This window comes from Strix uralensis, chromosome Z (genome assembly GCF_047716275.1).
Source record: "Strix uralensis isolate ZFMK-TIS-50842 chromosome Z, bStrUra1, whole genome shotgun sequence".
Taxonomy (NCBI): domain Eukaryota; kingdom Metazoa; phylum Chordata; class Aves; order Strigiformes; family Strigidae; genus Strix; species Strix uralensis.
In genome coordinates this window covers 17,066,227-17,210,405 of record NC_134012.1, presented here as the reverse complement: position 1 = coordinate 17,210,405, position 144,179 = coordinate 17,066,227, and the positions used below count along the sequence as shown (strand labels likewise).

Sequence of the window (144,179 nt, the reverse complement as noted above, 5' to 3'; positions counted from 1 at the left end):
AATGTGCTGTTTTACATAAAACCAGAGATATACACTGTAAAGCTCTTATCTGCTTGTTTCTTGGTTATAGTTATACATTCCTGTATCACTGAGGACATATCATACAATTCATGATGAATCAGATGGAGAAAGGTTAGGTAAACATTTTTATTTATTACAATAACCTTGAATTGCATTGAACTTTCTGACAGATTAAATAATAAAATGTACTCACCTTTGTCCTTTAACTCATCAGATTACAGACTCCTTTTAAACCTCCAGCCAATATTTCCTGGAGAAATTTCTTTTACATGTCTGCACATGAGCACAGCTGCAAAGCACCGGCTAGTGGAGCTCTTTGCTCTGCTGCCAGCAGCACTAGTGCCTTGTACAGATGCAGGCTCTGGAGGGGGAACTGGGAGATGTCTGGGGCTGACTTTCTTCATCCCAGTGCTGAGGGCAAGCCAGAACACTTGCAGATAAACTCACTAGAGCAGGATGCACAAGCGAGTTTCAGTGAGAGAAGGGAAATTCCCTGTATAAGGCCACCTGGCACTTGTGCTGTCACCCATTGCTGGCCTCCTCCCAGGGCGTTGCCAACCCCTCTTGGTCCATTTGCTTACACCACAAGCAGGCTCTCTGGGAGCAAGCTGCTCTCCGTATGCACGCTGTGGGTGGAGAGGGCAGCTGTTAAACAGCACACAGTGGCTCAGAGGGATTACAGAGTCAGCTGGCCACGGAATCTAATATTCCAACTTTATTTTTTCTCCCCAGAAGCCAGAGAACTTCTTTCCTTTTGTCGTGTGCTACGGAGTGGTCAAGGGCAAGGACACTGGGGAAATTTGCTGTTTATTTTGAAGGTGTGTATTAGGTTTCCCACAGCTGAGAGACATGCAATTTAGCTTCTGTTGTAGCTTCCCTCTGTTCTTGGGCCTCCGTGTTTGTGTAAGTGGGAGAGGAGAGCAGAAATCTAGAAATAATTCTCCCCTCATCTCTTTGATTTATAAAACTTCAGCTTTTGCTCTTCAAAAGAGAGAACTGGTCAGGTCAAGCAGAGGCACACTAGCATCCACCCACGCAGACTTCTTCTGCCTCTTTTTTTTTTTTTTTTTTTTCATGCACAGCAGTAACTGAACTTTTTGCTAGAGGAGAAAAATAGCAAAACGAACAGGCTGAGTAGAAGTTTATAAGAAGGTGTCAAAAGCCTTTTAAAAAATTGAATTAAAAATTCCACTCCATTATCTTTGAGGTTCACATGAATTACACTAGCTCTTCTTTTACCATTAAAATGAAATCATACAATCAATCCCCCATAAAACAGGTTGAGAGTCCTCTTCTTGATAACTGTAGAAGCACTGAAACTCCTGATAAACAAGTATCTGTTTTCACTGAGTCTTGAGTTCAGGCTCACTAGGAAGTAAAATTTCCCCTTACACAGGATGAAATAAGGAAATCATCAGTTACCTTAGCAACCCTTCAAAAAAACACCCATGTGCACCTATCCAAAGGGCAACCAATCTAATTATAAATTATTGTAAAGGTTGTGTGAACAACAGTAGCAAGGGGAAGCTATGATTCACTATTTTAGTCTATGGGAAACAGTGTTGCCATTGTATTCCTGCATGGGCTGTTCTGCGCTGCCTTCTGCAAACCATCTGCCAAGGGCTCCTATTTTCTCCCAGGACAGACCAAAATGCATTTACTGAAAAACCTGACCTGGGCTTGCTGGGAGTCCAACCCTTTACTTCTACTGGCTTGCAAGTTTTGCACACCAGAGAGGCTGGATCTCAAAGCAGGTGCTTGCTTGTTCAGTCCTGTATACTGCTCTTGGCATGAAACCTTTCAAAAACTTTTAAAATCCCTCCATCCCTCCACACAGCACTGCTCGGGGCTGTCTACCCTTAAAATCACCATCTATGTTTTAATATCCACATTGGTGATGGGCAGTGATGTGTATTTATACCATTTAATACCACTTAACTTACAGTGTGGTTTTAGCTAGCATTTCATGACAGGTTGGACATGCGGGACCAGGGAAAGAGTCCTGTCCCCCAGCACTGTTCTGAAAACACCATATGGTCCTCATGAGCAATTTTATCCTCAATTTGCCCCACAGTCAGTGTGAGCACTTTGGAGGTTGTGTATCCTGGAGCAGAAGAGGTCTCACCACAGACTTTAGCTTTTAGCTTCACTGCATGTTTTACCAGAAGGATATAGGCTCCACAAATGCTGCTGTCTGAGCAGTGGAGCGTAGACATGGTGAAGCACTGGGATGGATGGCAAAGGGGGAGGACGCCAGGTTTCATGGATGAGTTCTCTGTCAGGAGAAGCAATCTCTTCTCTTCAGCAGGAGGTTTAAAATAGGTGAAGCAGAACTTCAGCTTCATTGTTTTCTAAACATGATCCTTACTTAACAGGAAGAAACACAGGAACTTACAGGTTGCATTTTCCTTAAACTGTTTCCTGTACTCCTCAATTAATGCAAAAAAATCCCTTCCTTGCCACATTGCTTAAAACAGTTATGAGTTGCTGTGAAATGAGCTGGACATCTTCACCCAGTTATTCAGCCTGCCCTTCCTGAAAAGTCATGAACACAAACCATGACCCTAATAGAGGGGGGGTGGACATGAATGCTGGGTTAGGTTTTATTTATAATGCCATTACCTTTTGTTCTCCTGAGACGGCACTGGTTTTGTGAACCATCCTCAGTTTTCAAGTTGCCAAGGAGAGTTTGCCATTCCCTAAAGCAGGCAGCAGCTGTGCCCATCCCTCAAGCTCACACGGTACCCTATACTGCTGAGCATAGGGAGCATCCCAGCCATGTCCCAGTGGGATGCTGGCTGTACTCACCAACCTCTACGTGACCTCCTGTCCTCTAGAAGGAAATCCCAGAGAGTCTTGAGAGACACTGCCTTTCCTATGTCTAAATGCCTCCAGCTGTGTGCTGGTCATGTATTTTCTCTGTTGAGTGTCACTTGGAATCTGCCTCTGTATTGTCTTTGGCATATATGCCACCGATTGCCAAATCTGCCAAACAGGCTGGGAAAAACTTTTCTGGGAAATCCCTGGAATCCCACGAGGTCTGCTGTATTGCACCAGTACAGCCACACACAGCCCTTGGTTAGAAGCTGTGAGAACATCAGGTGAGATGGAGAAGTTGAGAGGATGGACTTCCATTGCCTTCACATCAAAGTGAGCTGTTTTCACTTGAGCAAAATGAAGGCAGAAAGCGTGTTGTCCTTCTGTGGTAGAATTTTACATTGGTTTTCACAGGTGTGTATGCACAGCAAGGCATCATCCCTTACAATGCAGTTCAGAGGAAGTAAACTGAACAAGACATAAAGGTAGTATGCTTATCTGTCTCCAGGGAAAGGCAAAAGGGTCTGTTGGTAAGAGCCTAAAAGAGAAACCTGGGCTGGGAAGGACACAGTGATTTTCAGTTTCAGCGGCTTGGGGACTGCTTCCTTCATTCACCTCCCACTCCTGGAAGGCAATTTTGACACCTTCTCCCACCTCTGTGTTTCCTGTATACCCCAGAGAGCCAGAAAGACCTCAGTCCTCCCAAAGCAGCCTCCCAAACATTGGTTGAAAAGAGAGTGACACATTTGTCCTTGTGCAGCACAAGCAAGGATCCCTCTGCCCTTTCCCCCCAGCTCCGGAGCTATCCAAGTCATTAAAGGAAACTTCAAACTTTTCTGGCACTGCCTGAACAAGGAGCTGCAAATAGTTTCTGCAAGGAGAGTATCAGCCTTGCTTCACCAAGATATTTATTATCCAACATTACAAACGGGAAACAGAGGTACAGGGGAATTGCAAGGTCACACAGGAAACATGCAGCTCAGCTGGAAATAAAAACATGGGTCTCCTGACTACTGTAACCAACAAGTCCTTTCCTTTCTGCAGTAACAAAGGCAAAATGTCTTTCATTTCTCAGACAGGACAGGAGTGTTTTGTCTGAAGAAATGTGAAATATGATGATGATGATGATGATGATGATGATGATGATGTCCTTTTAAGCAAGCTGTTCAGAAAATGTTCCAAAAGGAAATTCTCAGATCTGAGTCATTTTCTCTCTGCCTTAATCTTCTGTGCAAAGAAAAAGTTGTTAAATCTGCATTGGAGGTGTATTTCAGTATTTCTCAGTTGTATTTCGAACAACCAGATCGCTATTCCTTTCCACTGTTTCAGCCCTGTGCTGTGATGTCTCAATATTAGCAGTAATTTAGCTGATAGCCAGCAGGAGGAGAAACAGACCAATGTGTGATCTTCCACATACAAAATATAGCTAAAATTATTTTTATGGGAAGATGAGATTAATGGGAGTTTGGGATAGAGCAGGAACATGGAATTGCCCTTGCCAGTGGTTTTGCAGCAGAGCACTGTCTGAGCTTCAGGGCTCTGCTGCTATCCCCACTGCTCTTCTAAAGCACAGCGTGAGCTGGCTCGCCATCCACAGCCTTCAGACTTACTAGGCTGCACATGCATACTCCACTTGACCACTCTGGGTTTGCAAAGTGGTGTTAAGGAGCAAATGTATACAAGTGCTGTCACACCTCTCTGCACAAGTTTTATTTTGTTCTTCTTAGACCTACTTGGCTGCTCTGCAGTGCTGCAAAACTTCTGGTGACATGCCATAATTCCTGATCTCTCTCAGGCCAAGTGGGTCAGACAAAAGGACCTGCAAGGAGGAAAGCTGCAGGAAGCCACATATGTTTTCAAATGTATAGAAGTCACTTAGGAACTGAAAGACTTGTGAGTTTCACTGAGATTGGCATCCTTGTTTTTGCGTAGGCCACTGTGATTCAACCATCAAAGCCAGCGGTTGTACAATTTGCTGCTATATAGGAGCATACAGCAAATTCCTTTAAAAGGGTGTGGCTGGGCAACAGGGATGGAGCTTGCTTGCTTGTCTTGTCAGGACTGTAGCAGCCAGGGTCAGGTGAAGCCCTGGGGAGGCATGGAGAGCCTTCGCCTTTCCCAGCAGCTGCTGAGCATGGTGGGGATGGGAAAACCCACCAGTCTGTGAGGCGGGAGCAAGAGGTCCCATCTGGAGGAAACTGGCAGTGAGTTGACAGCACCACTCGTTCCCATTCAAGATCCTTCCAAAACCTTAAATGAACTGTGCACAAAGCAGTACATCCCTTTGCAGGAACAGGACCTTTTTCATCTGTGACAACCATCTCCCCTTGGCATAGCTTGGTCTTAAAAAATGGTGTTACATTTAAGGTTACGAGTTTCCTTCAATGTAGGGTTGGGGTTTATTTTCAGTTGCTCCACACTGGAATAGCTTTCCGTAGAAAGGCAAAAAATTAAATAGGACAAGGAGATATTGTAATGTTATAAAATCAGTTTGGAGAGTTCAGCAAAGGCCAAGGAAGTACACCCTGAAACTGCTGTATAAAATCAAAGTAAGAACATGCACTGGGATGAAAAATCAGATCTTCACTTGTAAACCTAGCAATGAAACATCTCTTCCAAATTGTAATAAAGAAGATGCATTGCTAGGATGTGAGACGAATTATAGGCTTGTGCTCCCAGTGCCTTATCAGAATCACTGACACCCACTTCAAACAAGAGTATTTGCTGCAGAAGAGTATTTATACTAAAATAATTTTGAGACTGATGTGCCTTTGGCACTATGCAGTAATATGCAGCACTATGCCAATAAATGACTTTTAAAGACAAGAATAATGGAGCAATGTCATGTGAAAGGAAATGAGAAAGAGCATACGCCCTGATCCACATCTAAAGGCTTTGCTGCAAGAAAGACTTGGACTTGTGCATTTAGCAGTATGCTTCTTTTCATGTCTGTGGTTCTGCTCTGTGCACAGCAACACCACTGAGCCAGTGCTGAGCATCTCAGTGACTATATCACACAGTACCAGTCCTTAAACTATGGTCCCTTTGATATAAGCACCCTGAGAGGCTCAACTCTTTTGCTGCATCACACATATCCACAGGGCATAGGTACAGCCTGCAGTCATTATCACTTAAAAACAAGGAGGAAAGGATAAACTCACTAGCATAGCTTTTAATAAACCGATGGTCACAGCCATCACACAGGAAGACCAAGTTTCAGGTTTGATGCCAGGAGAGGGTCAGGCATCTTTTCCCTTTGACATGGAAAGACTGGGGAAAGGATCAAGCCCAGCTGACCTCTGCTTCATTACCAGTGAAACCTTGGTCAAGGGAGCCACAGAAGAGATCTCCTCTCTGTGGACTGTTGCAGTGACAACTCTTCACTTACTCTTCCTCCAGGCTACTCTCAGCATCATAACCACTTGAAAATCTTTCCTTCCCCTTGCAAGTAAAGAGGGATAGTGTCAACCTTTCCTAACTGTGGGCATTTTTCCTGTTCCCCCTTGAGTCTAAGCAAAGCAGAATGAAAGCACATGAGCTTCATGAAGCTGTCCTGTCACCCTTAGTTACATTACTTTGCTATTCTAGAGACCTCACCTTACGTTTCTAAAAGGGAGTGGTACATTCCTCTTATGTAGATGAATTTCAGACAATCTCTGAACATTGATAAGGAAATTGTTAATTGGTTCTTCTTATGTAGCTACTGTGTGTGCTGTATTCAGTGTGTGGCTTGAAACAGTTATCAGAGAAACATGGATGGAATTCAGCACAAATTATTATTTTCCTTTTATGAAGTCTGTTTGGCATTTTCTGTCTGGCTAGGCAGGTGAACCTGCTTTTCTTAACAGGTATAATTTATGTTAAAAGAAAAATTCAGCATCATTAAGAGTAGATAAAATGTGTGCCACCTTCTGCCCACCTGGCTGCATTCTCAAAGGGTACCTTGATTCTCTAGCCATCTCTGTGCAGCGCAGATCCTGCTATCTTCCTACAGGGCACCGTTGATATTCGTTGAACAGAAAACCACTCTTCTAGAAAAAAGCATCATCCCAACAGCAGAGCAAGCTTCTGTACCTGTAAGCATCATCAAATTTATTTGGTCTGATATATTTAAATCATGTTCTGCTAAAACATTTGTCAAATGTATTCTTATCAGTTGGAACTTGCACTAAAGAATTCATTTTCCTCTAAATTTGTTCTCCAAAGTTGAGTTGCTTTAGCTGAAGTAGTTCACCATTAAAAAGTAATCATGGGATAATTTAGATTGGAAGACACTTTATGGGTTGTCTGCTCCAACTCCCTGCTTGAAGCAGGTCCAGTTTGATCAGGTTGCTCCAGGACTTTGTCCATTTGAGGTTTGAATATCTCCAAGGACTACCCTGGGCCTTGTTCCAATATTGTTACCATCATCATGTTACAAAAGTTTTTCCTGGTGCCTAATGGGGATTTCCCACATTCCAGCATATGCCTGTTACCTCTCATCCTGTTGCTGTGCATCTCCTAGCAAAGCCTGTCTTCCTTTTCTCTGTACCCTCCCACCAGGCAGTTGCAATAGCAGTGAGGTCTCCCCTTCCCTTCCTCTTCCCAAGGCAGAACCAGCCCATTGCCCTCCACCTCTCCTTGTACACCCTCTGCTCCATTCCAGCCATCATGGAGACTCCACTGGACTCATTCCTGTATGTCAGCATCTGACCTCTGCTAGGAGCCCAAACCTGGGGAGAGCATGCCAGGAATGGTCTTACCAGTGCTGAGTATCTGGGAAGTATCCCTTCCTCTCACCAGCGCTGCCCTGGGTGTGGAGGCTGCTTTAATGCATGGGTGCACTCCTGCCTCCTGGCCACATTGTGTCCCACCAGGATCCCAGGGCCTTTTCTGCAGAGCTACTCCCACCTGGTTGGCACCAGTCTGTCCTGTTGCAGGGTTTTATCCATCCCAGAGGCCCAGGTTTGCATTGGCCTTTGTTCAATGAGTCTGTGAGGTTCCCGTCAGCCAATTTCTCCAGCCTGTCCTGTTTGAACAGCAGCTCTGCCTTCCAGCACACTGAGTGCAACTCACAATTTGGTGTCATCTGCCAACACTCTGAGAGTCCTGTCACCCCATCTTCTAGGTCATTAATGAAGACATTAAACTGTATCAGTCCCACTGCCAGTCCTTGTGGCATACCACTACTAACTGGCCACCAGGTGGACCTCATGCTGCCATCACAACCCTTTGAACCTGGCAGTTCAGCCAGTTGACCACCCATTTAATTGTCTACATACCCAGCCCGTATCTCACTGTTTTGGCTGTAAGGAGCGTACAGGAGATCATGCCAAAGGCCTTGCTAAAGTCAAGGTGTACAACACATGCTGCCCTCCACTTTCCACAGAGTCATTCATGTCACTGTAGAAAACAACCAAGCTGGTTGGGCAGGATTTGCCCTTGGTATGTCTGTCTGACCGGACTACTCCGAGTCACTTTGTTGTCTTTCCCATGCTGGAAGGAGCTTCCAGGAAGATTTTCTTCATCACTCGATTTCCAGGGATTGAGCTGTGGCTGACCAGGCTGTAGATCCCTGGATCCAACTTCCTACCCTTCTTGAAGATGCGTGCAACATTTGCCTTTCTGTCACCATCTGGAATCAAATGGTAGAGATCAACTTGGTAGAGCGCAAGCATTGCAACAACACTGGCCAGCTCCTTCCACACCCTTGGGTCCATCACATATGGTCCATGGACCTGTGTGTTTCTAACTGGCTTAATATTTCACTCCCACAGACTGTGCTAGTATGCTCAGGGGGCTGAGTGGCCTGATGACAAGTGTTCCCAGTGAAAAGTGAGCCTAATTCTCTGGGTGGAATAACCTAGGATGGAATATTTAATCTGAAATGGTTACAGTTTGGCCGAGTAACTGGTAAACAAGCTCCTCTAATGGGAGCTGAATGACTGAATAGGGTTACAGTGTCAGTGTACAGGAGAGATATTTTTTTCTTTTGGAGATTACTTGAACTAGAGATTTTGCAGGAATGTGACTGTGGTAAGGCCTCTTGGAGTCACTTAATGTGATGGTAGCAACGTGAACTGTGTATGCACTGTTCAATTTACCACTTCATCTAGCAAGTTTCTATGAAAGAAATTATGAGCTTGACTTGTGAAGTTATTTTTTTTTAAGTCTGTAGGAAGGCATCTTATTTAGTCTAAAAAGGATAAATACATTAGGCATAATGTAATGTGATCCTTACCTGTTGAGATGTCTTCTATTTTCAAGCACTAAAGTTTGAAAGAACAGCAGAGGCAAAATCTTAATGTCTTGGCACATGTTGTTCCTAAATATCCTACATATATTTTAACAGTAGGACAGATCAATAAAACAGGCATATGAGTCAGACCTAAATAATTGTCTGTCCTTTAAATCAGCTAAAGACCATCTTAAGTTGAACACTGAATATTCCTGTGGTTTTCTGATTTCTTTTGTGTTATCAAGTTAAAATTTTAAAAAACTTTATTTTATTTTTAGCATAAATATGCTATGGACAAGATTGATGGCTTGCTATTCCAGTCAACAAAACTGAAAAAGTATGTCTTTTCTTCTTGCAAATGCTTCATACATTCCTGAAATTCTTCCTTTCTAATCACAGAAATTGGCAGTTGAGAAGTATGAAAAGAATGTTTATAAGGTCATTGCTTATCAATCAGGAAGTCAGTGGGTCTAATTAAATTTATTTAAAAGGTACCCTGAATTCTAAATATAGAAGACTATCAAATAAATATTGCCACTAGTTTACAAGGTGAATAAAACCGATCAAATACTGCCAGAAACTTCATAGTAATTTTAGCAACTAAAGAGGAACAATTTCAATGGATCAAATGTAAAAAAAATTTTTAAAAAAAAGATAATACAGCCTTTGTTTGGAAAAGAGGGTATTTTTTATCATAAAAAATGCTGTGAGATGCAGCTGAGTTCTACTCAGGTGTGAGTATATTCCTATTCTCATATCACAGAAGACCAATGCAACCTGGTTTGTTTATCTTCACACTATTCATCAAAATGAGGATATAGTATGATCTCCACCTTTTGGATGTGAGAAATAAGAAGAGAAGTGCTGAAGCTTATGAGGCTATGTGAAGCAACGTGCAGAACTGAGTCCTGGTCTTGCAATTCCCAGAACAGTGCTTCAACAAACCAGAGGAGACACACTCCAGGAAGAAGGCTGTCTTTAAATGAATGTGAACACTGCATCTCTAGGACAAAGGGAGACTTACTTGTGTTTTATAGTACCATCCCATATAAACCTATCTGATTATATTTTTTTCTCATAGATCTGAGGCACAAATTGCTAGTAAACTCAATTCAGATTCAATAGTCAATAGCTCCTGAATTATCAACTTGTTCTGCCCTAACTCTTTGCTTGGCCTTTATGAAACAGTTTTACAGTCCTATCCAAAAGTCATTTAAATCATCAAGCTTAAATCCCACTTAATTATTGCACTATACACTCAGATATAAAGCTTGTTCCCTTAGCTCATCTAACATCTCTAAGCAACACAGTTGTCTCCACTAAGGTATCTTACAGATCAAACCTACAAATGGTTTTCTCCATCTAGTGTGAGAGCAGGCAAAATCCAGTACTGTGGCCCAAGAGTGTTTAACAACCACCCTCATTATGTGCCTTGTGAAATCAACGATAAATTCCCTTTGATAAGAGTGGGCTAGAATGGCACCATAGGGAAAACTTCCTAAATTTTCAGGGTGTAAATTTACACATTGACATAAACTGGACTACCTTCCTTCTTTACTTGGTTGCTTACTGTCTTCAAATGTGTGTGTTTATTGCAAAACAAACTTGTAGACAGCTTGATTCATAGCTGTAATCAATGCTGGAGTTTAAGATGTTTCTACATACAGAAGAAAGAATCTGTCTTGACTCACTGTCTCCTGGTTCAGTGTTACAGGAATTATTTTTAAAAATATTTTGCTTCTCATAAGTCAAGATTATTTTCTAAAGTAATTGCCGAAACAGTAAATACTGGGCTCCATAACAGACCCTTTTCTAAACAGTAAGGTTATATATGAAGAAAAACTTCAGCCTCTGAGTAAAAGTTGCAGAATTACTGCCTATCTCATTTATATATATACTGCATTTAATATAGAACCATTTAACCCTATTGTCTCCTCTATGATAACAAAGTGTAATGAAACATTTACATAATCTTAATAATGGAGAAGAAATATGCTTATGCAAGGCTTTGTAAGATTTCAGAAGACCTGAGACATTCATGATTTTTTATGGGAGGTGTACAAAGAGTTGTTGATTACATCTTGAAATGGGATGAAAACAAAGTTTAATTTTAGTTTTTTTAGCTGGTCTTAAACGAGAAGACATTTTCATGAACCAAACCAGGGGGGGCTGTGAGACCCTTCAAAACAAAGCTGCTGAATACTGTATTACAAAGAGATAGATAAATGTGTTATTTCATGCTACACTCCCATCTCCTTTAGCATATCAGACCTATAGATAAGTTAAATCCTGATTAGATTCTAAAGCAGTGGGATGCACACACTACTGCTGCCATAACACTGCATTAAGAATATCAATGCCCCTTACAGAACTTTTTTGCTAGACTTGGAGTTATTGCTGTGGTGGAAAAAAAATAATTTGTTCTTTTAAAACTTCAGCTTTAACTACTCACTCTGCAGCTTTCAAAGATTGCATACAGGAAATTAAAGAGAAGAAACTTATTTAAAATGAAATACGTAATGTGTACTGCAAAGGTGATTAATTAATCTTGACAAAACTATTTCATAGCTTTGCTACCATGCTCAGTTTTTAAATGAGATTCTAATTCTCTACTCTGAGTCACCTCACAATTTTCTTGAAGTACAGGATAATTTTGTTAGTATGTATTAATCTGAATGGTTAAAAATTATATTACCTTCTCAATAATTTTCATAGAAGGCTTGGATATTGAAAACTCCTTTTACTCAGGTGTTCTTATTTTACTCCTTTACAGCACATTTTAACTAGAATATCATCAAGTACTGAGAACAACAACACACTTAAGTTCCATACATGCTGTCTTTCTGAAGGTAATCATCACATTGCAGGACAGAGTCTAAGAATGAGAACAAACAAGTTTTTGCCTGTGCAACAGTCACTAAGTGGTCTACACAGAGCATGAAGTGGACCACTGCCTTCTTCTCATACGTCATTAGACTACTGTGTCCTTGCAGTTAGAACAGCAGTGTCCTCCATCCTCATGTCCACACATATAACCACTTCAATTTCCAGTTGCCTCCCCATTTGCTGTTCTCCCCGAATCCTTAGAATTTTAATATATCTCCACAGTTCCTCGTTGACCATGAGAAAGGTCTGTTCTTTTATCTGTCCTTGTGCAGAAAATCTGCTTTAGTATTTTATTGCATTTGGCATCTGGAGAAAGGTGGTGAAAAACACATTGGCCACTTAAGTGATAATATCTTTGGCAAGCACCCTGGCTTCTCTATTGAGCATCAAACCACAGGGTATTTTAAGTAACAGAAGTACACCTACCCATCTTCAGAGGATCAGCAAGAGAAATTCTGTCTTCATTACTGACAAATATATAGTAATCTGTATGAGATTAGGAGAGCATGTAACTGAGGAACAAGTCCAGTCCCCAGCCATTCATTGCTACCCCACACTCTTAGCAACTGCAGGCAGCTTCAGTGGTACTGAAGCTAAGCAACACTTATGCCAGTAAAAGCTTGACTGTGTTACTGCTTTTCACTGACTCAGCTGTCAATTATCTCAGCTTTGAAGAAGATTATAATTGACACAGTGAGTCTCAGAGCCCCCCGTGCTTCTCAGGAGAGAAAATAACCTCACACAGTGAAGCAACATACTGCTATATGGACATATTTCTGTCCTTACAAGATTCAGAAGAGCCATGGTCTTGCATCTGTTCCTCCCTCTTCCAGCCTTACATGAGACCCCCAGGGAGCCTGCAGCTCTGGTCCTGGGAGGTTGTGGGACAGACATTTCTTTGATGAAAACAGATAGGGAAGAGGCTTTGTACAGATGAGCTGTGCTGCTGTTCCTGACAGTGGTGATGTATTCCCTGGTATTTCATAGATTACAGTACAGCAAATAATTAAATATATACTGCAATTTATTACCGTAGTCTCCCAGATGGTCCATGACAGTAAATGGACACTTCAGTGTTTGTGGGCTGGATAAAAGTTATCTATTTATACCAGGGATCTCATTTGGTGAATATTAGCCAGGGTCATCTCTGGTTTTTGGCCTATCTAATGGCCAACTTTCTGATTGTCTATTATAAATCATTTACTAAGCTGTTGTTGGTTTCCTCCCCCCTTGCAACAAGATGTCACACCCATACACTATCCTCAGACATTCATAAATCACAACTCAAATCAAAACAACTCAAAACTGGTTGACTTCAAAAGCTTAATCACTGCCTTCAGGCACTGCTTTTTTTCATCTGACCATTCTCCTTGGAATGAACTGCTTTGTGTCAAGCTATTTCTCATTTAAACTTTGCCATTAGATGTTGAAATTTTGAATGCTGTCCTGAACTCTTTCTCTCCTCCAAGGCACTGGTGAGCCCCTGGGGAATCCTGTGTTAACAGCCACCATGAGCTCCATGGAGACAAGTTCATCCTTGCTCTTGAAAGAAAGCATAATCATAAGCCTCTATCTCCAAAACAAATAATCCAATGACATTTGCTAGGATTGAAGGATCCCAGCCTTTCCCTTATCCCTGCAGAAAACAGGTGTGAGAGCCCTTCACATTGCATGCCAGCTTTGTGCATACACCCAAGAGTTCACCCAAGATCCCCTAACTAGCCCTGGCCAGAGCAAAATTATAATGGTGGGCAGATATTAGGTGTGTTCTGAAATTGGACAACAGGAGAAAAGGGGTCTTGTAGTCCATATCAAAATTATGTGGAAAATATGCCTGTGCCTGCTGAAGTCTACTAGATATAAACTTTCTTTAGCGAGGATAGACTTCAAGTCTTTACAGCTTAAAATGGATTGTTCTATGGTCGTAGAAATTAGTCTGTCTTACAGCTTCACTGCAGATAGTGAGGCAGCTGTTTACTCTGTTAAGACACAAAAGGGCAGGTTCCCCAGTACCTTTCTGGTAGGACATTCCCAGCAGTATTTTAGGAAATTCTGAAAGAAGGCATACAGTCCATGCATGGGTGAGAGACTGACAGTGCTCATTAGGTCATGGGATACAACCGAGAACATGTGAGGCCTGGATAAATTTGGAGCAATTAGATTACTTGTGGAAAAGGCAAATGTGACAGGTTGCAACAAGTCCTCTCCTATTCATCTCTTCCTTTTTTAAAAAAATTTTTGGAACGTACAGACGTGTAATCCCATTACATATGTTGTAAACAAACTGACAGCCATAATGTTCCAAATGTGTGATTTAGAGACAAATCATTTCACTTTCCCTATAGTCTTCTCTTTTTTTCATTTTATGATGGTGAAAGAAGACAGCATTTTTTCTTTAACAATTTCTAAGAAGTTACCACCCAGAATGTATGCATGTGTGTATAAGTAATGGTATATATTTTTGCTGATTTTACTGTATGATTAAATCCAGGAGCATAAGTTTAAGGATAATACAGCAAAGTAAAATCAGTTAACATTCACCGCAGCTTTCTTTTTGCATTACATAAATAAATTTGAAAAAAAAAAAAAAAGAAATGCAGGCATTTTCTTTCCCTTTCAAATAGACACTTGCCCCTGGGGGAAACAGAGAATTTGAGACTGGAACTTTGTGCAGGACCAAGGTGTCTGTTAAGGTCAGTGCAGCCTGTTCAAGTGCTCTGCTTTCCATAACGTAGGTCTGAACAAGCTGCTCCCACAGGCTTTTCCATTCTTTGTTGTCACTCATCACTGTGAATAAATGGAAAATAACCCCAGCAGTGCTATTAACAATGTGTGTGCAAGCAGGGCAGCACTGAGGAAGGGGAGCGGCAGAATTGGTGCTGAAATTGTGCCAATTTAGCAGGCACTGAATGATTTAAAGAAATCTATGACATGCTCACTATCATAATCTTTTTAGACCTTGTACTAGTGACCAGAACATTGATATGGTCCCAAGGCTAAGTAAAACAGATTTTATCACAAGGCTATTTCATAGTATGATAAAAGATTTGCCTTGGAAGATTTTTGTTTCAAAGATGAATCAACCTCAAGTTAGTTCTGCAGTATGTGTGCAGCATAAAAGGTCAAGATTGTGCTTAAATATAGAGGGTGATGGGCGTGATTCAGACCAAAGTGTACCAAGAGGTTACAAATCAAGGTAGCATTCATGCTGCCTCACATTTTTGCTCAGAGATAGATTTACTTTCAACGTTCCACTTAGATAAAAGTATGTAGTCACTCCACTTGCATAGATACACAACTTATTTCCATCTTTTTGTGTGCCCAGTTGCAGACTTTCACTTTTAAGCAAATTTCTAAATGTACGGCTGACAATGTTTTGGGAAAAGGGGCCCAATTAACCAAAACCACTAAAGATCTTTAATAGTATAGGCATAGGATTTGTAATTAAGTAGTCAGAGAAAACACATTAAATTCTTTTAACTATACTTCAAATGAACTATAGACCTGTATAAGGCAAAGAGAAAGTTGTGCAGTAGATACAGCTATCTGTATTTTCTACTTGTGCTAGTAGGAGTGATGTTAAATGCACTTGAAAAGCCTTGTCTTCTGGTCCCACCTCATACTTGTAAATGCTTTCACCACTACTTATCTAATTAAGAGTAGACTGGGAGTTCTCAGGCAACTGGAGAAGACCATGTCACAGAAACTTCCTGCTGAAATTCATGTATCAACTCTAAGAGGAGCCACTCCTCAGGTCTGAGTTGAGCTTCTGCTTCAATACAAAAAGTTCTGCAGTATTTAGGGGTGCTGTTTCAGTGCGGGGGGGGGGGGGGGGGGGCGGAATTAAATTGCAAAATTTTGATGCAGGATGGGAAACTCTTTCCTGAAGAGGCTTAGGCAGAGTGTACTCACCTTGCAACTTAACTTTTGACAGTATTGAAGTTAGTTATGCTTCCCTGACCTGAAAGACTTAAAAGAAATTACTTATCTAAATAACAGACAACAAATACTTTTGTGACTAAACACAACAAAGAAAAATCTGGTTTGCAGCAACTTGGATTAATTACACTTTCATCAGAATCGATTCACGTGATGAATTTGATTACCACTTGATGTTTTCAATTCAGGGGAGTCCTAACATGTAACCTCACATAGCTTTGCTCTCACACAGCACTACTGTCAATGGTGTGACACACTCTCCCCCTCCTCTCTCCCCACAGAGTCAATCTAGTGCTCACTCACACCATAAAGCCACATCTTTAATAGATGTTCTCCATTGCTTCAGATCCATGAGTTGCAAGTCTCAGGCAAAGCACCTGCACACCTCTAGATGAAACCAAATTTTCAGCTTCACAGCCAAAGCCCAGCTGAGCAACCTCTGAAGTTACTCTCTTGAAAGATCCCCACTGGCCAAAAAGTGTTGCTGCTGCCTGTTTCATTAGTCAGTGGGACCTTTGTCTTTCTCTTGGAGCAGGATGAATTCTCCCTGCAGAAAAAAACATCATCAGTGCTACCTCTTACATAAACCTCACAAAGTCAGTTTTCAGTGGGAGAAAGACTGGAGGAGCAGCCTCCATTCAGAAAGCAGTATCACACACAGTGAGCATGAGAAGACCCCACCCCTCCATCTACTGCTTATGTCCTTGTCAGAAATCGTGTCTTCCTGCCTGTCATCCATGTTTAATTAATTCCTCTTTGTGGGATGGGAATCCTCTCAGAGTAACAGCTCTGGCCAATCACCTTATACAATGGAACAGAACCAAGCCGCATTCTAGACACTTCCTACACATTTCAATTTCATGGTATTTAGTAATGATGTTGGGGTTTTTTTTAAAGGACTTCAACTGGTTATTGAATTTGGTGGAACAGGTACACGAAATAACTGAAAGACTCTTTCTGATTGCATGGAATAGGAATTTTCCATCAACTACTGAGCAACTGTATAAGAAAAGGAAGTATTATAGACAGCACCAGCAAGAATAGCTGGCTGTCTGGTTAATCCTTTTTTTCATGCCCCTTTCATGAATGAGCAGGAAGTAAACATGCACTGTGTTCAGACTCATCATTTATTAGAGATTAATGAGAAAATAATCTGATCTTCCAGATACCTCTTAATACCAAACATGACTAAAAGCAATGCTTTCAAACATCCCAAGGCCAGAAGAGAAGGCTGCACTTTTACCATATAAGGGTCATTTGTTCAGGAAGAGACTTCATATTTTAAGGAAAAAGACAAAATGGTGCCTCACTCAGCGCATCCTATTATTTCAGTGGAATGTTTTCCCTCCCAGCAATTCTGCCCTGACAGGTAATGATCTGACTCACATTGTCTGGCCATACAGGGACACAGTGCTATCAAGCAACGGTGGGAGAGAAGGGAATTAAAAACTATGTGTTCTAATGGATATTTCCCAGTATTGGTATTGTACCTGATTCAAGATAAAACAGCCAGTAACAAACTTAACTAACAACTTGTCTGGATCAAATGCAATTCCCAAACACTCTCTTCGGATGGAGAGGGACAGAAATGTAAATCTGGACTCAATTCAAATATGCAAAATGTCTCCTTCCTAGTGGTTGAGCAAACATCCCATTATGGTTATACACCCACTAACACAGAGGGCTGTAGGGGGTTGCTACAGACAAGTGAAAGACCTGGCCTATAGTACATAAAATCCACAGCTGAATTTTGTAACCAAGACCCTTCCTGTTCTGTAATGGGAAAAAAAAGATTTTAGCTCCATCAGAGGTCTTGCACTTTGTGCTAAAACAGCTCTTTAGTTCAGCTAGCTTATCACTGAAAAGCTAGTCATAAAACTGTACCCAGCACAACTACAACAGAATGTACCAGAAAGCACATGCATATATGCAAGGGTATAAACAAACTTTAGATAAACAGTTGTCCTTCACTCTACATAGTAGTTGTCCAAGTTGTTCTTTCTCCTTCAGCAGTTTGCTGAATTCTTATCTACTTTGTCTGGAGCACCTTCATTGCTAAGAACATCTTGAAGATGAATAGTAATAAACATCTTTGGTTATAAAACTACTGAGCAATTGTTTTTTAAAAAAATCCTGTTTTGTTTTTTTTTTTTTTACATTAGGCCAGAATTTGAGAAAAAAAAAGCTGGAGATAAACCACAGAACAAGTTTTCACAGAACAAAGATGCATATGCACAAATACACTTTGCACCACAATCACAGATGCCTTAAAAGTTCTCTAACCATTAGTTCAGCTATATTCTCAGTGCAGTTACAGCATCTAAGACATATCAAATGTCTGCAAAGTATAGCTCCATTGAGAAATACAAGTGTTCCTTCCACACATGGTAGCTGTTTGTTTGTACAAATACAGAAGTTAGTGGGATAGCAGCTGTGTTTGTGATTTATTTCTACTGTTTTAAAATATGTATATGTACCTGACAAGGACAAGGAAGGTGGAAGCACGTTTTTCTTTATGCATGCCTCCTAACTGGTAGATAAAGTTTCATTAAGGTGGCTTAGATCCTATAAACAATGTGAAACTTTGTTTGTAAAAATTCTTGGAATTATCTGCCATGGCCACACACATACCCACAATGTCAAATGCACCCTAGCCCCCTAGCTGTTATCTCCTTTTCCTTGAATTATGACTGCTATAGACAAGCAGGTTAACAGGATTAAAGCTGTTTAGTCACCAGTGGAAAATATTCTCTTGTCCACATACAGCAAACACTTACCATTTATTTGGGATATTTAAACAATTTTACATATGCAATACTGCAATAAATGCCAGTTTTGGAGAAAAACAAACCCTTATCTTTCAAAATACAAGCATTGATTTTTAAATAACTGTTTTTTGGAAAAAAACAAACAAACAAACAAACAAACACCAAAACACCAAAACCCCAAACTTTAAAATATCCTTACTTAGCTACAAAACCACCCAGTTAGGAGCACAAGAGCTATGTGTTGTTTACTGCTCATACATCTCCTTCTCCAAGCCTTTCAAAACTATCCTTTGACTAATCAGAGCAGCCCTAATAAAGCAGTAATGCACAAAAGCCCCTCATGAAAGACGTAATTTGGGATGGGGACCATTAGGCCAATTTAGCTGCAAATGCAACAACAAAGATAAAGCACAGCTTCCGCAGCCGGGGACTGTTTCAGCCACACCACTGGTAATCTGGCACGGCTCCCGTGGACGACAGTGCAATTTGCAACCAAGCATGCTGTTGCTGGGGAGCGAAGGAAGGATCTCGGGGGAGAGCAACTTGATTTGCTGAGTATTTGGGCATGTTTTCTGCATCTGTTTTTCGTTAGAGCCTTGCATCTGCAGCTGTAGGAAAAAGATGAGTCTGATATCCACTCCCTTGGTGTTATGTGACCAGGACAGTCTAGTTATAGAAAGAACAACCAGTTTTTGGAAAACTAAATCATTTCACCTGAGAGGGTGAGTGCTGGCTAGAGTTCAAAGCAATCTCAGACTGCACATAAAAGGGCAAAAATAAATCTTGTAAGTTGCTGACTGTGTCTTCTAGGTGAATGGAAATTAAGAGGCAGAGGGGAGTGATGCTTTAAAGTGGATGACAGGCAGCAATGGTGAGACTTAGGAAAGGGTCTTTGAAGCATGGCTTCCCTCTTTTTAGAGAAAATATGGAAGAAAGTACATTGTAAAAAGGCTTGAGATCTGTTGAAGACACAGTCCGTGAAAAAGTCAAAGGCTCACCTAGCTAGATAATGTCTGGCTTAGTCATATTTGAATTATGGTAGTTGTCCTCCTTCACTTCCACTACTTTGCACTCTATTGTTGTGTTTCATGGTGTAATAAACGTATGTAATCTGAAACTTTTCAAAATTACTTTCTGGCCTCCCTTGCTGAAGAAGTCTTCACAACAGTTTGCTATGACTTGCCTCCAGGAATGCTAGACTTCTGGATCGGTAGCTTAGTTTGAGATACAGGAAGTATTTTTACATTGACTTTTCTAGAAGATGTCATGTATTTAAGTCACTACCACATGAACAGCAAAATGATTTACTTGCGTGACTTACCTTTATTTTTGACACAGAAGATTTTTTTTCCGTCTGGAGATGCACAATGAGCAAAGTTTCTCAGAACTAACCTTGTGTTGATATAGAAAGTTCACATATCTTTCTTTTTGTGCTTTCACACACATCAGCTCCCCCTCTTGCTTGTTTGGCCTAAACTTCAGTGCAGAAAAAAAAACACTTTCAAACCTTCTTAAGAATAAAAAACAATTCTTTTTATTGAGCTCAAAAGCTCCCTGTGGTATGACTGTCTTTTTGGACCTAATTTGTGAAGCATCCTGCACTGTCACATTCTGATACATGGCTAATGGTCCTAAATACCATGACAATAAAAATGTCACAGTTTATTAGTGCATGTTAGCTTAAGTGGAAACTTTTCACTGCATTTAACAACATATATTAACAATGTACAACAGTACAATAGTAATAATGGCCTTCCAATTTCTTTTATATACATGCATAATTTAGAAAACTTGCAAAAACGGGATGGTAACATTTGGATTTTTAAAAGCACACTAAAAAGATTCAAATCTGTGTACAGAAACCTACAGAAACTAATTATTTACTTTTAAAATGCAACTATTTTTTCTTCCAAATTATTTTCATGAAATCATAGTATAACTCAGATTGGAAGGGACCTCTGGAATTAATCTAACTCACTGCTTGAAGCAGATCCAGTTAGATCAGATTGTTCAAAGATCCGTCAAGTCAAATTTTAATTTCTCCAAGGACAGAGATTCCACATCCTCTCTGGGCCCTGTTCCAATGCCTGATCACTCTCATAGTTTTTCCTAGTATCTAGTGGGGATTTCCCATGTTCTAGGTCATGCTCGTTGCATCTCATCCTGTTGCTGTTCACCACTAGGAAGAGTTTGGCTCCATTTTCTCTGCTCCCTCCCACCAGGCAGTTGCAGACAGCAGAGAGATTCCTTCTTCCTCTCCTCATCCCCAGACTGAACCAGTCCAGTGTCCCCCAGCTCCCCTTGTACACCCTGTGCTCCAGCCCTGACTATCACAGGCACCCTTCTCTGGACCTGTCCAGGTCCCTCTGCACAGCAGTCCTGGCCCGTAGTACATTGATTGCTCCCCCCCAGTTTGATATCATTGCCAACTTTCCAAGACTGCCATTCATCCCATCATCCAGATTGTCAATAGACACATTAGACAGTAGTGTGACGCTTCCCCCTTGACTGTGTCCCAGACTTCCGTTTGGTTGTTGCAAGCCTGAAGATAAAGAGAGAGCCTACCTGCTGCTGACACAGGGCACAAGCTTCCAGCCTCTGCCATCCCAAGGGTCTCCAAAATGCTCCTTGTCCACCCATGACCTTTAACTCTTGCTTCTCCTTGCACTGTGTGGCTTGGGCTTTGCCTCTGTAGGATGTCTAGAAACCCTGCGGATATTCTGTCCCTCCTTCCTGATGCTACAGAGACTGCTCATCTCCTCCTGTCACACTTGAAATGACTTCTTCAAACATGAAATCTGTGACTGAGATTCAGAAGAGACATGTCTTCCTTGTCAACTTCACCAATGTGAACGCAAGTCAATGGACGTTAGAAAACAAAAAGTATCATTTGGCAATTTGATATTATTATGAACTGATACCTTGTCCAGGTATGAGCATTTTACACCTCCATATGGCCTCAGAAGCCTAGGTATGGCACCCAGTCCTGTGGGTGCCTTCTGAAGAGGGAGGCATCTCCTTGAATTCAGAGCAAGTGCCATGTTTCACAATAGGCATTTAAAATAGATCAATGTTCACACCGCAAATATTTCTACAGCAATTCTGCCCTGAAGTTTAAATGAAGACAACAATATTTTGCTCTCTACAAGATGCTTAAGGGTTTTGCTGAGGGCAAATATTCTTAAGAGAAGCTTATCATCTTAGACAAAAAGCAATAATTGAGGCATGAAACAGTTCACTGTAGGTGTAACCCTAATGACTTTTTTAATGCCCTTCTGAAATGCAAACATCTTCTTGCTTCAGGGGTAGTTGTAACTTACTGTTTGCATATTAATAATCAGGCCATGTTTGCCTGGCTCTAAAGAAGAGCTCAAACAAAAGGACTGTTCCTACATGCCCTGGCAGAGTTTAGACACCCAAGTGTAAGGGGTACTCCTAAAAATCATGCTTGCGTGCAGAAGTGATCATCATCCAGCTTGTAACACAGTGGGAGAGGAAAGGTTCAAACTAGTCAACAAAAGCTTATTCAATGAGATAAAGCAAAAGTTCACAGTTCAAGCTCCTTCCTGCTGCTCACTATCTCCTCAGCCTGCAATCAGCTGACAAACAAAGAGAAAGTAACTGTAATTCAGTTTATTGAACCAAGAAATGTTTTATCAGATAATAACCCAGATAGGTATTTTAATTCCAGTGCTTATCTTTATGACAGGTATACTGACGGACTGCAATAAATTTGAAATATTTATCTGAGGAAAGGTCTTAAGGGTGATTACTATAAGGAAGACTATGCTTTTCGGAACCTGTAAATCTGAATGTCCAGCTGTATTTCCCCAAAATTTAAACAGGGTATTTTTAAAGAATAATTCCTCTCCCTGCAGTTTCACTCTGAGTGAAGCAGAGAGGAAAATTTGTTCATCTGCTGTCACTGAGTACCAGTTTCCAGAGCCATCGTTCACTGAGAGTTTGTAGCTCTGGACCTGGTCTCTGGCCATCCCAGTTCTGACCTGGAGACAAACCAAACTTCCCCAAGCCTCAGGTGAAGCCCATAACCACTGGGTGATCATCTGCAGTATCTCCTGCCAAAGTACACAGAAAAACAAAGAGACCTATAGCTGTGAAAGCAGAAATGTCTGACATGAATGTCTCTTTCTCATTTTGATGAGAAATTCCCAAACATTCCCCCTGAAACCTTCCATTTCAAAAGACTTAACATTTCCTCTTCTGCCCCATAACAAATAACCAAGACAAATGTCTAATCTGAGCATTCTCCACCCATCTCTAGCCATGAGATGAGCTGCTCTGTACAGCCATTTTCACTGTCTCTGGCTCTCTGTGCCTGCAAAGATCTTAATTTCTTCTCCCAGAACAAAGAGCAGCTGGCAGAGATGGCAACTTCAACCAGATCTGTGACAAACAAGACAAAGATGCTGGAGGCCTGGGACAACACTGTTCACATATGCTGGGAGGAGAGTTCAGGGAAGGGTGATCTGAAATGACCAATTGTTCACACAGAGAACATCATTTTTATCTTTGTATAAACTGATCCCTTCACATACTGACTACTGACAGGGCACTGAGTGAAGGTGTTCAAATGGTGATTCAGGGTACAGTTGCTTCTACAGCCGTTGGATTGGGAATGATCAGATTCTCTACTTGGAAGAGTTGTATCACACTGCAGGTAATTTTCTCCTCTTTTGTTTTTTTTTTTCATATGCAATAATATTAAGAGGCAAGCGTGATGAATCATGCGGTTTCTGTCAGATACGTTACAAAGTTAAAATTAACAGGCTTGAGGAGGTGATTTGAAAATGCCGTATCAGCAACCTGTTAGACTTTCTTTTTCACTCCCCACCCATAGTCACCTGCTTTTTCAAACAGGCTGACAGTGGTAACAGGCTAGTTCAAGTTTCATACAGGTATGTCATTAAGAGCAACAAGAAAATCCTTCCTTGATCATTTAACTGCAATTCCCAGGACAAAGTCTATTCACTGCCAGAACGGGTATAATGACTCATCTCCTATGTTAAGTAAGAGCCAACAACTTACAATATTGAATTTCTCCCAGCCTTGACACAGGGAGAATTTGGGACAAATTAAGTTAATCTTCTTCAGAAACATAGCTCAAAACACATTTTTAAGATTTTTACTCCTGTCCTTGCCGCAAAAGCTGACATTGTCACATTCCCTAGCTTGCAGAGGCAATGAAAAATAGACCCTCCCTGAATGTGAGGAGAGGAGAAGGAGAAGTAAAAATCTCTTCTGATAATATCAAACTTACATACTAATATTCAGGTTGCCCTGGGTAGGCCTCTTATTGAGACAATCTTCTGCTCAAAAATCCCTCCTATACATACATTTCTGAGTGATCATTTCTATGCTGATTTTCCCAATACCAGGTCCCCTGTAAAAAGCCTGTCCCATGACAATGAAACTGAGCTTTCAATATTAAGCCAAAATCTATTTCCATTAAATTAACAATTTCCAACACCTAATAGCAGGGTGTGTGAGGATAGAAGAAATTTAGTTAAGAGGCTATCTACGCTCTTTGGAGATTTGTATCCTCACCTAAAATGTAAACAAATATGTATATTTTATGTGCTTGGCCAAGCAGTTCAAGTGTTACATGAACAACATGAAACAGAGGACATTTCTTTGTCTTTATGTGAGTTTGAAAAATACTAAGAAAACAAGTTGAATTCAACAGGAAAATTACATTAGGAAACATCAAGTATTTCAAGAGAACATGCAATATTACTGAGGTAAATCTCTGCCTTATGATAAAGAATTCCTTCTTTCGGCCAAGAAGCTGAACTGTGTCTACAACTCTAAGTTTTGGTAGTCTGAACTATGCTGCAGATTTGCTTGATGTTGTCTTGTGCCATCTTCCTCTGTATATTGTACCTGATGGGAAAAGGCCAAGGGGAAGGCAGGGACTGTCAGGGCTTTCTCAGGCACCTGCTGGTGAGTTAGCTGGAGTTCTCTTCTTTTCGCCTTTTATTCAGTATTAGTGAAAATTTCAGCCAAAAATCTGGTGAGTGAAAAGAGATTGTTCTTATTCCATGCTTGCATAAACCCAGACTCCTGAACATTGGAGATTTGGGCTCAGTAACTTCAAACAAGCTGTTCAAGACTGGATTGAATGTAAAATTAAAGCTAACCTCAAGTCAGATGCTGAGTTACCTTACACTTCAGTATCTGGTCCTTGGAGTGAAATCCAAAAGGCTAGAAACAGTAGGGAAAGATCCTTGCATGTTGCACTGGAGGAGTGAATACCCAAGGAAGGTGGTGCAATAAAACCAGCTGCTGTACAGAAAACCATCTGTAGCTTGGCAAACACTACGCAGAAAAGTGTGCCTGAAACCTCACTCCTTTCTCAAAAGCGGCCACTAGGTTCCCAGGTGCAACTAGGCAATCACATCTTCATGGACACAGAGCCCAGGGTCCTCCTCTGCAGATGAGCATTGGTGTTCAAAAATATGACCCGAACAGAAGTGATCCCTACAGCTAGCTTTGTAGAGAGGTGCTGTGGGGCCGGTCCAACTTGTCTTATGCCACACAGACTGTCTGTGGTGAAGGATTCAGTAAGGCTTTAACTGAGGTATTCAGCTCTCCTCTCCTCTCGCTATCACCAGGACTCTGACTCAGCTACCTACAGAGATTAACTGAAATATCCTGAAGCTATATATTAAACAGCATCAGTTGACAGAAGTTTTTTGTCTCTGATATCCTGCCTTGACCATTCAAAAACATTGGTTTTGTGGTAGAAATTAAGTTAAAGTTTAACTGGCTCATACTAACATTGCAGTAGTATTGCCCTGAGCATCTGGCACTTGGAGGAACACTGCTGTTCTTCCCATCCCCAATTGAGATTCAGTATTTAATGATGGGGAACCTTTGTTCCGTGAACAGAGGTGAACATTCATATTTAGGAGCAACAAGATTTCCCCCCACACCATCTCCAGGCCACAGAAAGAGGCATGTGATTTATGTGCAGGCAGAATGGTTAGACTGGATGGCAACTACTTATGATCCTATATTAAGAAAATTACAGGATATGAACCATTTTCTGTGGGCTTTTTTTCCCAGTAGATTTCTAGTTTAAGTTTCCACTGACTCCTGAAAAGCACCAAGTGTACAGTTACCTTTTTTGGTCAGTCTCCATTTTTTTAGACCTGATAAAGCTATAAAATTCTCAGATAGGTTCTTGTTTGGGTTTTTTTGTTTTTCTAAACACTCAGATCCTTTCAAGATCAGCTTTAATGCACCCACACATTGTATTTATTACCATCTACTTTCATGTGTTATCCACACTTAATAGGATGGAGAAGGATATTGCCAATAGTAGCAAACTCTACATACTTTTCCCAGCATCTTTGCCAAATAGCCATAAAAGTCTGTCTGGTAGATCGCCAATGAATGCTGGTGGTCTATAACCACAATTTCTCAAACAATATGGAAATAAATCTTCTCTGGAATATCTTTGATCTGCTAGAAAACAAAGCATTTATTCACTGGGATGAAATAATAGGCATTCTTCAAATCATGAATACAAACTTTCTGAAGAGAAAATGAAGAAGTCTGCTATTCTGTGCAGTGGGACCACATGCGCATCCCAAAATCTGATGGTTTTTAAGTCTACTGAGCATTGGTACCTGTATTTTTGTCTCTGTGATGAAATGAATATGTTGTTGAATATGCAGAAGGGGTCCTATGGCTAATGCAGTTATCACTGTATGCATCCCCAACTTGCTGCTACTGCTCTTGCCTTGGCAGCTGAGAGATCATGTTATCACCTTGCAGTTGTAAGGAAGGAGTGGGCTGTGGCTCTATCCCATACGTCCTGCCTACTCAACAGGTGACTTTATGGGCTATTTTCTGATAACAGTTAAGTTAATGAGGGAGTTGCCAACAGCACTAATGGCAGGGTTCACTTTCATTGAATTGAAAGATTCTTTGGAAAACAGCCTGTATATTCCTTTGCCTTTTCTGCCTTCCTTGTGAGAAAAGGCTCTAATACCACTGCTAAATGTGAAAAGCAAACACAGGCTTCTGTCACATATGATTTACTGATCACCACGTCTCTCACCTTTCAGGTGGGATTTAGAGACCTTCTGGGCAAGAATTTGCACATGAACTTCCCTGTTTGATTGAGTTCCAACAGCCTTGGAGAGAGAGCTCCCAGAGGTTTTCAGAGAGGAATGAGATCTCCAGTGGGAGCTTCCAAACAAATCTGTCTCCACCTTTCAATTCCTCATTGGGTTTTTTTAATACAGAACAGCTCCATAAACTCCAGTGGGTGTAAACTCAGCCCAGCTTTCATTACAACTCACCTTAAGATCCATTAGGGAAAGAAACTTCTCAAACAGGCCACATCTGGCACACTGAAGAAAGCAGAGTACAGAGGCACATTTCCAGAGATTTCAACATCCCTGCTTTCCTTCTGATACCCATGTAGCTGGCTGTGGCACACCTGCGTGTGTCTTTGCCCTGGAGCAATAACCGTCCTGAGGAGCCGCAGAGATGCACCTCTGCCAAGAGCCCGTTCAGACTTATCTGCAGAATGACTGAGCAGAGCCTCTCAGACTTGTGGCAGGAGAGCCCAGGTCTGTGTGGAACTGTGAGAGATCTGGGTAAGCTAGAAGGCTATACGTAGACTAGAAAAGCAGATGGTTGTTATAAAACAGCCATCAAGGGGTTAACAGCCCAGAAATGCTTTGGGATAAATGCCATGCGCCAAGCCTCCTTTCCTTCCTGTTCATTCAGCAGGAGTCGTTGTCCCTGCACACTGTTAGGATGCAGCTGAAATAAAAATAGACTGTTCTCTGCAATTCTCTAGACGGGCTTCAGCCGGGCAGGGGTTTTTGTGCAGGAAGGCAGATGGAGCAGAAAGGGAGGAGAAAGATTTATCTGAGAAATCCCTTTGGAAGTCTTGCCACCACCGGCAAAGCAGCTGCCTGGCTATCTGCACTAACATCAGGCTGCTCCCTCCTTACAGGCATCCCCCACAAGAGTGCCTCTTGCTTGCACACCAGTCCTCCGCAGCACTCCAGAGCACTGGGATGCTTTGTTCTAGTCCTGTTTACACTGGTAACAAAGAAACACCTCCATTAGACATAAAGCTATCATCTTATTCAAATCACAGAACAACACAGCACAGTAACATTATTTGTGATTTTGCTCACTGTCAGACTTCTAAATATCAGGAAATGAAGCTACTGCAGCTGTTCAGGGTTCCTCTGCATTCAGACAGTCACTTTCAGGAGGCAGCTGATCCCATTTGACTTAAACACTCATTGTAGGGTGATTCTAATTTTTCCCTAAGACTAGATTAATAATATTCCCAGTCTCCAGTAACTGGTATTTCCCACCTGTAAGTCCCACCTGACTGAAAATAGCTATTTGAGGCCTTCCTAAGAACTAGACACATATGACTCATAGAGCTATAGTCACAATAAAATGGTGGTGCCAACTCTTACTAATAAAGGTATATTTGAAATGCCATTGAGCCTAAGCCTCACCAGAAGTCGATGTGATCTCTTACCAAGGGTTAGGGCTCTATGTTACTTTTGCAAATATTACAGCAGCTGTAGATTGACCCTGGAAATCTCTGTCCAGTCCTGATGTCTATGCTTCAGAGTACATTCTAGCAAAAAAGCCACAAGAACAATCCTTAGTCTTGAAAAATTCCCCTGTAATAAGAGATACTTGAGAAATCTCACTGATTAACACAACAAAAACTTAAACAGTGATTTGGTCACAGCCTGTCAGTACCCACATTTGGGGGACGTTTTCAATACTATATGCTTCTTTCAATCAAGCAAGTAAAAAGTCATGATGTCATTCAACGGCTGGAAGATAAAACTGCACAGAATCAGGCCTACAATAAAGATGTGTATTTTTTAAGAGGATGATTGGCCCTCTAAGGTGGTTACTGGTCCTCTGCCAGTGAAAGTTTTTGGTAAATAAAACTGATCTTTCCACAGACATACTGAAGTGCAACTGTGGGGCTGATACAGAAATAACTAAGAGAGTTTGATAGTCCATTCTTCCCAGATGTACAACAGCCTCTTTGCCTCAATATTTAGGGCTTTCTTCAGTTCTTCGCACATGTCGAAAGATGGAAAGGAAGAAAAAGGAGCATGGAGGAGGTATTAGAGAATATTTGAGACAGTGATAGGTAACCAATGAACAAGTAATTCTCAAGTGTGTTGCAACAGAAAATAACAGGGTGCTTGATGCAAACCGCAACAAAGAAATGCTCTACCTGTTTGATGTGACAATGACCACAACAGGCAGATATTTGCAATCATTGTGTCACTGCAATATCTGATTTTTTCCTTACTAGTAAAATCCATAGTGAATAAGAGACCAGACCCTCAAAAAATAAATCTTGGTTGGCATCTCAAGAGCTATGGCAGCCAGCAGTAAAAGAGAAGCAAAAAACATTCTAGACTTCAAACCACAGAGGAGATACAAAAAATTACTTTTTATCCTCTTTCTCTGAACTTCTGGGTTTTCCTACCAGCAAGGAATTCAGAACTATATGCAGACTGTCCAAAAGAGGATATGCCAGCTGCATCGTTCCCACCATCATGCTTTGTAAAGGAGCAGGGCTCCAGTGCTTCAGGCATGAACAAGACCACAGCAGCCAAAAAAAGGCATTCCTGCCCCAATCTAGTAAAAGTACAGCTGGTAAAGGCTCATCAGGCAACACACACATACACAGCTTAGAAAACCTGCGAGTGGCAAACGAGGTTACAATAAAGAAAAACAGGTGGAGATTTACCAATGGGCTTTTTGCAGTGCTCTCAAAATTCCCTGATAAACGCAGAGGCTTCGTTACAATGAGCCTGCTGGCAGAAACAGCAGTTATTCCTCCATCCAAGCGATTGGACAATCAGACTCGTATGATTGCCTTTTGTGTGCTGACTCACCAGAGGGCAGCAGCTTTCCAGATGTGATGTCAGCCCCTAAAAACGCGAGACGTCCCTCTTGCTCTCCCGGTCTGACCGTCCCTCTTCTTACTGTATCCTGATGTCAGCAGTCCCATTTTGCATGCTCGACTGGCAAGCTAAACATCACAATGATTTGGGATAACGGCAAGTCAGGTCAGGTATCTAATGCATGGTTAATCCACAGTTCAATCCCTCAGTGTGTCTGTAGTATCAAAACAAACTCATGCAATTAGTCTGCAATGAATAACAAGTCTAGGATGATCTGCTGCCTCATACAGACAGACTTTTCTGTCACTTCATGGCAAATTGAAAAGACTTTTTGAAAGAATGTTTATTTTAGCAGCTAGATATGCTGGCAGCAGGACACCCCTTCTTCCCCCCCAGTTTTCTACTTTTAAGTGAAGGATAGAGAAAATTTCATTTATCCTCTATTAAGACAGGCAAAAACTCTGCTTCCAGGAGTACACCCTGGCAGGGAGAAAGTCTGACATCTGTGTATCTCTGGTCATGTGTGTGTCTGCAGCTACACTTTGTTATTAGCTCCACTCCCTTTCCTATCCCTTCATTTCCCATGCCAAAATCAGGATAATATTTCCCTCATGGTGAGGAAGTTAGGAGAGTTTCTGGGAGGCGCTGTGTTACATGTGCCATACGTTGGCACAAAGGACAACAAGCAGGAAATCTTTACTGCAGCAGCATTTCTGTTCTTGCTGTCTGGCTTCTGGGTGGGCTGGTGTAAAACCAATGCCTCAAAACTTCCAGCACAGACTTGGTGGTGTCATTCGTTACTAAACTGGTGATAAACTAACTGCAGAGACTGAGGACTGAGTCCATTTCCATTTCAGCTGAATGGGAACGGTGCCACTGTTCACAGCAGGACCTGCAATTTGCCACCAGCAATGTGGATAAAATGCCTTCAACATTCATCCCAAGGGGAGCCCGCTGTGGAATTGCAGAGAACATACATCCCCTGAGCAGCCAGCAAGGTTTTCCAGAAGTACAAGACACAGCAACGACATAGTTAGAGAAAGAAAAACAAAACCCACTGGTGATTGTTTTAAATACCTCTGCCTAGTCCAGTGCTCCTGGGAAGGTGAAAGGCATTGGAACAAACACTATGAGAATGCAAAACCTTATCAAAAAATCCCTATCAAGAGACTATAAGAATTTGTTAAGTACCAGGGAAGTGTGCTATACATGCGCGGGACTGCAGGCTGGAGCGCAGTAGGTTCATAGCAACATGTTCAAAGAATAAACCCCTCTCCATGCACCCTTTGCAATTGATACCAAACTTCTCAAAGATCCTTAAGTGTTTGATTTCATGGGGAAGCACTAACTCAGAACAGAAATTGTGATTTCTGCATAACAGAGATGAATTCCACCCTCCACCAGCAGATACCACTTAATTACTTGGAGCTTAAACATCTATTTTGGGTGCTACTTGAACTGGAGCAGCAGCCCTAGATGAAATCACAAGTCTGTTATGTTAGTCACTGTACACATACACACTGTCAATAAAAGACAGGCCCTGCCCTAAGTCATTCACTGTCTAAATAGACTGGAGGAAGGACAGGAAAGGAGGGACACAGAGAGATGAAAGGGCTTAGCTGAGGTCCTACCTCAGCAGAGCAGGAGCAGGTCACAGCATCCCCCCATCCAGCCCATCTCTCTGCCATCATTTCTGTGGTCAGTGCCCACCAGTTTTCCCCTCCCTGCAGGCTCAGCTCTCTGTGCTGTTGATATAATTTCTGGAGCAACATAAGAGATGACAGTACAGAGTAAGAAACACTGGTGGGGAAGGGATGCAGGTCCTCCAGCATGTCCAGGTAAACACAGCACACCAGATGGAAACTGAATGAAATGATTTCTTGTGAAGGAAAAAACCTTTCCCAGTGACACACTGGAGACAAGGAATTGCTTGTAGCTCAGCCCCCCAGCAGCCGGACCACCCATGGCTGCCCAGCTGCAGTGCCCACACCACAGAGGGGTTGCACAGACTCCCTCCACAGGGCCATGCACTCCTGCAACCCACGCAGGACTCTCTCCAGCTTTTAGCACACAGTCTCCAGCTAGCAAGTAGGGGAAAAACAACAGGGCTGAAGTTGTCTATATGGGGAAAATGCCTTTTCTCCAGTGTACCAAAGGTTTTACAGCTACACTTAGGCAGAAAAGGGCTCTTCCTTATCCATGAGCCCCCCTCCATCTGGATCGTAGTTGGAAATTCAGCCTTCAAGAGCAAGGGCTAGAATCTTACTCTTCTTATAGAAGTACTGGTATCCAGTAAACCCTTCATGTGTCCTATACAATTCATCAGGACGGATATACTGGGTTTTAACTTACTATTCCAAATCATCTGGCTTTTTCCTCTTCAACTGAAATCCCATTTGGTTCAAGTCTTTCTAAAATACCTTAATTTAATTAGTAAAATTATTCTCTCTATCCCTGTTTTTCTAAGCTTGCGTACAAGCATGTTTTTTTTAAATATTGGGGGGGAGGGGGGGGGGCAGGGGGAATATAAATCAGGACAACAAAGACTGCTGCTTTGGATTTATGAGAAAAGCACCATGTAGGACATATCGGGTTGCATGGAAACATGTTTTTGCCTAAAGTGTTAAATTTTTTTTCCAAGGTTCTAGACAAGGAATTAATAATGATGTAGCCAAACAAATATTTAACCACTGTAAACTGTGGAGACTTTCTGACAGCTTTAACAAAGTTTGTCCTTCCAGCAGACCCTGTCAAGCACTACAATATTGGTCACCCTCAGGAAGGCACAAAAGACTCACAAAATTTAGATTTAACAAGAGCGAGGGGAAGCAGGCAGGAAGGAGACACATGAATTATTCATATGATCAGTCCTGCAAATTAATTGATAGTGCAGAAGAAAGATACTCTTGCAGAGCTTACAGCAATCAAAGGGCACCCTGCAGGACCGCAGCCAGAAGAGGGATTGGGTAAAATGTAGGCCATGGGTGCAAAGAAGAGCTGCTGGAAGCTGCTGCCACCCATTTGGAGGGAAGTGCATTAGGCTCCCCGACTCGTATTTTGGAAGGAGCTCCCTCTCCATGGTGGGGTAACAGCGCTGCAGGTGTTCACTTTGGAGAGCACGAAACAGCCCCACTCCTCCCTGGGCTCACCCCACGGATGTGGGCATTGCTTTCTGCTGTGGCTGCCGAGTGACTTCAGAGGAAGGCACTGCCTGCTGAGCATGTCTGGACTTCTAAGAAATCGGAAGAGTTTTTAAACACCCACCCTCCCATAACTGCAGTTCCTTTAATAGATGATAATTTTATCACCGATGACTAAAATTGAGCATTTGCAAGCCTGCAGCTGTATTTTTGTTACCAGGCTTAACACCTCAGTCCCTGGAGCCACCAGGAGTTCAGGCCTGGTGGTGTCCCCCCAGGTTTTCTCTGAGACCACCCTCCTTTTCCCAGGATGCCTCCAGGAGCCACCATCCATGCTCATCATCCTGCCCTTCCCACCACAGCAGCACCCCAACTCTCTGCAAGTTGGGAACAGCTCATGCTCCCCAGCGGGTTTGTTCCCTATTGCACCCTCCTTGTCTTAGGCTAGTCATAGCACTGCTTATTCTGCTTTTCATTTTGCTGCTGTATGAGGGATAAAGTGTGTAAGCAGCCATGGAAGCCATCAAAGGGGACTTACTTTGCCATTTTTTTTGCTATCATTTGCATGGCAACTCTTCATTAAGGCTTGTACAGCATTGTCCTTTCCAGCTCAGCCAAAAAAATCTACACAAGCACATTAATACAAGAAGAATTATTTAACAACAAAAAAAATCTAAGCTTCAAGAAGCCCTTTTGCAGAAGTAACTCTCATTATGCAGGGTTAGGTTTCTATGCATAATACTGATTTTCAGACACTTGATAGCTTCCTAAGGGAAAAAATATCATTTAGATCATGCAGCATAAGAGTAGCTGGCAGCTACTGTTAGCGAACAAAATATAGCTGCAAATGTTTACTTTTTAATAGATAAGCAAGACTCTTGTGTCTTCCTGGAGCCTGACTGGAATTCAGATATTGTTTGACTTTTTCTCTCCCACAACACATATTTGATCTTATAATACTTTCGAAACCTTGAGCAAATAGAATACTGCAAGTTAAACATTACAAATGTACCCATTAGCATGACTTCAAAACAGCTGCTCAGAAGAACTTAGATCTGTAAGCAAATATTTTAATGAGGAATTAAGAGTAACCAGTCTTTACCACTTATTAGGAAAGCTCACTTTCCTAATAATTCACCTGCCAGCTCTGTGAAGATTTCTGAATATAACACCACTCCTAGCCATTCCTACAGCTTCTTTTTGTTGGTGGGTGGTTGGTTTTTTCCCCCATTGGTGAAGCCCAGAGCATTTGACATCTGTTTGTTATTTACCCAGTGCAGTGCACTTGGCAAGTGCAGCCAGTTCTGCTCATTTCATCACAAAAGTAAACCGAGGCACAGTGAGGCAGAGCCTCACTGCCAATGTTAATGGCTTACATGGCACTATGACAATTTACACCAGGTAATGATATATCCAAGGATGTTAAATTGGTTGCCAGGGCTATGAAACAAGTCAGTGCAGAGCCAATAGTAGTGGGAGACATTGCAGTTCTGGTCACCCCTGCTGACAGCATACACCTGCAGATTGGACCACTGGCAGTCCCTGAGAAAATGCTGTTGGAAGGGAGTTTGTTGTCAGGAGTCTCAAGAGTACTTTTTTTCTTATTTGAAAATTTTAAAGATAAACCACTGATCCATATAAGTACATGTATTTGAGACATATTTAATAAAAATATCTCAAAAATTCAAATAGAAAAATAAAATGTTTATTTTCAAAATTACAGTCATTCATTCCCTCTAAACTAAATTTCTTACAAGCAAACATGAAACAATGACATTTAAATTCAAGGGTTTCAATTTAATTTTTTTAAAATTTCTAAATGCAAATGACTGATTGCTAACCCCATCAAAAACAATGCCAGAACTACCAGTTATCTTAGCGGACTCAGGATTTCACCCAAACTAATATTTGAACTCCTGTGGGTAACATCTGAGGACAAGCATCCTGAAAATGGCAGCTTTGCTTGCTTTTATAGCTTGGGGACGAGAGGCAGATACTTTTCTAAGCTGAACATAGCCTACAATATGCTGGCTTTGATCTCTGTAGCTTTCTCAGTGTCACACTAAAGGAGCCCAACAAACTTCCTTGTTAAAAAAAATGTCTTGCATAAGGTAAAAGTTGGTCTAAGCATCCCTTTAGAAACAACAGTAGTGATGATACAAATAGCCTGAAGTAATACATACACATTTTATTAAAAAGGATCTCTGGATTATTTTATTTCACACAGACTGATGTTACCATATCTTCTCTAACTTTCTATGTTTGAGAGTGTATTTTTCTATTTTAAACATTCTTTCTCCTTTGTTGTCCCCAGAGCTATATTTTAAGATAGTGTGACATTAGTTCTCCAGTGACAAATCAGTTTCCTGACCCAAAATTATGTTTTCATTTCCATATCAAATCCAGTGCAATTATATTTACTTTGGTAATTTTCTCAGAGCTTTAATAAGGCAAAGCCACTTCATTTATTTAAAGCTTCTTTGGGTGTTGGTTGTTGTTGTGTGTAAGGTTCAGAAGGAAGAGAAAGTGACAAATAGTAATTTTCAGGATTTTGTATTTTAATTACAGAATTCTGCACCAGGCTAGTAAGAACTGATGGGAGTTCTACAAATAGAAGTGTTATTACAAAGACTGTATGTGTACCCATAAAAGCAATGGAAAGATGCTTTAATGTTCTTTAGTATTGCTAGCTTCAGAAATTACAGGGTTTAATTGCTTTTTTCTTGAGCAAACAGGTATTTTCAATAGAGCCTACAAGGATTTAGAGCCCACAAGCTTTGAGACTATGTGGTCCACCAAAACCATTAACAGATTCTTTGTTTATTTTAACAGACAAACAAACAGACAAATGCAAGCTCCACCCTGGCCTTGGAGCCAAGAGAGAGTGGGTGTAGGTCAGTGCATTTGCTTTCCTTCTGAAACGGAGATTTCTGAGTAGTATGAACATTTATCTCAGAATACCCATACCACTTCTTCTGGTGCATTGAGACATAAATCATGTAATAGGTAAAACTGTAGAGCTTCATCACATTTTGTTTTGCCCATCCACCCACCCTCATTTAAAAAATGTACAGAGAAGACCATTAAAAAAGGTAAAGTTTTTATAATAAAAAGCTGCATCCCCAGCACAGGCAGGTTCTGTGGCTGATGAGAGGACAGATACTTCCATTTCTGTGAATCCTTTCTTGGGGAGGTTTGCCTGAAATACATGAGTACAGGAAAGTTAACTGACCTCAACTTGGCAACCTGAACCAATACTACAACAAAAATTGCACTAACTTTGTAGCAACCCATAGTAGAACAGCTACGATTTTATGGTTATTTGTTTTTAAAAATTAAGGACTCTAGTACTGTAGGAGTCATTTTGTTCCTGGCATTAACAGAACCTAGACTTTTTTGCATACATCTCATCTTCTGGGTTTTACAGACCCCTGCTTCAGGACACTCAGTGGCTATAGAGCTATCCTCTTCCCAAAGGCCTTTCACATTTTTGGCATTCTTATTTTCCCAAAGGCCTTTCACCTTTTTGGCATTAAAACAGGCTATCTGTAATGTTTGCACTCTAATGGAAACCAGACGTGGCAAGAATGAAAGCAGAGCCTGAATCCCACAACGCCAACTTTGGCCCCAAAAGGCTTCAGTAAAAGCTAGCTTTCTTCATCTGTCCCCTCTTGCCTGGATTTCTCCTTGGCTAGACAAAGGGCTCCACGGCCACCAACATTTCCATGCCATCTTTCACTGTTGGTATATGATGTGTGTGACCTCTCTTTCCCAAAATCAGATCTTGGTGGGACTGGGGCAGCTGAAAGGAAGGTGTCATGGGACCATCACGACAAGCTGTTTCCTCCTTGTATGTGAAGACCATGTTTTTTGGGGCATGCACTTGAATAGCTGCAGTTCTTTGGTTTCTTTCACAGAATCACAGAATCACCTAGGTTGGAAAGGACCTTGAAGATCATCCAGTCCAACCATTAACCTATCACTGACAGTTCCCAACTCCACCATATCCCTCAGCGCTATGTCGACCCTACTCTTAAATACCTCCAGGGATGGGGACTCCACCACCTCCCTGGGCAGCCCATTCCAACGCCTAACAACCCCTTCTGTAAAGAAATACTTCCTAATATCCAGCCTAAACCTTCCCTGGTGCAATTTGAGGCCATTCCCTCTTGTCTTATCGCTTGTTACTTGGTTAAAGAGGCTCATCCCCAGTTCTTTGCAACCTCCTTTCAGGTAGTTGTAGAGGGCGATGAGGTCTCCCCTCAGCCTCCTCTTCTCCAGACTAAACAACTCCAGTTCCCTCAGCCGCTCCTCGTACGACATGTGCTCCAGACCCTTCACCAGCTTCGTTGCCCTTCTCTGGACACGCTCGAGTAATTCAATGTCCTTTTTGTAGTGAGGGGCCCAAAACTGAACACAGTAATTGAGGTGCGGCCTCACCAGTGCCGAGTACAGGGGCAAGATCACTTCCCTGTCCCTGCTGGCCACCTGGGATGCCATTGGCCTTCTTGGCCACCTGGGCACACTGCTGGCTCCTGTTCAGCCGGCTGTCAATCAACATCCCCAGGTCCCTCTCTGACTGGCAGCTCTCCAGCCACTCCTCCCCAAGCCTGTAGCGCTGCTGGAGGTTCTTGTGGCCCAAGTGCAGCACCCGGCATTTGGCCTTATTGAAACTCCTACAGTTGGCCTTAGCCCATCGCTCCAGCCTGTCCAGATCTCTCTGCAGAGCCTCCCTACCCTCGAGCAGATCAACACTCCCACCCAACTTGGTGTCATCTGCAAACTTACTGAGGGTGCACTCGATCCCCTCGTCTAGATCATCAATAAAGATGTTAAACAGGAGTGGCCCCAAAACTGAGCCCTGGGGGACACCACTCATGACCGGCTGCCAACTGGATTTAACTCCATTCACCACCACTCTTTGGGCCCGGCCATCCAGCCAGTTTTTTACCCAGCAAAGTGTGCACTCACCCAAGCCTCGAGCAGCCAGTTTCACCAGGAGAATGCTCCTCAGCTTTTGTTTTGCCTAGTGGTCGGTTCTGAAGTGATTTCTATCCACCTCTCTCAAGATACTACAGTCACAAAAATAAAACACACCAGGCCTATTCTTACCACAGTCATAGCAATTACTTTGTGGTTACAGCCCAAGGCACGAGGAGCAGCCCAACACAGGCTCTGATGTAAGGGCCCTTGAGCTCAGAAGCCAGACCAAACTGTAGACCAAAATATTTCTTCCCCAAAACAGAGTTCCATGAAAGTGATGTACTTTGTTGGAAATTAAATGGTGGTGGTATTTTGATGGGAAATTTATTCTAAAACATCTTGAATGTTCAATCACTATTTAAAGGTGGACTTTTTTTTTTTTTAATTAATCAAGCAGCTTCAGTTTCCATTACAGAACTTTGAAACCAAAGCCCTCTGATCTCTCTGTCCTTGAAAAATGTTCCTGGTTTTATTTTCCACATTGCTTCTTTAACAAAGCCCAAGAGCTGAAATGCAGCAAGGTAGAAGCAGCCTTCTGAAACACACTAGGGACTGTCAGACATGGGTCCACCAAAGCAATCCTCATCTAATAAAACTTGCTCAACCCCTGTTGGCTCCACGCAGTAACAACCTTGGATATCTTTCAGGTGACGCATCAGTACCTCCTCCACAAGCCTTTGCTCACCACCTCATTCTCCCAGCCCCAGGAAGTACCAGCAGCAGTTTATGTCCCTCACTCGTCTTCCCCTCCTACTTCCCCACTGGTGTTTTCTCAGTTGCTTTCCATTCCCAAGCACACTTCACCTTGTTCCTCTGCAGTGGAGCAAAGAAGCCAAAAGAGCACTTTTTTAAGGGTTCTCCTTCATCAGAGGTCTTTTGAATATTCACTTGCACTCGAAATAAAACTGAAAGTCAGGGCCCAAAGTGCAGTGGAATAGGGCTCCCGTTTTGTTACTGGTCTTGTTGCAGCAAGTAAGCTACAAAATCTTGCAATGGGCACGGCCCCAGATAATAATTGACAAATTGGGCAAGTGTACTCTTGGCTGTTTGACATATGATTATATTACAGGCCAGATGCAAATGATAAATGTATTGCATGTTGTACAGATATACATTTGTCCAGAGCAAACTCGGTCCACATCAGAATAAAAATCCTGTTAACAATACTGCCAGATTTGAAATATTCATGTATTTTAGCCCCTTGCTCTCAACCGTTACCCTTCAGGGCATTACAGAGTGTTTTGGAAAACAGCTAGGATTTTGCACTCCTCCTCTGCATAAAACAGCTGAAACTGTGTTTGTTTTTAAAAATTGCCTAATAATTAAGAGCTTCCTTGCCAAGATTCAAGCCTGAAGCCAAGTGCAGAGACCATATTAACATCCTGGAGTGGAGGAAGGAGAATTTTTGTGTGAAAGAAAGAAAGAAAGAAATTCCCTATCACAGGAAGAAAATAGAGAAAGATCGAAAATCAAAGCACCTAAAAATTAGTAAAGGACATGAAACGTGAAACATAAAACATGAGGGAGGGGGGAAAATTACTTTGTTTCCCCATGTATATAGCCTTGTATTATTGCTTCTAAGATCATCTTAAAGCAACCATTTTTCCTAAAAAAGGGGATGAGAACAAATTAAAATTCCACAATTTTTTAGAAATGCAGCTTTAACGGTTCCTCACATTGACAGCATTAAATGACTCAGATTTCACTGACATGACATTTTCAAAAAGCTTAGAACATCAGACTTCCAATTAAAAATCTTCTTCAAAACATCAAACATTAGTTTTTCCGGAGGACCACCAACTTAAAGAAAACAGCCAACATAAAGCTGAACAGATAGTTTCCTGAACCCTCTCCATAAAAGCTGACAAGACTATCTGTCATCTGGCAGTTGCAGAATCACTCTGAGACTCAGGGCACCTGGGTACCATTCCCAGCTGTATCCCAGTACTCCTTTATGTGTTTTGGACAAGCCATTTACCTCCGTATGCCTCAATATTACAAATGCAAAATGTATAAAATAGCTTTATGCTAGCCCATGGTACTCACATTATTTATTCATGTACACATCCCTTTATTACTCCAGCCAGAAGCATTTTTCCCATATTCACTTGCAAAAGCTGTTGAAACTCACTGAAGTTTCCTTCAATGGCTCTAGTATTGAACACACATCCTTCAATATTTAATTTTAAAAAAATAAATTTAGGATGCAGTACATCTTGAAAACCACCAGCTCAGTACAAATAATAATAACAAAGCACCTGTTCATCAGTAAAGGGCAATTCTTCGAACCTTGGAGTAGTTAATTTAAAAAACTTCAAGTTAGATCTCTCACGTTGCCTGGAATCCCAGGTCTCCCCTAGGATGTTTGCAGTGGTCAGGGGAGTCTATCCCTTTCAGAAAATTTATGTCTGAATCAAAAAATCAAGACTTCTCCAAAGCCTGAAACTCCTTTTTGCCTGGTATGACTCCTGAGACCAGTGTGCATGTGTGTGTGTATTTTTTTTCACTGTGTCCACTTTATGAATGGGTAAGACAAACCACAGAGGTTAAATGATTCACCTACAAAGTCTTTGGACACAAACAGAAACTCTTGGTGATTTGTATTTCCAACCACCAGATCTAAGAAAAAAAAAAACAACAGTGTCTCACGCTAAGCAGAGCCAGGTACCAGACAAGTCCATTTCAGAAGGAGGAGGAAATTCTCCAGCAAATGTAACGCAAGTGTGTTCCTTCTAACTGAAGAGGAAGCTGCGCCCTTAAGCCATACCCTTCCTGGTTCACACAAACCTCTCTAAGAACCAATTCTACACAGCTGAGTTTTGAGTCTCTTAGGCTAATGCACTATTTTCCTTCCCATTCCTTGATGGGAGAGATGCTGTTGCTGGCTACCAGCTGGCAAAGAGACAGGAGTTGTCATAATCCTGGATATGACACATGCATCTAGCTGTGGCCTCAGGCAGGTAAATGTCTTCCAGTCTTTCACGCTACCAACTAGAAATAGTATCTGCAATCTGTGAGTGCTGCAAGGTTCATCTCAGGCACTGAGCTCCATGACTTGCCTTCAAGATTGCAGGCATTTCACGTAGTGTTCCACTGTGACATCAGAAAAGAGCAGTGCAGCCTTGCAGCCGGCTTTCCATGTCAGACCTCCATCTTCCTACTATGAAGGAACATTGCTACTCTGTGAGTATCCCATTCTGTGATTATTTTGAAAACTGTTTTGGTTAGGCTGGATCATACATGAAGACTTCCTCAGAAAACCCAACAGCTTTTGCATATAAAAATTCTACTTCGTGCAGCTTGAGCCCCTTCTATTCCATTTCCTTTGTCTGTGTTCAAATTTGCTTCTAGTAAATAGTTTTGTTTTTCAGCTTTAACCAGTACGAAGAATTTAAGCCAGCCAGATGGAAATACCTTCACAAAATTACTGAGAAATGTCATGTAGTAATACTGTGAATGAGTTCCAGGAATTACTGAAAGTCACTTGCTATTTATTGCTTAGTAATATAGTGCTTGAGGTTTCCTGTCACTAGTTCAGTTGTGCCAAAGCCTGAAAAACTAAAATACAGTTTCACATGATTTGCAAATGCCTACTTCTACCCAATTGTTTTACAAAAAGAACTGACCTGGTATTCAAGCGCACGTGAAGAAGATTGGAGACCTTCCTTTATTCTTTATTATTTATAACCAAACTGCTTGAAAAAACTAACCATGAGAGCAAGAGCAAAAAGGATAACACAGAATTAAAGTGCAGTAGGCATCATTCTCCCATGATTTCAGACAAATAATTCTGACACCTTTACCAAATAACCCAACCACAGCTTCATGTTCATTTCAACTTGCAGCTGCTTTTCCACATTGGTTAGGCAGGCCCTCACCACCGCAAGGAGAAGGGCTACTCCACATCCTCCTCTACTCCTGAGGCCATCAGCTGAGAGTATAGTGCAGCTTTCATAACTGCAGAAACTGATTTCCTCAGCAGGAACATGCAAATGCTCCTGTTCCCGACTGAAGCACAGCAGAGCATCTCCAGATGCCCTGCCTACGTGACTGAGGACCAAAGACCCACACACACACCATCAGACACCTTGGGAGGACTCCAGTCCACCTCCCTGCCCAGAGCAGGCTCAGCCATGAGGTCAGACCAGGTTGTTCAGGGCTTTTTATCCTTTTGGGGCTGGAAATACTCCAAGGATGGAGATGACACAACCTCTATGGGCCCCTGCTGCACTGCTGGGCAGTCTTCATGGGGAAAAACCTTTTCCTTATCATCAGGCTGAGCATCTCCTCTTTCAGTCTATGACCACTGCCTCTCACCCTCCTGCTCTTTGCTGCTCTGAGCAGCAGTTTTCTCTTCTCAGTAACCTCCTCATAGACATCGGTGGGCAGTCGGGAACAGCAAGAACAGGGCTGCTCCATGGTGGGCACAAACAGGGTGTTCCCGGCACAGGCAGTGCCCTCAGTGGTGTCAGGTTGGTGACAGTGACCAGTCCCATCTGCAGCCCCAAACAAGGTGAGGTAACAAGTCAGTCCTGGGGTCTACCAAGGGAGTCCAGCCACAAACAGCAGGAAACAGGGCTGGGTGCACTATGTGTAGCTCAGACCGAAAGGGCTTGATGGGCCATTGGGTTGGACTGGAGACCTCCAAGGTCCCTTCCAACCTCCACAATTCTGTGATAGATCATTTCAGACGGTTATGCACTGTGTCCATCTTTGCTTCTGTCCCCCCTGATAAGCCTCAAACTCATGAATTTTCCAAGCATGGAAGAAACAGTCATATTTGCCAAATGAAGACAATCTTGCCAAGGAAGTAAACGCCATTGGTATCCTTTTCCAGGGAACTATCTGCAAAACCCCAGCCTAGTCAAAACTGAGAGATCGAGACAACCACAAAGCCCCAAGACGAGAAGCCTTTTTTGAGAGTCAAAGCAGGGCGTACTGACCAAAAGGAGAAAACAAGGACAACTTTTACATATGTTTACAGTAAAAGAGTGAGCAGAACATATATTGATTTGGATCCATTTTAACTGCCCCAAGGGAATGCAGCTTACACAGCCAAAGCCCTGTCCCCATTTCATGTGCTGCCACCCTCAGCAGTGAAAATAAAGGCTTGTCTGGTGACAGAAATAGTCCTATATCTCAAGCCCAGACAGAGCTGGTATTTCTGGGAAACTACTTCTTCTAGTCTCTGCATGTTTCCTTAGAGGGAGACCAGTTAGGTCATGTACTCTTCCTTGGAAACCATCCAGATTTTAAGGGACTCATCTTTTTGCCCCATAAAGAGTCATGTCTGTATGTCGGCACAGCAGTCTGATGTGGTTTTCCACCTATTTACATGAGTAATGTCAACAGTGACGTGAAGTGGTATGGCCACCAGCTCTGAGGCAGCACCTTTCTAGGATGGGTTCTGGCTCAGGTCTGTCAGGCAGAATGCATGCCCACCAGCACTCTCTCAGCAAGGTCAGAAAAAATGAGATAAAACTGTGAGAACTAGTGCAAAGGAGAGACTAGAATCAGGAATACTCTAATTCTACCACTCTGGGATAAAATTGTGTGTGCTAGGGATTTCCAAAAAGGATAGCAGCCCAGAGCTCAGACAATTTGGCTTCTGGGGACAGGAGATGAGGACAGCCTTTTATTTTACAACCCCAAGGAACAGACAGCAGGTGGGAATTTTAAGGGCTTTGCTAAACTGGCAGAGATCTGGAGCTGATTGGCATGCTTGCTTAAATAGAGTATATGATCATCAGAGAGAGCAGCCTCCCTGCCCTCACTGTCTATGCTCCCACCATGGTTCCCAGCCTCTGCTTCTCATGCCCTCCTCTCCTATACATAACTCCTGTCCTTCTACCCAAACAGTTACTCTGAACGACAACTGTGATTACATAGCTCCTCAAATAAGGAGGTGCAAAACCGCACTATCTCCCAGGACTGACCTCCTGCCTGGGAGGCTGGGCACACATGACCCTTGTATTACAAATACACCACCAAGACTGGCAGCCTGACAGATAGAAGGCAGGTGATTCAAGTGATAAGCAATAACATTTTTACAGTTGTCTGCCAAGAACAGCATGGATGTTGTACTCAGTGTCTTGTGCTTAGGAAGAGTGTCTGTATAAAGAACTTACTGAGGAAGGAGTAACAGCACTGCAGATTTGTCCCACATTAATGGTGTTATGTGAGGGGCACAAGTCAGAAAGAGAAAGGAATAGCTAAAGTCTAAAAGAGAATGGTCATCTGGGTGCTGTCTGTGCAGTGAGTGGGCATAGCTTCACTGAGACCTGGATGAGTAAAACAGGCTATTAATTCTCCAATTTAATGTTTTAAAGAGCAAATCACTTTAAATCAATGCATGTTTGCAACTTCCTTTTACACACTTCGCTGTGCAGGAAGAGGGGTGGTAAATACATACATCTACTATGCTGTTTTAAATATATTTATTTAGGTGGCAGAAATTATAATTATACAAAGATCACTAAAAGGAATACATTATTGTCAAGTCTTGGAAATGAAAGAAAAGTGCAAACTGATCCAGTGGCAGACATACCCAGAAAGCAAACAAATGTTTCATCTGTTGTTCTCACAGAAGAATGAAGACAAACGAAAAGACTCATAGTTTATTCTCAGAGCAGCCCTCTCATCAGGCAACACAGGCCAACACTGAATGTTTACGATATCCATGAGTTCTTCTTTCTGTTGCTATCAAACTCTGCAGCTTTACTCAAGTCATTTAGGGAAGCATGTTTTAGGGAGGCCACTGACTTGGGAGTGCTTCTGGTTTTGGAAGTATGGTTTTTAGCAGATGCATAGTATTTCCTCCTTTCTGATACTTTGCTGTCAGCAAAGCTTTTGATCCTGATGTTTCCAAAACAGGGCACACAAAAATCAGGTTAGCTACAATGAACCTTTAGATGGACTGGTGAAGTAGGTTGTGTATTTAATGTTTTGGAAGTTCCCAGAAGACTCAGAAGTAGCATATGCACTGGGAGGGAGAATGTGAATCCTTTTGTGGTAGGTACATTTTATCGCACATATTCAGGAATATTTCAAGAATTCCCTCCCAAAGTCATATGACAGCTATCGCCGTGGCACTGGAGAAGGGAGGAAGTTATATCTTTATACGCAAGCCAGTGCTATAGGAAGCATGCAAACTGTGGGTGTTTATACCAGAAAACCAAACCACAGCTTAAATAAAAATGTTAATCAATATTTGTTATTGAAATGTCAATTTCACAGCAGAATTAAGGGAGGAGAAAAGTAGAGGCCAACCAGTGTTTTCCAGTTCTTCACCCTTTTCCTGGAGAAGCAGAAATACAATGCAGTATCAGAAGCAGGAGTAAGAGCACAGGTCCTGGTCAGGACAGCCTCAAGATTCTCCACATCTTGGACAAAGCAGAGGACATTCAGCAGGATATACTTAGGAAAGACAAATACCTGACATCCTCCTGAGAGCAGTCTGTTTCAAGATTCAGTCAAAATCAGGTGAAGGAAGGAAAAGTGTTGAAGAGTCGTTCACACATCTGGTGAGAATTTGGACAAAGAGGGCAGAGACTCTGCTTCTTTGTCTAACTCCAGGAAAAATCTGTGGCTGTGAACTCTGAATAGATGCACCTTTCCAGCTGGTTGGCACCTTTAAGGGCCTTCTACCTCACTAAGCCTTCTCCTCTTCACCGAGTTTCCTAGGGATGCCTTATTAGCTTGCTGATTTTGATAAATTGTCTCTGTCTGGCACCTGGCGCTGCAAAGCTTTCATCAGGGGTTTACGTGGCTCTGAGATCCAGTAATGACAGCACTACTCTAACAGTACTGGTCTAGCAATGACTGGTGATGACTAGCTTTTTTCTGTGAAACAACCTTGATTTTTCTTTCATAAGCACAGGAAGGAGAAGACTCCAGCAACAGCGTGCCTGACGCAGTGGAGGTGATCTGAAACAATGTAGTCTACCAAGCTCAACTGTCCTTTCTGTGATGGGACCTCAAGCTCACCAGAGCTGTGAGATGGACTTGCTGAGAAATTTTTCTTATAATGAGGTCCCCAAATAAATCCAAAAAGCTTTTAACTCACAAAGCCAGTTTTATTTTGGAATTGGGAAAAGAAAAAAATTAAAGCAGTGAGGTCAGCAGAAATGTAAAGATGTTTATAACTAATTCTTTCCTTGTACCGATGTCCCAGTTTTCTTGCCCGACTTCAGCCACCTCGGGGACTACCTAGACTCCCTGGTCCCTTAGAGGTTTCCCTCTACATCACCATAAGACCACCTTTCAGACTTCTTGGATATATCCTACCCTTTCCAGCAGTTTCTGCTGCAAGCTCTCTACTCTTTCTCTGGGTCTAGACAGGTATCAGGGCATCTCTCAATGTCTGGGACCATATCTTCTTGAGCACATTCAGTTGCTTTTGAGGGAAGAGATACTCTTCTCTCCCTTCCAGAGGTGTCCACCCATCACAGTTCTTATAAATGAGCTTAACATAGGAGCTGAAAGCAAAAAGGAATCAACAGACACTGTTCACCAGCCCATCAGATTCACAACAGGAAACAATAGAAATTTCCCCTACATCACTCTGAAAGCAAGTTTTTCAGTAATGCTGCGTTTCACAATTCAAATATATTTTCATTTAAATGGTTGACCTGTTTATGTATTGGTTTCTTTATTTTTCATATCAGTCTTGTATCAGCCTCTTATTTTTTCAGGTGCAAAGCTTAGTAATTTTGACACTGAGGCAAATTATGACTACATGGGCATATGCGAAACCCAGAACTGAAGTTAGATAACACTGCAAATAAAAGCCTGAAAGAGGAAAGACCTTCTACCTTGAATACTTGTAAAATGCAACTATTGTGACCATTTTGCCCCTTAAAATGTAAAAGAAAACTTTCTGCACTTGGGCTTATTCCTTTACAATTTGTAGCACTGTTTCAAGTCCTGCATCTGTTACTCCAACTCACTGCTTCATCAAATTATTAAACAAGTGTAAGTAAGGGAATCAGACATGAAGCCCTAACCCATCTCAGGTTTATATGGCTATGCCTCAACATATGGCTCAACATTTTTGGATCTCAGCTATATCTCCTAGCCAATATGAGTAGGGGAAGCTCAGTATGTGATATGCTAATTATTTCAGGTATGAAGACAGATGGGAGTGAAGCTGAGATACCAGGTAAAAAGGAGAAGGGGAGGTGCAATAGTGTAAACTTCTCTGAAGTTAAAAATGGTGACAGGTATATCTATATGTCAGTAGAAAAGGAAAAGCAAGATTTGCTCTTCACACTGGTATGTACTAATCAATGGTAGCTTCTGTGGAGATGTATTATGTTCCTGCACCTCTCCAGCAGCAGCACCTGACAGGCACCCCTCTTCCTTTCTTTTGTGTTTGCTGCAGGACATGTGTGAAGCACTGACAACACATTCTGACTTTCCAGGTTTATTTGTTAATCAACACGTGGCTCATCTGCACAACGCCTTCTCTAATAGGAGAAGAACAGAATAAAAACTCTCCCTATGCCGATCCTCTGCGTAGCAAGAGCTTGCAATACCCAGACTTTTAAGTCCTTTCATGATTACGGGTAGCAGACCTTGGAAAAGCTCCAAGAAAAAATATTGAGAATACACCGCCTTAATCATGTGTTTGTCCTGATTATATCAATGGAGTCAGTCCCTTTGAACTCCACTGACTACAGAGAAAAAGCACTCAGCACCACTTCTGAGAACCACAGACCTTCTCATACCCTTTTTTACCAGACACAGTGGTTTGGGAGACAAGAAGGAAAACATAAAACTTCTCCTCTTCCTCCCCTTCTTTTTTATTTGATGGCCCAAAATGGGGAAGATCCTGGAAGAGATGCCTCTGGATTTGGGTCACCCCAGTGCCTGAGAGGGTGCTACAAAAGGACTAAGCAGCCCTGAAATGTCTCACTTAGCATGCCACCACTGCCAGCCAGGCTAGTATACCTAGGAGTACTGCAGTAAAACCGCCCTGGTGCAGTCACTGAATGTTGCTGTTCAGAGGAAAAGTGGTTACATATCCACCCCTGAACACTAGTCAGGTATGAGCATCTGATCTCAGCAGGCGAGTTTGCCATAAACATCCCCAAATCTGTCCTGTAACCTAACAGACTATTTCCTGTTTTGTCGCAAGAATTCCACAAGAAATTGCATAAAGAATGATGACCGAGCATGATGACCCAGATACGTTATGAAACAAACCAGAGTACTAATAAATCAATGAAATGCAGGAATCTGGTCAGAAACTGCTAATCTTTTCATTATTTCTCCAGTAGTATTTGGAGACTTTCCAATAGACCAGAAAACTAAGAAAGGTTGTGATTTCCTCCTGGCCAGTGGAAATCTACAGAAATGATTTCTTGAGACAGGACTCCTTTGCATCTGACAAGAATCATGTCTTTCAACACAGAGAAAGAGAGAGCAAAGATACTTATAAATTCCTCCTGAATCCTTCCAACAACTCCTCTTAAATGAGAATAAGCACATACAACTAACAGAATAAATTCAAACTGAGCAATGTGTTCAATGCCACAGATCAAAGAAGAGCCAAACTAGAACTTGATCCCACCCCTTAGCTATCCTTTTTTGTCTTCTTACATGACACATACAGTTAAACTAATAGTGTTTATTTATTTCATAGGAACTATTTATCACAATATCTCTATTGCTTGAAGATCGTGAGCACGGAGCATCTGTCTAAAACATTACCCAGCAAAAACTGTTGCAAAATGATATCAGGAAGTCTACAGACTCTATACTTTTTTCACAGATTCTCTAGCATTTAATAACCTGAAAAAGTCCCTAATTCGCTTGCAGTCCCTCTGTTTCTGCTGTACCAGAAACCCTTATTATCACTTCTTGTAATTTTAAGCATTTATTCTTCAGAATTCCTGCTAATCCCCATTTCAGGTTTAACTCTGTTGATTTTATGTTCCTTTCTATTGTCCTAACCTGCATTAAATTTTCTTTTCTGGAAGAGACTTCTTTAGGCTCTAGGGATATCTGAGAAGCTATTTCAACCCAAGCTGTCCCATGCTGAGCCTCATGCTGTTCAACTCTCTCCTATAGGGCAACAGTGTCTTCTTGTTGTCAAACATCTTGTTTCAGCTTACAAATCATAGCTACAGCTCTAAGCACATAAAGATCCTTAAAACATGTAAAAAATGCTGCATTATTTTCACAAGTCAGAGCCAGAGTTAGAAATGAAAGACCCTGAGACATTTCAATCTTTCCTACTGAAACTGCTCCACTTTGTGAAGACGAGTCAGGAACCTAAGCCGTACCTCCTTTTCTCATAGTACCCTTCCTTTCAGTATGAGAGGTGTTGGCTCCACTGTCGTTCAACCTAGGGGTGAGAAAGAGCAACTGCAGAGTATGCCATTGTCCAGTGGTCAGAGTACTCATCTGGAAAATGAGAGCTGTGGTCAAACCCCTTGAAGAAAGGAGGGAGGGATTCAAGTTCAGGTCAATGAACAGAAGGTCTCCAACTCCATCATACCATGCAGCTGGTTTTCTGTGAAACTGCTACTTTAGTAACAATGCTGTGATAATTCCTACTGCATCCAAGTGACACAGAAATGCTTACCTTATTCCAGCAGGGATCAGGCATGGCTGACATATTTAGCTCTCCAGTGTGTTTTAAGATACAGATTGTTCTGTTACTGTACATAAAGAGCTTCAGAAATGCAAATCTGTGCATCAAAGTACTCCGATATCTCTAAGGCTAAACAATAACTAAGCAAGGATCTCCAGAACACAAATTTGGCAGTTAAATAACCATGCCATCTTACTGTGGTCATTTTCAAATGACACCCAGCTGGTGGGAAACAGAAACAGGAACACAGTGGGCTGTGTCAAGATGACCTACATCTCCCTCCAGCATGTGTGTTATTGCTTAAGGAAATCTGATCGTGTTTCCAAATTCACAGAACTGCAGTTTTCACCAGGTTGCAGAAGACTAATGACTAGCCTGCAAGAGTTGGACTTCAACCAACAACTGGTGGACTTTGTTTCATTATTAACTAATTGCTGTCTCCTTTTATGGCAAAATCAAGCAGAATGACCCACAAGTAATAATGACCTAAGCCCCTACACTGTATGTTGAATTTGAAGATTTCTTGTTCTAATCAAGCTGTGAAAAGTGCCAATGGAAGTTTAAAAATAAAAATAAACACAGAAATAGAAATGTAGGCTCTGTAGCATCCTGAACTTCATGCATTAGCAGATGACTAAGAAAATCTTTAGGTGTGAAACAGTAGGTTGGATCCATAGCTAGGACCTGTTAGCTTAGGTCTGTGTTAGTCTCCACCATGGTTTACAGCAACTGGGGGTCTATGCAGTGTTCTGCAGTGACACAACCACTTCTACTTTGTCCACGAGCACAGCCTTGACACATTTTACTGACTACCATAATTTTTCTTGGCATGTAGATACACCAGAATTTATCATTGAGAACAAGATTGTCACGGTATTTACTCAGCTGTGATCGCAAGCCCATCTGCCAACAGAGGCAAGAAAAGGTAGTAATTCCCGTCTCTCTGATATGGGTACAGGAGCCAGTAAGGGAGAAAAAGCTGCACTCCTCTCTCTGAAGCAACCCAAAGGAAAAAGAAGGTGTTTCTGGCCCAAGTCGTGTTGTCATCTGCCCACTGAGTGAAGCAGGTTCTGATGATCCTGACTGCACTATCCGTGTGTCTAAAATGGGTGGAAAAACATGGGGTTCAACAGGAAGATTTTCACAGCAGCTAGTTGAGTTGTTTCTCTGGAGAGAAGAGCCAAAATTTATTATTCCAGCCCACATTTTAGGGCTAATTGGATCTATAATCTGGTTTCTAGTTTTTGAAGTTCCTCTCCTTCCATGAAATGGAACAATAACAGCAAAAAGAAGAAGGATAAGAAGTTTTAAGAAAGAGAAAAAAACCCCACAGTTTCAGAAAATGACTGTGTGAGAAGAAAGCTTTAAAAAAGGAAAAAAGGTTTTGATACATTGCTCAGAAACATGTATTTTCTCTTAAGTGAACTGATCGCTTTCAAAGCAAGAATGCAAAAAGCATCTTCTTTCTTGTTTGCCACTCATTGTGACAAATTTTACAGTTGTTTGGGGGTATTTTACAGAGCATGAATGAGCAAATGTGAGAGAGACTTTCATGCTGGGGAATCAGGAGCAGAATTTGTTTGTGCAAGTTTCCAAAAGCAACTGGTGAATTTGGGTACTCTTCTGAGTACTCACAAGGCCTGATTTTGCAGGAGCCCTGAGTGTGTACAAGTCAGCAAAGAATGAGGAAACACAGTAGGATATAACCATCGATAGAAAGAGAGAAGACAACACCCTGTGCTGTGCAATCACTTGACAAAAAGGGAGCTCTCAAATCTAGAGGTGGAACCTGCCATGCAGTTTTGTGCAGTACAGTATCTGACCTCAATATCTTGCCCACTAAAGACATTTTTTATGAGAATATCAGCACTTGTGGCGGTAGCTCCAGGCACTCAGAAAAAAAAAAAAAAATCAAATTCATCTCTCCCATACCAAATCACATCACTGTTATTGCCCTAAATTAAAAAGGTGTTTGTTACAGATTCCAGCTCCCCTGCTGTCAAATCCTTTGCTCCTCCTGCATCTGAAACCCACCAAGGGCTAAATCCAAGAATGGCTGCTGAATAAAGCCGTTTTGTGTACACACAATGAGCATTTTGTTCAAACCGTTTAAGACATATTTTACAATAAATCTTTTCATTATCGGAGGCATTTTAAAAATGTTTCGCCTTTAGTCACAGTTTACAGATTCACTATGTACAGTATTAAGTTTGGTATTTGATGCACAACACATTCTTCTTTTTCTTTTTAAATGCTTAGTAATTTTTAAACCACCCCATGTTGCTAGAGAGGGCCAACCAGGGGTAAGTAAACGTTTTTGTCCATAGCATATGTTTTCATATTTAATCTTATTTCAGTATGCAATAGGTTCTTTCTCACAATAGAAAGGCAGGTGACAATATCTATATGGATACAACTGCTTTACAGCACTGGTTTCTTTGTTGTGTTTCCCTGTGAGTTTATTTTTAAAAGGTCAATCATTGCGTATTCTAAAGGAAAGCCGTGACATGCCCTTGGAAACATTTTCTTTGACACACACTCAACTAAAAAAAAAACCCTAATTTTGAGATGTGCACAGACCTATAGCTGATTATGGCACAGATTTTGCAAAAAATATTTCCTGCACAGTGTTTTATTTTTTACAGTCATACAGTGTCCCACTCACTTTGCTTGCAGAAGCAAGACTGGCTGCTGAAACCAACCATGGTACAAATAGAAACCATTTCTTAGACTTTAAAACTAATGTAATGTCAGCTTACCTCTCTGCTGAGCTTTGTCTCTCTTGTTACCGCAAATCACAATAAAAACAAACTCCAAACTCAGCTCCTAGGGAGCACCTCCTCTAGGCTGCAAAATTCCATGACCCCCAACAGGAGTCTGCTTGGAATTAATGAAATGAACTGACCAGTATCAAAACTGTCTCTTCATAAAGATCTAGCTTCAAAGTGACTCAGTTGAAAACTCTGCCTCCTGATGCAAGACCTACAATGGGTTAGTAGAAGAACCACATTTCCCTGTGTGGGAAGCCTCCTGTATGTTAAAAAGAGAAAGGGACTCCCCCACCACATCTCATTTTTCATATTAAAGCTGACCCAGTGATGACTTCCTCAACAAAGGCATCTGACCCAAAGGTGCTAGGAAGGAATACAAGGTTACAGCCACCTCCTCATCTGCTTATGACTCCTTTACTCATGACTTCACCCCTCATCCTCTGAGAAGTGTATTTAACCTCTATTCACTTCTAAGAAGTGAATCTATCACCTCGTCATACTGGGGAGGCTGTATTTTTCTTCTTCCCTACAGGGCGAAGCTGAACATGACCTCTTCTTTACACACAAGAGGCTAATGAGTTTCATTACACCAGAAGAACAGCAGACTCTATGCTGCATACAGGAAGGCAACAGGTAACTACCACTGCAGTGTGTACATGCTCTCAGACTTGCTTTAGATTATTTTTATCTAATGTGGGTACAGGAAATAATGAATTTACAGCAGCATAACACTGAGTACTTAGTAGTTGAAAGCACTTTTCACACTGACTTCAATAACCAAACCAGGTATCTCAAAGGTAGTCTGAATATGTCTGTGTATGTCCCCTGACACTGTGCAGAGATGTCCTGAAATGCCTGGTGCTGCCACATGGTACCTGCTTTTGCAAACACAACTGCCCAGCACTGCTCCTTGCTGCTGTGCCACATCTCAGATACAGATCTTTTTGCTGTTGTGCAGAGTGGTACTGATCAGCCACAGATCTGGCCAACCTCAACGAACAACAACACCAATAAATAGTGAAGAGTAAATGAGGAGGTGAGGTTGCCTGTTCATTCTCCACTAATGGGGGAGCTTCATCAAATTTACACCAGTTAGACAGTATCATGGAGCAGGAGACAAGCCACAAACTGTCACCTGAGCTTGCCCCACTGTGCACCTTCCTCAGCTTCTGCCAGTGAGCAAGTGCCTACAGGGCAAAGTATTTCCCATTCGTTGTTGTTCATTCATTTGTCATTTGCAGTAAACACTTAAGAGAACCCATGATGTCAAACAATTAATAGAGGTTATAGAGTCTCCTTGTGAGTGAGGTCCTTGTGTGTGAGGTTGATGTCGTCAAATGAGGTCACTGAAAAAAGCTAGGTCAGATATACTCTGAACCTGGTTACTCATCCCCCAATACTAGTCATTATCAGAGAAGTTATGAAAGGTTTCAAAATGTGAAGAAAGTGTACTGTTTATTAACTTATTGCAAATTATTTTGTAAGCAACGTGACAATGAGCTTTGGGGCAAAATTTTAGTTCTTTAAATCCACTGAATCACTATAGCTCCTATTTAGAAATTTTCAGTTGAGGCTTCAAAATCTTTCAGTACAACAAAATCAGGGGAAAGTTAGCGAACGTGACAAGTTGGTCTTACATCACTGTCTGTACATTTTGCAGCAGTAATCATGGGGTATTTTGCTGTGCTTCAGCTTGTACATGTCTCCAAGGAGCAAGTGCTCAGTAGAGCTCTAATTAACAAGCCCTAACCTCCCCTCTGGTCCTTCAGCTTGAACCTATTGCCCAGGGATGGGACTGTTTCCTTTAGCTAGGTAGTTCACTAAAACACATAATATGAAACCAGGGAGCTGACCCTGTCAGGCAATGACTGCTGCACTGAAACCCTGCTTTGCAGTTCCAGCAGTGCTTGAAGATTCATGCCTGAAAATAGTTGAGGGTGTCTTACCCACAAGAAACTTTGTGCACACAACTGCATGCAGAGTCTTCTCCTTGCTGGCATAGGTCCTACTTTAACAAGTATTTATGGCATGGGTTTTTTAGCCACACTTGAGGCTCTATACTTATGCAAAATAGAGTTTAGTCATCCCCAAAAATCTCAGTACTGGAACTGCAGTGAATGGAAAGGAAAGGATCAAAATCTGGGACACAGATTTTCTGCTGTATTGCAAGATCTGAGGGACAGGGAATGAGGTTATGAGGCTATGCCTCTTGCTCCCAAGCTGCTAACACTCTCACAAACAACCATTTCTTTGAATTACACAGCTTCAGTAGGCATCCCTGCATTCCTAATTTCACAAAGGGACAGCATGGTAGAAATGAGCATTGCAAAAAGAAATTTGAGAGAACCAGTTAAAAGTGCTCACTCAAATGAGTCCTGTTCAGAGGTCAGTTCTTTGTGAGCAAGCTCATGTTATGTAAACCAGGATTTATGTAAGAGGAGAACATCTGGATGCCTGTGACCCTGTGTCTTAATAAAATAAGACATACTACAAGGAACTACATGAACACCATCCATCACAGCTGCCTTCTCTTGGGGAAGCTGTTCTGCAAAGGATCAATAATGCTGCAGGAATAAAAGGCAACTGTATTTTCCCTATGAATTTCTTTGCTTTCTTTTTCCAGTATTTTTTGCTGGCCTTTTTCTAGTATTTGCTGTTTTGTAATCTAATTCCTATTCTTCCATTTTCATTCTGTTTTCTCCTCCCTTCCACTATCTTACATTTCCCATTCCTCTCAGCAACCACTCTCATTTCCATCTGTTCCTCCCTGTGTGGCCTCATCCTGAACGGGAGATCTCCTGAACTTTCTGTCAGCTGATCTAAAACTGGTACATGCCAGAAACATCAGATCATGCAAGGTTCAAAGAACAAGGAGACACAAATTAAAACTGAAGGTTCTATCAAGAGGGAAAGAGGAATTCTGTCTTTGCGAGGTCAGAGCTGTTTCTTTCTGCATCTTAGGAACTAGACAGCATTAACAAATGTCAGGACTACTAAAATATGCAAACAAAAGCATTATCTCTTTTACCAGAATAGAAGACTACAGCATTCTTAGCCTCTTTTCCAAGGATATGCAAAAGCTTTGCAAACACAGGGGCACAGCACGGCACTTACTGAGATTTCCTAAGGGAATTCAATCGTTTCTGGGTGTTGGGGTTTTTTTGCAGATCCCCCAAAGGCATCAAACTTCAGGCCGCCATTTCAGGTGGCTCCATACCCGCCGGTGGGGGGCGAGTGGAGCGCGTCCAACAACATCCCCCCAGCCCAAGAAAAACTGGCCGCGTTTCCTCTAGGTGGCACACGCACCTCTCCTAAAATTTACACTGAGGCGGGCAGCCGCCTCCGACATTGCATTTGGCAGCTTTTCTATGGGTTTTTGCAATTAAAAAAAAAAAAAAAAAAGGTAATAAAAAAAAGTCAGGTCCGCTGTCCCGGCAGGGAGTGGATCTGCGGTCCGCGGGGGCGAGGCAGGGCGGCAGGTGGGAGATGGGTCATCGTGTTTGCCATCCCCGATAAAAGCGGTGAGTGCAAAGAGTGAAGGTCGTCATAAAGCAGAATGCTCTTGAAAAAATACCGTTGGCTTTGAAACTTGTAGTAGCGCATGGAAACTCTGGGAACTGTTAAATAAAGTCAGACTTACAAAAAAATAGCTATTTGGATATAGCAACTGTGTGGAGACTACAGAAGAGCCTAATTCTACCCCAGAGCAGCCTGCCATCTCCCACAGACACACAGAGGTGTGTACCATCAACCCCAAAAGCAGGAGTCATGTCTGCTGGGGCTGGAGCATGCTAAACACCTTTGTGTGTGCTGCCCCTGCCTGGTGTCTTTCTGCAGCCCTCATGGTCAGGGGTTACATCTGTCACAGGTATGACCTCCATCCATCTGCTACTCATATTAAAACTGGTATCTCTTGCAGGTATTCTTGCAGGTATCATTGCTTGCAGATATTACCCACAGATGAATGGCACTTTCACCACACATCCCAATTCTCCAGTACTGTGAGCTGCTGTCTTGCAGTAGTCTTGTCAACTACTTTTTCCCTGTACTCCTACCTGTGGAAGTCCTGGTTCTTACGCCTGATGCTTGAACTCAAGCTATTAAAAATGTTTTTTGGGGAAAAGGGAAAAAAATGAGAAGACCCATATTATATTTATTGTTAAAGGCCTTACTCATACAGCACTCACAGTACTCTGCTTGCTGTCCCCTCTAAGCAACACCACAGATTTAATTCATAACATATAAACCTAGGATGGCCACAGGCCATGACCCAACATGTGCCATATAGATATGCATACAACCAGAAAATGCAAAAGGATTAAGTTAAGATGATAAGGAGGAATTCTAGTTTCTAAGTGCTGACCATTAAGCAACCATTTTTTTACCTTTTAAAATTTGTTTTCAGAAAAGACATAAAACTTTGCTAGTCAGAAACCCTCCCCATTCAGCTGAACAGACGGAAAAGCTACATCCAGCACACATGGAGGAAATCACATGCTTGGTACATGCTGTAGACACCTGAAAATGCCACCAACCAACACTAACCTGCTCTTGGGAGGCCAGCACTCCACCAGCTGCAGCAGCTGGCACACCCCTGTACCCAGGATTTTCTGCCTCTCTGTACAGTCACTGCTTTGGAGTCCAACCAGGAGGGCTGCTGCAAACCTGATGAAAGAAGACATGACAAGCAGGCATAGGCTGTGATATTATTGGTCTGCCTCTGCAAAGGATGCTGTGCTACCAGCTGCAGAAACCCTGTCCCTCTTCAGTGAGGAGTCAAACAGGGACCTACACCTCACATAAAATTTTGCTGTGAAACTAACAGAAGAAGAGCTCCTGAGTGGTAAAATGTTAGACTTTAAAGGGAGCAGCCAGCATGTGGGGTATGATCAAGTAGATGTGCTGCATTAGTACATTAAGGATCATTGCAAGATTACAGTCTGAAAGATGTATTGAACACAGCAGCAATCAGTAATTGAAAGAAAAAAAATGGCAACTCAGTTTTCCCTTATTGTAAATAAAGACTTTTTTCTTTTTTTTCAGTAGAAGCAAGTATTTCCAGTCACATTCCACTCCTAACTAAAACCTGGACACGAATACAGGCAGCTTTATAGAGGACTGCACTGTGGTTAGTTACCTGAGACTACAGGAATGGTAACTAATGTGCATGTGTGTTATGGCAGGTGGGCACAGTGCCATTCCAGAGGCAACAGAAAGCAAAACACCTGTGTTTCCTAGGCAATCACCTCTTCTGTGAATATGTAACTTGAAAACAAACACATGCCCAAATGTGCTTGATAGCAGCCATCATAGGCTGTCCCAAAAGAAACCCGGAACAGTGTGTGACAACTTGTTATAGCACACACAGCAGCTTGCACTACAGCATCAGCAGGTGCAGCAAAAGCAGCGGCTTAGCTGTATTATCCCTCCATGCACAGCAGCTGCTTCTGCTGACTACTTGGCCTCTGCAGGAAAGCAATGAGAGAATCAGAAGCTATCCCTGCCCCTGAAACAGAATGCCACTAAGTGGTCATTCAACACTGCAAATCATCCTGACCTGCTTTTTTCACAAAAAAACCCATGCACAGCTATGCAGACCGCCAAACCTATTGTCTTTTCCCCACTTTGAGCACCCTCTGTGGCTTACAGCCATGAAAAACAGCTTTAGTGGGATTAATTTTACAAAAGGCAGCAGTGCTGTAGAGTGACTATATCTAACCAAGCTAAATGAAAGTATGAAGAGGCATATTGTAATATAGCAGCATGAGAAACAAGGATACTCAGGGAACTATTTCTAAGAGAGTACCTAAAGGTTGCAATCAGTGAGGAGTCTGCTATCACCCTGCAGATAGGACCTTCAGAATCACAGTGCCTCTTCCACTGTGAGAAGACTATACTTGATAAAGAAAGATGACTCAACCCACATTTCTCAACAGACTCTCTTTGATGAGTAGTCTTATCAAAGCTTTTGTAGGAAACAATGCATACCTAAAAAGTTTAAAATGCAATGTGACACAAGTTTAACATGTTTACCACTAAAACAAAATAAAAATTTAAAAAAAAAATCTAACAAAGTGAAGTTTTAATGACATAAACATTGACAATGTATCCAGTCTAACAAGAAAAGGATAAATCACAGATAGCAGAGATCTCCTCAGCTAGAAAGTTTAATTCTAAACCATACCATTAACATGGTCTCTTTATTGCTTAAAACCACGTGTTATAAAATATTCCATTCTGTTTCATGAGATCATATATGCATTATTTAAATCACAAGAATGCCAGCATTGCCAAATTATAAATCTGAAGTTATTTTAAAAAATTTGTGTAATGACACTCTGATTTTGCTAAGCTTGTCTTAAAATATTTTATACTAAAACACACTGTTCCATCTACTAACATTTCACGGACCATTTGATAAATTACAAGGCAAATCTCTTTCATTATTCTATTTACAGAAATCATCTGTGTTCTCATGTTACAAATAAACCCACTGTATCTTAAGTCCAAGGTCATGGGCTTTTAGAAACCAACAGAGTATCAAGGTAGGCCTTTCCTGCCAACATAGTGCCTCCTTTCTTATCCAAAATTATAACAGCTAAGAACAATAGAAGTGTTTTTATAACTGAATTTGGGATTTAGAGATTCTTGTATAGAAAACTTTGTCACTGAGGATTAAAATATTTTTACACCTGTAACGCCAGATTTTATTGCCTGATTAGTCTTGTTTCACTGTGGGAGATGTTAACATTCACTATCAGTTGCATCTACAGACCTAATCATAACACAAGCATCCCCTGAAGTTATTTCAACAGAAAAGAGTCTTACCAATAAAACAGGGCATTTAGCTGTGTCCAAAACTGTAGAAAGGATATACTTCAGGTCACAAGGCATGAGCCAGAAACACCAGTAAACCCAAAGTGGAGCACAGAGAGAGACTAAGTCATGTCTTAGAAATGTAGGGAAGATGTAACAGTACACGATTCACCCAGCATAAACATTTCAGCAGTAAGTATGAACTCTACAAAGCACATGTGGCATGGACAGATACTGCACACATAATATGTGTTCAACAATTTACTGAAGCTTATTTTACTTGTGTAAACACTTCGCAAACAAGTTAAGTGGATAATGGATCTTATCAGGTAGGCTACTGTATATAAAAACTGCAGGACAGTAAAGGAATCCAAATGCCAAACACCATCCCATCGTCAGTCATACAGAAATACTGAATGCCTTCAAAGAGATTGGCTATGTTCCCTCCCCCACAGTTTTCACTTTGTTTCAGGTTCAGACTCATCCCTCAGCCCTTCACTCTGCCCCTAGAGCTACTTACTGTTAGATTTGGTAGCATACCCTACAGCTATAATACAGACTTTTAAATGAATTTATTAAGAAAAAAAGAGAAAAATAGTCCATATTCAAAAGTGGAATGTAAGCTAGACAGGAACTAAAACTTTGCCCTATGCTTTTTTGTCTCCTGTGCTGTTGCTTCTGCAGCACAGAAACCTATGCTTCTGCCTGCCTAGCAGTGGGGTTTGACCAAAGCCTCAGACGTCAGCTGTGTCCCCATGTTTCTGCCTTCTAGCCATTGCAAAAGGGCTTTGAGTGACAAATAGCAAAAGACAAAACCAGTGGGCAGACTTATTTCTGGTGTTTAAAAGACATCAGGTAAAGTTCAAAAGGAAGTTGCTTTCCAATAACTTTTCAGAGTGCACATCTCCTTTATTTTGGAAGGCTGTATGAAGCCTGGAGAATGGGGGAAATTATGACATGCCAGGAGGCAAGGAACTGAAAGTTCAGCATTTGAAAAGAAACTGCTTGAGAAATTGAAAATACCATTCTAGTTTTCAGCTAAACACTTTAGCTGAAATTAAAACACTTTCAGCATTTAATGAACGCTCTGGAGAAAGAATGCTGTGGTTAGAGTGTCAAACCATTGCTCCACCATTCTCATGAAGTTTTAAGCACTTTGGTGTGGCCAGTCTGGGGAGTGCCATTATCCTGTTTCCTGCTTTTTTTGATAGTCCCGGTTTCCAGGCTTATGTGATTAGGTAAAAGAAAGATCTTAGCGTTTTGCAATAGGTTTGAAAATATGACCCAGGAACTGGTAAAATTAATAGACAAGCTAAAGATCACCAAAATGTTTGGGTCTTATAGTGCGATAATTCAAAGTGTGTTATGTGGTAACTAATGGCTTTACAATAGCTGGACTAACAGTATACAGACTCCTTGCATTCTCATAGTCTGCCAGCCAGCTTGGGAACATCAGGTTTGGTATTCCTAACAATTAATTTTCAAGATGATCTACAAAGAAGAGTGGGGTAGGGAGAAAGAAAACTCCTAATTCTTTTCTTTTTCTTAAAACTTCATGGGCTTTAAAAAAGCAAGACAAAACCAATTTAATACTTCTTTGCAGGTCAGCTTTTAAAAAATGTCTTGACCTCCTCCCTGTGTTCCTTACTTAAAGGCAGGACAGGCACATCTGCCAAGTGAAAAATTCAGAAATGTCCACTAAACTCTCAGCTAGCAAAGCTCACTTTGCAATCAGTTGACAAGAGGTCTGAATAAAAATTGAAAAAAGTAATTACTCCTTGATGTCCATGGGCTCAGGTAAATCAAAATTTCATATTCCAAGATTTCTGTATGTTGAAGTAATACACTAAATTGCACCGCCTCCAAGACCCCAGCTCCATTTGGAATAATTCACATTCTTCAGAATACAAGTTGGCTGTAACTAGGAAATCTTTCTCCTTTGTTCCCTGTGGAGATATAAGCACATACCTTTAGAGATACAGCAATCAATAAGGATAGTTTACTATGAAATCGAACCTGCAGATTCTCAGTATGTCTTTATGTGCAGCTAAACTCAACCACTGCACTCTTGATCAAAATAGAAAAAAACTGGCACAACGTGGCTGATTCTCCACTCTGACAAATGCATTACAGCTTAAGCAGAAGAGTAGTCATTAACAATATAAATCTATGTACATACACTTGAGGACTGGATTAAGCTTTAATTAGACCTGCTCATTGTGAATTTTATGTAATTCAGTAATATAGTCATTGATTATGGAAGATGCTTGACATCTGCCAGACATGTTAAACACTGCTTAACTCTCAGACAGCATGTTACCAGACTCACCCCCTTCTTCAGACACTCCAAAGATGACGGTTCCCTGCAACTGCAGAATCACAAAGCCCATGAACAGGATGCACAGTAGCTTTACCATTTGACTTTATATATTGAACACATCTCAAATTCAGTAGCCTTTCTCCTGCTGTCCCACAGGCCTGTGAGCACAAGCTTACATGTGTAAGTGAGCCAGAGAGACAGAGTGGGTTGCTGAGCATTGTACAGTTTAAGTTAGGAGGAGGTGAGAATTATTACTTAGATTCCAAGTTGGTTTGCTACACAAATGCCAGAAAAGCAAGCTGAGGGTGTGCTAGACTTTGTGAATTGAAGAATGTGTCCTAGATTCTGCATTCATGTCTTTCTCTGTAATCAGCTAAACCTTTGGATATGAAGGCATCTAAAATAAAAATTTAAAAAATATTTTAAAATCAAAACCCCAGATCTAGACAGCACATTTTTTGATGCTGTGGTTTATCCGTATTTCCATAGTACAAAACACAGGACCAAACCTTTGGGCCATCTATGGATCAGGAAACTCTGGTGGAACAAAAGTGGTATAAATAAGAAAATCAGGGATAGCTTACAGAGGAGGTAGTCCGCTAGCATGTACTTGTGTTTTGGTAGCTTACAGCTGTCTGTCATAAGAAAGTCATTGATTTGTTTTCTAGTTTGAGTGCTTCCTCTACCACTGATTCAGCTGTTCTAGGAGAATATTTTGTCAAAGAGCCCCAAGAAAGCAAGTGGCATATCCAACATAGTAACCAAACACGGAAGCAAGTTTCAGGGTCTCACTGAATCTGTAAAGCTTAGACCATCAATAAGAGTAACAGCACACATAAAGAGCTCATTGCACAGACAACTAGGCAAATAGCCTTAAAATTGCCAGAAGTATATCTATGCAGTGTTTTGTAGTGCTTAAGTCCACATTGTTTGAAAGAATATATAAGGAACAACTGAGTAAAAAAGAGAAAATCCACTTCCAAAATAGTATCAATACTATTCAAAAGAGACTCAACTAAATTTGAATCAGTGCTTATACTTCCACTTGAAAGAAATCCAAAACCAGCATGGTTTTCTGTTCTGATTTATTTGCGTATTTATTTTGATCCAGACGAGGAACGTTAGGTCACCAGTGCAGTCTATCTTCCTCCTTCCCACAGAAAGAGACCCAGCTGAGGGAAGAACAGAACCTCCTACTCCAAACATAACTCCCTAAAGGGTGTTAGCTGGAAGAAAACATATCTGTGACAAACCTGCCAATAACTTAATTTCCTGCTCAGTGATAACTAGCCTAATTTCTTGCCAGACCAAGCAGAAGAAATCAAGGAAGAAACAGAATTTTTCACAAAGCCAGATTCTTCCCTGCTGAGGTTAAATCTCCCTGATATAGGCAATTACTATCTGGGGGAGCAGACTGCCAGAGCTGGCACGTAACAACTGTGAGGTGCAGTCGGTAGGAGAACTGGCCTGTAAACAGCTGATGGTTTGGAGACTGGAACCCCACTGCTCTTGCAGTCATGTTATCACCCATCTTGAGGATTTTAAAATCTTTCTCCCTGTTTTGTTCACTTGTATGATTTTGTTTTGTTTTCAAATCCTTACCACTGTATCCCCAAATATTTCTGTCATCCTGTGATGCCCTATTCTTCTTGGCAGACATCCCTGATGATTTCCTACAGGAATCAATTATGTCTATTCACGCCAGTGGAAGCAGAAATATAACTGATGATGGGGATTTTTACTAACATCTGGACTTACTTTAGCACAACATGATACATTAAAATTATTCTACAGAAAAAAATTATTGGCAGGCTTTTCAAAATCCAGAGCTCTTTAACCTGTACTAAATTACATTTCATTGTGGTACCGAGTTCTTGGCTCTAATTGTAAAAAAGTGTTTTGGAAGAACTTCAGTTTCTCTGGAGTCAAATCAGTGAAAAGTAAGAAAATCTGCTGTGAGTAACATTTTCCTTTGTGGTAAGCTGCTTTTGAGTAATATTGAGCTGATCACACGTTATGCATACTAACAATTATCTTCCTGAATCTTTCAACATTTCTCTTTTTTCCTTTTGACTGTAGAAATTGGTATCATTGCAGTGCTTGTAAGGTCTACCTGATTGCCAAGTGATTCGTATTTATTTGGCATTTTGTTAGTGTCTATATGCATATTTAATATGCCTGCGGCACACATTTGTAATACAGTTACGAAAGGTGTGATGCCTCCCTAAATGATTGTGTTAAGGTCATGATTGCACAACTTACCCTTGCATGATTAACTCTGAAATTGGAAGAAATCACTTCCAACTGTATAACAGTTTCTTTAAAGCTACCATCAACTGGACAGTGACACTGTCCTTCAGCCAGCAACTGCATACTCAGAGCAAAAGGAAAACATTGTCTGAGACTCCAGCTCCAAAGCAAACAGTTTTCAACTGAAATATCTTCTTTTCTCTCATGGGTGAGTTTTCAGTTCTTATGGATATATCATCGGCACCAAAGCCCTGTCAGAATCCTTTTTCTATCACTAGTGCATGGCTGTCCTGTAGCTGAGAATCAGGACCAGTATACTATCTCTACTAAACTGGTTCTGCAATATTGCTGTTTACTCCAGCTGCTGTCAAAATTAGCTTACAGCCTGTTTAAGACTTAAGTATACCTTTCACTACTTGGGTGTTTCTGCTGTACAGTTGTCTACATACCAGGGTATATAGATTTAACTCCTCCTTTTGTTTTGTTTTTTTTACTATAGATGTCTGAAGTATCTTTATTTTCTCATTTTTATGGCACCCAGTGCTTGAATAGCAAATTCATTAATAAAGAAAGAGGAAGGAAAGACAAAACAAAAGCAAACACAAAACAAAAAAAACATACACACACCCAAACAATAGGAAATTACCAGATAGTGTATAAATGCTCAATTATTTAAGCAGAAGCAACTATTTATATCAAGAAGGGCTTTATCATGAGTGGAACTCCACTCATTTCTACATATCTGAGCAGAGAAATAGTAGCCAGCATGAGTGAAGAAGCAGAATTTGGCACTAGGCTTATTCAATCATAGGAACAAGCCAAGCGTTGCAAATAAAGCCACAAAATTAACCTTTACATAGATGGTCTTCACTGGCCATGCCAGTTAACATTCTTCTGTTTGCTGCTGGTGGAAATTGCCTGTGCCATTTGGTACTGAAAACAGAGAGCATTCTTGGTATTATAGCTGTGCCTTTCTAAAGTCTTAGGCCAAGAAAGTAGTTTCATTTTTATATGTGCTAATTTTTTCAGATAAAGATGCGGGTAAACAAGTGGGCAGCATGGTTGGCAAAGGATTAAAAAGCAGAGAACAGCAGTGTGGAGTAGAGTTATGACAGCAAACTTCCTAGGAGAATGAGCTTAGAGATCCCATGTATCTGACAAAGGTTGTGGCCATGCACTGAGGTGAGGAAACAGGTCGCTTTCATGGCACTTCTGTGAAGTGGAAGAAGCAAGGGCACTTACACCTCAAGAAGCGACATTGTGAAACACGCCTGAACGACAAAGTGAGGAGCTCTTCCTTCCTCTGACTCTTTGCACAACGCATGGGCGGTAAGACCCAAGAAACCTTGAACCACCTTTGCAACGCCAGCACTCCATTTATTGGTAGTTACACCGAGATTCACAAAGCAGACTTTAGGATGACGAGGAAGGTCTCCCGCCACCCGTCCGCTGGGTTCAGCAGAGAGCGCCGGGACGGCTTTCCCTGCGGAGCGCGGCCTGGCCGAGGCCGCTGCCCGGCGCGGAGGCGGCGGGGTTTGGCCCGGCCCGGCCCGGCCGGCGGCGGGGTTGGGGGGGGGGGGGGGGAGCTGTCCGTGGTGCTGCCACCGCCCCGCGCCCCCCGCCCCGCCCCGCGGCACCCCGCCCCCACCCGCCCCTCGCCCGTCCCGGCGGAGAGCTTGCCCGTCCTCCGTGACCTGCCTTTGGAGGAAGGGTTCAAAGTCTCAACCTGGTGTTCAAACCAGCCCGTTAAGGCGGAGGGTGGACACGTCGCAGTCGCGGCCGTGTCCCCGTGCAGTCTCTCCGCGCCGCTGCGCCCACTGTCCATTACTAAGTGTCCGTGCCGGCGCAGAAGGCTGGGAAGAGCTTGCAGCCCACCCTGGGAGAAGGGGGGAAGGCCGGCCGCCGCCGCCTCCTGCGCCTCGGGTACCGGTGGGCTTCCGGGGAGAACGGGGCCCCGCTGACACCAGGCCCCCGGGCCCGGGCCCGCTCTCGTTAAATAAAGCCTTTTGCTCCCTTTGCTCCTACCCTCTTCTCCTCCGGGGGCAGTCAGGCACGAGTTAAGACGCAGCTGCCCTTAAGAGAGGGCCGGGAAAAAAAAAAAGAAAAAAAAAAAAAGACAAAGACTAACCCAAACAATGGAGAGGCCGCCCCGCCGCCGGACGCTCGCCGGGAGCGCGGCCCGCTCGGCCCTCAGATGGCAGCGCAGGGCGCTCCGTCCCGTCGGGGCAAGGCCGGGGGCCGGCCGCGGCCGCCGCGCTCCGCCGCGGTGACGGTGACATGGGCGCGGGGGCGAGGCGGGGCCGGCGGGGCCCGGGGGCCGGGCCGGGGCGGGCAGGGGCGGAGCGGTACCAGCTGTAAGGAGAAAACAAGCCGCGGGCGGCTCCAGCGCGTCCTCGCAGGTGGAGACGGCCCCGGCGACGGCACCGCGAAGGCACCTCCGGGCCGGGGCCGGGGAGCGGCGGGGCCGGGCCGGGTGCTCACATGGGCAGGGCGCTGCCCGCGGGCCGGGATTGCCGCCAGCCCCGGGCGGCGCGGGGTGACCGAGCGGCGGCTGCAAGCGCTCCGCGGTCCCCGGGCGCACGGCGGGTGTGAGGCCGGGGCGGGCAGGGGCATGGGGCGGCGGACGGGCGTCACGGCGGCCGACGAGCTGGCCAACGCCGCCGCCCGCGGCGACCTGCAGCGCCTGAGGGAGCTGCTGGACGGCGCGGCGGACCCCAACGCCGTCAACTCCTACGGCCGAACCCCCATCCAGGTAGGGAGGCCGGGAGGTGGGGGGGGTGCCGGTGGCAGGGCGAGGGCAACGGCCGGTCCGTGCCCGGGGAGCGGCGGCGGCAGCCCCGGGGCAGCCTCCCGGCGCCGGCCGCCCCCGACGGCTGCGCTCGACTGCTGTCGGAGCGGTGCGACAGTTCCTCTCGCCTTTCTGGAAAGGCGAAAGTCTGTGACGGCCGCGACAGAGAGGTTTTAGTCTTAGCAACCTTTGACTTTATTTTAACCCACTGAGATAGGATGACTCAAAACCGAGAACTTCAATGCTCATCTCGCAATAAACGTGCAATAAAAAAGTAACGAGTCACCTTTTCAGAAAGAATTATCCTTTCATCATACGTCATCTTCTGCCTTATACGACTATTAGTATTTTGCTTCTTCTCTTCCATGAAAAAAGATATTTTCACTGACTCCCACGATATATTCACTGCACCTTACAAGCAGAAACACGCGGGTGCGACAGCCTTGCGCAGCAGACCATGCAGGTAGCCAGCTAGCAGTCCCTGTGGGGCTCAGTCTGCCTACATTTACAGTCGCATTAATGTGTAGATAGATGTAGTGCCCGGAGGAGCAGTAGACACTAGATTTATAAGGCTGAGTCAATTTCCGAGGTAGCTCTGTCCAGCTTCTTAAATTTTCAAAATAAAACGAAATGGGAATGATCTGAGAAGCTATATTTAAGTTTTACGGCCGGTGCCTGCGAAACTCTCTCCTACAAAATGTCGGTGCAGCATTTCACTCAAAACACGTATCTGATGCCGTCCTCTGGCACGCGTTTTGTCTGCACCTTTGCGCATCAGGGATATAGCCGATGCGCCGGACACGCTGCCGGGTGCGCTGGGGAAAACGCAGCTTGGAAAACTCGAGTTCTCCCGGGAGTTTCGGTGCTGCACTGGGCAGGGGGGTTAGGCTAAAGGTGCGTGTTGGGTCTCTCCTGAGGGCGAGGGAAGCGCGGGCGCCGCGCTGCAGGGAGGACGGGTTCCCTGCACACGCGTGTCCCCTTGCCAGGGACCTCCTGGAAAAGCGTCCCGGGTGAGAACGGGTCGGCGGCAGCCCCCGGGAGCGGTTCTGCGGTGGCCGTTGCAAAGCAGCTCGGGACTTGCCCTCGGTTCCTGCGAGGGTGCGCCGGGAGCAGGGAGAGCACCTTGTCCCGGTGCCTTCACCCTGCGCTCGCCGCCCCCTCTCCGGCTCCTGTCGCGGAGCAGCCCCCTGTGCGGGTCCGCACGCCCCGGCCCCGACGGGGCTCCCGCGACGCTCTGTCCCGCCGTGTCCCGCGGCGCGGAAAATGAGGCTTTCCCCTGGTTACGCAACGCTCCCGCCGGGTCCGTGCTCTCCGCCGTTCGCGAAGCCTTCGGAGCTGATATCTAGGCTTCACCCGCGGATTTTCCACTCCTGCGGGGCTGAACGGGAGCGCATGGGCGGGCGGCCGGGCGCTGACGCTGTCTCTCCCCGCAGGTGATGATGCTGGGCAGCCCGCGGGTGGCCGAGCTGCTGCTGCAGCGCGGAGCCGACCCCAACCGCCCCGACCCGCGCACCGGCTGCCTCCCGGCGCACGACGCGGCCCGCGCCGGCTTCCTGGAGACGCTGGCGGCGCTGCACCGCGCCGGGGCGCGCCTCGACCTGCCCGACGGCCGCGGCCGCCTCCCCCTCGACGTGGCGGCAGGGGGCCCGCACGGACCGGTGGCCCGGTACCTGCGCCACCCGCCGCCCCTCGCCTAGCCTCCTCCTGGGTGGTGTCATCCGTCCGTGGTCCCCCCGCCCCTAATTTATTGCCCGCGCCTGCCTCGGGAGGCACGAAGTCGAGCAGCACTCACGCACCGGACCGCATCTCCCCGCTCCGATGCACGAAGGACCAGAGGGATATGTATTGTTTTGTACGCTGTATTTTGCACGTGTCTGTATGTTACCCTGCAGCTGAAACCCGACGCCCCTCCGCACACCCCTAATTTTCACGCGAGAGTCCAAACACTGTGAAGAGAAATAAATATGAAGGAAAACTCTCGCAGAGAGATGGCACAATAAACCCTTCGTGTTTTGACAGGACAGCGTCTGGGCTTTCTGTTTACCCTCCTCCCCGTGGCTCCCCATTCGCACTGCCCAGCTCTCTGTCTGAAGGGGACGGGAGAGGCTCCGGGCTCTCCTGGGCCCGAGCCGACTGATCCCCATTTGATTTCAGACTCAGGTTAAATCGGACTCAAGGGGCGCTGAAGCCACCTCTGCCTCTCCCTAGCAAAACCGGCCGGGACAGCGGGGAATTGAGGCTTCCTGTTGCGATTGCGGCTTTGGCAAGTACCTTCTTAAAACCACGTAAGATGCTATGCATGTCTGTGCACGGGCCCGTGGTGCATTCGTGGCTTTTCTCATGAAGGTTGTAAACATGGGACCTGGAAGGAGAAAATAAGGAGCGATTTGTGTCTCTGCAAGCCCGATACCGCCCTCGCTTGAAGTAATAGGTGCTTTACAGATTTGCAGGTGACTTTCCCTGAGTTACTGTAAGTTTAACAGTATTTTGAAGAAATCATGACGGTTGCAAAACGAAGGCGGCGTGGAACTAAAAATTAAAAGTCGTACGTCTGAGCTCGGCCCCAGGGTTTCCCAAGCTGCTCGAAGGTGGCACGTTTGGTCAATAAAAAAACGAGCCGCTGTAATAACAAGCAGTTGTAACAGCTGTGCTACTGGAGGAGGAACCGGGGCGGCGGGTAGATCCGTTCCCTGAGAGCTGGTCCCTCTTTCGTGGGCTGCCCCGGCGCGGGGAAGCTGGGCGTGAGCATCCCACAGCAAAGCCACAGCGGCAGCCCAGCCTCTGCCGAGGGGAGGCGGGCGGAGAGACCCGCTCCCACCGCGGCAGATCCCAAACCTTCGGGCGTGCTGCGGGCAGGGCCCGGGCGGCAGCGACCGGGATGGCTCCCTCGGCACGGGTGGGAGACCCTGCCTCCCGCCCCGGTCCCCACGCGGGGCTGTGCTCACATGTCCTGCGTCTTAGGGGCAGGGAAGGGGGAGCAAGGCAGGGCAACGAGAGAGCTCTGGTCTCCTTCCCCAGCGCAAATCCTGGGCACTTCGCAGAGCTACCCGTAGAGAACGAAAAGGGAAAATGATTTATCTTCGTTTTGCATTCCTACTGAGTGTCCAACTCGCAGATATGTCACTAAACGTTAAAAATAATATATATCATTTTATATAACATATAGGAATATGTCATTTATTACAACATAATTTTATACAATGAGTGCTTTATTTCGTATAAGCTGGCACACTATAAATGTGTAGTTATGCCATTTATGTATGTGATACATCTTTGTAATGCCTATATAAAAATATACATAATATCCATATATATAAAACCATTACGATTATGTATCAAGCCTACGTATTTGCTCATCAATTATTTGTATATGTAATATGCTTATGTTTAATTATAAATGCATTATACGTGATAAAATAGATACCTAAAATCATATTTTATTTAGTATATATTGATACTTGTTTATTATAAGAATTCCTATAATATATATTTTATGCATACCTTTAAACAGAAAATATATAAAATTACAGTATGTGATGATAACACCTTATGAAATTGTACTGTATTCTGTTTTAGAACACAACATAGCCATAAACGAACCAAGGACAACACTAGGGATGCAACAGTCAAGCATCCCATGCCTGAGGGAACCGGGATGGAGCTGGGACCAGACACGGGGATAGGACAAGGCTAGAGCCTGATCACCCTCTTTACGGAAAAGTAAGGATCTAATAAACTGCACTTCCAACCTCAGTTAGACCAGTATTCCTGGTTTAGAAGGTCGTTTTCTCAAAGAATTCAATTTAAGGTATTGAGTATTTCTGTTACGGCTTATGAAACAACAACAAGATGATGATGAGGAGGAGGATAATAATAATAATAATAACAATAATTTGACAGGGAAATTACATACTTTCCTAGGCTGACCGCACCAAATAAACAGAATATGTCCTCAAAACCCAGAAGGGCTAGATGCCTAATTGCTGTAAATCTTCCTCTCATGCTGTGGGTCCCAAGCCCCTGCCCAGGCCAGGCCCACGGTGGGGGCTAACTCACCCTGTGGGAAGATGGGGGTCCCCAACGTGATCCCGGGAGCTTCCACAGGTGCCTTTTCTTCTGACAGCGGCGTCAGCTCCAGGGCTTAGAGTCCTCCCCGAAAAGAAGAATATTAAATGTTAACAACAAGGAGAAGCAGCAGTATACGTTTCAAGAAAGCCCTAAAAGCATTTCATCTAACGTGGCAGTTAACTGGCACTTCTTATTTTAAATATCATAGCTGTAATTGAGTACATGCGCACGCACACACACACAACCCTCTGCAGCAGTGTTTTAGCCCTGTGCACGAGATGCTCCTCGGGCACGGCTCGGCCATGCATTCAGCGTTGGTGGGTATTTGGTTTCTATTGCCAAAACTGTCAGTTTATCCTCCCACCGCCGCTACGGCACCTGCATTACACAGCCAGGCAGGCGTTTATGTCCCTCAGTTTTGCCTTGCCTTTCAGAAGGACTCGCCATGGAGGGGGGTGGGGGGAGAGAGAAAAAGAAAAAAAAAGGGGGGGGAAAGGGGTATCTCCCGAGGAGCTGCTTTCATTTCGAAATGGCTGTTTTCACTCACCCATCTCCCAGGCTTGAAATCGGATTCGGTCCAGGAGAAACCATTACAGGCTCTTCTTTATTAGCATTGTGTTAGGGTTACTCTGTGCCCAGGCAGAAGGAAACTTCTGTTGACATCGGTGTTATTACTGTTTGTCCAGCCGAGAGAAGGAGGTGTTTGTTTGGGGGGGGGGGGGGGGGGGGGGAGAATGTTACACACGCTTATATTCACCAGCCAGCCCTCCCAGGGACAGTCACGCTGCCTCCCCTCCCAGGAGCCTTCCCCGTCGCCTCCCTGCACTCCCATCTCCGCGCCGAGCAGCGTCCAGCTGTGCCGAGCCGAGCCGAGCCGAGGAAGCCGAAGATGCGCCCTCAGGACCGACACCCTCCCTGCCCATCACCCTTCCAGGCGCCTCGTACGGAGGTACCCCGCACCCTGTGAGGGGGGATGCGCAGAGGGGCTCTCGGGCAGGGGGCCGGGACGGGGCGTGGGGGTGAAGAGGGGCCCCCACCCTGCCGCCGACCAGAGATCCTCTGCCGAGCGGCGGGCCTCGCTCAGCACCGGCTGTCGGGGAGCTCAGCACCCCTCCGGCGGTCGCCGCGGCAGTGCCTGGAACTGGCCTGGGAGAGAGGCGCCGGTAGGTTGCTTGGGCTTTTGGGCGATTCCCCGCTGCTCCTCCTGCCCCCCCCCCCCCCCCCCCCCAATCTCACCCTTCAAACCAAAAACAAAGCGGTCGACCACCGCGGAGCACGGCCGGGGAGAAGGTTGGGGGAGAAGAAACAGTTAATTACCCGTTTCGGTTACCGGCGGGGGGAGACGAGATCCGCTTTTTTTTGCCGTTTATTTTTTTTCGCTCCGCTACTCAACGGCCCCGCGTCGCGTTCAAATGACCATGTAACAAGGAAATAGCTGCTCGCCCGGGCCAATACTGGCCTGCGCTTTTAAAGTGGCAGGGACACCCTAGCCGGCCCCCGGTGGGACGGGCGGGGGTCGCGGTGTGCCGGGCCGCCTCAGCCGCCGCTCCTCTGAGGGGCTCCCAAGGGGAGCGGGATCCAGAACCAACCAAACAACAAGGAACAAGCCAAAATCACGCACCCCCGGCAAACGGAGCGGGAGGCGGCATGTTTGGAGGGGACAGACGACGGGGGGGGGGGAGGGCAAGGACATGTCGTCAAGGCTTTATTTGAAAGCAGGGGAGCGCTCTGCGATTGGCCGGCCTCCACGCCCGTTTGCTGGTGGTGCTCCGCGGGGCCAGTCGGTGGGAGGGAAGAGGAGTCGGCGGCCTCCCCCGTCCCCATCCCCCGCCGCCGGTTCTCCTTCGCCCGCTTTCGAGGCGGGAGCCATCATCATGGGAGGCGTTTAAGGGCAGGGGAAGAGCGGGGGGGGCGGGGGGAGGAGGTAAGGCGAAACGGAGAGTCGAAATTAGTCAAACGGAAAAGAGAAAAAAAAAAAAGAAGGGAAAAAAAAAAAGAAATAAATCTTCTCCAATGAATGGAGGATGAGAGGGCCGATTCACCGGTGGGGCCCCGCCGGGGAGGTATTTCTAGCGCGGCACGCCGGGGCTCCCCCGCACCCATGACCCCCCGGATAAGATGCACCGTCCGCTTTCGGCACGCCCGCAGCCTGCGCCGGGCCCGGGCGCTGGGCTGGCGCATCCTCCGCGGCGTCGTCGGGGCGCTGGGTCGGCGCTGGCCGCCGCGCCTCGCTCTGCTGCTGGTCCTGCGGAGGAGGCGCCGCGGGAGCCCCCGGCCCAGGTAGGGCTCCCCGGGGAGCGGGGCTGCTCGGGGGGGCTGCGGGGCGGGCGGACTCTGTCCTCGCGGACGGCCCGACGGGGCAGCGGGAGCGGGGTGCCCTCTCCCCGCGGCTACCTGGGCCCGGGCGCGCAGCTCCGAAGACCCCTCTCCGCGCCACATGCTCAGATTGCACCGGGAACACGTGAGGCTTGCATAAGCGTGGGTGTTCGGTTTTTTTTTTTTTTTATTATTTTTTTTAAAGGCAGTGGAAAACGACAGGTTCTTGAAAACTACTGTAACTTATTTCTGCCCTCTCCGAGAAGTTTTTCTTTTCGTTTTCTCTATGGCTAATTCAGAAAAAAATGAACCTACCACCCCTTTACCAACATTTACAGACTGTTCCTTGCGAACAAGGAACAGAATTATTGTCCTGAAGAGAGAAAATGGCCACTGTTTTCAGAGCGTGTATTACTTTCCACTGTTGTAAATGACAGTGAAATACAGTGGCCTACTTTACCTTCCCTTGCTGTTATATAAATATGCTCAATAAGGGTCAGAGCAGCGTGAGAAGAGTAATTAAAATACACACGTATCAAGGACCTTGAGAAACACCCGAGGTTCAGGCGTTTTTAGAGACTTCTTCCTGATTGCAGAATGCAAAATCAGATTGTTGTGGATCTGCAGGGTGCATCTTAGGCCTCGATCATCACACATAATTAGACACTTATTTAGAAAAATAAAGCGAATATTAATTTTTATGAGTATTTGAGGATTGTACTGCAGAATCCTCATAGGGGATTATTAGAGGAGCCCACAACCTGTCTAATCCAGAGCAGAGCCTGGAGAAGAACAGAGATAGAAGAGAGGGAAAGTAGAAATATTTGCGTGAAAATATCTGCAAAAAATAGAGATTATATATTTTAAATATATATATAAAAAACCTAAACCCTTCAAGCTGTAGGACTCGAGGTGTGGAGACAGAGCAATTCACAGTTTGCCTGCTCCAGTCTCTAGTTAGAGATAACTTCCAGCGCTTTTTTGAGTATCAAGTGTGGGAGGGATACACAGACACACACAGACATACATATGTATATATATATTCAGAAACAACATACACTTTGCCTTGTTACCTTCACATCCCTCGTTTCTTGCATTGGTAGTAGGCCTAATTTCTTCATCTTACAGTAAATGGGGGAAAAAGAAACTACACACTCTGGCTGACCTGAAATGCACGAATCTCGAATATAAAACATAAATATGAAGATGCTGATTATCTCGAAGTAAAATCACTGCAGCAAGGACAAAACCCTCTCGTGAATCAGGCAGTGTGGCACTTTTATTTTCTATTTCCACACTTTCTGTAAATTCTGGTGCTTTTCTTCCCCGCCCCCCCCCCCCCCCCCCCCCCTCCCCGAGCTTTTAATCAGGGAGACCGAGGAGATCGAGTTCTTCTAAAACGCCTCTTAGGTGTAAAATAGTCACTGAAATGTGCTGAAAATCTGATTTTGAAGTGCTGGGGAGGAGTAAAACAAGGGTGTGTGTTTAATCTGAAAAAGAAGATGACATTTTCCCTATTGCCTAACCATATTTCTTCCATAATAAGATTTAGCAACATTGCAGTCACAAAAGTAATTCATAAATATTTTGGCAGCTCGAAGACACCGAACCCATAGTATTTTGGGCCACAGTCTGCAGGAGTAGGGTGGCTTCATATTCAGATTAGATGGAAATCTATTTCAGGGGAAAAAAGTTTGACAATAAAGAGAAAACAGTTCTTTTTGTCTTTAGTTCCTATATACAGAGACGGGTCCTATTCTCAAGCTTTGTTAATTAAATTGCTTAATTAAATAGATGGAACAAGGAAAATTTTTACACTCCTCGAGCAGTGTTAGAGAGAGTCTTGCGTTGAAACACGATCCACGAAGCAGTTTCTGAACCCCGAGTAAGTCCGAGACGGGGACTGACACTCAAAAGCTGGCTGATAGAGGCAGTCCTGCTACCCACGCGGGCAGAGCACTGGCCATGCCGTCACGTATTTTTCTTGCAACATCTAAACCTGTTTATTTCTTAGAAGGATGGGAGAGATTCTATTTGTTTTGTCTTTTATCTGGAGGTGTGTGTTTGTTATTTGTCTTTGCTTTGCTATTTGTTTTTAAAGGAAGGGAATATTTTGCCTGACGAACGCTTAATTACTTTTTGTGAATTGTTTGGTGATTACCCAGAGCTATTAGATCGGTTTACTTTGCGGTGACTCCATAGCCCAAAACGAGGGGCCGAAATAATACGCATCTAAAATTTTCTGGAGAGTTTCTAAGAAAAATGTAAAAATATCTAGGGATATTTTCACAGCTACTTAGGGCAGGATATTACTTTCAAAAATGAGCTCTGTGCAAGTTTATAACACACGACTCAGAAAACAGAAACTGAAGTATTTATTCTTTATTATTGCAGGTTGTTGGCGTTTTGGTTTTTTGTTTTGTTTTGCTTTTTAATTGGTTGTTTGGGTTTTTTTGTCTTGGGGTTTTATTATATGCTTTGTGAGGTGGGTTTTTTTTTTTTGTAATTTTATGTTCAAAAGAAACCTCTATGGCACAACTTCTAAAGGTCTAAAATTAAGGTGCTAGATTTTTCTGTTCTTACCCAATATGTGTAATGAGGATAATTATCTTTGCAAATATACTGAAATTTTAAGCAGAAGAGTAGGACACTGTTCAACTATTCCTAATCATCGTTTTTTCTTCATTTTTAACATAATTCCAAACAACTCTTTTTTTCCCCCTTAACTGTAAATCATATTACTTCCAAGCAACCTCTCCATTACACCCTCACCCCTGCTCCTTTTTTGCCTATTTACAGGCGAGAAAATCCCAATATTATGTGCTCTATATTTTGTATCTTTGTAGTATTTAATTAACCCCTAAACTTATTACTGAAATACTTGTTAGATGATAAAATAGCTCACATAAATATTTTTAAATACTTTCTAAAATTTTTGTTGTTGTTAAAAGGGTAGTACTTGCTAAGCCTTAAACAGGGTGTAAAATGGCTGCTTTTGGTGACTGAAAAATTACCTTTTTCGTCCTGTATGCTATTATTAAAACATCTCAGAACAATTCCCAGGATTGCTGTATTGTAGTATTAAAATGGATCTGTTTTCGGTGTCAAAGATCTGTATCTTTGTGACAGTGACTTTAAAAGGGAATAAGAGCAGAAATATAATATAGGGAGACTGCTTGATGTGGATCGATTTTTGTTGTTGTTGTTTTTCGGGAAACTATCTTTGCAGTAAGGTTTTTTGGGGAGAGAAGGTGGTTTCTCCTCCCTTCCCCCAGGATACAAGTCGTTTTCAAAACACATTAACACAGTCTCGGCTTTTATTTCAGATATATTACTTCAGATATGACCGTGTGTTGTTATGTTTCGATTAATTCGAGGTCGTTTGTTAGTACCAGAATTGTGCAAAATGGAATTTGCATCTGTGGGGCGAAAATTCGTATGACTTCAATAATATAATTTAAAATCGTGTCGTTTTAATGCTCCAGTAGTTTGACAAGTGATATGGAGGGTCAATAATCGTTAGCGCCAGACCGTATATGTTGTTTTATGCCATTCTGCAATTTGATAGGTTTTAACAGATTTTAGCCGTGATGGAGATGCAGACAGACCATCTGACTCCTCTAGTAACATCTACACTTACAAATATGTTGACGTGTGAGTGTATACATTTTTTTATACTTACAAATTCACGGAAAGACACGTATGCAGGTATTTATACACACACCCACAGATGCATAAAATGCACTATCGATGCTATTTCACAGAAAGCAAGATTAGCCAACGATAATATACAACCCTGCCGCTCCTCAATATCGATTTGAAATTTTAAGACATCTGACACACATAACCAAGGAGGTTTTTCTCCCTTGGATTTATTTCTACATGGCTGTCATTAGTGGCAGAGAGTGCACGAAGGACTGGAGGTCGCTTTGCCTGTTGGGTGGGGGATTCTTTCCTCTTAATTTCTCAGACCTTACGAACTTAAAAAAAAAAAAAAAACCAACAAAAACCCACAACAAACCACTTTAAAACTTTATTTGTTGATTTTTTTTTTTTTTAAATTGCCTGCCAGCCTTGGGGTCTTCTCTGCACCATGCGCTGCAGCAAAACCACGGTGCGTGCGAGCCCACCGCAGGTCTCTGCCGAGTGGGTGTCTCACCCCGCCCGAGCCCCCTTGAAATGTCGCATCCTGCTTTTGCAACGCTACTTTTTCAATGAACAAGTTTCAGTGAAACTCTGACTTGTCTATGCAGGGATAAATTTGTGTTTATCTCCTCTCATCCAAGGATGCCTCTGCCTTTCGGCCGTCGGTACATGTAGCCGTAAAATCACCGTTTTTCCCCTTTCGCCCCGCAGGGCTGTTCGTGTGCCCGAGCCGGGGGGGGGGGGGGGGGGGGGAGGATAAGGCCGAAGGGAACAAACAAAGGTGCATCTGCACCGCGGATACTGCTTCTGTGGCAGTCGCACCGGTTTTCTGCAAGTAAAAGAGGAGATTAGGGAACTGGCGAAGGGGGGTGTGGGCGCACAGTAAACCCTAAAAAACCTCCTTAATCTGTTTTCTGTATTTGCTCTCTTCACTTAACCTCGGCGATGGCTCCCAAACGCCCCGCTCTCCTCACTGCCCTGCGGGAACGCAGGAGCCTTAAACCCCCACCTTCTCCTTGCCTCTTACCCAGGTCTGCCCGTAGCTTGGAGGTGGCAGAACAAACCGTTCAAGCCGCGAGTAGTGGGTGCTGCGCAGCCCCGCGGGCGCCGGGGCCGATCCCCGGCTCCCCTCGACGGGGGGGGTCGCTTGGGGGCGGGGGTGGTGGCCACGGGCGTCCCCGGGGCCCGCAGCGGGGAGCCACTTTGTCCAGGAGCGATGAGTGGGAGGGCGGAAAGCAAGGGGACGAGTCAGGGGCTTATTTTTTGGAAGCCTTCACAGCGGCAAGGCGAGGTCCTGCCCAGCCTCTGGCTGCCGGGTTAGAGCCCTACCTTACCCCGGCTGGGTCTCGCCGCGGTTTTCCTGCCCGCCTTGGGCTCCCGCGGGGTCGGGGTGAAGGCGAGTGCCTTCTGCCGGGTGCCATTAGGTGGATCGCAGACTTCCTGCGGGCATGGCTCTCTTCCTCATCCGGGCCGTCTGCTCCCGGCCGGCGGCGGGACGGAGGGACGGACCCCAGACCCACCGCTCGGAGGGGCTCGGGACAGCGCAAACCCCCTGCCCGCAGGCAGAGGCCAAATCCATCCCTCGCACAACAGTCCCCCTCTGCCCCGGGAAAGCTCTGGTCCCTTCTCCCTCGCTCCCGCCCCACGCAAGATAACGGCGGGGGGCGTCCCACCTGCCCGGGCCGGGGCAGCTGCGCCCAGCCCGGAGAAGCCGTTGGCCGGTGGGGCTGCGCCCCACTCTCCTGCCCTCCCCCCCCGCCCCCCCGCCCCAGTATGTGTGTGGGGGCGGCGCGGGGCAGCAGCCCCCATCCCCTTCCTTCTCCCGCACCGACGGCGCCCCCGGAGGGACGCAGCCCCCGCGGGAGCCGCCCCGCGCTCTCGAGGCGGGGTGAAATCGCGGAGGTGCCGAGCTGACCACGGCTCTCGGCTTGCGGAGCAAGCTGCCGTCACCCCGCGGTCCTCCGCCCCCGCCGCGCCGTGCCCCCCAAGGAGGGTGCGCGGATTTTACCGCAGCCGCCAGGACCGCGCTCCCCTCCCCGCTTGGAGCCGGGGGTGGGAGGATGCGGCAGCGCTCAGCCCCCGCCCGGGGTGTGCGGAGGGGGGGTACACAGGGCCGTGCCCGGGGGCCAGGGGCTGTCTGCCCCGGGAAGGTGGGGGGAGGGAGGTGGGGGGGGGGGTGGGGGGGCGTGGGGCGGCCGCTGCCCTCGGGGAGGAGGAGCTGCGGCGCCGCAGCGGGTGAGGCCCCGGGCAGGGGAGACGGAAAGCCAGGGGCGGCCGTGCGGGTCGGGCCGTCGGTGGGCGATGGAGGGGTCCCCCCGGGGCGACAGCTCCGGCGACCGGCTGTGCAGCGCCGCCGCCCGCGGGGACGGCGAGGAGGTGCGGAAGCTCCTGGACGCGGGCGCGGATCCCAACGGGACCAACTCCTTCGGGAGGACCCCGCTCCAGGTACGGAGCACCGGGGGTGGGGGTAACGGGTAGGGGGAGCTGTCATCTGCCACGCTGGAGGGGGAGGAGGGAGGGATTTCGGGTTTTGAATTATTTTTTATTGTTATTATCGGAACCAGACTCCAGGCGCAGCTGCCTGAATATAAGGTGGGCGCTTTTCTGAACCCTTGCCCTCCTGCAAATACTAGGTGGAGGGGCACCGCTGGCAGCAAACGAATTATGATGGAGGGTACTCAAAAGGAGAAGTGGGACTGCAAAATCCGCTGCCACGTGCGTTCAGGGAGTTGACTGCGCTTCGATCAACTTTTCTGATTTGTTTGTTTGTTTTAAGCCCTTAATGGGGGAAATCGAAGTGGGGTCCCTTCCTAGTATTTTGCTGTGAAAGAACGGCACAGAAGACAGCGTAGAAATTGTCAATGAGTAGAAATTATAACTTGAAACTAGGTATATATTAGTAGACGTCACTATTATTAGTAGTATTTTTAATATTCACTATTCATCAATAGTGGTAGTATTCTTTGATAGATATATGTATCAGTGTGTAGTGGAGTTGCTTTCCAGACATTTTGAGACCTAGAAGTGTGTTATATTAATCGACATACTTAAGATGAAAGTTTTTAAATGCTTATTGAACGATTAATGTACTGTGATTTAAACTGGAGTTGTGAGTTTCATGAAAAGGTTTCCTCGAGTTGTCATTTGAAGCGATATATTGAATAATTCGCCAGCTAAGCTGAACAGCCATTTTGGTCCTTGCACTTTAAATGGAAAAGGAAATATTTTTCTGAAGTTTCTAAGAAAGGCACTGAGAAAGTTATTCGGTTTGTTTCTGTCGTAGGTTCAAATTCCAGATGTAAAGGCTCTCAAAATTCTTGTAAATTTTCTCTTTCCTCCCCTCATTTCAAAGTGAGACTAAGTTCTGTTTCCCCTTACGAACATGTTGCAAAATGGCTGCCACTCTGACATGGACTCTTTTTACCTTTCTGAAAAACTTAATCTCTACAGGAATTTATAAATTATGACATTTATAAGCATTTTCACACTTCTATTAAAATAAAACCAAATATTTGTAGTCCATAACCAAATTCTCTCGAGATAGAAAATAATGAGAAAACCTATTGTCTTAAGATATTTTCTGCAGTGTTAAGACTCAATTTATGGAGGTTAAAACGCCAGTGAAAATGACCAGGAGAATGAGGGAAGTAAACACCCCAGTGTCTTTTTGTTTCTTTGTTTGTTTGCTTGTTGGTTTCCTTTGGGTTTGTGTTTTTTTGTTTGTTGTTCAATCGTGCATGATCGGACCTTGCCAGAAATTTCTGCTTTTGATTTAGCTGCAGAGTGGCATTATGGTTCAGCAGGACAGTTTTGTGCATCACCCACGGGCTCCCAACAGCTTTCCTTCCTCCTGTGAGAAGAAGCACAAGTTTAGCCAGAGCAGAGAGAGAGAGAGAGAAGCGGCTCGATCTCAGGAGGCGGGAAATCCGCACTGGGCACCGAAAAGAGCCCAACCACTGCCAGGGCCGTTACAGCCAGCTGCTTTGCCCGGGCGCACTTGCAGTGCTGGGAGCTATGCTGTTCGTTGCTAAATCTGTAAAACGCATCCCAAGTGGCAGGAGGCTTAATGCAAGGCTCCTCAGGGCTGTCACAGAATACATATAGATACAGATCTATACACACACTGTGCATGGTATAATAAATGGTACATATAATGGTATATATAAATGGCATATATATCGTGTATATATATATATGTACGCACATATGTGCATATATATGTGTGTCCATATATACGTGTGTGTGTGTATACACACACCACAAGCCCCGTATATATACATACCATGGTATATATAAGTGGTATAAAATGTGGAACAGAATGTACAGATACATAGCGCCTAGTCCGGAAATCACACGCATCGTAGCGAATATTCTAATTTATCATAGACTATCTCAGGCTGGAAGGGACGCGTACGGATCATCGAGTACAGCCGCGTGCATCTATGCGGGCCACAGCCTCAAGTGGCTGACACAGGAAAATTTTGCCCAGGGACGCTCCAACGCGGCCCCCCGCCGCCGCCCGCCTCTCCACAGCGGCCGTGCTCCGCGGTAGGCGCTCCGCGGCGCGGCCGGGCGCTGACGCTGTCTCTCCCCGCAGGTGATGATGCTGGGCAGCCCGCGGGTGGCCGAGCTGCTGCTGCAGCGCGGAGCCGACCCCAACCGCCCCGACCCGCGCACCGGCTGCCTCCCGGCGCACGACGCGGCCCGCGCCGGCTTCCTGGAGACGCTGGCGGCGCTGCACCGCGCCGGGGCGCGCCTCGACCTGCCCGACGGCCGCGGCCGCCTCCCCCTCGACGTGGCGGCAGGGGGCCCGCACGGACCGGTGGCCCGGTACCTGCGCCACCCGCCGCCCCTCCCCGTCGCCGCCCCGGGCTCCGGGCCGGCCGCGGAGGGGGCTGCGCGCTGACCCACCTCCGGCCGCCGCCCCCCCGCCCCCGTCCCCCGCCCGCCGCCGCAGCGCCCGAAGCCCCGTCGGCAGCCGTCCCCCGCCTTCCCCCCAGCCGAGACCCTCGCCCCTTGTTCTCCGCGGCAGGCTCCGGGTCGGTCCCGCCGCCGTCGAGGCACGCAGCTCACGGCTGCTGGGGAGGGTCTTCCCCTGTCCCTCTGCTCCGGAGCTCCTCCCGCACGCCCCGGGCCCTCCGTGTTCTGCTTCTGCGAGGAGACGCACGCTGCTTCATTTTTCTAAGCAAAAGCGGAAAGAACCAAAACACGGCCGCGGGGAGCGCTCCTGGTCCCCCCTCCCCGCGGGCTCCCCGGCGAGCGGAGGACAAGCAGCAAACTGTTCTCCGGTGCTCCAGGGGCAAATAAATTAAAATAAAATTAAATTAAATTCGTCGTTTCCTCCCCTCCATTTATGGTTAAATTGATGCGGTTTAGAGAAGTGAGAACGCTCCTTTTCCCTTAGCGTCTTCCTCACTGCCCTGCAAGCTATTGCCTTGATCTCGATCAGATACTGGTCTTATTCACGACAGTACTGATTTTATTCATTATCGCACAATCCTGGAGAGCTTTGCATTTTAGTGACGCCTTGAGATTCTTTTATATAGACCTTCGAAAGAGTGAACACCTTAGCCATCCCGTTTACTAATTAATCTAATTTTCTCCCCTCATCACCCCTCTCAATTTAGAAAGTCTTAAAATATTTAACACTGATCGAGATTACAATTTGGGAACTACTACAAATATTTTATATGGATGTATTCAGGGAAGGCTATCCCCGTGAGAAACCAACTGCCAATCGTTTAGTTACTGCGTAGTTTTAACATTTGGAGATACTCCTTGATTCAGAAGATCTGGGCAACGAGCTCACTATTTTTAAGACAGCTCCGGGTCTCTAAACTAAGTATTTGGAAACAAACAAACAGACCAAGCTTGGTTGTAAATCTGAATCTCTTCACATACTTTTTTCCTACACGATTTCCACTGTCTATCCAATGTTTGTACCACTTATGTGTGATGAAATACCTGTTATTATTCAACAGCAAAATATCAAAGAGGTTGGCTTAAAAAAAATAATCCTTGTGTTCAACTATTAAACGATTCTGTACGCATCGCTATTCAGTGTCACGCGGTGTTACTTATTTCGACTTTGTTCGTCTCTTACATTTTTTGTGTCTGTGCATAAATATGTATACATACACACAACACATTCACGCAGGTCGAATATACAGGGATTATACGCAGATGCGTATTATTTATGCACGCACACACTCGATTTAAAAACATCCACGAAACTCGTTAATTTCCTTATCTAAAACAACGCTTACAGAACAACAGGAAAGCTCAACTGCACTTCCCACCCTCGCATGACATTACGATCTCTTTAAAAGCGGAAGATTTTTTTTTAAATTTCGGGCTAAAGAACCGATGGCAAGCACACACTGTAGAATAATGCACCACGGGTGTATACTATGCCTGAAGGCTATTTTTTTCCTATTCCGCAGATACATTTGTATTTTTGTTGCCCGTGTTTAGGACCCCTCACTTTGCTCAGGGCACAGACCACAAGGCCAGAAGAAGCGCTCCAATGTCCCCTCGCTTCGCCCCTAGTTTATAAAGGAACGGGTTTCTGCCGCTCGTTTCTTTAAAATAGAAAGGGGAGGAGGAGAGGGGAAAAAAACCCCACTCACTCCTCAAAAAAAAAAAAAAAAAGGGTTAGTTCCTAGCTCTTTGGGGGCCAAATAGAGAGCGACCCCCGCCCCAGAGGGCGTCTGGCGGCCGGCGGGAGAGGGGTCAGCAAATGGGTCTGGGGCGGGGGCAGGGCGGGTGGGACGAATGTGTTTTTCTTTTTCTTCCCCGCCCCCCGCTCGGGCTTCCATGCAGGCAGGCAGGAGCCAGCCTGAGGGGAGGTCACGGTCCCACTCGTCCAGGCTGCCGACGGTCCCCGGCCGGCGCGGCGGGTCGCGGAGCATCCCCGCCTCCTCTGCTCCCCGCTACACTCCGGCCCGCTCTGCCCGCCGCCACGCCCGCCGGCGGCTCCCCCTTCCCCGTGGGAAATAGGCCAGAGCCCCGGGGACCCCCTTCAGAAACATGGCAGGTGGAGCGGCATTCACAGCGGTATGCCCACGGGGTTTCCACGCAGTATCTCCCCACCAGGGAAAACCGTGCCGAAAGAGCGTGACTCTCCCAGGGACATTGGCCTCGGAGCTGCCGAAGCCCAAAACTTCCTTGGGAAGTGGTCTGAAGAGAAGAGGATGGAGAGTTTTGGGACGGAGTTAGGCACGGTGATGTCGGAGGCGGTGTCAGTGCGGCAAGTGCCTGAAGGGACAAGGCATTCACCGGGATGAGCGACTGACTCCTTATCTGCTGCCACCGTGAATACGAAGGAAAGAAAGAATTCGCACTGTCTAGGGAAGTTACAGAAGTTTTTCCCTCCAAGTGTTCAGCCCAACCTCTGTGAAAATATATTCCAAACTTTTCTGTCTCTATAAAAAGTCTTTAAAAGGAGAGGTTCGTCACGTTGAGGTAGTAGCTTTAGGCGGCTTTCCTTTCTGTAGTAAATGTTCATTTTTTGGACAGGGGGCCAGCAGCACCATGTATTCCAAAGCATGCTTCAATTGTGTGTGAACACCAGCATCTAAATAGTTTTCCATCATGGTGTCCTCTGTCAAGCTTTTATATTTAATAAAAATACCTTCAGGTGTAATGTCACTTAGAAAAAAAAAGTGTTTTCTATGACTCATTCTGGATATTTACTCTTTGAGAACATGACTCCCAAGCTTTATAACAGCATCATTCCCTTTAAATTCACCTAAGTTTATTGCATGTAAGGGTCCATAGGCTTTACATATCATGTTCACGGCTTTTAAAAGCTTCATAGAAGTGAAAAACAAAAAGCATTTTAGGAAAGAAAGTCATCACCTGACCTTGTCTGGGCCAAAGGTGTGAAAATACATAAACCTCACTACCTACTTACATAGAAAATAAGCCTCAAACACTGTGAGTCTCAGGAGGAAAATGGAAATGCTCAGAGCCCTCATAGAAGAAAGTGAGGAATTTGAAGATGAGACAGGTAAGCCACAGGACCTGGTGCTGGAGAGAGGACCTCTGAAGACATTCATATCTTACAAGAGCTCTGGTGGGGCAATCACTCCCAGCAGTAGAGATGAGGGATGATATACGTAGTGGTTCTAGATTTATTTATTTATTTTTTAAATCAGGTCTCAATCAATCTTAATGTAACACTCACTGAAGTAATCCACAATTTCTTTATTTTTTCCTCCTTCCTTTCTTTCTTTCTTTCTTTCTTTCTTTCTTTCTTTCTTTCTTTCTTTCTTTCTTTCTTTCTTTCTTTCTTTCTTTCTTTCTTTCTTTCTTTCTTTCTTTCTTTCTTTCTTTCTTTCTTTCTTTCTTTCTTTCTTTCTTTCTTTCTCAAACTTATATGAAAAAGAAGTAGGAATACTTTAAGATACTGTATGAACAGAAGTTAAGACAGAACACTTTTTTTCTCTGTGGAAAAAAGACTAGTGGACAAATTTATCCACATTTCTCTCTGTTACCATATACTCATAAGTACCTGAATGCTTTTGGTAGAAATGTTTGCTGAGAAAGTGTTTCTGTGCTGGAGAAAGCCCAAGAAGTGGAAGTGAAATGAGAGGTGATCCTTAGGAGTTGAAAACCAAGAACCTTGCAACTAGACGCTTCAGGTTGCCTCACAGAAAGGTACACAGATGTTTGCCACTAGGCCCAGCATTGCTCTTGGCAGTGAGTGTAAGCTCAGGACTGAGGGTTTGTGGTGAGAAGACCTGTTTGCACCTACCTCTTCAGCCAGGGGCTGTACAACGAGGGAGAAGGTTTCCACAATGGACCAAGGGGACAAGACATTTAGAGTTCAGCTCACTGTCAGCAGAGGTCATGGTATTAGAAATACCCTACTTCCTACCACTGCACTAGGTAGCTCATGCTGCCATTGATGTAGTCACTGTTCTCAGGAAGCAGCCTCCTACATGTGAATTCTGAACAAAGACATTGCTACTTGAGGAGTTGAGAGTGGTAATTTAGAACATGAGAGTTTGATCTCCCAGATGGGTAAAGTCCTGAGATGAGCATCTTTTTCTCTACTGGTGCTGGTGGTTGACAGCACAGACTTGGTAAAAAGGTTAAAAACCAGGCATGCTGAGAGCTGAGAGGATGGGGCAGAGGCACAGGGTGTCCAGAACAGGGGGAGAAGAGGCAGGTCCACCTCAGGGAAGAGGTGCGTGGTGAAAGGAGGGACAAACACAGCAGAGTCTGCCTGAGCCTGAAAGGATGCACACCAGACATTTACCTTTACCTCATCACATGTCAACCCAGATCAATGGTTTTGTTTGGCTTCTAAAACAAAGCTCATCCCTGCAGACCTCCAATGCACACTGCTGATGAGCAGTGGCCCTTACAATTACACAGTGGACTCTGGGGGAAATCATAGGAGAGAGGGCATTCCTTGCCTCCTGACATCAAGCATTTGAACACTTTATGGGTTTTTTTCACATCTGTTTTCACCTTAGGCTCCAACCAGCCTAAGGGCCAGAGGAGGAATTAAGAGTCAAGCCAAGGTACTAATAACACCACAAAGTCAAGAATTTGTATCAAATATGGATCAGGTCCAAGGACAGAGCTGATTTCACTGTCCTCCTCATATGCACTTTGATGTGAAAGCAACTCATACCATGACCTTCATCCTACTGGCTTATCTTGCTGGCTTACCTTCAGGCAGATGCAAAAGAATGATTTTAAATGTTTGACCATGGTATGAAAACAAATAAAATGTTATTTCAGAACTTTCTTACACAGTGTATAAAGGCCCATACAAAAGCTGCTTTCTACAAAGCATTAATTAATAAACCACAGATTCTAAGTTCAAAGTAAAAGATTTCCATGAGATCAAATATCCTCCTCCTTGTGCTAGAGGAACCATACTGTAGGAAACCAAACAGCTGGACAGACCTAATGTGTTCTCTGAGATACATTTCACTTACTTACAGGCATTATTCTCAGTTTCATATGTTGCTAAATCTGGGAATTGAACATTGTGGCCAAATTTCATTATTATTTTCTCTTTTCAAGGTGTACATAGAAATGACTGGTTTTGTTAATTCCTGCTGTTTTCTTAAGCAGTGCCATTCAACATGATGGACATTAAAATGTTCTACAGGTTTGCATCATGCATTTCTTTTCTACAGCTGTATAGAAGCACACAAGTTATTACAATTTGTGAATGTACTTCATTTGCATATATGCTCCTTTTGTGGTTGTTTTCAGTAAATGTTCATGCAGTTCTGTTCACTGGTAGCAAGGTAAACTGTTTCACCAAATGTCAAGCTAAGTAATTTCATGCCAAATAATGTGCATAAGAAACCTGATTTCATGAGGAATGCCTGCCCTAAGGTAAGACATTTGAAAATACTGAGAGATGTATGCATCCAAAAAGAACATCCTGCAAACGGACTAGTCCAGCAAGCTGATTCACAAAAATTACATGCAGAAGTCACTTTTGCATTTCATGTCAGTCAATAACAATTTCTAGAAAATGCAGTCTATATAGCCATAGAAAATATAGCTGATGTTAATTAAAAAATGGGGAAACTTGCAGATTCCACTCAGATTTATTCCATATGAATTCATGTCGAATTCAATACATATGGAATTCAATACCAGAAACATTCTGTTTTCTGGTATTACTTCTAAGACCATAAGGCATTTATGCCCTGAGTAGAAGACTGAGTCAGAAGATTCATAGTGTCCTTCATACCTGCCTAAGGTTTCTGGAGGCAGATTATGTATTCAGTGGTCATCACAAGAGCAATAATGTTATTCCTTACTGCTTGGTTTAATGAGAATAAAATTGAAAGGCAATAGAAAATACAGGCACAGAGTTAAGTGTGGGTTTTCTTACCCACACAGAATCTTTTTACTCTCTTTCAGTAAAAACACCAGACTAGTGTTATTTTCTCCCATACAGTTTAACAAAGATCAAGAGATCCAGATGGCCAGTTGTATGTTAGGAATCTGGGGAAACCTTATAGCGGCCTTCCAGTAATTAAAGGAAGCCTACAGGAAAGATGCGGAGGGAGGGGTAACAGTTTTAAACTGAAAGAGAGTAGATTTAGATTAGATATAAGGAAGACATTTTTTACTGTGAGGGTGGTGAGACACTGGAACAGGTTGCCCAGAGAGGTTGTGGCTGCCCCTCCCTGGCAGTGTTCAAGGCCGGGTTGGACGGGGCTTTGAGCAACTTGATCTAGTGGAAGGTGTCCCTGTCCATGGCAGGGGGGTTGGAACTAGATGACCTCTAGGGTCCCTTTCAACCCAAACCATTCTATGATCCTATGATATGAATTAAGCTATTGAACAATGATTTTATTGTTCATTTATAAGAATTAGCATAAAACAGACAATCTAAAGTTTGATTTTTTCAGCCTAAGGTTTTTCCCATAGAAATAGGGACAATTCCATAATCAGTTCAAGACTGCTGAAAACTAGATTGCTTTTCTTTTGGAGTGCAGTTCCCAGGCAGCTGGCAGACTTCATTTTTCACAGGTGCTGTAAGGAAAAACCCTTTCGTCCTGCCATTTGGGCATGCAGCCCCATTGTGCTGATGTCACACTGCACCCTTTCATGATCTCCTTTAACTTGCTAATACAAGCTGTTCCATTTTGGGGAAGGGACTAACTATATCCTTGTTTTTTTCTGGTTCTGTGAACTGTTGAAACCTAAAGAGTAGTTTGATGTGCATCGGAGTCAGAACAAAAATAAGCAGCAGGAAGGGGTAGGAGAGATGGGAGAATAGCAGCCCCATCAGTACACAAGATGCACTGTAGGAAGTCGAAAAATCCCACAAATACCTGTGAATAATTCTAGATGCAAATCTTTTTAATTTCCTACGCTCATGCAGCTGGGCCTCCTCTATGTCACCCTGATGTTGAGACAGAAAACGTCTTTCCAATATGCCTAGCCACACATGGCTTTACATCCCAAATCACCTGAGCCAATTTATAGCAAAGCTGGTGGAGAACCTGACAATTGTCCAAATAAACAATTGGAAACTTTTGCAAAAGAGTGATTAAATGTTAATTTCAATTCCCTTGCACTGTCCTGCTTCAGTCAGTACTGCAATGACAGTGGGGAGAGGAAGCAGTCGTTAAAACAGTTAAGCCAGAGTTTCCGTTTTAGAGGGCTGATCCCGCCCAATGCTGAGCACCTCTTGAATTAATTTCTCCCCTTACTGATAGTCAGCTGATTTCAATAAACAAAATACTCTCTTACTGGTTACAGTTCTGGGAACCCCAACTGCTCTCAGGTCCGTTTTGAATACTAACATAAAAACTAAATTCTGATGTCACATGCCACCTGTGCTGATGCTGAGATATGCTTTGAGTGTTGTTAGTATGAAACAGCATGAAGTGGAAATGAGATATGAGTAAGCAAACTCAAGTTAGCAAGATAAATCAATGTTAGGCTGCACAGAATGATTTAGAGGAAATAGAAAAGGGAGAAATCTAATCGCCTGCCTCATGGTCTAGTTTGTGCCATATTTGAACGTGCAACATTGCATTGGCATCAGTTCATTACACTGTTAACACACTCACTGGAGGATGATCCAAGCAAAATAAATGGAAACCTCCTCCAAGAGAAAAGGACTTAAAAAGTCTTAGAAGTTGGGGTAAGCCAAATACAACATGCAAACAACCAGTGGGAAGCAGGGTGGAGCACAATAGCAACTCCACAATCAGAGAGCAAACAATACAAGTAAGTGTGGGGTTCTGGCTTGGAATATAGACAAGGGCTGTTTGGGTCTGAATGTTACTGAGTCCATATCCAGAAGTGTCTTCAGTCAAAGCGGAAGGAGATCTGTCGCCTGTGACTCATGTGCCAAGATGAAGCAGAACGCCTAATGAATGCCACCAGAGGGACAGTTGGACAAAAGCTCCTGTGAGTGGGTGTATGTCTTCCTCTTGCATTTTTTATTTGCATGTTGAACTTACTCTGCAGTGACACTTCTGCTTGTGGTCTGCATGGATCTGGACATTTCATGTAGTTCCAAGCTCTGGCATTTCCTTTGGAGCCCAGTGGAATATTTTACAAGGAATCAGTTGGTTAGTGATTCTGTATTTCTCAGTTCTTGGCTAATACTGGCATGCCTCCTGCTTTGTGCACCTGTGCTATTTACACTCACTCCCATTCAGTCCACCCTCTGTATATGTGCGGAAGAAAATTAGGCTTTCAGCATTTATTTCTAATATACCCACTGTCTTCCAGCTGCATTTTTCTATTCCCCCAAGGCAAATCCCGCACAGAAGCATGAGAAATTGACCTGTTCTTCAGCAGCTCCTCCTAGCTCTAGGGGTGATCGCTTTCCTCCAAAAGCCTTGAAAGCATTTAGGCCATACAAATCAATGAGTTAGTTTAGGACAGTTTCACTGGAGAATGAGAAACAGGATTGAAAATGTAAGGTTAAATTTCATTAGCTAATATTTTACTAGGCTTTCCACGGTTTTAATCCATCTTGCACAAGACCTGCAATTTACTCACTGAGACGCTACTTCATTTGCTTCAGTGCTAACTATTTAGGTACCTGTGTTGAACTAGACACTGTTTACACGAGGCTTTAAAATGTAACAGTTCGGGAAACACACACGCAGAAACCAGTCAGGTCCTGAAAGGTCCGTCTGAAAGCTTTGTTCATTTTTGTAAGAGACAGTATTTGGTGTAAGAGGTATCAGTGTAAAACTAGTGGTAACTGTGTAACAGGTTATGTTTAGCACACAGAACTCACAAAGTTTCTGTAAGAGGAGCAATGACATCAGTTAACCTTGAGAGGCATTCATTTTGGAGTCTGAGTTCACTCGGCAGTCTGTTTACCAGGCCAAGGTGGGATTTTCCAAGAACCTCAAGCTAGTATTTGTTAACACTGATTCTGATGTTATGATACAGGAGCAGTGTCAATACTATGCACCAGAAGAAGGGACTCCAAATCCATCACAGCAAACAGTCTGAATAATGGTTGTAAAAAAATCAAATTGTCATGAAGAGACAGTCAAACAGAACAGAGGTAATTTCCATCAATGAAGTCCTCTGCATGACATTGTCTCACTCTTGTAAAACCAGGGACATTCTGAGTCTAAGAATGGTCACTGTTCCCTGCTAGAACCTTTACCTGGTTTTAGTAATGCAGTACATTAACTTTGTATCTTCTTGTTCTCTGTCATACCTGCAGTACCTCCTACAGTAAATTCAATACATTTCTTAGGACTGTTTAGAAAGACAACTAAAACCAGTTATTTGGCCTATCTTTATATAATTAAACATTATCTATGCTTTTCTTGACAGGTACCGTCTTTTGTCATGTAGTCTACTGGATAAATACCTCCCAACACATTTCAAAGAGTATAAAATGTATGCTAAACTTTGCAAAAACACACTACCTGATGTTATTTGCTCTGTCAACATAGGCATCATAGAATGGTTTGGGTTGGAAGGGACCTTTGAAACTCATCTAGCCCAATCCCACCACCATTGGCAGGGACACCTTCCACTAGACCAAGTTGACCCTGCCCAACTTGACGTTGAACACTTTGAGGGAGGGGGCATCCACACCACCTCTGGGCAACCTGTTCCAGTGTCTCACCACCCTCATGTTAAAAAACATTCTCATATCCAATCTAAATCTATCCTCTTTCAATTTAAAACCACTGCCCCTTGTTCTATTACAATAGGCCCTGGTGAAAAGTCTCCCTCCATCTTTTTTATAAGTCCCCTTTAAGTTCTAGAAGGCCACTATAAGGTCTCCCCAGAGCCTTCTCTTCTCCAGGCTGAACTACCCCAACTCTCTCAGCCTGTCCTCATAGGAGAGGTGTTCCATCCCTCTGATCATTTTTGTGGCCTCCTCTGGACTCACTCCAACAGGTCCATGTCTTTCTTATGCTGGGCACCCCAGAGCTGAACACAGTGCTTCAGGTGGGGTCTCACCAGAGTAAAGCAGAGCAGGAGAATCCCCTCCCTTGACCTGCTGGCCACACTCCTCTTGATGCAGTTCAGGATACAGTTGATGGCTCATGTCCAATTTTTCATACACTAGTATCCCCAAGTCCTCCTCCACAGGGTTGCTCTCAATCCCTTCATCCTCCAACCTGCATTGATACTGGGGATTGCCCTGACCTGGGTGCAGGACCTTGCACTTGGCCTTGTTGAACTTCATGATGTTCACATGGGCCCATTCCTCAAGCCTGTCAAGGTCGCTCTGGATGGCATCCCTTCCCTCCAGTGTACCAGCTACATCACTCAACTTGGTGTCATCCACAAACTCAATCCCACTATTTTATATCATTGATGAAGATATTACATAGTATTGGTCCCAGTACAGACCCTTGCAGGACACCACCTATTACAGGTTTCCACTTGGACATTGAGCTATTGACTATAACTCTTTGGATGCAGTCATCCAGTCAATTCCTTATCCTTACCTAGTGTTATCATCTAACCTTGCATATGAAGAATTTGTAATAGAAATGTGTAACAAAACTCACTAACTATGTCCTGTGATATTGCAAGTACTAAGTATATAAAACAAGAAAATTAACATAATTATCTTTAGATGTCACTACGGAATGTTAAAAAAACAACCCAATGGCGAGTGAAAATGGAAACCCAGAAACAACTTTCTCTTAGAACATACAAATATGAACTTTATGGCTCCAATCCATTTCACTAAAACTGTCTAGGGGGCAAAGATAACAACAATGAAAAAAATTTTTAATGCCAGCCATCTGATTTGGCTAGATATTAAAGGTAGTAAAAGGTATGTTAGATCTGTAGCCTTCTTCCTGTCAAGCATCAAGCTCTGGCTCCTGCAACCTAAGTTCTTTAAAAAAACACTAGGAAATATGGGAAGTTGGTTAAGCTATTTTCCCCAGTATCTGAAATGCACCTGTACTGGTTTTGCTAGGGAGAATATGTCCAGATCTAAAGGCTTTCATAGCAGGAGACTGTGTCTAACAGAACAAGGCTAGCAAGCTAAAATGCTTATGTACCTGCTTATAAAAAAAATTTTCCTTTAAAATTTTTTCTTTTTTTTTTAACATTACTGTGAGAAGCCGTACCTTTCATGTTTCTGATCTTTCCCTTGCTTGGCTTGGATTGCATTCTGATCCACTTCTGTCTCAGCAATCCCTCTTGTTTGAGGGACTTAGAACCTTAAGTTCTAAGCAGCACAGTATTTTAGAAAAGTGGTCTTTATAGAAGCAGTGTTTACAAGTTATCACCACCAACCTGTTCCATGAATGGCAAAAGTCCTTGTCAGATAAACAAAATTCACTCACTAATGACTAGAGGTAAATCAAAAAAACCAATTTCCACACAGTTTGGAGAAGCATAGGTTTCATTTGTTTTATTTACTAGACAGGAAGCAGCAGATTATTTTCTTCAAGTCAAATTGTATTAAAAACTGAAATGCATACATTGCAAAGCACTTGAGCACATTTATCACTTAAACCAGAAACTAAAACCAGAGTTGTTCAGATCAATGAAGCAGCAAAAGGCCAGCACAGTGTTCAGGACATTGGCAGCAAAGTACTTTTCTGTACCGTTCTGTAAGTCACATAAGTACATCTTCAGGCACAAATTTGACTTAGGCATTACCTAATTTTTTTTAATAAGAACAGTCCTTCATTACACAACTGCTACTGTGAAAGAACCACCACAATTATTAAACCATGTCTTCTAGCACACAAACAAAAAACAATGCTTTTTAAAAAAAAATCACTGAAATAAAAAATATGGATAATGTATAAAAATAGTATTTTATTTTGAAATTGTCTGTTCGGTTTTTCTGGTATGTTTCTGAAGTGGACTGTAACCATTTGCCTTGTTGAAGGAACAGATGCAAGGCAGAAATAGGAAAGCAAATAGGCTATCTGTGAATCTGCTTGCTTAGATCTTATTTTATGAAACTGCAACACAGTATTACCTAGCCTTTCCTTTCTTCCATCATCTAAAGGTATCACTGAATAGTGGATGACAGCTTGCTACTGACTTCTTTCTTCAGCCACTGTATGATCCAGCTTGACAGTAAAGCTATTCCTAGTTTAAAACATGTTCAAAGTCTAACTTTTGCCATCTTATACATTATCAAGCATGATAAAGATTATAAAAGCTGTCTTATACATTATCATGGGTCAACATTTACTCCATTCTTTTATGCTTGTAACAATTTTTTAAGATATTGTAACCTCTGGAAGTTCGAAAGTGATCCACTTTTCCTTGTGAGCACCCAAACTTCAAGATTCATCAAGGTTGTTACTGTTTTGGCAGGATGACCGAACACTGCACTGTTGTCTGAAATACAAAGTCAAAGTAGATGAATGCTTCCTCTGCCGATGCAGAGCAGAATTACTTCTCAATATAAAGGCAGACTAGACACCTTCCATTTGGATTACAAACATCTGCAACTCTTTCCATGTGCATAGTATTTACAACTTCCTCCAACACCACAGAAGAATTACAGGGAGGGCATACCCTAGTACTTGTCGTTACGACTTTCTAAACCTCTGCAACAGGCTTATTGGTATTGAGAACAACAATCATATTGCAGAAACACTAAGTTAAGGACTTCAGGCTCGCAGGCTACAAACAAAAAATTGTGCAGCTTGCTTTTCATTTTTAAGGCCAGCATACTGACTTACATGCATCACATTCAGAGAAAGCTCTTTTACAAATATAATCCAAATGCTCTGAAAATGCACTTAATGCACTTAAAGTGATTTCTATGTGTTTCTTCATCCATTTTGAAGTACAGCTATCAAGAACAGAAACTTTTCTCTAAAGGTGCCTTGATTGGGAGTGAATGAAATACTCATGTCATGCGGGGACAGGCAACTTTGACATCAGCCACATTCAAGGGCAGGACCTGAGAAACACTTCAATCTAGGCTTTCTTGAGAGGTCCTTAGCCTGCAAGGACCAATGTAGACCAATGCAACTACAGCTGAAGTGAAGTCTTGATGAATTTTCCCCCTCCACCTTATTTACCTGAGCCAATTCACTCTAGTCACATCAGTATGTTCACTGGTTTGAGGTATTTTTTGAGGAAGAATATTACTCAAGAATATTTACAAGATCAGAGCTCAACATACATAACTTACAAATGTCAGTTGCACTTTGTGATAGACTAGAAAAAATGACTAAAAAATGTTAACCTTTATGCCCTTCAACTTGTTAGCTACCAAACATATTAAAGTCCAAGTACATCAGTGATGAAGTGTGCTGAAACACATCTACAGATACCTTTCCAATCTAAACTTTCTCACAGTATTCACTTACCACAGCTCTCTTATCAAAGTACAACATTATTCCTTGTATCAGGTCTGACAAATATTATTTCACATAGGCTAGTGCAGAAGTTCAAAAAGGGCAGGACTCCTCACAGAGTCAAGAAGTTTACCTGAGGAGCATTCACAGAAACTCTGATGCCTTATCACAAGCTGATTTTCTCATATCCATGCTGTAAGAAAAATCACTTCTAACATGACATTCCTTTTACCATCCCAGTACAGACTTTTCTCTGATCCTCATGGGATTAAACTTAACTGTAATAAAGGTACAGTGCTCAATTCCCAGTTGTTACAAGTTAAAATTCTTTTCAGCAAGACAGTTTTTCCTCTCTCACCAACACTTTTCCTAAGAAAGATAAGAAAGAATCTACTATATTGGTTCCCTTTTGAAATTGTTTGCTGCCACTAATTCATTTACTTCATTCAGCAATGAGTCCACATTTTACTTGAACAGCTTTTGATATCAATGCAGTGGCTTAAGTTCTTGTTGCCTTTGACATCCCTTCCAGGTGTCGACTACAGGCAACCTTTGGTTTTCCTGAAACCATCCCTACATGCCTGCCCTTGCTTCTGGATTCCTTCTTTGTAGCTTGTCCCTGCTTCCAACCCTCAAATACTGCATTTTGACACTGGAGTTCTGTTTCCTGTTTAGTCAAGTCAGTCTCCTAATTGGTCTTTCTGTGGATCACTCCTCTGCTTGGAGAATGCTGCCCTTAAAGACCTGACAGCTTTCTGGAGCTTCTTGCCCCTTCAGAGCTGCCTCCCATGAGATGATACCTACTAATTCACTGGTTAAATCCAAGTATGCTCACCTTAACTCCAGCACCTGTAGTCAGCTACTTGTTCTCCTTGCTCCCCACAGGATGTTGAATCACAAGCATTACAGCAACAACTGCCAGTGATTATCACCTCACTAAACAACTCTTCTCAGTGAACAGCAGATCCAGCTGTATATCACCCATGGTTGACCTATCCTAACCAGAAATTTCCCTGACACCAGCCAGAAATCACTTGGAGCACTGTGATCAATAGCATCATCTGTGTATCCTGATCAATAACATAAATACAATGTGGTCATACCCTGTTCTGAAAGAGTAAGGGCTTTGTACCCTGGCCACGTCTCAAAATGACAGGCTGTAGGAAGATGCTGTGCTTGCAGGAAAATTTTTTCCAAACTATTTTTTCAAGCTCATGTAACCTGAGCCTGGAGAATGACCTCTTTTTACAGCAACAGAGCCAGGAAATACTGGCCTGAAGACATCTTAGGCAGTTAAAAAATAGTAACTTTCAAACTACACTTAAACTCACTGGCATATCACAGATGAAGACACATGAAAAGGAATGGACAGCAGGCAGCCTATCCTCTAGGAGAAAACCAGCCCTTGGACATTTTTGCTTCAACACTCCAGGATTTCCTAAAGACTACTGTGAGATTCAGAGGTGACACCACCAGATGTGTGTGATGCATACTGTCATGGGAGGAGACAGATAAATACAGCTGAGCAAAGAGACTGGCAGCCTATTTTCTCCTGCCTACTGAAGTTCCTCCAGTCACAGCAGCCAGATTACAGAGCTCAGAAATGAAAAACTGTGTCCATGTACAGCTTTATGGTTTCACATGGTTCCCTCCAAACACTAGAAACAGACACTGGCAAACACCCATTTTAGATGCCCAGCTGCAGCCTGGACATAGGCTGGCATGGCTTTACATCGTCACTGATAGCAAAGTACCAGTTGCAGTCTTGCTCAGCTTCCTCCTTGTCTGCATTCCTTACCACATTACCACAGGGCATGCAAGAGGCACTGCCTTCAGGCTCTAGGAAAAGGTGCCTCCATAAGAGATCAGTTCAAAAAACCCATCATCTGACCTGTGAAATTCCCAGAGCAAAATATACAGAATAACATTTCACATCTACAAAGAGATTAGATTTTTAAATCTCTTTATGATTCAACTACACACTCATACAGAGGCACATGCATACATCTCTCTCTTTACCGTATTGCAAAATTGCCTCTCCTTATTCATTAACACAGAAGTCTAGGACCAATCTTTTACCTACTTTACCACCATTTAACACCTCAAACAGAAAGATTTTTAGCCTTTCCTGCCCTTCCTAAGTAAAATCAGAGAAAGCTTCCAAACCCTCAGACTTTCCTGTCACTTTCCAGAGTACTTCGTTGCGTTAAACCAGAAACAATTGTGAATCCTACTCTCCTGACATAGAATCTCAATCCCCACCTGTCAATTCCTGTTTCCAGTTCTTCTAATGTCTTCAGACCAACTTTCTCAGTATCCCTCAAACCAAGCCACTATCAGCAAAGAGCATAAACATGTAAGAGTTGCCAAGCCCAAGTGGAAGTGTCTCAATATTCATCACCAATACCAGGCAGTAGCAGATGTTTAAGAGAAAGAGTGTAAGCAGCTACATTAGAATGGAGTGACCCTTCCTCTGGTGCATCATATTTTCTTCTTTCAGCAAATAGTAGTTCAGGGACTGAGGTGGAAGAAGCACTTGAATCGGTGTTTTAAACAGCTAACAATGAACTGGAAGAATGGTTAGCATTCATTAAAGAGGAACCTTGCAAACTCAGTACCAGCTCCTTCCAGTCACCTGCTCTTTCAGTGCAGATGAAGAATCAAGACATTCATGCAAGGGAAAGCAGCAGGGCACTGCTTACTGAAGTACACCTGCCAGAATTGGAGGCAGATCCCTCAGTACAGAAGCAGCATTATATACTTGGGAGATTTCCTTGCATGCCAGCATGACCAAAGCAGCTGAGGAATATCTAGCACATTTTTTATGTTATTTGTTCAAACTCTGTGAGTTTTTTAGCATGCTGGGTATGTGTATTAAACAAAAAATGTGACCCAGTTCTCTGAAAATGTCTTCTGTGGATTAGAGGGGAGAAGAAATACTGATTCTGTTGTTTCCCTTATCCATCCATGACACAACTTCCTAAGACTGCAAAGGGGAAAAGGAAAAGTCAGTTACTTCTCACAAATGTATAGACAGGACATTTAAATAGCTGTTTCAGATAACTGGGCGAGGAAGAGTCATAAACATAATCTAAAGTCTCCTAATAAAAAGTAGGTTTTCTAGTGAAGAATCAGCAAAAGACTCATTTCAAGGATTTGGTTTGGACGTCCATGAACCTCACCTGGTCATGTATGCTTAAAAGTGTCTGGGGTGAATTTTGCTTAATATGTCTTTCTTTTAGGACACTGACTAAGCTAGAAATAAGAGTCACTGACAAGAGTACTATATTGGAAACAAAATGGAAAATGTGATCCCAATCAGAAGACACAGAAGATTTTTACAGCACATATGGTTCTGTTGATGGCTGAATTTCAGGGACATACTTTGAGGCATATGAAGACATGACTTAGGTCTGTGTTTGTATTTCTTACCCATTCAAATTTCAGTCAACACAGTGATCTTCAGAAAAGAGAAAGAAAGAACCTGATTGAGGAGAGAGTTATTAGAGACTGGACTCTCTCATAAGTTTCCTCCTTTTCAGACTGCTGCTGCTTCCACTAACATAGATCCTTGTGGCCCACTTACATCTGCTCTCTGTCTTTCACATTCCAATTCTCTTTTCCTGTCTCCCACACCATCTCAATGTAATCCCCTCAGTTGCTCTTGTGCTTCATGCTCTTGTACTCTTGGAAGTGGCTGTTTGTCACAAAAAGCTTGTTGATTAATTGGATAGACATCCAAACTATTTTAGCATTTTTCTTTCCCTCTATACTACAGCCACAAATGAATCTCAAACATGCCTGTGAAATAGAGGTGATGTTAAAACATGTAAGTAAACTCTTGTCTAAGAAAAATTCTGCCTAAAAATTCCCTCACCAATATATTTTGAAATGTTTTCATTTTCCTTTTTTTTTTTTTTTCATGCACTATGGATCTGAAATCTGTGGGAGAACACAGTTCCACTAATTTCAAAGTGGTTATTACCCATATCTTGTAACAGACTCCTCTCCTTCTACATATTAAAGAGAACACAATGTTTTTTGTTTGGTTCAGTCTTCTCTGCTTGGCTTTCCATTGTTCTAAGATCTACGCTAAAGCTGAGTAGAGGTATAGGTTTTTCATTTGGATACTCACATAGATTTGTATCTTAGCTTTGCTACAAAGGATGACACTTCATCAACCATATTACAGATGTCCTTAATTTTTTTACCTTCTGTAACACTTCTTGTAAAACTGAAGCCAGATCTTTGCAATAAAGCTTGTGAGAGTCTTAATGAATTTCTTTGCCCATCTTGAATGGATTTGGTTTGTTGAAGCATCTATTCTAAGTCATGATGTAAGCAGAAACATCTCAGAACACATACCTGTATTATGTGTATATATGCATACACTGTCCCCAGTACTTATCAGACTCATATGTATACTTACTTTCAGGGTGTGCAGAGTGTCAGTCCAGTCCATGGAACCTATCTGAGGTATAGCATTAAGGAGTATGCTTGTAGCCTTATTTGCATTCCCTTTCAGCGTCTTTAAAACTTTATCCACTGAAACCTAGAAATACAATAAAACCAAGTGGCGTCTCTCAATTTTGATAGCACACATTTTAAATACCCATATACATTCATGTAACTCCTACATCTCTACATGAAAAAGTGAAGCCTTACAATGCCACAAATTTTTTAGCCAGTAAAAACTTCTTTCCCTTGTAGATAAATGTCTGATTGTATTTTACACAAATAGGAGAACTAAAGCAGATAGACTGTTTCGCACAGACCTGAAAAAGAAAAAACACCAGACCAATTACAGGAAGACAAGCTCATACACAGAATTCATGAGCTTCAAACACACAGACCCCCTGCTTCAGACAAGAGGAGACAAAAGGTGTGCTAGTAGTGAGGCAAGTTTATGAAAATGAATGAAGTAGCAACAATTGATTCTGTTTGTACTTTTACAATTGTTCATCCAGAGTAACTCAGTGGTACTGATACAAGAAAGAACAGATTTAGTTCAGTATGTGATCTCTTATCAGAACCTGCAGGTTCTCATCCAGATTCCTCAGAACAAGAGCCAGAGGAAAAAAAGTTTCACTCACTGCTTCTTCATGTTCCTTCCAGCTGTCGTAATCTGTTGCCATGGCAATACTGGCATAACTCATTCCAGCTTCTTTCGCAAGAATCACTTCAGGCACTGTGGTCATGTTGATAACATCAGCTCCCCAGCTGCGAAACATCAAGCTTTCTGCTCGAGAACTGAAACGTGGGCCTTCAATTGTGATCACTGTCCCCTTGGAATGACACTGGAGCCCAAGCTTCTTGGCAGTCTCGATAAGAACCTGCAAAACATGCCAGGAAAAGGAAATAATTCTCCTGGTGCACTGTTTTTGCATCCCATGAGAAAACTTACAAAAGAAATTAGCTTTATACAAAGCAGTCAAGCTTCATATGGCCACAGCTGTCCAAAACGAAGGATCAGTTCCAGTTTCCTCATCCAGCAAAAGAAATTAATAATCCTACTAACAGGAATGATCTTGGACTCATCTAATTTTGCTAGTAAAGGTTGGATTGCTGTTTTCGATGCAGACCAAGAAGACTGGAAAACAAAACATTTTTGCATTATATTTAGGCTGTGCTTATGTTAAGAACAGAATGGTGAAAACACTCCACTGAGCACTACAGTACCACATGGTGGAGTTGAGCTGCTGAGAACAGTAATAGAAATTTACTTTTTTGAAAATAAACTTTACAAGCACATACTTCAAAGAGTATCCTGGAATCTGTAGAGAAATTATCACCATATTTTCCCAGTGACTGAGCTGTCCACTTTATATATACCATGCACTTCACATCAATCTTTACAGTTCCAACTAGGACCTTGCATATGGCAGAATCATCATGACTTCCTCTCTTGGTAAGTGGCCTGGGCAATGCCAGTTGATACAGTAGGAATAAGTGTATCAGCATGTGTAGATGGGATTAGGACACCTGTAACTGTGCTGAGTAGGAAGGGGAAAGTAACTATGATGACATCTGTTTAAGACAATCATCAACAGAAAAGAAAAGCTTGAAAAGAAGTGCAAAAGCAGCATGAAAAATAATGACACAACAGGAGAGAGCTTCATAACACAGCAGCAGTGAAAACCTAGTCTGACACCACTAAAAGCTGACTTGTCGGCATCACGACCTTCACACAGGCCAGGTGGAGCAGTCTCCCTTCAAAATGCTGTGAGAAGCCTGCACTCCAGCTGGCTGGTCGACCTGCCATATACAGCTGCAACAAGCAGCGATACTTCAGGTGTGCTATGTGACCTTGTGGGGTGCCTCCTCACTGGCATGTGGATCAGTGGATTGTGTGGAGGAGCACAATTACACAGAAAGCTGGAGTACCCACACCTCCCACTGCAGATGCGTGTAAACAGGTAAACCTTCACTGGCAGAAGAAGGTGGGCATGCATGTAACCCACATGTGCAGGGGAAGGGTATTTGTGCATGCAACTGCGTGAATATCTGTGCAGGTGTAAAGCAGAGCTTCTGGGGATTAGCCACAGAGGACACTTAGAAATTTATAGGTGTTTATTAATATGCTGTAAATTAATCTAATATGAATCACATTTAATATTGTAGTTTATTGCTGATATTCATTCTGAATATATGACTCACTGATTGCCAGCTAATTGCATGTTGTTAATAAATCAATAGACAACTTCAATTGTGATTTGACTTAACCCACAGTTCAGCAGTATTTCCCTGAAACTCTTTACAAAGTTCCAACTTTATTCCCTATAAGATGTTGCAGTAAGCCCCAGTTTCTGGAAGCAGTAATAACCATGACACCCTACATTAATCAAAAATTTGCAGTCAGAGAAAAGAGAAACTCTTTTCAGATTCTCACTGAATTTACAGTGCATAAAAACCAGAGTATCTTCATGTATCTGAACAAATGCAATTTAATATAAAGTTTTCAGATGTTTTCATGCAAAATTCTGTAGTCTATTACATTAATACTTTTGGCTTTATTATTATTATTACTGCATTTATCTATGAAATTCCCCTGTATTAGGATAAACTGGGCTGAAACAATCTCAACAATTTTCAGGGATAGTTCCAGGAAAAAAGTTTAAGTCATTTTTATCTGGTATTTTCAAATGAAGGAAAGTATCCCTTTTCAGCCTAAGAGCTCAAAACCACATGTTCTTTAAAGCATCTGCTAGGATGATTAGAATGTATAGGCTAATGAGATAATGATCACATGTGAGACTGGGAAGTACCTAAATGTTTTTTCTCTGTTTGAAAAGGAGCATTTCTCTGTTTGCATTTCAAACAATGTAATACCCAAAGAACATTGTCTCTAGCTACTCAGCAATCAAATGAACACTAGCCTTGGTATACGCTTCCTGCAACCTCAGGAAATGGCTTATGCATATCTACTTACCTTTTCTAAAAAATGAGAAAAAGACACAGTGTAAAGTATTGCCAATCACTTCGGTAATAACACTGTTTTTAATCCACTTCAGAAAGTGTATAGTTAGCTGTCAATAAACTACTTGTATCTGTTGTGACATGACATCATGCTCAAAGTCAGTAAGCAATTATATGCCGACTAATCTTTGGTAAGAGCATGTGGCTAGGCTCTTGTTGCGTGAAAAATGCAAAGTATAATTTACTGCTCAATGGAAGAAGGCCAAAAGCATGCACATGTGTAATATGTAGTGGTATGTTTTCTCATGAGATTTAAAATGTCTTTACTTCATTGCAAAACACCTTGATTCCCAGTGCACTGAAGCCTTGTTCTACTAACAGTGTGTGGATCTGCTGGTGGATATCTCCAAACCACACTGCATCTGGCCAATTAATAAAAATAGCCTGTAATGACACTGAAGTGAATTGGTGACAAGAGCAGAATAGCTCAGTAGTATAAATATTGTACATGCTCTGGGTACAGATTGGGCCACCTGCTTCACAATTCTGCTTTGTCCTGCTTGGTATAGTAACTGACTGCACAGAGAGCAAGTTTCTTAGATGGATATGACTGAGTCTGTAAGCATTCCTGTGCCCCTGATAATGTACCTCCTTGCAGCTTCTGATCAAAGCATTTCACAACAGCACAAAATAAGCAGTTCAATCTTCACCTTCCCTTTTCCTCAGGTCTAAGAATACACTAAGCTGGCATATTTAATCACAGATACGCTCCTCCCAGAAGCTTATAAAGGTGTTGAAAAACAGAGCAGTGCTTAACACTGCTTAGTCTAAGCGTTTTTGAAGCCTTAAAATCTTGAAGTGACAAAACAAAGAACAACAGTTAAGAATAAAAGGCTGCTGTAATTTGGCTTGTTTCTACATTTAACATCCTTTAAACTAAGCCTTGACTGTCCACCACCACCAACTGCTACAACACACAAAAGCAGACATGTAATTTCTGTGAATGCTAAAGTACTCTTTATTTAATTCTTTGTATTAAGTATGTAGAGTGCCTCTACCATAGGTGTAGTTTTATTCAGAACAAAAAGGAACTAATTCCTAATTCTATCTTACTGTTGTGTTCACTTTGTTGCTCTCTTGGCTTGTTACCTGATAAATAAAGATCTTTTGTCCTGTTATTAAGACCCTGGGGAAATCTAGGTTGCTAACCGACATCATCTGCACACCTCTCTTAGGAAGACAGCTTTTACAGACAGAAGATATTTACTTCCCGTGCCTTCCAAATGTTACATTTTTCCTTAATACCATGACATATCTGAGAAACAGGAATAAAGAGGTGCAGATTGCCTCTGTAATCTAAGAATGCATAATTAGACTATTATATAATAAGTAAGTGTCATAAAAATAACATTTATAAATACTATTACAAAATTTACTAACCTCTCTGGTTTTGGTGCAGAATGGCTCTGCCATTGGAATATGACATACTCCTGAAAGAGTGGAATGCTGCCCATCGTATAAAGTACAATGCCTTTTAGTTGTCCTAGAAAAGCAGAAAACATGCTCAGAGAGAAGAGAAAGCAAGAAATTTACAGAAATCCAACAAACATAGCATTCCTGGGAGGGAACAAAAATACCAGTATGATAGGAACGACCATCTGTAATCCTGCCTCTGTACAAACCTTTCAGAACTGAACTCAAGAGTATAGAACTGTTACTCCAGTAGTGCATTGTCAATTAATTAGAGAAAATCTATTGTTACCAAGACACTGAAATGCTGATTTTTTCCTAAATGACACAGCCACATCATGCTGCAATTCTACCCAAAAGAAATCAGCTAAATCTAATAGTCAGGCAAGTAATCTCTGAAAAAAAGAGCACAGTAAGCTTTCAGGAAGGGAAGGAATCAAGTCTGAATTATCACAAAGCTAGCCAAAATAGAGCTTGTTCATATCACTGCATTCCTAGATTGAAAAGATGGAAATTTATAGGAACAGCTTCCTGAACAAGAGAGGTATAAATTCAACCAAAAAAACCCTGAAACAGGATGTCTTCAAATTCTCAGAAAGATTACACACATGCATTGGCAGCTTGCAAGAAGAATCCTTTTTCTCCTGTCTTTTAGTTGAGAAGCTGTTTCTTTGCATGGAAACAGGCAAACATGCTGCAGAAATTACTATCCAGCATGCCATTTTGACAACTACTGGAACTGTTACCCACCAATACTTTACCTTAAAATGCACTAGATGGCAAAAACCCTCTAGAACAAAATTCTTTGAGACACTCCCTTCTTTCCTGAAGTATGTCACATATTGTAATTTGTGGGAGAAAAGTAATGCAACAGCCACAGTTAAAGTACAAAATTTCTGCTGATAATACTTCTTGCAGCAGTTCCCCACCCAAGTCACCAGCAAATATTTAAAAGAAGGTTTTAAATACAACTTATATGTTAAGAGTAGATTTGAAAAAAAAGTACCTATAGGGTAGCCTTAAGGATGACAGCAAATTAAAAACATATGCAAAATGGGATACAGCTGTTAAAACTGCTTGAAATGGTAATATCAATTTTTTCCTTTATGAGATATTGAAGAGCTGCAAATAGAATATATCTGGTTTTACACACTTTTTTTCAGTGTCTGCTAATGAATTTTTAGAATTGGAGGAAATGGGAAAAGTCATAATCCATTTCCTGCATTACAGTATTTCAGATGTTGTTAGTCAGGCCCTTTCACTCAGAAAAGTGTTGAGGAAAGATCACGTATGCATAAATATTAATCTCTGACTTTCAGATACCCTAAAGGCCACATCAGTACATGATCTAATAAAGAAATCCAACTATATTTAACACCATACATACAAACTTCATGGGAATAAGTAACAAGGGTAAGACCTATGACTGCTCTGAGCAATGGTCCACATGTGTTTGCGCTCTGAGTGTAACAATTTCTCTTCCGCATGGAAGGATTCAACTCTGCAAAGGCCACAGCTATTCCATATGGGGCCAGCTGATGTGTCCGTAAATTGCGAGGCTTAGGGCGAGAATAAAGGCAGATTTGAACCAAAATCTGACTCTTGCTATCTATGAAGTAATGACTGGCACAGAGGAATGTCTTTTAGCCTCTCCTCCATTTCTGTAGTCCTGCTACTCAAGTCAGGAGTTGGCCATTCTGATCTGTCCCACTCACCTGTCTGCAAGGTAGAGGGCAGCAGCATGTAATCTGTACTGCTTCTCTGTATCCCTTGCAGAGAGAATGAAGGTTACAGAATCACAGATGCTTTCCTTGCCTTACTCTCACAGAGACCAAGAGCCAGAAAGCAAACAGCAGTATCTGCCTAAAGCTTCTGTCATTATATAAGTTTCCCTGACTGACTCCTCATGGAGCCATCAGGAAACAAACAATAAGGAACTCAACAGCTACTCTTCAAAGACAGTTTGCTTATTAGATCTCATAGTTTTAAGTGTGGAGAAGTCCACGTGCCCTCCATCAGAAGAAGAGCCTGCTTAACAGCAGAGCGCAACCAAATGTTATACAACTCCTGGTTGTTTACATTAAAACAGGAAGAAGTCATCAAGTGCCTGCCTAGAAACTAGCCACACTACTCGTAGTAGAAGCGCACAGTCCAGAAGGATCAAGCATAGCATGAAGGGAAAGTACAGAGATGCCCCCAGTGGGGGCAATCAGAAGCTGCACCTGAAAGCACTGGACTGCTAACTACAGGGCTGCACAGCTCCTGCTGGCCATCTGACCTCTGGAGGGCTCTGCAGAGAATCCCCACCGGACCCTCATGCTGCTTCTGTGCCAAACAGTGGGCAGCATTACAGGAGAAAAGGGAATTCTTCCCCTGTGAAAGGGGAATGTATGTTTTTGTTCATAACCGCTTGTGCATCAAGCTCAAGGAGACAGTGCTAATCATAGTGCAAGCAAACCCTTGCACTCTTGCATAGTTTAGCCATGCCTACCTTGCCCTTACTGCTTTTTCAAATTCACAGCTGCACATACCACAATTTTGAAGGTGTCCCCAGAGCCTGTACTCCCTATCCTCAGCAATAGCCACACTTTTAATCAGACAGTAAGGTGACTTTTGCTCCTTCATTTTGATTTTATCACAGTAACAAGATTTTCTGGCAGTGCTCACTATGACTGATGCTAGGAAGCAAAACCCAACTCAAGTATGTGAATAAACAAATAATTTCCATCTGTGACAAACAGTCCTCTACCACTTGCATCATCAACTTTCTTCCAGTAGTGTTGAATTATCAACAAGCTATTAGAAATTAAAGAACAAAATGAAAATTCACACTGGCATCTGCAGTATAAAAAGCAGTCTCAGCATGCTCTGCCTCTTCAGGAACATTGAAAGAAAATTATCCCACAAAACAAGAGTGCAACAATACTATAATAATTGTATTGGTGTGACACAAAGAATTCAAATAATAAAGTTGGCAGCTGTTACAGGGTTTCTTTTATGAAGCTGAGTCATCCAAGTAAGTAGTTACCATCTTACTCTTCTTTTCCTAGCAAACAGCAGCAGCAACAAAGTATTAAAAAGCCCCTAATCAGTCTGATCTAGCCAGCTGACTAACAGCACTGTAATAAACTAACAGGAGCCAAAGGCATAAAAAAATTCTTCCAGATTTTTTTTTAGGCACTTGTTTCAAAGAAGAGAACAACTGTTACAGCCCATAATATTACCTGTGGTTACTTTTGGATTTGTAAGTAGGGACAACACCATGTAAATATTTTAGTACTTATTTAACAAAACATCTTTTATTGTTTAAATACACACCCTAATAGATAAGTGCGCAGAAAGCAGTGACTCTACATATGAAATCAAACACCTACTAGGAGTGCTAATGATCTGCAGAATTAAGTTCTCGGAAGTTTGGAAAAGCTATATAGTTCTTATTACACCTATTCAGTGCTCCCCACTATAAGTCAAACCTATGCCCTAAACTAGACGGAACTCCTACACAACTCCATATACTGAAATCCTGTCATTAATGCCACAGAGTACATGCCCACAGGGAGCAAATTACAATTGCTGCCTACAGCTTTCTGCTCAATTCTAGCTCTTCTCCTATTCCCATTCACCGTTTTTAATTCTTGCTTCATACCTGAAAGGTACCTGGACACCTAGAAAGGACTGCTTTCAATGGCAGCTTGAGCAAATCCTTCCCACCTAGACCCAGGCCTCTTTTCTATGTAGTGCCTGGCATGGGTTAATCACTACATAGAAGCCAGGGTACCTTTCAAGAAAAATAACTGACTGTTTTTGCAGCTTTAACCTTCTTTCCAAGACTGCTAACATAGTTTGTTTGCAGGACCTTGATTTTTCACTGAGTGTTTCAAAAAAATTGCATCTTTTCAGAATTTGGTGGACAATTAATCTATTTTGTCCCATAAAAATATCCTCCTGTCAGCAGCACTGTTTTCATGATTTATGATACATAATGCAATCACTCTTACACATGATACACCTCTGCAAAAGGCAAAAATGCAGACCCTACCACCAAAGAACCAGCAGTCAATACCCACTGTCAAAGATCATCAGGGGAAAAGACTTATCACAGAAATCAAATTCTCAAATGAAGCAGACTATTATGACTTGTCAGTTTTCTTAGCTAAAGGGCAAGCTAGTAATGATTTCAATATTTATATTACATATTGTTTTTCCACACTGAAATGTTCTCACCTCCTTTTCTGAGACGCTTCTCCGTTTCCTGAAGCCATGAAACAAGTACCCACAAGTTCCCACTCTTCTAAATCAAAATGAAAACTTGCCTGAATTAAACGCTGCCCATATATTAGCTATGCCATTACTATGGTGGCCATCTGAATAAACTCTAAATGAAGACACAGATCATAGAATCACAGAATGGTTGAGGTTAAAAGGGACGTCTGGAGGTCACTGGTCCAACACTCTGTTCAAGCAGGGCCACCTAGAACTGGTTGCCCAGTCCAGGTGGCTTTTCAATATCTCCAAAGATGGAGACTCCATAGTGTCTCTGGGCAACCTGTGCCAGTGGTCAGTCACTCTCACAGTGAAAAAGTGTTTCCTGGTGTTCAGAGAGCACTCCTCTCTTTCAGTTTGTGTCTGTTGCCTCTGGTCCTGTCACTGGGCATCACTGGGAAGAGTCTGGTTCTGTCTTCTTTACACCATCACTTCAGGTATTTATATACACTGATGAGCTCCCCCTTGAGACTTCTCCAGGCTGAACACTTCCAGCTCTCCTCATGCTTCAGTCCTGTCAACATCTTTGTGGCCCTTTATTGGACAATCTTCAGTATGTCCATGTCCCTCTTGCACTGGGGAGCCCAGCACTGGACACAGTAATCCAGTTGTGGCCTCACAAGTGCTGAGTAGAGGGGAAGAAGGATCAGCTCCTTTGACCTGCTGGTAACACCCCTACTAATGCAGCCCAAGGTACTATTTGTCTTCTTTGTTGCAATGTAAATGATCCTTATCCTTTCACTCATCTTCACATCAGATAAATAGATAAATATATTGATTTGTTCCATAACCTTTTTTTTTTCTTTCTTCTTGAAAGGGACTTGTTCTTAAAACCCAGACTTAACCAAGCTGATTATTTCTTTTCCAGCTCTGAAGTTATGGTGCAGACTGGCAAGTGCTGGGAAATTTAAAGCTGAGAGGTGATCAGGTAGCTTCAAAAGGAATTGTTAATTTTGGTAATGACATTATGGATGAAAAATGGTCTCAGATTTCATATCTGTGTTCACTTCCTGGCTCTGTTAAAGTCTTTCTGCCTGACCTCTGCAAGAGTTAGTTTCTCCATACTTCCACTCTTCATCTGTAGCAGGTAATAACTCTGCAATCATTCCAACCGTTTCTTGTTTAAAACTGCAGGCTCTCTGGGCCAGAGGCTACTTCCTACCATGCATGCAATTCACAACTTAGCGTGGTTAGGCTTCCCTCATCTACTTAGGAATCTGCTAGATAATAATGCTGTCAAAATAACTGGTGCTTTACTCACAATCATCCAAACTGTGTACCCAAGTATGTTTAATATCTTTCCTACATAAATCAGTATCAATACTAGTTACTCATTTCCAAGTACTACTGGCAGAATAAGGATGATTGTGATTTAATCTGTATAAACAAAGTGATCAGCCTAAATACTTTTGGACTTGAAGAAAAAAAAAAACCAGACCATTGTCAGCAATACAGATGCTCTCCATCCATAAATCAACTCCAGTATAACAGGAAGCAGTTTGTATGGGGCTTGCTCCTGCAGGGTACTGAGTCATTTAGATACACTGTACTTAAAATGTACTCTCTTACAAGAAAAAGCATTTCAGCTACACACACAAAAAATATCAGTAAGTCAAAACGTGAGTAGCACTGCACTGCAGAGAACAAACCTAAGTATACGTGTTCAGTTGGCAATGAAATATTGTCAGCAGCCCCACAAAAGCACAAAAAAGCTGCATAAACCACCCCAAACACTTAAAATTGGGTGGAATACCCAAATAAAACTTCCAGGTACAGTATACCTATAAGTACTAATAATAAATTTACCTCTTAAAATGTGCAACTATATTTTAAAAAATATTTTGTGTAGTTGGTGATCTTTAAATGTAGCTTTTTTTCCCCTGTTTGCTTGAATTTTTCTAAACATCAGATAATCAAGGAGGGGAGGACTGACTGGAGTAGACTTTGGAAAAAATTTACTTCTTTATGATCCTTAGCAAATAAAAAATGTTAGCATATATCCTTGTTTTAAAACTACCTCCTCTCTTTTCCCACTGTGTTGTATTTGATCTCTCTTCTGTAAAGACTCATTACTACTGTACAAAGTTGCCTACCTGGCTCCTACTATGCTTTCTTGCACCTCTCCATTTCACTTCAGATTATTCTTAAAACTTAGAATGGATTGTGCTCTTACCCATGTTCTTCTCCCACATCTGAGAATAAGAGATGTCTTCTCTTCAGAATACTATTCCCAAGGAGCTACATTTTAGCTCATTTGAGACCATTCTTCAAAGCCTGCTATTTCTTCTGTCTGTTAGAACTGAACTTCTTGTAATCTCATTCCTGTTTCCTACCATGTCTCCTTGTATGAATCTCATTTTTTGCCAGAAGAACTGAGCCTGTCACCTTATTCCACAAAAACTTAATTTAACATTAACATGTTATTATATGGTTTAACCCCACTTGTCCTCTTTTTTCTCCTCCAAAACTAAGAACACAATTAAAGCCAAATGTTACTCACCTGTCAATGAATTGGTCAATTATGACAAGATCACCAGGTTGTATTTCCTCTCGTAATGAACCACAGGCAGTAGTCACTAATACATGGGAACAATTTTCTTTTTTTAATGCCCAGATATTGGCACGGTAATTGATGTTTGATGGCATAATTGTATGATGCCTTCCATGTCTGCAAAAATACATGTTGCAAGAGAGTAAAATAAATCAGACTGAAATTGACTTCCTTCTCCCAGATACAGAGAATTTCAGGAAACATAATTTCGCTAACAACACTGGAAGTGGAACTGATCATTTCAGCTACTTCCAGTGTAGCTTGTTTTCCTAACTGTATTAAGGTTCTCTCAGTATTTGATTTGAGAAGCAGTGGTGTAGTTTTCTTTTTAAATGCAAAAATTTTAAGTTCAAGACCGTGATAAAAAGAATCTTGAAAATACAATCCAAATACACTTTAGCAGCTTCAAGAGTACAAAAAGCATTTTTCTCTGAATTTTTTAGGTCAATTCCATAGATTCTGATAATCCAAGTCTAGCAGATTAAATCTTCCATACAGTACAACAAATTTGTAAGATTTATATACACCTCTACAAATTTTCCACCCAGAAGTGCTGTTTGTATTCTCACCCAGAAAAGAACGGCACATCATAGGAAATTAAAACCAGAAAAAACACACTGTTTTAATCTGTCACCTTCCCCAAAAAACAGTAGAATCATCACATTTTTCTCTTTGCTCTTGAAATGATCTGACAGCTTTAATAAATTAGAAGAATGACTTCACACTGTTGCACTGTATTTTCTCACCAAGACAGGAAATACTTAACACAAAAGCTTGTGCTTGTAAGACTTATCTCAGTCATCACTATAGAGGTACATCACTCACATAATGATTAAACACATTTGAAAATTATTTTCAACGATGTAGGAGGAAAGGATGAACTTAATTTCCCAATTGATTCTTTCAGAGAGACAAAAAGGTTTTAAGAACTTCATCAACTGAAAACTGGGAGTTGCAGACATGACAAGCACTGTCAGGCAGGATTCCCATGTTGTCATCAGCATTTTGGTAAGCTACTAGGCATGTAGATTTATTGCTTAATGTTGCAGTTGTTGTAATCCTCTTCTAGAATATACATGCCTCTTTTTATAAATCTGGCATTCACAAGCAACTCTGTTATTTTTCCCAAAACACGAAGTGAAGTTGCAGGTACCTTACTCCCAAAAGTAAACTCACGAGTGTCATATGTGAATGGTCATAAATCCCAGCAAGGATGTAAACCACAGCCAAGTTGTTCAGTCACCTGTAGCCCAAGGTCTACTTTGATACAGAACACCTATGCGATCTTGGCTTAGCATTTCATTTGAGAAAATGAGAAATATGTTGTCCAGGTGTAATAAAATACATGAGCAAAGTCCATGCAAGGTGAGAAAAGTAAAACCACAGACAGAAGTATAATGGCAGAGATGTTTAACAGTCAGCAGCTTAATGGAAAAGTACCGGCATGAAAAGAATTGGGGCCCTGAGTGCACCACTGGGCCATAATTGCCCTGGCCAGCCTCACCCTGGGCCTCCACCCAAACACTCAGTGCCCATGAGCCTAGGTGATCCTGCCTTCAAGCTCAGGCTCCAGCCTTCACTCCTGGCCTAAGTCACAGATGTGCCTGTGCCCAGCCCTGCCTCCTGGATGGCCTTCAGACCTATCCTGCAGTTTGTCTCCAGACCTGTTCTCTGGATGGACTTTGGACACGTGCTGCAGCATTCGTCTCCAACCCTGTCTCTGGCTCCATCTCCTACTGTTCCTGTCTGGACTTGATTCATCACCTTGACTTGTCTGGGACTGCTGATGGACCCTGTTATCAGCTCCTGGCTCTGCCCATGCTGTCCAGATGCTGGCAACTGCGTTAATATTCTTCTGTTCAATCTAGTAGCACACTGGTCCTAGATATCCACAGTTACATTAGTGTGAAATTTCCATGCACTCATCTGGAGTCTCTTCTGAGAATGGTAACAGATGTATGAATAAAAATGACCCAGAGTGGGAGAACTAAATTGGATGCAGGCTCCTAAGCAACAAAGGTAACAGAGAGGACTCAATAATCAAAGGGGATGATTTGGAAGAGACTACAGTGCTACCAGAGATACAGTTTATCTGGAAACAGGCAATTTCCAAGTTTCACAAAGGAAATTTGCAAACACAAGAAGCAGACAAATTACTGAGGTTATCAGGTACCACCTACCTACCACCAGAGCAGGCAGCCTTGCAGCTGGAGTCTCTTTCCTAACCTATACGGTATTTTTAATACACTGAGCTCCTGCAGCATCAAATTTGTTCAGGAAAAATACCAGACTTCTGCTGGACTTTGCTAGCAACCACACAGAGCAAGATGAAGTCAGAGTAAAAATTCGGTTCACCTAATGTAAAAAAAACCCAACAAACTTTTGAGAAAACTTTAGGACACATAACATAAAACCCCCTAATATGCTTGTTTACCTTGCCAACAGCACACAGTCCACATTTTTTATCTTTCCCAATATCAAAGCATCTGAGGGCTGCAAGAGAAGCAAATAAAAATTAGTTACAGCGTGACAATCACATTAGAAACCTTAACTTTTTTTGCTACTTAAAAATAAGCAGGATAGTTATGAAAGGAAATACTGGTTACCACTGTAGTTTTACATTTTCTTCAGCTCAGCTCTGGAATTTGATATGGCAGATTAGTAAAACAGTCTGGAACAGGAAAATCAAACTTGACACCAGAAGAAATATCACAGTTTTTCTGCATCCATACTAACATTAATATTGCAAGTCCTTACTTTACGGTTTGAAACAGTAATACTTTCAAATACTTTGAAACAGTATTTCAAACACTGCTACACAAACATGAAAAAATGTACTTGTTGCTTTCACATTGATTAGCACCTCTTACTCCCTTGTGTGAACTTTGGTGGCTTTTTGCTAAACAGGTGCCATCCCCTACTAAAAGCCCCCTCCCAACAGAAATCACAGAATCGTCTAGGTTGGAAAAGACCTTGAAGATCATCTAGTCCAACCATTGACCTAACATTGACAGTTCCCAACTACACCATATCCCTCAGCACTATGTCAACCTGACTCTTAAATACCTCCAGGGATGGGGACTCCACCACCTCCCTGGGCAGCCCATTCCAACACCTAACAACCCCTTCTGTAAAGAAATACTTCCTAATAACCAGTCTAAACCTTCCCTGGCGCAACTTGAGGCCATTCCCTCTTGTCCTATCACTCATTACTTGGCTAAAGAGACTCATCCCCAGCTCTCTGCAACCTCCTTTCAGGTAGTTGTAGAGGGCGATGAGGTCTCCCCTCAGCCTCCTCTTCTCCAGACTAAACAACCCCAGTTCCCTCAGCCGCTCCTCGTACGACATGTGCTCCAGACCCTTCACCAGCTTCGTTGCCTTTCTCTGGACATGCCCGAGTAATTCAATGTCCTTTTTGTAGTGAGGGGCCCAAAACTGAACACAGTAATCGAGGTGTGGCCTCACCAGTGCCAAGTACAGAGGCAAGATCACTTCCCTGTCCCTGCTGGCCACGCTATTTCTGATACAAGCCAGGATGCCATTGGCCTTCTTGGCCACCTGGGCACACTGCTGGCTCATGTTCAGCCGGCTGTCAATCAACACCCCCAGGTCCCTCTCTGACTGGCAGCTCTCCAGCCACTCCTCCCCAGGCCTGTAGCGCTGCTGGAGGTTCTTGTGGCCCAAGTGCAGCACCCGGCATTTGGCTTTATTGAAACTCCTACAGTTGGCCTCAGCCCATCGCTCCAGCCTGTCCAGGTCTCTCTGCAGAGCCTCCCTACCCTCGAGCAGATCAACACTCCCACCCAACTTGGTGTCCTCTGCAAACTTACTGAGGGTGCACTCGATCCCCTCGTCTAGATCATCAATAAAGATGTTAAACAGGAGTGGCCCCAAAACCCAGCCCTGGGGGACACCACTCGTGACCAGCCGCCAACTGGATTTAACTCCATTCACCACAACTCTTTGGGCCCGGCCATCCAGCCAGTTTTTTACCCAGCAAAGCGTGTGCCCATCCAAGCCACGAGCAGCCAGTTTTGCCAGGAGAATGCTGTGGGAAACGGTGTCAAAGGCCTTACTGAAGTCAAGGCAGACAACATCCACAGCCTTCCCCTCATCCAATAAACAGGTCGCCCTGTCGTAGAAGGAGATCGGGTTTGTCAAGCAGGACCTGCCTTTCATAAACCCATGCTGACTGGGCCTGAGCATCTGGTTGTCCCACATGTGCTGTGTGATGGTACTCTGGATGAGCTGCTCCACCAGCTTCCCGGGCACTGACGTCAAGCTGACAGGCCTGTAATTTCCTGGATCATCCTTCTGACCCTTCTTATAGATGGGTGTCACATTGGCCAGTTTCCAATCTGTATTTTATCAGATTTAATCTGTCCCTTTCCATAACACTCCCCATTCTCTTCTCTGTCCCCTTCCTACTATGGCCCCCTAGCTCACACTAGGGGTGTGAGGAGGAGTTCTAGACTCCTCCAACACAGCCTTCATTCCTACCCAGCTTCCTGACAAACTCCCTCTTCTCTGCTGCTGGGAATCCTGCTTTTGGGAAGTGAACTGTGATATGACAGAGAACTTCTGGTACACTAGTGGCAGAAACAGTGTTGTATTTGGTCAGCCCAGGGACCAGGAGACAGCATGCACTCTCCTCTCACAGCTACACAATGAGAATATACATAACCAATCAGGCAGGAAGTGAGAGCATTTTGGATTTAGCTGTCCAGCTGGGACACATGTCCTGCCATGGTCATACTGCCCACATGGGGCAGTCCCCAAGTCATCAACCACCACGACAACAAACTGACTGCTCTGTGGGCTGTGTTCTGCTCCTGGGCACACGCATCAGGGATCTGAAATACGCAATGCTTCTAGCTTCCCTTTTTGTTAAAAAATGCAACGCCTCTGTTTAATTAGATGTTAAACTGCATTTGTGCTGAACAGCAGTGCAGTTGGATGTGTCGCTTCTCCTGCTCAATTCAGAACTGCATGCATTTCACTCTTTTTATTGCAATGTAGAAGAAACTGTAAATAAGCTGGAAGCCACTCTGTACCAATCTTTCTTTCCATACCCTGGGATTTAAAGCTGAAATAGCTATTAACAAAATTACAATTTATTTACTGATCACAAGTTTGTAAGTATCTGGAAGGACTCACACATTTGCATTTAGAAATGTTCTGTTGCCTGCTACTTGCTATAATTTTATTTGTATTTCAATGCTAGCTGTAACATTTCAATTAGCATTTAGTTTTACAGCTCTTAATTCTACTATACACTTGAAAATTTGCAGAGATCTAGAATAAAGTAATACATGAATCCCACATAGCTGCATTTTAGAGATACTAATTTCTAATAAAAACACCACTTTCTACTACCTATTGCACAGGTCTTTTTGGTAATTTTCAATGTGAAATCTCCTCAAAGCATAATTACCTCAATCACCTAGGTTTAAATTCTGCCCACATATCTACCATATTTTTTTTTAATAAAGGGAATGTTCCAGAAAATTTATTTTTAGAACTGTAGTGTATTCTGACTTATTTTTAGAAGTTACCATTTAATACTAATTTACTGACATTTAAACGTTTAATCTATTTACCTTACTTAACATATACTCATCTGAACCAGACATGGCTTTAAGAGCAAAATTTCACACAGGGTGAAAGCCTTGATGTCTAGTTGCCAAGGCATTTTGATGTTGCAACATTCTATAACAATGAAGGTTCACACATTTGTGGGTTTGTTTTGTTTTGAGAGCAGGCATTTGCTGTGTGAATAAGCTTGCAACTTAGCTCACAGCAGCACACAAAAATACTCTTAAAAATTAAAGAGGACTTCAGCCAAAATTCCTTGCTTCCTATCAAAATGAAAAGTAAAGATCAGTAAGTTGAAGACTGGATCCTTTGCTTTACAAATGACAGATTCAAGTTTATTGCAAGCAATAGATTCAAGTTTATATCGGTTTCCAAAAGATTTGGGGTAGAAAGGTCTAATTTAACTGCTATTTGATATTCAGCATCACCACAGAACTCCACTGAATTTTGGCATATGCTGCTGATGCAGCAAGAATGCAACAGCTTTGAAATCCAACAGACTTCAAGATCTAGTTGTGGTGGCCAGGGTTTCTATCCCTATCTGCTGCCATCCTAGTCACTTCAAAAGGCTTCAGAGTGGCTGTGTAACAGGACTGGTTATCATCTTTACACAGATTTCCAGAGAACACATTCAGGGCATCTTCCAGGTGACTGCCTGAGTACCTTTCTTGTACACGATTGCTAGAAACATGGCAGGGAGAAAGAAAGATTTGGAACGAAGAATGTTCTGCTAAATGATGAACTGACAGTTTAAGAAAAAACTTTGCAGATACTGCATCATGGGTCATTAAAAGAGAGGAAATAAGGATAAGCCAGCATGTGTAAAGTTACAAGGAAGTGAAAGATACAGAAATTTCAAACTATGTGTTAACCACTTAACAGAGCTAGTGTATGCTTCTGTTCCGCTCTCTTTCTCCCACAAGTTCTTTCCAGTGCTGTACCTCTCCACTGTTATGTCAGTTGTATCCAGGAGCTTTGAAATGTTAGTAAAATAATAAAAACTTCCAGTGGAACAATCCGAATTTGAAGCTCTAATACAGTACTTTTAAAGCAGGATTTAATAATAAAACGCCCAATGAAAAGTTCTCAAAACATTAATAATTCATGTATGTATTTAACTACTTCCTCCTTCCACAAAATCCAAGTCAGACATATATTACTCAGTGTTGCAAAACAGAAAAGGAAGCAAAGAACCCTGGGCAGTTAACCCAAAATTATGACAGTAACAAACAATTTAAATAAATCCCCTTTGTCTGCAACACAAATATGCTTAAGGTATGGTTCATGTGGTGCTTACAGAATTAATTTTTTCTTCGGTCTCACCTCAGAACCAAGCTAGAACAGAAAATAGAACGAACAAGCAAAATAAAAATCTAAGGAAAACTTGAGATGGAGAAGTATCTCACAGGTTCCCCAAGCCTTCATTTAACCTGTGGTCTAGTTTCGGAACCAAATGATGTACATAATTTTGGGCAGGCAGAAGAGAAGCTTAAGTGTTACATCACATGGTCTGATTTTCCTGATGCAAGCTTACAAAGCTCATGTGCAAGGTGGAAACCCCCACCCCGCTTTGTTTGCCAGATATATGTATGAGCAAAAAAAGCAAGGGCACCTAAAACAATTTTCTAGAACAGGAAGATATTTTGCCAATTTGGGGGAAGGTGATTCAGAACCAAGTTCTGTCATGCAGAAAGTAAAGCAACCTAACAAAGTATATTTTGAACAATGTTTTATTAGTAGCTTCAAAATTCAATGATTAAGATAAATGCTCTTATAAGAAATTTTCTTATCCTGTAAGAGAACAATATTTTCCATATCTGGAGATGGAATACCAAAAAGTTTTCAGGTATTTTCCATAGAGTACCAAATCTTTGATGCAATCAAAATGGTGGAAGTGGACAGGGAGAAAAGAAGGCTGGAATATTAACAGCTGTAAGCATATTTATTTTTGAAAAAAACTAATGTACTGCATGTTCACTAGTATTACTAATGTAACATGAAAGATCATTGGAGGACAGACCAATGCCAATATAGAGAATTGCAGAAATTTTCATACTAGTTTCCTTTAAACTTTTCCATATTTCACCTGAAAAAAATAACCTCACATTCCCTAGTGATGTAAGTTTTGTTACTGAATGATTCTTACTATTAGAGAAGGCCAAAGCGAAATACAATTCAAGGACTCTATATGAACAAAATGTAAGCTATTATTCTGCTTCGAAAAGTAAAGAAACAGCATTAAAGAAACTTGTATTTTGCTGTTGTCAAATGTAAAAGGTGTCAAGGAACATCACCACCAGAAAGGTTTTCAGCTGAAAATATTTTGGCTATGTCCTTGCCAAGAAACTTAAGAATTAAAAATGAAAATTCAAGGAAAGTAGAATTGTACACTTTGCATTTTTAGAGGGTAGAATGAAATGGACATACATTTTTTTAACTATGCCTTGCATTTTCCTTTTGGCATTCAGACATTAATTTTCATTGTTCCTAGTTTTGCTTCAACTACATAGGCTTGATGTTGCATCTCTAATTCTCTCAGCAATTCAAAGACCACAAAGTTCTGAACTTAGAATCTTATTAAGATCAAGCCCTTTATCTCTTGAAATTTCAGACAGATCCTCTCTTCAGTGATGTCATGGCTCTGTGAAAGAGCATCTTTATGGCAGAAAAATTCCTATTTGGTTTTATTTCAGTAACAATCAAGAACAAGACACACCTTTAGAAAAAAATACTAACCTAAACCACAAAATTCTAAATTTTTCCAAGCACACGTTAAAAAAGTTATCATTTGACATTTCGCATTCAGCAATACCTGCTTCTCTCATCTCTTTTATTCTCAAATGAGAAAGGCAGGCTGTGTAACACCTTTCCTGAATGCTAAAAGGCCTCCACAGCAAAATAAGCAAACATTGATTCACCTAGTGATACCAATTAAATTTGTGAGGTCTGTTTCTGCTTCAATTAAGTCCATCAACCTGACTCACTCAATGAACTTCGTGCCACTGTGACTTGTGATTGCAGCCCTGCACATCTTACACTAAGGCTGATCCACCAGTTGCTCCATGACGATGAAAAACGAGGGTGTAAACTGCATTCAAACACTGAAGCTAATGTGATTCTGTGCAGGAGTGCCTACATGAAACAACCATCAGAACAATAGTCCAAGTTCTTATCATATCTACAGGCAGAGAGAAGAGTGACAGGCCAGCAGGGGTAAGGTCAAAAGCTCGCTGTTTGCTGTGGTCCCTTTCACAGATACAGAAGCCCCATAAATTGCAGTTTTCCATCCAGGCCAGCTTAACAGTCCCAGTTCAGCTCATCACAGTATCTAGGATGCCTGCTTGGGTTCTTACCATGACATCTCAGTTATACACCACTCCCTGCCCCACCATACAGAGAGAGAATATTCACAAGCTATTTCTTTAAACTGAGCCTCTGCTAAATGCATAATACATAAGCTCAGACACAGACAGTCCACTGATGGAGGTTTCTCAGAAACCGCAACAGGCAACCAAGATTTATTTTCCCCTATTCATGTTGCATTCTGTGAAGAACATATTAAAACAACAGTAGCTAAGCTGCTTCCTAAACGAAATTAAAAAAGTGTCCCATACTGAGGAAGCTTATTCCACTCCCTTATGCAGGAGACATCCTGCAGGTACTCCTACTCTTCTTAGTAATACTAAACCCTGCTGTAGGCCCACCTAGTGCACCACACAGTTTGGGCCACTAAAATCCTGCTGCATCCCAGCACCGAGACAAAACAGCCCTCCAAATGCTGTGCTGCCACTGTGCCCTTAAAACAGACTCCTGTGAGGGAGAAGAGTGTTTCATCTTTCCTGGATACAAAGGCTTCAGTTAATATCTGCTACTAGTGCTGGTTTTGCTCTGTAAGCACTCTTCAGACGCAGCCAAGCTATGACCAGCCATGACTCTCACAAATACAGAATGCAACAGCAAACAGTTTGGTTTCATCAGTGGATTCTACTTCAGACCAATACTGGCTACTTTTTGGAGATCATGGTACAGAAAATGGAGGAGGCAAGTTCTCTTCTTTCTCTTGCAGTTTGTTAGATTTTGAGGGATAGTGGAAAAGTCAAAAGTATTTTTCTGATTATGTTTTCTCCTCCCTTAACCTTTATCTCCTTCCACATCTTGAATGGTGTGCACAAAAATTCCGCTTGCTTTTTACTTCCCCCTTACGCCATTTTGAATGGAGGCACAGATTCAGATTTTCAATCACACACCACAGCTCTGAGATTTTTTGGCAAGATTCTACCCATAAAATGGCTCTTGCTACCACATGCCAGATGTTTTTTTGTATGTATTCTAGCTTACACTGGTAGATTTCATAAGAGATAATTCTGATAGAATTATGAAGCACTCAGACTCCCCCAGTCTTATGATATTACAGAGTATCTGAGATCCAGTTCTTCTATGAACTTCCTCCCCTTGATTTTCTGCCTGTAAATCTCTCATCCTTTGCCTTCCCTGTTTCTACTATAAATGCTTTTGGGCATAAACTGTCCTCCGCAACACACTCAGCACTGTGTATAAGAGCAACACCCCTAGCCTCCACTCCCTTTTGCTGAGGAAAAGGCCTGAAGCAATGTGAAGGAGAGTTGGCCAAGAATACCTGTGCCACAAAAACAGTTTCAGAGCTTAATTTTGTGGTTATAAGCATGATTGTAAGGAGAGCGCTGGTACGTGAGGCGTAATTCAGTGGGTACAGGGAAGAGGGTGGTCCATATAACTCAAAGAAGTTTTCTTCAATTCAGAAAGGTTCCTGGAGCAATGTGACATACTACAGATCACACAACAGCACACATTTGAAAGACAGGGTTTATCGCTCTTGACTGCAAATTCAGGACTGAGTTTGTAAATTCATCCAATCTACAAATGAAAAGAGGTATGTCTCCTTTGCATATCATCTTTGTAACACCCTGTTTCTACAAATTAAGAATCACAGAATACATAGCAACTAAAGGGAAACAGTCTTGTGGCAGTACTCCTTGATGCATTCAACAGTCTGAAAATTCTTAAAGCATACAGACATCTTTAAAAACAGCAAAAAGTCTCAGTAATAAAAAAAGAACAGGTTATACACACCTTGCCATAGGGAGTATCAATGTATTTTTCTCTTCTTCGTTCTAAGATATCCGGATCATCCAGGCCAGTTCCACCAATAATTCCGATCTTACACAGAAAACTATGTATTAGTCTTCTTGAGATTACACTCCATTCAACAGCATGTCTGAAAAATGAACTAGGCAGCTACGAAATATATTTTCTGCTTGAGATGGGGTTAGACCACAGATTAACAAAACATAATATACCCAGCAGAGTTTCCCAGAAAGGAAATTTCAAATGACTGACTTTAAACAACTGTATTTAACTTGCTAATTTCTTGCACTATGATTCTCCTTTTAAAAGATAGCAAATGAAAAAAGCTATTGAAAATGCAGAAGGATGTGCCAATTCATCATTTATTCCCAATACAAAAATGAAGGGTGTTATTTGGGAATGCCTCTAATGAGTGAGAAACACCTGTATAAAGCATATTGTAACAAAGGCTTCTTGTTTAAACGGGGAAAAACAGTCCAATACATAACAGCCATCCTGAATACCAGGCATTACTATATAGTATTATACATATAAAATAATGAAAACCTTTTTTCAAAATATTAGTAGAAGGTTTTTGTGGTGACTTGACAAAATCTAAGAACTTCCCAATTTCAGTAAGTTGTCTCTGTACAGCTTCTGAAAAGGGAGACAGCTGAACACCATCTTCACAGTGAAATAGAAAGAATTTGCTGACTCTTTCACCTGCTGTGAGCACTTCTGGGTTTCTTCACATATTTACAAATAGATTGTCTGGTACCTAAGAAGGTGTAAGTGCTCATTCAAACTGCCTGCAGCTGGGTCACTAATTCCATCCTGTGTAGACACACTACTGTCTGGTTTTATTCAACTCACAACCTTTCCCTAAGTAGAAACTTAACAGACTCTTGATCCTCCTACTTTTTTTAAAGTCTTTTCAAGTAGCAAATTTTTATGAAATTAGCTAACAGTTTCAAAGCATAAGGCGGAGGGAAAAGAGAGGGCAAAGCAAAGGGCCACTTAAATAAAATGTATTTTATTTCCTTAGGAAATCAGGCTAAAAGTTCTATGTTATGTTTTGATACAACCTGCAGTGAAAAAGCATGAAGAGACTCACAAACCACCTATCTGACATGCTTTAGTAATCACTGACTTCTTGTTCTTGCTCATCTGTTCTAGTTCTTTTGTAAAAAAGGGGAAAGAAAAAAAAGGTAATTTGAAACATATATTCTGAGACTAAACCCACCTGTGATTTCATATTCCAGCTAAAGAAAAATGAATCTGAATTTTCTTGTTCATCATTGGAAAGTATCTCATTCTTGTCCTTCTAGGGATAATTTCATTTTCAATCAAGTCAAGTTTTCTCTTGAGTTCAGAACACTTCTAGCTCTTTGAATGAATGGGTACTGTCAGGCCCTTCACAACCTCAAGCTTAGCAATGGTATTTAAAAATAGTGTCACTGTTTATCACACACAGAGAAAATGCTACTGCTTTTTTTTTTTTTCCCTCCAACGCAACAAGTTGTTGCAAAGCCTGTCTCACTTTTAAGTTGAAGAATTCATACCATGGATGAGTTGCTTATCATGGAAAAAAAAAATTTGGAACCATTCTGGTGTGACTTATTACTGCGTGGTTCCACCATTTTTTATTGTTTTTAAAGACAGAAAATTTCTCAAGTGAAACCTGCAGACCTCAAAGTACAATACCTCCCTTCCACAATACACACCCAACTGTCTCTTACTCTAGCTTTTTCTTAGCTTTCACATGCATAGACACCCCTGTATTCAACCACTGTATTAGTTGGCTTATCAAGCATTTTGTTTCAATAAGCAGAGATTCTGGGGTCTTCATTACACATCACACACTTCTCTGAGAAAGCTCTTCACACCAGACAGTGTAAACTCTGATACACTGAAGTAGTTTTAACAGATCTCCTATTTCCTTTTGCTACCCCCCTGTGGAGCACGAGGAGTAGTGCAAAGGGAAAATACCAGTAAAAATCCACAAACTCCAACCCTAAATATACTCAAGCATTAGGGAAGACCTAGATCATTGTTTGCAGTAGTACTGGTGGTCTGTTCCCATGTTACTCATGTTGCTTATTTATCACAAACGTTCAGATTGTCAGATTGCTCATGAAAATCCTGAAAACTATATAGATTTTAGGATGAATAATTTTTGCCTTAAGAATTGTGTAAGAAGTGTGCAACAGAAGCAATCATAAAGCTCAAAGTCAACAAAAGACCACCTTTAACATTATTCATGCATGCATTCAGTAAACAGGGAAGATTATTAACAGAAGTCAGGATCAAAACAGTGCCTTTTTTAGATCTAGAAAAAAAAAAGGTTCCTTCAGTAACTTAGCTAGCTTTCCTTTGATGTAATCCTTGTTTTATTAGTGCCCTATGATTTAAGATTGAGACTATTCAAATGGTCAAATTGGGAATGCTTATCTGCCTGGATTTTTATGTCTCGCAAAGTGAAAGTTGTTGGGACCGAGGAAAACAGTGCAATACTGGAGATACCAGCTACATGACATAAAAGTTATTTTGGAACTGCAATGCTTTATGGTCCTTATGAACGCACACATCCAGCACTGTAACAGACCGTTCCTGTACCAGAAAGCAGCACACCTGATCTGTGGCAGTACAGAGTTTGGTCTGTTCATGGCAGCACAGACCTAGTGAGTTTGCTTTCAGATTCGCTCTTGGGCTCGCTACTCCTGCTGCTGCAGTGGAATCAAGATATGCTTGTGCTGTACAGTTCAGTTACAAAGCAGGCTTTTACCAATGGCCATGCTGTCAGAAATGGCAGCAGTGCAAAACAGTCACAGCTCCCAGGGTAGAGAACCCACAGCATGGAAGAAGAGCTAGACTACCTTGAACTTGCTTTTGACTTCTTTCTCCTTGCAGCACTTTGGTCAACCTTCAAGCTACCTTAGGCAACACTGGCTAGAGAAACCCTGGGCTCACTGTAATTCACAGGAGAACTACTACAGTGGAAGGAATGTTAGGCCAGCAGACGTTTGTTGAAGCAGCTGATTCTCCAACCATGTAATACCAACTTCAAGCTGGCAGCTCCAAACCTAAAATTAGTTTTACCTCTCTGCAAGAGAATTATTTTTCCTCCAGTTTACATAACCTCCAGGCGTATCAGCTGTGTCTGGGGGCTGAAGACCTAAAAATCTGGTTCTATATTAAATTCTGCTTTACAGATCTTCTAGTTAATTATCAAAAGGCATGCAGTGGCTCTAGGCTTGGTGGACAGATACCCTGCTAAGGAAGCTAAGGTCTATTTCCACTTAGCAGCCCAGGCAAGGAATGGCAGAGAGAAGTCAACTCAGGGGGAAAAGTCTCACCTTTCCTCAAAAGGCAGAGACAGTCACATCTAGGAGTGACCTCAAGACTGTGCTCTATTTCCAGACTTTGCATCCTACAAAGTGACACAAATAACCTGTAAAAATTAATGAAGGCAGTAGCTAAGGTTATCTGGAATTTAGTCTAAAATGGCATTTCAGGGAATGCAACACAGAATATTTTGCTATGGTATAGTACATCTCAAACATTGGGAGGAAGAGCCACACAAGTGAAACCTAATAAAAAGTTATCACACCAGTAACTACAACATCAAAAGCATTTCTCTGTGGGAGTTCAAATAATGATCACACTGAAGTGTATACCTTTCTTGACCTACTGTTTGGTGAAATTCCTCAAGTAGGTTGACCCACAAGACACAGAAGTATCAGTGCAGTAGCAGTCTACACTTGTACATCTGAGGGTCTTAAACACTAGTACATGTTAAGCATTGTCATGAGTCTTTGTGACAACTAACAATCAGTGAATACATCTGTATTCCTCTCTTCTATTTTGGGATAATGAGAAGAGGATGGCTTTAAAAAGACTCTCACTTAGAAGGAGATAAACAGCAAACTGCATACAATTTATAGTTAAGAGAATAAACCTGCTGTCCCTGTAAAATAAAGACAGTTTGTAACAGATTTTTACACACCAAAACAACTGGGAGAGTAACTTCACCTCAGAAAACTAATTTGTATTTTGGTCAAAAGACAAACCCAGAGCTTCAGCCTGCTCCAGCCTAACTGGCCTGCCTATCTCTGACACAGGCCGTCACCTTTCGGAGCCATTTTTTTAAACACACGGGACGGACAAGTCTTAAGCGAAACTTTTGTACCGTCTCACTTCTGCTGCAGCTTTGGAATTTGTGCATCCAGCCACAGTCACAAACCCGCTCCGGTCTCTCTCACTGACAAATCCGACACACCGTAGGCGGGTGGAAAACCCTGAGAAGCAAAGGCCTCCGGCTCTCATTTAAAAAAAAAAAAAAATTCGTCTCTTCCGGGACGACCAGGGGACCACGGCAGGGCCGCGGCGCCTGCGGCGCGGCCCCGCGGCAGAGAGGCCCCAAACGGGCGAGGCGGAGGCTCGGTGGGGGAAACGCTCAGCCCGGCGCTGCCCGCCATGGCGGCTCCCCTCCCGCCAGGCACCGCTAAGGGCCGCCATGCTCCCGGGGCCGCTCCCGGCGGGCCGGGGGCGGAGCGGAGGCGGGCAGGGAGCAGGGAAGAACACGGCGGGCGAGAGGCAGCGCCAGGAGGGCAGCAGCGTGGCCCGCGCCCTCCCGCTCCGCACGCCCGGAGCCGGCCCGGGTCGAGGGGAGGGAGGCCGCAGGCGGGGAGGGGTTGAGGGCGGCGGTGGGCGCCGCCTCCTGCCGCCACGGCCGCCTCCTTCCCAACCCATGGCGGTGCGGACACACGCTTACCTTCACGGCCGCGGCGGCCGCCATGTTAGCAGGCAGGGCAGGGGTGGGGGCGGGGCGGTGCCGCTGGCAGCCGTCCAGCCCGCCGGGACAGCGCGCCGCGTGTGGCCCGGCCCGGCCCCGCCCCGCGCCCGCCGGCCCGGCCCCGCTCCCCGGCGCCACGGACCGAGGGCGGGAAGGCTGCTGTCGCTGCTGCCGCCCGCCGCCGTCGGGCGGCTTTCGCTAGGTGGCAGCGTCCGCCCGCGCTGAGGGGAGGCCGTGCTGGGCAGAGCCGCCGGGGGCCTCTCCGCGGGCACCTCCGGCCCGAGGAGATGCGGGGCTGGGCAGGCAGCCCCGCGGCGCGGCAGGTCTGTGCCTGCGGCTCGGCGGGAGAGGCCGGGGGCGCCTGAGGACTCCGCTCCACGGGCCCGAGAGACCGGCCTCCGGGTGTGAGCTCGATACTAGCTATTGTGCCTAATGCTAGTCACACAGCTGGAATTCTTCAGGAAGCGATTAGGAACATATGAGCAGAACAGATCCCTGGAGTAAATTCTGGTTTATCGTGACTTTGTGTCACAGCATAGGACATAACTGCTTCCCCCTCCCCCCCCCCCCCCCCCTTCTTCCTCAGGATATCTCCTCTTCAGAAGTGGGTATTGCCGTCCCATTATTTTTGAGTATTTCTATTAATACGCTGTTCCTACACTTTATCAGAATGGCCTCATCAGAATGTCTCCAACATACTTTTGAAAAATCAATATCATCTAGTTCGTAAGCCCTGAAATGTTACTACATCTTTGAAATGTATCCCCAGTGAAGGTTTTAATACCTTTTTAAAAGCTTTCATCTTGGAAATGGTTTTATTAAGTCAATGAGAATGCTGCTATGTTTAAATATGTCTTGAAATCACAGCCAGGGTACTTATCCTGCTTTCTTTTTAATACTTCTGATCTGTATGTTTATATGTGACTCTCCGGGAGTCTTTACTGACTGCATGTAAACAGAGGAATGCTGCAGCTGGTGGTATGTAAATACTTTGCTAAGTTACGCTGCAGTTCCAGAAAACAGTATTCCACAAATGTCATGATATAATAGAAATAATTGATCTACTTAAATGTCTAGCTGTGTGCTAAAAATGGCAAGCATTGGCTCTGTCTCTCTGAAAGCTAGCTTTCAGATGGTCCGTATTTCAGCCAGACCACCTACCATATTCCCGGAGACACTGTGGTTTATTTGACTTCCCCCCCAAATTCCTCTATTTGACAATAGAAGGTAGAACCAAACAGCACCACAAAATCCCTGGAGCACCCTATAAAGCAGTCACATAAAACCAAAAAGTGTTGATTAGTCCTAGATTGCCAGAAATGGCAAAATGAGACCAAAAGTTTGTCTCTAACCTATATGAAAATTCCTAATTTATAGTATTTGTAATTAAGCGGAAGAGGTTTGTTTTAAATTAAAAACCAATTCACTTAGAGGTTTAATATGGTTTAAATTAAGGGTGGTCTTTTCAATATCCAAAAATTATTCTGAGAACAAACTGGAGCATGTTCTCAAAAAAAAAAGTTTTGTTTCTGAAGTACACATATATAGAAAGTACATTTATTTAGCTCTTCAAGCTCAATATATATTTAAGTGATATGAGAAGGTAAACACTATATCATTATATATTAATAATTACAATTTTCCTATTTGTGGTATTTTTCTTGTTGCCAGAAGTCTATATATTTAAGCAGAATGTTTGTTTTACCATAACATGATCTTGCATTTTGAGAAACACCAACAGTTTTGATGTATTTATGCATTTCATTACTATAGATACAAATATCAAATGTAGAGCTTTCAAAAATAGTCAGTATCTTGTTAATTGGAAGTACTTATTTTTAAAAGTATTTGTCATAGATTTTCTCTAAAGCAACTTTATCAGAGAGATGTCAGCCATCCAGACATGCCATTCTCATGTGCCACTCAGTGCTACCTGTCTGTTAAAAAAGGTCATGTATGTGCTAGTAAATGCAGTCAGACTCACCACTGAGGATATGTTCTACATTTTATTGCAGCTTAGAAATTTGCTGAGATCTGTGAGGCAGTGAGTAGACTAGCTAAACCAGGACAGTCAGCCATACATGCATTGAAGCCTTCAAAATTATTTAACTATTCAATAGCAGGTAAGAAATAGTGCTTTGTGAAATAAACATTTTAAAACGTGTTCTTTTCTGTAGACAACATGCTTTCGGTAATTCAGTTTCAAACAGCCTAAAATTAAAGTCCTATTATGGGACAGGAATCAAGTTCAGTGACTGCTCATGAGTCAACTATAGTCTAGAAATTCTTAACGTAGCATTTTTCATTGTGAGTAGTCAGCTTTCTTACAGCAGCCATTTGAAATTGGAAGCAGGTAATCAAACACTACCCCACCAAAACCACCACCATAATATTCAGGAAAACATCATTAGCATGGATGTCCAGTATGTATGTACACTATTAAAAAGACACCAGTTACAGGATTACTAGAGAGGCTGCAATTTCAGTTCACTATTCTGTCTATAACATTAGAGAAAACCTTGAAATAAAATGATAGCTTTCCAAGAGGGTGCACTTCGTACTTCATATTCTAAATGATGGAATGTAAATCCATTTATCTGAATAAAAATGAGTAACTTAGTGGAGTTTCAGCTCACTTTTTCAAAAATAAATGCACAATGACTTGGAGGCTCTTTCCTTTGATTTCTCAGTATTTCAGGTGGCTGTATCTCATGGGCAGTGTTTCCTTGGCTTGAGTTAAAATAATGCATAAGAACTAAGTCTCATTTATACCTTACACCACTCAAAAAACCCAGAAGAAACTTTTGATCAAAGTAAGTGATTTATACACCAGATTAAGGCCCTTCAAACTCAAATATAAAATGTAATTTTTATTCCTTGAGAGAATCGTGGTGAAAGTCCACATATAGACAATACCTGAAACCCCTGTCCTTCTTACAAGTACTGATGGGAAGGTCTGACAATTTAAGGCCCCCGCAACTATCTGACAGTTTTGTCCATATGCCTGACAGAGTTCTGAAATCTTGGCCAAATGAACTGAAACATTCTTGACTGTGTAAGAAGCACTTTAATTGCACAAACAGTATATTATTAAGTTAAATATAGAAAACAGTCTATGTGTAAGAAGATAATTCTTCACAGTGCAAACCAAGGCTGGGAGAAGAGGGTCTAATGTTGTGGGCAGATAATGAGGACATAGTGACCCTTGAGTTTTAATCCCTCTTCTGACATCAAATACTTTTGTGCATTTAAGTAATTTAAACTCTGTCCCTCCTATAAAGTCATAATCATGATGATAATCAACCTTAACTACGTTAAAGGGATGTTCAGATTAGCTAGAGTGTTTTTGTGAAAATGCTTTGAAGATGAAAAGCACATCAAGGTAAAAGGTCTTACTATTTTTTTATACAACAAAAGTTGGGGTAGAGAAATAACAGTGCTGTGTACACATAGCCAAGCTTTGAATTTATTTTGCTAATGTTACTTAAAAGAAACAACATTCACATTGAAGAGAGGGGGAAATAAAGGCTTGGTCAAGTTTACCTTCTGCATTCGTTCATGCAGATCTCATTGTCAAGAGTTCCCATTATGCTGTACTGCATGTAGGCTTTGTTGTTTCTGTCCTACAAATTCATAAAATTTATTTCAATAGTGATGGAGTATTGCACACATGTTAAAAGAAGAGCATCCTGTGTGTCTTTCTACATCAGCCAAGACCTGACGCAAAGAGGAAGCCCATATGCTTATGAGCTGTCTCCCCATGTCACTTCGCTGGAGCTTGCTAATCTACCACATGCTTCTACTTCCAGCATATTTTTTTAACATACACATCGGCTTAGCTCTGCACCCATCATACAAATATTAAGAGGGGAAGAATGAAAAAGATTGACATAAATTTTCCATTGGTTGAAGTGTAGTTATTTGAACCCCAGCTGGATTTTTTTTACCCATAACTCCACTTTGGCTGCATCTTGACTTCAGGTGCCTTCATTGGCTCTGCTCAGGCACGGCTTCTGTGTGACTTTGATGACTAAAAGTTAGGTCCCCATGATTGTAAGCTTCAGCCCAGGGGGCTGGCCCAGGAGGCATGGTGACTCAGAGGTACCTGATGCAGATTGCCTCCCTGCTTCCTCCCTGCCCGGGGAGGGGGGGGAAGGTACTCACTGCTGGCCTAATGCAGCCCTCAGCTATTACATACCCATCCCACACAGCCTTGCTGCGGATGGTGAATAGTGGGAGTAGGGCCAGATCTTCACCTCGTTTGTGCCTCTCCCTGCTCCCATGAAGTGGGATCACAGTCCGTTTTCTCTACAGTTAGACTTCTGGTTTGGCAGGTCCTCTGTGGAGGTGAATAGGTACGTGGGGTGGGCATTTAACCCTTCGTTCTGAGGTTTCCTGGTGCTTCTAGCCAACATTCGGCTAAGCTGTACCAAATAAAACCCACATCACTCTTCCATGTGAGTCCATGGCAGATACAGCTTGTGCCCTTCACCTATGTGATTTAACCCTAGCAGTGGAATAGCTCATTTTCTTCGTATTGGCGGCTTCTTTGCTAATGCAGCCTGTGTGGCAACACTGGCTAAGCTTTGCTATATGTGTCATATTCTAGCTCATCATCCATCTTTAAATAGCAATTAATAATTAGGTCCATGCATGTTACCTGAAAGTAAGGGAGTTTTATATGTCTTCTTATATTGCCATCTTCCAAAATAATGAAAGAAGCTTGAGCTAAGTGACACCTTTAAAAAGAGTTTAATTCAGTAACTACTGTAAAATATTTGGCGTGAAGCTAAAGAGGTATTTAAAAGTTTATACCTAATATTTTCGTTGGTCTCATTATAGGATGACTAACACAATGTAGTAAGAGGAGTGAAATAAAACCCCTAAATCAAAGGACATACTACTTTCCAGTTTAGTAAAGGGACAATGTTTTGAACAAAGGGTTCATGTCCACTGGTATCCATCATGTGTATGGCATTCATCTTACTGTAGTTTAGAAATGTGCAATATTTCAAAAATATTTCTCCTAACAGGACCCAGATAAGATGAGAAAACTGCTTACAGATGTTAGGCTAAAGGCTTGATGAAGAAAGAGTTCAGGGTGTTAAAATACTGAAAACCTCAGCTGGTGCTCAGCTCTCTATATAGGTGATCAGTTATTAGGGAGAGCTGCACTCCCTATTGAGATCAAAGTATCCCAAATGCCAAGAGAGACATCACCCAGAGCTGGCAGCCCAACTTCTCTGTTGTCCCTGCTACAGGTTGAGTCTTCTGGCAAACCTGAGCAGGAGGGCAGTGCAATCGCAGTGAGTAGTTCTGCCATGGTCACACCTGCAAAGAGAAGGGAAAGAATTTCCCAAAAAGCCTTTTCCAGGAGAACTCTCTGTGTCTCACGTGAACACAGAGGTGCATCCTCAGGAGACATCACTGATCAGGCATCTGAGTCTCACCCAGACTCAGGCACAAAGAGAATAACTCCTTGACTGTGTTAGGGAATCTCCATAAGATGCTCATGTGACAGAAGGATTTTTCAGAAGCTGAAATTTTGTCTGTGAAGAAAAGTCTGTCTAATTTCCACTATTTACCTTTGAGCAAGATTTAAGAGATAGCTGCAAAGTAAAAATCATAGTTCTTGGAATCAACATCCTTTGCTGCTGTTTTTTAGCTGTTGTAATAAGTAGAACATGATTAACAAGAGTATTATTGTGCAGGATGTCTCCTGAAACTATGCCTTGCTGTAGCCACCAGTGTACCTTTGGAAGGAAAAATCTTTAGTGTAGACAAACAAAAGTGCTAGTAATTGTGAGGGCCATGCTTTGCAACTGCACAGCATGTACTGAGATGGTCTCTGCTTCAAAGAGCTTAGCTTTCACACAGATCCAAACACTCAGAGAGGACATGAGACAGGAACAAAAGCAACTGAAGCTACTTGAGCAATGAAAATACAGAAACAGAACCCAGGTCTCCTGACACCCAATCCCATACTTATTCCACTGAGCTGGACTAAGTTACAGCCACCAAACTTCCTCAAGCAATGACAAGTTGTAGTGGTTTGAATCCTAGTTTTGAGCTCATTTACATTAAGAATTCATCCTGATGCTACTATGCACTCATTGTCCCACCACCATCCTAACAGATTAACCATCTGCACACCTCCCTGATTAAGAAGTGGACTTTGCCAAAGCTTCCCCAGCGTTCCTTGAGACAATGCATAAGAACATATTTAAATTTTAATTACTTCAGAGAATTCTCAAACAACTGTGGAAAGCAGAAGGAAAGCAGCAGAAGACCATGATTGTCTCTAGAGTTAATCAGCCTGAATGAAATGAAATGGGAATAGTTTTAGGAGCCTAAAAATCCACATGGATAGAATGAGCTGTTTAACAGCACTGTGTGCACTGTGGAATCACCGCTGTGCTTCTAAGAATGTTTTTTTCACTGTTTTCTAATTTAATAAGAGTAGATTTATTTAACAAGATCATCTTATTTTTCTAAGCAAGTAACATAAATCTTTGGATGAAGAAAGGGAAGGCTTATGCTGGGGTAACTGATTTGTCTTGTTACTATAATGCATTATCAAAATAATTTGAGTTTAACAAGCTTTAGCAATATGTCAAAAGCTGTTAGCAGTGTAAAAGCCTGCAGCCATAAAGAAACTTTCTGTGTTGATAGTCCTGCCATGAAGAAAAAGCAGTAGGCTAGAGGAAACAATGCACTGCATAGACATACTGCAGGCCCCTGTAGGGATGTTTGCAACAGACCTGTGATGGGGATTTGTGCAAAATTAGGAGCTGTACAGTCTGAGAGACCGCATGGTTGAAAAACATTTCTTGTCAGTCCTGAAATGGGATATAACACATTTTATGGATTTAGGTGGGAGACAAAAGACAAAAATATTGCTGAAGGATGCATTATGGTGCTGGGGTACTTCAGCTGCTAAATGAAGACACATCTAAAGAAGTCAGTCTCAGTGCCTTATTTAGAAAGTACTTAAAGTCACTGCCTTTGGTGGGGGTCTAAGGAAACCATTTTCAGCAAGTATGTAGGAAAATTCCTTACATTACAACAGATTGCATGATCCCATGACTCATTTGAGTTGCGAAAAGGAAGGTTGACTGGGAGAATAAAGAAAGATTGGCAGAATAACAAAATAAATATAAATTGATGTGTGAGCAGGCAGGGCACAGTGCTATCCTGTGTGAGTGTACATACTGATGGTCTGAATGTGCTGCTTACTATTGTTGTGAAAAAGGTGCTAGTTTAAAAAAATAGCAGGAGAGGAGTGGGGTGCAAAAGCTCTTGGCAAAGAGCTACTGGCTCAGTGGGAACAGAATAGCTTCAAACCCATCTGAAGCCAACAGTTAGTGTTCCTTTATCTTTGGTAGTATTAACAGCTGTGTCATAGACTTTTGAGTGAAATTAACCTCATGATAATGGCTTTTTTATATAAGACACAGAAAATAATGGCTATGGAGGGAAAAAAACAGGCAAAAAATATACAGCTAATATGTCTAGATACTTTGGCCTGATTATCTAATCTATTTTTCAGCTGATATTCTTGTTAGGGGAAATTTCTATTTAGTTATCTCTCCAAGTCAGTAAGGAACTGAAAAGAAATCAAACAAAGTATTCTTGCCATTTGTTGATGCTCTGCATTGTATGTGCTCTGATGTCCTGGACCACAACAGAAGATGACAAGGCCTATAAAAAAAGAACGCATGCTGGTTCCCTGTGAAAGGATCTTTGCACCATGCACAGAGGGGGAAAAGAAAGAAGCTTGTGATCTTTACAGACAAATATAGCCATTGAATAGCTTTTGGCCTTTACATTTCTCTACAAAGAAAAGCAAGAAGGAAGGTGAGTATAGAAAAATTTTAAGTAATGCTTAAGCTTCACATAGTTATTTTAGATTTTGCTAGGGAGAATTGGACATACTCAACCATTCTGACTCTGTGTATTTCTGCACCCTCTTTTCTCACCCCCTCCCATTAAGTTTTGACATTACTGTCCAATGTCAATCCAAGAGGGAGAGAAGTCTTAAAGATACTGATTCCTTTAAGATATGTGAAAACGTGTCTGGGCAGAAGACAGAAAGCAAGTTAATAATCCCCTCTTTCCCACCTCTTCTTCCAAAGGAAAAGGCTAAAACCCTGTCCTTTTATTGTCAAACAAAATCCTTCTGAAATATACTGGAAACCACATTAAGTTGAAGTCAGAAGCAGTACCTGCGTGCTCATCATTAAGAACAGGGATAACTGCTTTGAGAGGATGGACCTGTTGGGTTAGGTCCAGTTTTAGAGATGCTTCCAGTCTAAATTCTCTTTATCCTTTCTTAACAGTGGTAATATGTTTCATGTCTGCAGGATGTAATGACTGGACAACACAAAAAGAAATGGAAAGTCCAGAAATCTCATTTCAAGCTAAAAGGCACTTGGAGAAAAAAAATCTGCACTCCTTGGGCACAAGGACTGCAGATTAAGCACATTACTTTTTTTTTTTTAATAACATGTTTGCTCCTTTTTGTACTTTTTTCCTTCTTTTTCATTGTAAAGCTTAGATCATATATTCCTATATTCTTCTCATTCTCCTTTGTTTCTAAGCTTCTGTTTTGCCCATCTCATTCTGTCTTCCCAATTTGCCTGATGAATTCTTCCACCTTTTTTCTGAGGTTTCTGGGAAAAAAGAAAAAAAAAAGAAAATAACCCCCCAAGAAACTAAAAAACCCCAAAGCTTCTTGTAACTGTATGATACCACTATGCCTTACTTTACTTCCAGTACAGTGGCAAATACATATGTGCAACAAGCTTTTTCTAAGAAATTATGTACTGGTATAAGTTTTAGTTTGGATTGTTCATTGGAACAGTTTCCTATATCTTTGTCATTCTGTGTTAATAATGTGTTGATATTTGGTAATACTGAGTCTAAATAAACAACTTGCTGCCTGACAAGCTTTCAGCAAACTTACCTGGCACCATTTGACTGGCCTTTCTGGCCTGGAAAATGCTTCTTGTTATTACACAACACCTTTTCTGACTAGGCTGAAGAAATGAAGTTGACATCCCACTTAAATATGTTGTCTGTCTCTCCAATCAGCTGTCAGCTGTATCGCAATATCATGATATCATGCTAAACGCAATGTGTAGATGCCATTTGGCTGATCAATTAGTATTTGCTGATAAAAGTTTGTAAAATGTAAGAAACTATTATTATCCATAAACGTGCATAACAACATGTTACTTTGTGCATGAACAGAAAAACTCTTAAGGAAAACTTTTTAAAGAAAACTTCTTTAAGGAAAACTATTCTTTAAAAGGAAATTCACTCATATATTGCACTTTGGTATTTCAGTGCTTTTTTTCTTTCACCTAAGACCCAGGCAAAAACTTGTCAGACTTTAAAAAAATAATCCAGGGGATAAGGTCTTTGCTTAGCAGTTAAAAACGAGGCTTTCTCTAGTCACAATATTTGTTATAGCGGTAGTTCAAAAAAGTGTCAAATGCCTCTCTTATTATTATATGATCAATAAACTCAATCATTTTTATTTTGCTATACTAGAGCAACTCATCTAGAGAAGAGCTCATGGTAACCATGGAAAATGACAAAATTCCAGGCAAATCTGAAGGCAATTTTTGGGCAAAATGGCTGTTTATAACATAAAACAATATTAGCCCAAACAGTTAATTGTCTCACAACTTACCTGTTGGCTAAATCTAAGATTTTTAAAGGTAATTTGGTGCCTAACACTCATATCTAGCTGGTGGATAGTTGTAGGGAAGTTAGATATGTTTGGGGTTTTGCAAAATAAAACATACAATGATCCAGTATTAACAGACCTTAATGAATGTCGTGTTTCAGCTGGGACAGAGTTAATTTTTCTTCTTAGTAGCTAGAGTGGTGCTGTGTTTTGGATTCAGTATGGGGTTTGGTACGAGAAGAATGCTGATAACACACTGATGTTTTCAGTTGCTCAGAGATCAAGGACTCTCCAACTCCCCATGTCCTGCCCGTGTGCAGGTGTACAAGAAGCTGGGGGGGAACACGACCAGAGCACTGGTCCCAAATTGGCCAATGGAATATTCCATATGATGTAACATCATGCTCAGTATATAGAGGAGGGTTGGCCGGGAAGGAGGGAGTTCTCTCTTGCTTCTGGGATTGTGTTTTTAGGATCTTGGCTTTTTCCAGGATGGCTAGCCAGGAATGGACTGGTTATCAGTCAGTGGGTGGTGAGCAATCACATTGTGCATTATCCGCTTGTACTTTCTATTATTGTTATTATTGTTTTATTTTATTTTATTTCAAGTGTTAAACTGTTTTGTATCTCAATATACAAGTGTCCCTTTACCCATCCAATTCCTTCTCCCCCATCCCCCAGGCCGGGAAGGCGGCATGGTGTTTAGCTGCCAGCCGGGTTTAAATCATTACAATTTCACAGTCAACTTAAATACTGCTTAGTAATGCTAACATGACTGTATTCCTTATGCTAGAATGATAGTTTATCAAACAGACACAAACCCCAAATCCTCCCAGTAAATATAAAGGATTTCTCATCTGTTCAGACAAATATGACACATACCTGCCATTCATTTATGATGCATGATTAGACTATTAACATCTGCAGTTCAATTCACATATGCAAAGAATCAAATGATGCATTAAGGGAATTAGGGCCTGTAAAGAGCTTAAAACAGGCTTCTGTCTGCATAAAAACTGTATAAATGCCATGGTAAAGAGGCTTCAGGATATTTCTTTACTACATAATTTGGTCTCATGCATGTATAATGGGGATAGAGAGACCATTCTTAATAACAGACTAGATTTGCGGGGGCAAAGAGCAACAATATTGTGTGAAGCTTTTTGAACACTGTCCATTAACTGCTTGTAGAAGGGAAAGCTGGTGTAAAGAAGAATCACAGGCTCTCACCTTTAAACTGAAGATATCTAACATTCAAGAAAAACTTATTACAAGAGGAATGATTAGCAAAATCATTCAGGGTCTGCTTCTCCAAATCTTAATAATTTCTGTAAGTTTGGTCCCAAGAATCTGCCATGCTCAAAGCAGGAAACAAAGACCTTAAATTTTGCCTTAAATTTTATTCCACAATAAAGAAAAATCCCAAAATATTTTATCTTCCCAATCTTTGGCACTAAACTCAACTCACCATATTTGCTAGCATCCATTAGTAGTATTAATTTTGTAATGCTGTATTACTGAAATAAATCAGCACTATTTGTGAGTTTGTTTGATTTGCTATCACAAGTAGTAGATGAGAATGTTATTACTTCAAATGAGAAGCTGGATAATTTCTTCACCGATGTCTCGTGCAGCTTAAATTGCACACATATGACTTGCATTACTGTTCTTCAAGACTAGTCACCATAAAAATCATTCTTTTTGTGAAATCTCTGAAATCATGAACACTTACAAGATTCAGATTAATGTGTTATTTTCTTTCTGAAATATTTGGCATTTGGCAAGGGTTTTGAAGTAAGACTGGTGTCATCGTTTAAACCCAGCACAACAAAGGTGCTCACTCACTCCCCCCCACCAGTGGGGTAGGGGAGAGAATCAATAAAAAAAGAGTAAAACTTGTGTATTGAGATAAAGACAGTTTAATAGGACAGAAGAGGAGAGGAAAATTATAGAATCATAAAATAATAGGATGGTTTGGGTTGGAAATGACCTTCAAGACCATCTAGTTCCAACTGCTCTGCCATGGGCAGGGACATATTCCACTAGACCAGGTTGCTCAAAGCCCTGTCCCACCTGGCCTTGAGCACTTCCAGGGAGGGGGCATCCACAACCTCTCTGGGCAACCTGTTCCAGTGCCTCACCACCCTCACAGTAAAGAATTTCTTCCTTAGATCTAATCTAAATCTACCCTCTTTCAGTTTAAAAGTGTTATCCCTCGTCCTATCACTACACTTCCTGATAAACAGTCCCTCCCCATCTTTCCTGTAGCCCCTTTAAATACTGGAAGGCCGCTATAAGGTCTCCCCAGAGCCTTCTCTTCTCCAGGCTGAACAACCCCAACTCTCTCAGCCTGTCCTCATAGGAGAGGTGTTCCATCCCTCTGATCATTTTTGTGGCCTCCTCTGGACTCACTCCAACAGGTCCATGTCTTTCTTATGCTGGGGGCCCCAGAGCTGAACACAGTACTTCAGGTGGGGTCTCACAAGTAGAGGGGGAGAATCCCATCCCTTGACCTGCTGGCCACACTTCCCTTGATGCGGTCCAGGATACAGTTGACTTTCAGGGCTGTGAGCACACATTGCTGGGTCACGCTGAGCTTCTTGTCAACCAATACCCCCAAGTCCTTCTCCTCAGGGCTGCTCTCAATCCACTCATCTCCCAGTCCGTATTTGCATTTGGGATTGCCCTGACCCATGGGCAGGACCTTGCACTTGGTCTTGTTGAACTTCATGACGTTCACATGGGCCCATTCCTCAAGCCTGTCAAGGTCCTTCTGGATGGCATCCCTTCCCTCCAGCATGTTGACTGCAGCACATACTTCCAACTATTTTTATCATTATATTAAGAAAAATATCTTACAAGAGGAATGATTAGCAAAATCGTTCAGGAGCTGCTTCTCCAAATCTTAATAATAAGTTGGAAGTATGTGTTTTATTGATCTGAGCATTTGCTTTGATTACCAAATTGATTGCAAAGCACACACTGAAAAACACCAACTGCTCACATCTAACAGTATGTGCTTGTTTTTTCTCATTTCAGGCTCACTACAAAAAATTACTATTGATTGCACAATTTCACAGATTCTTTCTTTGGATTTCACTGGGAAACTCCTAATGAAATGGATTTGGCTGATGCAGAGCAGGAAGTTTGACGAATACTGCATATAGTTAGTACAAGTATACACTGACGAGGAACTGGTAACTGGCAACATACTTTACAGTTGAAAAATATGTCTTTAAAGAACTAGTACAATGCCAGTGGTATCATATACCCTCATTTGCTGTCCTACCCTGAATTTTTCTCAAAGTAGTCTGACACATACTTTTTTTACTTTTTACAGAATATACTTACATTCTTTTAACAGCCCTAAAGAACTGGTATTATATTGTATAATAGGAACCTGCAGGAAAAAGCAGCTGCATATTATGCAGGATCACCTGTTGAAATCCTGCTTACATACAGGAAGAACATAATTGTTTTATGGGCACAAAGAGCATGTCACGCTACTTTTAAATATGAATTATTACCCATGGATAAACTACCCACCACGAAAAAGAGCTACTATTTAACAATTTACATCCGTTAATGTATGAGCTTATGTATCTGAAAAACATTACTTAAAACATTCACCTAATAATTACAAACTAGTGTTCTGATCACTTTTGCGTTCAGATCTAGAAGGGCTTTTCCAAGTTGCAAATATTTCATTGCATCGTTGGAGCTTGAGATCTGTGAAGGAAAAATAAGAGTATCAGCATAATTGAACTGCAAAACTAATACAAGCAAAATGTGCAATTAGTATGCTACCTCTGTATTAATGCATAAAACTCAAGAAAACGTGGAGGAGTTAGAAGTCTTCATACCTGACACAGCTATATGGTTGTTACTACTGAGATTTGTTACCAGGACTTATGCGACTGAAGTGTTGTAGTTATTGGTGGAGACCTATTTACAAAAGGGGGACAGTAGTGGTATATTGTTGATTTTATCCAATTTATTGGCAGCTTGGAGGCCAGGTTATTGAGTCTGGTAAATGACTAGGTAAAGCACTGGTAGAAAACCTTTTAAAAAAATCCAGTCAAGTCAGATTTAAGAGCCAGAGCATTAAAATGCTCATCTCTTCTCTAGGGCACCAAAAGAAAAATGTTATTGTCCAGGACAAGTGCACTTATGAAGATGCATGCTAGGGAATTTGAGCTGCCACCACCATTAAAATGGTTTTGGATTTTCTATAGTTCCCAGAACTTCCACTTCCTCTACCACCAAAGTAATGCAAAAAGGTGAGTAATGCTGCGTGACAGCTCATTCTGGTAATGCTGGCATAAATATAATTGCTAAATTAACGCTAAGTGCCTGCAAATGATTAACGACCTGCTAATGTCTTCTGTGCAAATTTGACACATATCCATCTATTTATTTATGTACTTAACACTATGGAATTGCTAGTGTTCCCAAGAAGAAATTATTATTGCAGGGAGACATTTCTACAAAAGTGTAGATAAAACATAATTACATTATGATAGCCTGTGACTGAAAAGAAAAAAAAAAAAAAAAGAAGCTGAAATTCCTTATTTTCAAAAAAATGGGCTACTTCTGTCAAAGGCACCTTCTTAAACCACCTAATGTTTGAAGCATGTGTGCAGTTCAAAATCTAATCAAGAAAATATTTCAGGATACGCTTAACTTTCTATTCTTCTGTATGTTAAGGTGACTTACCTTTTTCTACTGATTTTGTTTTTAATTTGATGATTGTTTTTAACCAAATTTTTTTAAAGAGTCAGCTTCCCAGGGGGAAAAAGTAGTTTTTGTGATAATGTGTAGGAGACATAATCTTACTCAAAAAACAGCTAGGCAACACAGGAGTGCAGTCACACAAGCTGTAGTGCCTCCTAGGAATATGGCTCAGAGGTAATGGGAGCTGTGGGGCAGCTAAATTACAACTTCCGCATGACCAAAGATGCAATTTCCAGTTTGTGGAGAAATTGGGGGGTGGGAGCAGTTAGTTTTGGGGAAAACTTACAGTACATTATTTTACAGTTTCATTAGAAATACCACTGAGGAAAAAAAAAAACCCCACCCAAACATCTTTATACGCATACATTTAGGATATCATGTATTAGATACGATGTATGCCGTATATTTTAGTAGATACCAAATATGCAGCTAGTCTCCTAAAAATTGTATTTAGCTTCACACAGGGATTGTTACTAACTACAACTTGGAAAGACAGTAATTTCCAGAGCCTGGGAAAAACAAGAAAAATAATATTGGAATTCTGGAAGATCATATACAGGAAACTAGTTGCTCAAGTGTTGTCTCCGAGTAACATCATCTGGGAAGCATCTTCCATTCAGAAGAGTTTATTTTTTTGTTGTTGGAGAACATCAATAAGTGCAGACAAAACATCACCTAGAAGTAGGTGAAATCAGGCTTTAAGTCCCATGGGTTCAGAGAGGGTGAGGGGGAAAATAAACACCAGTGAATTCAATCCGCTGTGTTCTGAGGGGGTGATGGAAATGGGAGTCCTGCACCCCGAGCCCTCCTTTCCGCAACCTTCAATAATAACAGTCTCCTGTTGTAACGAAACCAACCTGATGATTCATGACTGTTGTAGATGTTTTGCTCTGCTTAGCCACAACTCAGCAAATCCCAACTGATGGCAATTTATAGCAAATAGGCTGTTAGACTGCATAAGAACAACAGGAACAAATGAGTGGCTTGGACATGTACCCAACTCTGTATAGTGCATATATTCGGGCAAAGGCAACCTACTCAAGTCATCTCTTCATGCTTCCAACTTTGGCTAGTGAATTTGCACATGCAAATATTATGGCTTAAAACCTCCCAAAGCTTTGTTTTGAGTGTTTTATAAATCAGATCATGGAGATAACACTCTGTAACAAAGTTCATTCAAAGTATATTTTTCTGAAAATTCACAAGACAAGCCCTCTTCTTTCTTCAGTCCTCAAAAATAATTCTCAGCATTTGGTGGGAAATGTAATAGGACAAAAATAGTTTGTAATGAAGAAACTAGCATGGACTACAAAATTCTGTGGTTAGCACTTAGGAAAGATCAGATCTGTGTCTGATTCATTATCAATACTTATTCAGGAAAGAAGAAACTCAACCCACTTTAAATGGTCCATGTAAGGTAATGTAATGGTCCATTGCCACATAAGGCAATACGTACTTTGTAAATTGCAAATGATACAGATGAAGAACAAAAGCAAAGGAACAATCTCTGTATGAATTTGTAAGAGGAAACCTAATGACTGTAGGGGTCTCAGTCCAAAGCAGGGGAGAGAGGACCACAGAGTCATGATAAGGCTTTAATGTAACTGCTTAAATTACATAACAAACATAACAGGTTTAGCATTGTCTGTAGTGAAAGACCAATATACTCATGTACCATTGGCCCAGCTTAACTATAAAGACTAAGTATACTTGTAAGACCACAATAAAATTGCTGACATTCATTGTCATGAAGAGATTTAGTGTCCTGCTCATTTAACAGTATTTATAGAACTTAGGAAAAAAAGTACAGTGATGACATGGTTAGAATGCCTAGGGCAATGATGAAAGCAGCAGTCACCTCTGAGCTGGTTTCAGGGAACAGACTCTCCTGGGGAAGAGCTGCAAGATGAAGACACAGTAATAGGAGGATGCTGTGACTGGTCACTTTTGGATCCATTCAAAAAGTGACTCAGTAATAATTAATCTGTCCTGAAAATGGAGGAAATTAAGCCCAGAGGGCCATAGGTCATGGTGTCCTAAGCAGCTAAACGGACAACCCAAGGATGACAAGGGTGAGGTAAGCAGAACAGGGCCAGCATTGATGACACTGGGTCATGAGCATCAGCTGCTATGGTGGCTGCCCTCTTTTCCAGATCACCCTGACCACATGTGACACCCTGAGGTCCCATGCGATCAGTGTGAATGCTCAGTGGCAAAAGTGTGTCTTGCAGACCTTGTAGTACCTGGAGAATCCAGGAATTTGGGAGCAGCCATCATAATCATAGCAGTATACTGCTAACTCTTCCATGATTTCATGCTGCTCAGCTTGTTGTAGCTATCCACTGGCACCATCATAGTTATCTCACAGTTATCTTGCAGTTGAATACTGCTAAACTTTAACTCTAACCACTACTGTTGTGCTTGTATTTTTATATTTATATATTACAGTTGTATAAGCTATCACACTGCACATGATATTAAACATCATTATATACACTTGACACAGTCACAGTGTCTTTTCTTGCTGGAAATCACCTTTGCATGTTCCTGACTCCCTGCCACCAGAGCTCCTCTTGCTACCCCTACAACATAGTAATTTCCAGGACAAGCTGTGTAAAAATTTCTGCCTGTGCCCCCTCCACCCACCCCTAGAGGCACTTGTAAATTATATCCCTTTTACTGTGTCATCATGCACAGTGACATTTCAACATGCCAGAGCGGGCAGAGGGTTCATAAACAAGGTCTGCCATTCCAAAATGCCTCAGGTGGTCTAAAAAGGGAGATGCAAACCCATCAACCTAAAAAAAAAAAATTATGATGCAAAAAGACTAATAGAAGAAGGTGTGCTGTGAATACTTGGGATGGACCTACTGTTCTGTTTCATGGCATGTTAAATTTACTAATTAATTCTAAGTAACTAATGAAACATTTTGATGGAGGAGTTGCAAATACTGACATGAACATGATGCTCAAATGCCTCTTCTCTGGACAGGTGTTTTATTTGCTCTAATCTATGAAGAGAGCCTCTTGAAGCATAAAGATAACTTAAAAATTTGCAATAGTATGAAAAATTTTCTCCGTGCCAGGTAAAAATTTTAACAATCTCAGTGGCTTGACTAAATGACTCTTAACCCAATTATTTTCTGGGATAGCTATGTGGGGGCCAATACATTGGCCTTGTAGCATAGCTCATTGAGTAGCAGACCAGACTGACTTTTTTACACCAATGTACAGTTCTGACACCAGCAACAAAATCATCTTTGCTGAGTTTCCCATTTGTCTGAGAGACATTAAAACCAAAGGACATCTGGGATGAAACCATTTCCATTCCAGTACTGACACAGATCAGAAGGTAAGGGATGAGTAAAGCTAACCACTGACTGTTTCATAGAGTAATGCCAACATTTGAATCGTTCCACAACCAAATCTCTGAAACTTGGCATAAAATTCTGGCTCCATCTTCAACATGATAATGGAGTAATGAGGTGCTGAAAACACAAGTAACTCATTTTCTGCCTTTCATAGAAAAGAAACAATATGATATTTGGGGATTCTCTCCTCCCCTCTTAAATGATAAAAGAATGGAGCAAAATTTGCTGACAGTTTTAAGTGCTTAAGAAAAGTCTATCTCATGGCAAACATGGAAAACTTTTGACTTAGCAAGTGCTCCTTTGCAATTCTCCTAGATACATAAGCTGTCCTATTAACAGTTAAGGAATCAGTTAAGGTTCATTTAGGATTCCCTGCATGCTTATGGCTTTTACTCTTCTTGTAAACAATACAAAAATTAAGACAAAAATAATCATGCACCAGATGTTGCAATTGTAGAAATTCCTTTCTGAAGATTTCTCACTCAGAGATAAAGGAAGCCAAAAATGAATACAAAGGAATCTAGAAAATACAAACCAGAACCGCACTCTGCCTACAGAAGAAAAAAAAAAAAGGGGAAAAAAAAAAAGAGAGAGAAATATTCTGAGCCCTCTAGAGCTG

The 144,179-nt window shown here is 42.5% G+C and overlaps 3 protein-coding genes and 1 long non-coding RNA gene across 9 annotated transcripts; 2 read left to right on the top strand and 2 right to left on the bottom strand.

Annotated features, from left to right (window-relative positions):
• Window positions 1–65,887: 65,887 nt before the first annotated feature.
• On the top strand, window positions 65,888–68,267 carry CDKN2B (cyclin dependent kinase inhibitor 2B). Its single transcript, XM_074855963.1, has 2 exons — window positions 65,888–66,222; window positions 67,692–68,267. The coding sequence occupies exons 1-2, from the start codon at window positions 66,082–66,084 to the stop codon at window positions 67,953–67,955; spliced, it is 405 nt and encodes a 134-aa protein (XP_074712064.1). The 5' UTR covers window positions 65,888–66,081; the 3' UTR covers window positions 67,956–68,267.
• A 162-nt stretch (window positions 68,268–68,429) lies between these two features.
• Window positions 68,430–70,894, bottom strand: LOC141937582 (uncharacterized). The gene is made up of 3 exons (XR_012627011.1): window positions 70,874–70,894; window positions 70,315–70,407; window positions 68,430–68,620 (listed from the first exon to the last, which is right to left on the bottom strand). It is a non-coding gene; the product is annotated as an uncharacterized LOC141937582 (long non-coding RNA).
• Window positions 70,895–71,100: 206 nt separating this feature from the next.
• LOC141937581 (cyclin-dependent kinase 4 inhibitor B-like) lies at window positions 71,101–82,343 on the top strand. 3 transcript variants are annotated; one of them, XM_074855485.1, is made up of 2 exons: window positions 71,101–71,489; window positions 80,885–82,343. In XM_074855485.1, the coding sequence occupies exon 2, from the start codon at window positions 80,888–80,890 to the stop codon at window positions 81,191–81,193; it is 306 nt and encodes a 101-aa protein (XP_074711586.1). In that variant the 5' UTR covers window positions 71,101–71,489; window positions 80,885–80,887; the 3' UTR covers window positions 81,194–82,343. The 3 variants fall into 3 exon arrangements, with proteins under 3 accessions (XP_074711586.1, XP_074711583.1, XP_074711585.1); XM_074855482.1 differs by lacking the exon at window positions 71,101–71,489 and adding an exon at window positions 72,113–72,606; XM_074855484.1 differs by lacking the exon at window positions 71,101–71,489 and adding an exon at window positions 78,608–78,732.
• A 10,292-nt stretch (window positions 82,344–92,635) lies between these two features.
• Window positions 92,636–125,794, bottom strand: MTAP (methylthioadenosine phosphorylase). 4 transcript variants are annotated; one of them, XM_074855968.1, is made up of 8 exons: window positions 125,741–125,794; window positions 120,973–121,059; window positions 112,703–112,761; window positions 110,218–110,385; window positions 103,425–103,527; window positions 99,662–99,901; window positions 98,998–99,120; window positions 92,636–93,597 (listed from the first exon to the last, which is right to left on the bottom strand). In XM_074855968.1, exons 1-8 carry the CDS (start codon window positions 125,762–125,764, stop codon window positions 93,559–93,561), a joined length of 843 nt encoding a protein of 280 aa, XP_074712069.1. In that variant the 5' UTR covers window positions 125,765–125,794; the 3' UTR covers window positions 92,636–93,558. The 4 variants fall into 4 exon arrangements, with proteins under 4 accessions (XP_074712069.1, XP_074712068.1, XP_074712070.1 ...); XM_074855967.1 differs by lacking the exon at window positions 125,741–125,794 and adding an exon at window positions 125,156–125,241; XM_074855969.1 differs by lacking the exon at window positions 125,741–125,794 and adding an exon at window positions 122,210–122,373.
• Between the last annotated feature and the right edge of the window lie 18,385 nt (window positions 125,795–144,179).

What these genes read in the sequence shown, in the direction of transcription:
- CDKN2B (XM_074855963.1), top strand. Translation starts at nt 66,082, where the DNA reads ATGGGGCGGCGGACGGGCGTCACGGCGGCCGACGAGCTGGCCAACGCC. An exon ending in ACGGCCGAACCCCCATCCAG is followed by an intron (nt 66,223 to 67,691) that starts GTAGGGAGGCCG and finishes CTCTCCCCGCAG; the next exon opens with GTGATGATGCTGGGCAGCCC.
- LOC141937581 (XM_074855482.1), top strand. Translation starts at nt 72,445, where the DNA reads ATGCACCGTCCGCTTTCGGCACGCCCGCAGCCTGCGCCGGGCCCGGGC. An exon ending in CGCGGGAGCCCCCGGCCCAG is followed by an intron (nt 72,607 to 80,884) that starts GTAGGGCTCCCC and finishes CTCTCCCCGCAG; the next exon opens with GTGATGATGCTGGGCAGCCC.
- MTAP (XM_074855967.1), bottom strand. Translation starts at nt 125,191, where the DNA reads ATGCACAAATTCCAAAGCTGCAGCAGAAGTGAGACG. An exon ending in GCTGCAGCAGAAGTGAGACG is followed by an intron (nt 121,060 to 125,155) that starts GTACAAAAGTTT and finishes TTTCTGTGTAAG; the next exon opens with ATCGGAATTATTGGTGGAAC. An exon ending in GGAAGGAACATGAAGAAGCA is followed by an intron (nt 99,121 to 99,661) that starts GTGAGTGAAACT and finishes TTGTATTTCTAG; the next exon opens with GTTTCAGTGGATAAAGTTTT.